At 43.5% G+C, this 144,179-nt stretch overlaps 1 pseudogene; it reads right to left on the minus strand.

Moving 5' to 3' along the window:
• Positions 1–21,003: 21,003 nt before the first annotated feature.
• Positions 21,004–86,191, minus strand: LOC137535075 (uncharacterized; annotated as a pseudogene).
• Positions 86,192–144,179: the final 57,988 nt, after the last annotated feature.

Below are 144,179 nucleotides of genomic sequence, written 5' to 3' on the forward strand. Positions count from 1 at the left end.
CATCCCCTGCTTGGCCCACGTGCTCAATCTTGTGGTGCAGCGCTTCTTGCGCACCTACCAGGGGATGAGCGAGCTGCTGCAGGATGCCCGGGCGGTGGTACGCTTTTTCCGCCTGTCAGCCACTGCCTCTGCACTCTTGTCCACCTTACAGCAGCAGTATGGAAGGCCACAACACCGGATGATCATCGACATGCCAGTTCGCTGGAATTCGACTCTGGCCATGTTGGAGCGGCTGTGTCAGCACAGGCTGGCTCTTAGGGCCTACATGCTAGACCCAAGTGTCCCCAGCAACCAGCAAGTCCCCATGATTACTGCCACTCAGTGGACACTGATGCAGCAAGTATGCCTGGTGCTGAGTCCCTTCCTGGAGGCAACCAAGATGGTCAGTGAGGAGCGGGCCTCTGTGTGCCAGTGGGTGCCCTTGGTTTGTCTACTGGAGCAGGCAATGGACAATTTAATTGAGCGTGGGGATGAAGCCCTGAGGCAGTTGGAAGAACAGGAGCAGATGGCAGCACAGTCCAGCTCAGAGGAGGGCTCACAGCAGGTAGTGGAAGAGTTGGAGGTCCCTAACCTGAATGAGGAGGAGGAGGAGGAGCAGAGTGCAGCAGGCGTTGTACGTGGATGGCGGTTTGAGGAGGACAACGACATGGCACAGGAAGAGGACAGGCATGCGTTATGGGACAATGGCGAGGACGAGGAAGATCTTGCTGGCAGGGCCCACTTGTTTCCCATGGCTGTGCACATGTTGCGCTGCCTTCGCAGGGACCCCCGGGTGATCCAGATGCGTTCAAGGGAGGACATCTGGATTACCTTGATGCTTGATCCCCGTCTGAAGGGGAAGCTGGGAGACTTAATGACGCCATCCACCACCGAGCAACGCACAAGGGAGTTGAAGGAGGCCCTTGTGCGCAGACTACTGGAAGCATTCCCCCAGCCTTCCACCCCCACTGTAACTGCTCTGCCAAGCCAGCAAGAGGTGCCTGCCATTGCCACTAGCAGCACAACAACAACCACCAGCAGCAGCAGCAGCAACTGGCGCCCCGGAGACCTGAAGAGCCTAAGCAAGAGCCTGTATGCAGTGCAGCAGCCCAGAACAGAGGTGCCCGCCACAGCATCCACCACCAACCAGCACAAGCAACGACTGACCACCATGGTGTCTGACTATATGGGGTCATCCAGCGGGCCCAATGACACCGACAGCCCCGTGGACCCCTTGGAGTACTGGGTCAAGAGACTGGACATCTGGAGCGAGCTTTCCCAGTACGCCCTGGAACTCCTATCCTGCCCTCCTTCCAGTGTCCTCTCAGAGAGATGCTTTAGTGCGGCCGGTGGCGTGGTCACAGAGAAGCGCTCTCGGCTCTCCCATGCCTCTGTGGACAAACTCACCTTCCTGAAAATCAACCAGGCTTGGGTGGAAGGTGAGTTCCTGGCCCCTATTGTCGGACACAGGGGGACATGAAGTGGCTGCTGCATGTGCTGTTGTTAACTATGCCTGCCTTTATAAAGACATTTACTACCTGCCTAGTGCCTACCTTGGTTAATTTTTTGGTGTTATGGTACTACTACCAGTAAGTTGCCATGGTCCTCCTTCTGAGCTGCTGAACTGACCGCCCGCTTTGTCCTCCTGACTCAGTCACTACTACACTCTGCGTTCACACTGCCCGGGTCGCCGGGTGCATTTAATTTTTTGGCCAGCACTATGACGCTGTGCTACTACTACTGTGCTGCTGCTGCTGAAATGACCACCCGCTTTGTCCTCCTGACTCAGTCGCTACTACACTCTGCGTTCACATTGCCCGGGTCGCCGGGTGCATTTAATTTTTTGGCCAGCACTATGACGCTGTGCTACTACTACTGTGCTGCTGCTGCTGAACTGACCGCCCGCTTTGTCCTCCTGACTCAGTCGCTACTACACTCTGCGTTCACACTGCCCGGGTCGCCGGGTGCATTTAATTTTTTGGCCAGCACTATGACGCTGTGCTGCTACTACTACCACCAGTATGTTGCCGTGGTCCTTCTGTGCTGCTGAACTGACCGCCCGCATAGTCCTTCTCCTGACTCAGTCGCTACCACCACTGCACTCTGCGTTCACACTGCCCGTGTCCACTGACAACTCTGCTGCGATGTCATTGCTAATTGCTGCAAAAAAAAAAATAAAAAATTACAAAAACCTCTCTGGAGCCTTTTTGCCGTCAGCCACTCATCCTCCTCCAGCGGTACCTTCGCCGCCAAGTGCCATTGGAACTCGCCTTCACCTCTTTGACTGCTTAACGCGTATATCCCTTTTTAAAACCACTTATTACCAATTAATAGCCCCATTTAAAGTGTTGAGTTCACTTTAAAATCCATTTTCTCAAGAAAAAAAATTTTTGGGGGAATTTTTTATGTTGAAGTTATGTTGCCCCTTATCACCTCGATAATCCATGCTATTTGGGGGACTGTAGCATGTATGGGGGCTTTGTTATTAACGTTAAAAGAAAATCCGCCTCCGGGCGTGAATCCGCGCGTGATTACGCCATTCACGGGAAAAAATCCGCGTGGTTGCGTGGACGCGGACGAAAATCCGCATGCGGCGGGGCCGAATGCGGATTTTTTTTTGCAACCACGTGGATTTCCGAATTCGTGGATAAGGCACATCCGAGCATCTCTGGTGGCATACTTGCAATCCACATATGGCAGGCTGAAAAAATTCCAAATTGGGGAGGTGAAGTTTCCCCTTCGGCTCGAAGGTGCTGCTGCCGCTGGTCTCCCTGTGTCCCTGTGGTGGTTGGGGGGGGGGGGGGGTTTCTTGGTGCCGCTGGTGGCACTGGCAGAACTCTCCGGATCAGCACGCTGTGTGGCCTGCATACCACACCCACTTCTGATCCTGCCTATGTCTGCGATGTTGATCCTTCTAGCAAGGCCCGCAGACGCATCCTCCTCCTCAGAGCTGATGACATCCCCAGGATCTGCCACCCAGTCTCTGTCCTTCACCCTGTCATCATCATCCTCCCCCTCCGCAAACATGTCACAAACTCCCCTTCTGCATGCATGGCCTGATGGACACTCACCACTGTCTGACTGTCCAAAGCATCATCCCCCAAAGTGCCCATCAGCATTTCTTCCTCCTCCAATTCTGCCGCAACAGCACTCCATACCCTTGCTGTGCTTGGGGATAAGAAGTGCTGAGTGACAGGGTGCTGGTGTTGCCCGCTGGGGCTGGAGAACTGCACTCCTCCTCCTCCTCCCCAGGCAGTGCTGGGCAGCTGCTGCTGCTCTTGCGAACAGGAGTGGTGGCGGGGGTGGAGGACTCGGTTCCAGAGCTAATGGTGGCCTGCTCATCCACCATCAGTTCCACCACAGAGTCTACGTCCTTCTCCTCAATAGGACGGCTACGACCTGGCGGTGGGAGGAACATCTGCACCACACGCTGCTGCTGTGTCTCTGCAGTGTGACTCCCAGCTGTTGGGCGGCCAAGGCGTCCACGGCCAGTGGCTAATGGCGCAATAGCCACTGGTGCACACGCAGAACTGCGCATGGTGGTGGTGGTGGCGCAGCTGCCACGACCTCCTCTCTTGCCGATGCCCTTGCTGCCCTTGCTGCCCCTGCCCAAACCGCGGCTGCCAGTGCCAGACATCATATATTTTTAAGATTATACAAATGAAAAAAAAAGTTATGTATGTAAAGGCAGGCGGGACAAGTGGGGTACTTTAATGGGGTGGGAATGGTGGTGGTGGGTGTGTGAGGTGACGGACAGGTGTACTCTACAGCAGAGATCGGTGTAGCGCTAACGAGAGAGTGCGCAGTGCGCACACAAAGACCCTAGCTGACGCTGACTGACGGTGTCCCTATACACAGACTAGAGTACAGTACAATTCAGCGACTACACAATACAAGTAATATAAACAATAGGACGGGTGTAGCACTAATGAGAGGGCGCGGACAGCGCAGACGTGCACTGCGCACACAAAGACCCTAGGTAACGCGGTGACGGACGGTCCCTATACACAGACTAGAGTACACTACAGTACTAACTAAACAATAGAAGAATCTAGCTAAACAATAGAACAGGTGTGACTAGATTACAGAGAGCAGATACAGGACAGGTATAGCAGTAAAGCTGGGCCTTGCGAACTACAAAATAGTACAATAATCTATCTAACACAGAAGTAGTACAGTAGAGTAGGACAGATGAGAGCACAGGTAACTAGAGACTAGAGCACAGAGCAGGGCAGGCTGCCTTGCCTAGGCACAGGGCCTAGCTGCTGCAGCTGCAGCAGCACCAGTGACAGTCTCCCTCCCTAGTCCCTAATCACTAAACTAAACTGCCTAAAATACAATCTATCTACAATACAAAGCAATACAGGTGAATATCAAGTGTTGGAGTGTAAAAACGCTTGGTGTATTGAACAATAAATGCACTACTTGCACAGAAGAGAAAAGCACTGGAGCAGTCTCTCAGTACAGTCAATCAGTAAGTCACAAGCAGGACGAGTGAGGCAACAGGGAGCTCAAGCCCTCTGATTCGCTTGTGAGGACTCGAGGTGACGTCACCCACTGATGACGCTATCCGAGCTCCGTATTTGAGCTCGGATAGCTCGGATATCTCCGGATAGCTGATTGCTATCCGAATGCGCTCGGATAGCACAGCCCGGATAGCTAATACTATTCGAGCTCGGTATTCGAGCTCAAATAGTAAAAAAAGAGCTAGGATATCCGAGTATCTCGGATATCCGAGCTCGGATGAGCATCACTGCTGCTAGAGGCTGAGACTCCTCTTCTAGCCTTTTAGAGGATCTCACATACGGGGTTCCCATTCAGAGGTAACCACACCTCTGAGTAATCGCTGTGTGGTGGACATTTCAACGACCTGGTGTTTTTGACATTGTCATTATTGTTATTACTATTTTTAGTCCAAGAGGTTAGTCATACTTGTATTATTGGTGATTCTGCAGATCATCAATAATCAGGTATATATCAGTATTCTTGGTGATACTGCAGATCACCAATAATCAGATTCCCTCTGTGTGTGAACCTATCGTTACACTTCCACTGCTACATGGGAAGTCTTCCCTTGCTACCACCCCCTCTTACCCTCAATTACTGATTGGCAAATGTGATACTCAAATCGCAGATGTGTAGCTATTCTACTACCTCCTCACAGCAGTGGCCTATCTAGGTAAAATAGCCCTCATGGCAAACACTGAATTCCCCCCCCCCCCCCATCAAAACCCCAAGGATAGCAGTATTCTATCTACCAAAGCATACTCTTCACAGAATCAGAACCCCCTTCCCTCCTCCAAATCAGGGCAATCCTCCTCCCACAGAGCCATCACTCGCCACACAAATGCATTATCAGGGTTCCCCAAATACTGGAATGTAATAGTTACCATGCCCCAATATATACATAAATGAAATAGTCATGGCAGCCCACACCCCCTTTCCCCCCTCTGATACACGCATCAAGTAGTCATGTCTCCAGGTAAAACAATGAAGTAGTCGATGCATCCAGAAAACAATCAAGTAGTCACATATCTCCAGATAAAACAATAGGTAGTCACCCCCCCCCCCCCCCGTAAAGATAGCCAAAGTTGCCCCCCCCCCGTATAGGTAGCCCCAAGTATAAGGTAGCCAAAAGTGTCCCCTAGTATAGATATCCCCCTCTCATAGGTAGCCAAAAGTGTCCCCAGTATAGGTAGTTCCCCCCCATCGAGTAGCCAAAGTTGTCGCAAGTGTAGGTAGCCCCCCTCCCCCCCATAAGTAGCCAAAGGTGTCCCCAGTCTAGGTAGTATGGTGTCCCCAGTCTAGGTAGTAAGGTGTTCCCAATATAAGTAGTAAGGTCTCCCCAGTATAGGCAGTAAGGTGTGCCCAGTATAGGTAGCAAGGTGCCCCTAGTATAGGCAGTAAGGTTTCCCCAGTATAGGCAGTAAGGTGTGCCCAGTATAGGTAGTAAGGTGCCCCTAGTATAGGCAGTAAGGTGTCCCCAGTATAGGCAGTAAGGTTTCCCCAGTATAGGTAGTAAGGTGCCCTCAGTATAGGTAGTAAGGTGTCCCCATATCTCTATCACTGAAGGTGTGCTTTAAGCCATAGATACAAGTGTCCTCATTATATCCCCCAAACAGTACATCCACTATGCTCCAAAACAGAAGTGACTCAAATATTTCCTCAAACCACAAGTTCCCCCGTTATGTCCCCCAAAACACAAGTTACTTCATTATATTCCCATAGACAAGTTCCCCATTAAATCTTCTTCCAGTTCAGGGTAACTTAGCCAGGGAAGTGAACCTTGCACAGCTATAGTTATTCATCCTGCTTCGGTGAATGCAAGTTCCTTTGACTGTCATGCCAAACTGCAGTACCCATCTTGCAGCCAGCATGCTTGGAACATGACATGTGACAAACGTGTGAGAGGTACAAAGTCTGGACATAATAACCAGGAAAGCCCACGTACATTAAAGCAGGGTTACTAACTATAACTGTACCAATTTCTCCTCCCTGGCTACATTACTTAGCATTACATAGAGGGACAGAGCAGGCAATGAGTGAGTGGGCAAGAGGGCAGGCCAGCTGGCTGGCAGTATTGTAGCGACAAAAGGGCCCCCCTTGGTATGGTGAGCCCAAGACATCTGCCCCTTTTGTCCCTATTGTTAATATATCCCTCTTTGGGACTTGGCTTAACTCTTCCTTAAAATACTATTAATGTTCTAAGAGTTTCTGTTACTATTCACATCAGTAAAACTGTTGGATGGCATGCATATTACTATGTGCTTTGAACAATGGTAATGAGTCACTTTAATCCTTAGCCTTTTTTCCACTTTTTGGCAGTCAAGCAAATAATCAAAAATCGTATACATTTAGAATTTAATTTAGATTTATGTAATAATAAATGGAATGTGCACAGGCATGTAAAGAAAAAAAAATTATGTAAAATACTGAATGACTTCATAGCTTTGGTGAATAAATAACATTTGTGTGATGAAGCAGACTTCCAAGAATAGCTGGAGTTACATAATAGCACAAAAGGTACAAGGATATAGTAATTTATCTTTTTTAAAGTGGACCTGAACTCTTGCACAGGACAGAAGGAAAAGATAGAAAAATGCACCCTGTGTGTATTTAGAGAGCTTAGCCTGTGTAATTCCCCCTCATTTGTGTCTAATCACAATTTGTAATTTGATCTCTCAGCTGTGTCAGCTGGCTCCCTTGGCAGAGCAGCTAATTTGTAAATACAAGATGTTAACTCTATGTCTGCTTCCATGAAAGCATGAAATATACACACTGCAAATGTATTGCAGGATTTGTATCAGCAGTAACAAAGAAATGTTTTTCTTTAAATGTTATTATGCTGTTGTTTATCTTTTAGAGCAGAGAGGAAGTTCTAAGTTCATGTCCGCTTTAACTACATACTGCACCAGGTGTAGTATAATCACGCCCTGGGAAACTTCATTTGAAGTCCAAGGGCCGCGAAAGCTAGTCAATGGGAGTGGGCAGCCGTGCGCGCTACCATTACCGCCAGTTAGCGGGAACATGAATGAATGGGAACGCAGTTCCCATTCATTTAACTAAGTCCCCGATTCAATGAATGCCGGTGTCTATGAGACGACTGCATTCATTGTATCTTCTTGTTGTTACTGTGCACACATTACTTCCGGTTCACGTCCTTACGTACGTGAATCGGTAATAATGACTGAGGACATCTTGTGGCCAAATAGTAACACTACATACAAAACAACTTTATTCAATACAAATACCTACATTTACATAAAAAATTAACTATTTCCCTCCCACACTCCCCCATAGTACCTCTATATATATATATATATATATATATATATATATATATATATATATATATATATATATATATATATGTATATATATATATATATATATACAATTTACATAAAAAAAACACATAAATAGTTGCCTTACGGACTGAGCTTTTTTGTGTTGAATGGTATGTGAAACTGTGATTTTTTAATTTGTGGGCTTATAATTAGTGATGGATGCAAAACTGAAAAAATGCACCGTTAATTCCAAATAAAATATTAGTGCCATATATTGTACTAGGGAAATATTTTAAACTTTGCAATAACCAGGACAAATGGGCAAATAAAATGTGTGGGTGTTATTCACAGTAGAACGTTTTATTTTAACACTATAATGGCCGAAAATTGAGAAATAATGATTTTTTTCCATTTTTTTTCTTATTAATCCAATTAAAATGTGTTTAGAATAAAATAATTCTTAGCATAATGTACCTCCCAAAGAAAGCCTAATTTATGACGAAAAAAACAAGATAAAGATCAAGTCGTTGTGATTAGTTGTGATTAAGTTATTGGTAAAAGATTGGAAGGAGCGCTGACAAGTGAAAATTGCTCTGGTCCTAAAGGGGTAAAAACCCTCAGTGGTCAAGTAGTTAATATACATGCTCATGTTTCCTAGAAAAAAAGAAGTAAATTAAAAGGCACATTAACCACTTAACGACCGCCCCCAGCCGATGGGCGGCGGCAAAGTCCGGGCCCAAACGACCGCAATACGCCCATCGGCGGGGGCGGCTGCGGGAGTGGCTATGCGGCGATCGCGTCATTCGTGACGCGATCAGCCGCCGGGGACTGGCTCCGCCCCCCGTTCGCCGTAACCCGCCGGCCGTTCGGAAGCGCCGGCGGGTTACTGGCATCCGGATCGCCGCTGCAACAGTGTATAATAGGCTTTGTAATGTATACAAAGCCTATTATACTGGCTGCCTCCTGCCCTGGTGGTCCCAGTGTCCGAGGGACCACCAGGGCAGGCTGCAGCCACCCTAGTCTGCACCAAACACACTGATTTCCCCCCCCCCTGCCCCCTGATCGCCCACAGCACCCCTCAGACCCCCCCCTGCCCACCCCCCAGACCACTGTTTGCACCCAGTCACCCTCCTAATCACCCATCAATCACTATCTGTCAACGCTATTTTTTTTTTAAGTCCCTAATCTGCCCCCTACTCCCTCCTGATCACCCCCCCACCCCTCAGATTCTCCCCAGACCCCCCCCCAGACCCCCCCCCCCCGTGTACTGTATGCATCTATCCCCCCTGATCACCTGTCAATCACCTGTCAATCACCTGTCAATCACCCGTCAATCACCCCCTGTCACTGCCACCCATCAATCAGCCCCTGATCTGCCCCTTGCGGGCAATCTGATCACCCCCCCACACCAATAGATCGCCCGCAGATCCGACATCAGATCACCTCCCAAATCCATTGTTTACATCTATTCTCTCCTCTAAACACCCACTAATTACCCATCAATCACCCCCTATCACCACCTGTCACTGTTACCCATCAGATTAGACCCTAATCTGCCCCTTGCGGGCACCCAATCACCTGCCCACACGCTCAGATTGCCCTCAGACCCCCCCCTTATCAATTCGCCCGTGCAATATTTACATCTGTTATTCCGGGTAATAACCCACTGATCACCTGTCAATCACCCATCAATCACCCCCTGTCACTGCCACCCATCAATCACCCCCTGTCACTGCCACCCATCAATCAGCCCCTAACCTGCCCCTTGCGGGCAATCTGATCACCCCCCCACACCAATAGATCGCCCGCAGATCCGACATCAGATCACCTCCCAAATCCATTGTTTACATCTATTCTCTCCTCTAAACACCCACTAATTACCCATCAATCACCCCCTATCACCACCTGTCACTGTTACCCATCAGATTAGACCCTAATCTGCCCCTTGCGGGCACCCAATCACCTGCCCACACGCTCAGATTGCCCTCAGACCCCCCCCTTATCAATTCGCCCGTGCAATATTTACATCTGTTATTCCGGGTAATAACCCACTGATCACCTGTCAATCACCCATCAATCACCCCCTGTCACTGCCACCCATCAATCACCCCCAGTCACTGCCACCCATCAATCAGCCCCTAACCTGCCCCTTGCGAGCAATCTGATCACCCACCCACACCAATAGATCGCCCGCAGATCCGACATCAGATCACCTCCCAAATCCATTGTTTACATCTATTCTCTCCTCTAAACACCCACTAATTACCCATCAATCACCCCCTATCACCACCTGTCACTGTTACCCATCAGATTAGACCCTAATCTGCCCCTTGCGGGCACCCAATCACCCGCCCACACGCTCAGATTGCCCTCAGACCCCCCCCCCTTATCAATTTGCCCGTGCAATATTTACATCTGTTATTCCGGGTAATAACCCACTGATCACCTGTCAATCACCCATCAATCACCCCCTGTCACTGCCACCCATCAATCACCCCCTGTCACTGCCACCCATCAATCAGCCCCTAACCTGCCCCTTGCGGGCAATCTGATCACCCACCCACACCAATAGATCGCCCGCAGATCCGACATCAGATCACCTCCCAAATCCATTGTTTACATCTATTCTCTCCTCTAAACACCCACTAATTACCCATCAATCACCCCCTATCACCACCTGTCACTGTTACCCATCAGATTAGACCCTAATCTGCCCCTTGCGGGCACCCAATCACCCGCCCACACCTCAGAACGCCCTCAGACCCCAGCCCTGATCACCTCGCCAGTGCATTGCTTGCATCTATTTCCCCCCTCTAATCACACCTTGAGACACCCATCAATCACCTCCTGTCACCCCCTAGCACACCTACCCATCAGATCAGGCCCTAATTTGCCCCGTGTGGGCTCCTGATCACTCGGCCAAACCCTCAGATCCCCCTCAGACCCCCTTCCGATCACCTCCCCAGTGCATTGATTGCATCTATTTTCCCCTCTAACCGCCCCCTGAGACACCCATCAATCACCTCCTGTCACCCCCCTAGCACTCCTATCCATCAGATCAGGCCCAATACATCCTGTCATCTAAGAGGCCACCCTGCTTATGACCGATTCCACAAAATTTGCCCCCTCATAGACCACCTGTCATCAAAATTTGCAGATGCTTATACCCCTGAACAGTCATTTTGAGAAATTTGGTTTCCAGACTACTCACAGTTTTGGGCCCGTAAAATGCCAGGGCAGTATAGGAACCCCACAAGTGACCCCATTTTAGAAAGAAGACACCCCAAGGTATTCTGTTAGGTGTATGATGGGTTCATAGAATATTTTATTTTTTGTCAAAAGTTAGCGGAAATTGGATTGTTATTGTTTTTTTCACAAAGTGTCATTTTTCACTAACTTGTGAGAAAAAATAAAATCTTCTATGAACTCACCATACCCCTAACGGAATACCTTGGGGTGTCTTCTTTCTAAAATGGGGTCACTTGTGGGGTTCCTATACTGCCCTGGCATTTTAGGGGCCCTAAACCGTGAGGAGTAGTCTAGAAAACAAATGCCTCAAAATGACCTGTGAATAGGACGTTGGGCCCCTTAGCGCACCTAGGCTGCAAAAAAGTGTCACACATGTGGTATCGCCATACTCAGGAGAAGTAGTATAATGTGTTTTGTGGTGTATTTTTACACATACCCATGCTGGGTGGGAGAAATCTCTCTGTAAATGGACAATTGTGTGTAAAACAAATAAAAAAATGTGTCATTTACAGAGATATTTCTCCCACCCAGCATGGTTATATGTAAAAATACACCACAAAACACATTATACTACTTCTTCTGAGTACGGCGATACCACATGTGTGACACTTTTTTGCAGCCTAACTGTGCTAAGGGGCCCAAAGTCCAATGAGTACCTTTAGGATTTCACAGGTCATTTTGAGACATTTGGGTTCAAGACTACTCCTCACGGTTTAGGGCCCCTAAAATGCCAGGGCAGTATAGGAACCCCACAAGTGACCCCATTTTAGAAAGAAGACACCCCAAGGTATTCTTTTAGGTGTATGATGAGTTCATAGAAGATTTTATTTTTTGTCACAAGTTAGCGGAAATTGATATGTATTGTTTTTTTTTTCACAAAGTGTCATTTTCCGCTAACTTGTGACAAAAAAAAAATCTTCTATGAACTCACCATACTCCTAACAGAATACCTTGGGGTGTCTTCTTTCTAAAATGGGGTCACTTGTGGGGTTCCTATACTGCCCTGGCATTTTAGGGGCCCTAAACCGTGAGGAGTAGTCTAGAATCCAAATGCCTCAAAATGACCTGTGAATAGGACGTTAGGCCCCTTAGCGCACCTAGGTTGCAAAAAAGTGTCACACATGTGGTATCGCCGTACTCAGAAGAAGTAGTATAATGTGTTTTGGGGTGTATTTTTATACATACCCATGCTGGGTGGGAGAAATCTCTCTGTAAATGGACAATTGTGTGTAAAAAAAATCAAATAATTGTCATTTACAGAGATATTTCTCCCACCCAGCATGGGTATGTGTAAAAATACACCCCAAAACACATTATACTACTTCTCCTGAGTACGGCGGTACCACATGTGTGGCACTTTTTTGCACCCTAAGTGCGCTAAGGGGCCCAAAGTCCAATGAGTACCTTTAGGATTTCACAGGTCATTTTGCCACATTTGGTTTCAAGACTACTCCTCACGGTTTAGGGCCCCTAAAATACCAGGGCAGTATAGGAACCCCACAAATGACTCCATTTTAGAAAGAAGACACCCCAAGGTATTCCGTTAGGAGAATGGCGAGTTCATAGAAGATTTTATTTTTTGTCACAAGTTAGCGGAAAATTACACTTTGTGAAAAAAAACAATTAAAATCAATTTCCGCTAACTTGTGACAAAAAAAAAAAATCTTCTATGAACTCACCATACATCTAACGGAATACCTTGGGGTGTCTTCTTTCTAAAATGGGGTAATTTGTGGGGTTCCTATACTGTCCTGGCATTTTAGGGGCCCTAAACCGTGAGGAGTAGTCTTGAAACGAAATTTCTCAAAATGACCTGTGAAATCCTAAAGGTACTCATTGGACTTTGGGCCCCTTAGCGCAGTTAGGGTGCAAAAAAGTGCCACACATGTGGTATCGCCGTACTCAGGAGAAGTAGTATAATGTGTTTTGGGGTGTATTTTTCCACATACCCATGCTGAGTGGGAGAAATATCTCTATAAATAGACAATTGTGTGTAAAAAAAATAAAAAAATTGTCATTTACGGAGATATTTCTCCCACCCAGCATGTGTATGTGTAAAAATACACCCCAAAACACATTATACTACTTTTCCTGAGTACGGCAATACCACATGTGTGGCACTTTTTTGCGGCCTAACTGCGCTAAGGGGCCCAAAGTCCAATGAGCATCTTTAGGCTTTACAGGGGTGCTTACAATTAGGCACCCCCCAAATGCCAGGACAGTAAACACACCCCACAAATGACCCCATTCTGGAAAGTAGACACTTCAAGGTATTCAGAGAGGAGCATAGTGAGTCTGTGGCAGATTTCATTTTTTTTTGTCGCAAGTTAGAAGAAATGGAAACTTTTTTTTTTTTTTTTTTTTGTCACAAACTGTCATTTTCCGCTAACTTGTGACAAAAAATAAAATCTTCTATGAACTCACCATGCCTCTCACTGAATACTTTGGGATGTCTTCTTTCCAAAATGGGGTCATTTGGGGGGTATTTGTACTATCCTGGAATTTTAGCCCCTCATGAAACATGACAGGTGCGCAGAAAAGTCAGAGATGCTTGAAAATGGGAAAATTCACTTTTGGCACCATAGTTTGTAAACGCTATAACTTTTACCCAATCCAATAAATATACACTGAATGTTTTTTTTTTTATCAAAGACATGTAGCAGAATAACTTTCGCGCTCAAATGTATAGGAAATTTTACTTTATTTGAAAAATGTCAGCACAGAAAGTTAAAAAAGTCATTTTTTTGACAAAATTCATGTCTTTTTTGATGAATATAATAAAAAGTAAAACTCGCAGCAGCAATCAAATAGCATCAAAAGAAAGCTGTATTAGTGACAAGAAAAGGAGGTAAAATTCATTTAGGTGGTAGGTTGTATGACCGAGCAATAAACCGTGAAAGCTGCAGTGGTCTGAATGGAGAAAAAGGCTCTGGTCCTTAAGGGGCGAAAAGACTGTGGTCCTGAAGTGGTTAAGTATACAATATCCTCTTATATAGAAAAGCAAATGCTTTTGTCTCATGTAATCTGTGCTAATGTTCATGAAGTAATGGAGTTCAAAATGTTTTTGCATGAAAAAGATTAGCTGACCTTGATGATTAATTTCAGTTGGCTTTGTTTTAGAGAGAAATGTATCCGGATATCCTACATTATATGCTGAAAACAAAATGTGTCACTTTATTGGCAGCACGAGAACAGCATTACTTGTCAGTATAACCTTATCGCTTTTGTAGGCAACTATATAAAATAGCTTTCTCCACTGACACTTATTATGACATGACACAGTGTATAAAAGTTCTGTATCTGTCATCTAAGTAATTTTTTTCTTAATCCGTATAATACTATATAGCAGCATCCAGATCTCAGACAACCACACCAAATCCTACTGCTACTGTCTATCCTCTATAATAAAACCCCTGTGTCCCTGCGTCACGCTGTCCCTGTGTAGCTGGGTCCGTGCTGTTTGCTATTGCACATGTGCGCAGCACGGACCCAGCCTCATAGGGAAAGGAGGACGGGGCCAGGGAGCCGGGCGGGCGTGTGAGCGGGCGGCTGGGTGTGCGGCGGGTGCGCGCGCACACGTGTGCGGTTGATGCTCACGGTGTGTGCGGCGGGTGCACGCGCATGCGCAGTAACAGGCGGCGGGCGGCGGCGAACACAGACCTAGAGCCCATTTTTAAACGGGCTTGGTTCTGCTAGTATATGTATAAAATAGTAAGTTCTATTGGCACCAGCTCCACTGGTGCCTTGGTGTAATATACACTCACCTAAAGGATTATTAGGAACACCTGTTCAATTTCTCATTAATGCAGTTATCTAATCAACCAATCGCATGGCAGTTGCTTCAATGCATTTAGGGGTGTGGTCCTGGTCAAGATAATCTCCTGAACTCCAAACTGAATGTTAGAATGGGAAAAAAAGGTGATTTAAGCAATTTTGAGCATGGTATGGTTGTTGGTGCCAGAGGGGCTGCTATGAATATCTCACAATCTGCTCAGTTACTGGGATTTTCACGCACAACCATTTCTAGGGTTTAAAAAGAATGGTTTGAAAATGCCTTGTTGATGCTAGAGGTCAGAGGAGAATGGGCCGACAGATTCAAGCTGATAGAAGAGCAACGTTGACTAAAATAACCACTCATTACAACTGAGGTATGCAGCAAAGCATTTGCGAAGGTGGATGGGCTACAAAAGCAGAAGACCCCACTGGGTACCACTCCACTCATCTCCAAAACAAATAGGAAAAAGAAGCTACAATTTGCACAAGCTCACCAAAATTGGACAGTTGAAGACAGGAAAAATGTTGCCTGGTATGATGAGTCTCGATAGAGTCAGAATTTGGCGTAAACAGAATGAGAACATGGATCCATCATGCCTTGTTACCACTGTGCCGGCTGGTAGTGTAATGGTGTGGGGGATGTTTTCTTGGCACACTTTATGGCCCTTAGGGCAACGGGCTACCAGAACATTGTTTCTGACCATGCCCATCCCTTCATGACCACCATATACCCATCCTGTGATGGTTACTTCCAGCAAGATAATGCACCATGTCACAAAGCTCGAATCAATTTAAATTGGTTTCCTGAACATGACAATGAGTTCACTGTACTAAAATGGCCCCCACAGTCACCAGATCTCAACCCACTAGAGTATTTTTGGGATGTGATGGAACAGAAGTTTGGTGCCCTGGATATGCATCCCACAAATCTCCATCAACTGCAAGATGCTATCCTATCAATATGGGCCAACATTTCTAAAGAATGCTTTCAGCACCATGTTGAATCAATGCCACATAGAATTAAGGCAGTTCTGAAGGCGAAAGGGGGTCATAAACCGTATTAGTATGGTGTTCCTAATAATCCTTTAGTGTAACTGGTCTTATAGCATATATTAAGTGGTTTTACAGTTACTTTCTTTTTCTCAGTATCCTCCAGAGGCTTCCCTGTCAACATCCTCCTCGCTGGTCCAGAACTGAAATTCCCAAAAGCCTGTAGACAAAGGCTTGTCGATGGAGGTTGCTTGCACTGCACAGCTGCAGACAACTTGCACCTGTGTAGTAGCATGGAGCCGAACAGGCTTGGCTATTTCCGCCAGGTCTAGGTGGCGGCTTTGTGCTACTGTGCGAGCCGTCTGCTCTTCTGCAGTGTGGATGAGCTCCATGGACCTTTGGTGCTCCCAGCGCTGGGCAGAGTAGGAGCCAGAGAGTTCCCTCTACCGAGGTAAGTATCAATATGTTTCCCTCAACAACCTCCTTGGATTAGAGATTTTAGAGGTATTGGTTAATGAACAGACTGTCCTTATCAATGTTATCCATCCGAGCAATCATTCTTATATGCAATCATCTACTGTTCTGCACAATTTAGTCAATTCTTTAGATTTTTGGGGTTTAGTTGTTGATGTGCTCAGATACTTCCCAGATACTTACACATTGAACCAGTAACGCGTAAAAAATGTATGTGTTAATGTTCCTGGACTAGCAGGAATGCGTAAAAATGTACGCAATGCGTCTTGCCGACCTCCGAAGTTGGCAAGCTGCCAGCGGGGGACTGGAGCAGCAGTGAGTGACTACGAGGGCACAGGATGGCTGCATGGGGCTGGTAGAAGCCCCAGGTAAGTGAAACTCATTTTTTTATTTTGCTTGAACTTTCCCTTTAATGACTGCCTTCATTTCATGTTTCGACTATTTTATCCTTTAGAATGCAAGATTGTGTTGGCATGGCCTTCTTAACTACAGTATATATTTCTGATCTGCACCCCCTTTGTTTTTTATAATATATATATATATATATATATATATATATATATATATATATATATATATATATAGAAATATAAAAATATATATATATATATAGGTAAGGGCTGTAAGGGCAGTCACCCTGGAGAATCCCTGAGCATCGGTGCTTTCATCCAGTTCCACACCTGCCACCATAGGGGTCACGCAAGTATAGCCTGCACTGCAAAAGTTCACGCTCCCTGCATGTTATGTGCTTTGCAATCTGCTTTGTTTATGCTGAATATTGGGCATGTTTTGAACTTCATGGTCTGAGGATCAGAGTGTATCGTCACAAGGTGCTTGATGCATAGCAGTGACTTTGAAGCCTATCAATGTGTGAATAAAGTGGTGACAGCTTTTTATCCTGAAGTGCTTGCCAAGCCAGTCTCTTCTTTTTTTGAGTAATTGAAACTTGTTTTCTTTGGAAGTGGCACCAGGATTGAGTCACCCATTTAAATAGCAGAAGCACCTCAGTTCTCCCCACTTTTCTCCTTGTGTTGATATATTGCTTGCAATGGCGACATCTCTCTCAGGGGAGACAGAGGAAGATAACATGACGGAAGTGGTAGAGCATGATTTAAGTTTGGACTTTTGCCAAATGGATATGAATGAAATGGAGGCAGTGCAGGCAGGAAGAGATCAATGGAAAGATTTCTTTGTGGATGACTTGGCAGTAGATGGAAGAGATGTAGTGTTGGAAAGACTGGAATTTAAGTTGGCAAGAGCAACTGAAAAAGAAATCAAGCTTTTTTGGTCTATCGCATCGTTTGAACAGTATGATGATAAAGGTTATGCTTCCAGAGGTTTTCGTAATTACCAGGAACCACTGGAATACCAGGATGATCCAGTTTTTATGGAGAAATGGCGTGGAGCGCATATATCTCATGCAAAGAATTTAATGAATATAGTACAAGAACGTACCAAAATAGAGCATAAGAAGGTGAAAAGTGAAATTGCAGAGTTGCAAGGACAACTGAAAGATCTTATGCATGATGACGATTATAAATCATTGATGACAAAAATCGATCTAAAAGGGGCCACAATACAAAAAGAAACTAAAGATAGAAAGTTACGGAAGCTTTTAAGAGATCAAGATGATTTTCAGAAAGGGAGAGTTTTTCAATGGGGAACAGGGAATAGAGGTTTTCAAGGACGTCCTTGGAGAAAACGTTTCCCCAAAAAACCTAAAAAGCGGGATCACTGGACCTCAGGGTCAGGGTCAGATAGTCCAGATGAGAAAGAGAGTGATGGGGTTACAAAAAATAAACAGAACAATCCAAATAGTAATAATAAAAAAAGGGGAAGCGCCCAAAAAGAGGAGGAGACGGGGAGGAGAAAGAGGAGGAGAAACGGATCAGAATCCTCAGGCAGGGATACTGAAACATGTTTCCTGGAAAGGACTCTCCTAGTCTCCTAGCACAAGAGAAATTAAATAATGATATAGAAAATGAGGACACCCCTAAAGTCAATGATTGAGACCAGTTAATGGACTCTGTCGTTAATAAGGAAGAAAAATTGACCGTTGTGAATTTAACAGGGGTTCAGTTACCACGAGAATGTATTGAACTTTTGGGAAAAGGTTTGAATTTCGGACTCACTCAAGAATTCGATTTTCATAAATTTGAAGTGGATCTATATAAAGCAACAAGGAAAATTCAAATTGATCGGGTGTTTAGTAAAATACAGGGAGAATCTGCCAGTATAATTCCTAATCCGTTAGGTCATGGCATCTCGAGAAATTTGGGATTTACTTTAAAAGTGCAAGAAAGTGACTCAGCTGTATTGAAGGATCTTTGTGATCTGCTTGAAGAAACGGATAGGGGGGACATTAGCATGACCTTTAAGCCAGAGGAAGATAATGAAGATGCAAAAGAACCTTTTCATATTAAATCAAAAACTCCTTTCCCTCTTCCACCAGGGTCCCCAGTCGATATTTTTCATGAGGCAGTGTTAAGGGATGTGAAAGCTCAGATCTATCCTGGAGTTTCATCAAATTTAAATGAGAAAGAAGCTAAGGCATTAAAATGGTTAAAATCTAGACAAGACCTTATTATTAAAAAAGCAGACAAGGGGGGGAATATAGTGGCCATGAGCCGGGAATATTATGTTAAAGAAGCCCACCGTCAATTGCTAGATAAGGATTCTTATTTGAAATTAAAAACTAACCCTACCAAGAAATTCCAGGATGGGCTGCGCACATTGCTTAGAAAAGGTGTCACTAGAAATTTCTTGAGTCAAAAATTAGGTGAACAATTGTTTGTAGAATACCCACGGCATCCCGTGTGGTATTTCTTGCCAAAAATCCATAAGTCCCTGGTCGATCCCCCGGGGCGACCAATTGTGTCTGGAAGGGGCTCAGTGACTGAGCCCCTTTCCAAATTCCTCGACCACACCCTCAGACCCTTCTTAGAGGAAATTCCTTCTTATTTGAAGGATTCAACTGCAGTATTAAAATTAGTAGAAGAGTGGGAGTTAGGTGACGAGTACAGTTTGGCAAGTATTGATGTAGTGAATTTATACGGTAGTATTCCACAGGAGAAAGGAGTTATGGTAGTTGAAGAAATTTTAGGAAGAAAACATAAGGATTGTGGTTATGTCTCCTTTATTGGAGAATGTCTCAAGTGGGTATTAAGTTCTAATGCCTTTAAATTTGGGGGGGAGTGGTTTCAGCAAGTGACGGGGACAGCGATGGGGACCCCTGTGGCCCCTGTCCTCGCAAATCTGTACCTTTCCCTTTGGGAAGAAGAATATATTTATAGTTCCCGAAATCCATTCAGACAATATCTGGGGGTGTGGAAGAGGTATGTGGATGACATTTTGGTCGTCTGGGGATCGACCAGGGACAAGTTTTTAGAGTTTGTAGAATTTATTCAAGATAATGCATTTGAATTGTCTTTCACAAGTGAATGGGGAGGACACGAAATCACCTTTTTGGATTTGCGATTGGTTGTTGAAAATCACAGAGTGGTGACGGAGGGATTTAGAAAACCGACGGCCACCAATTCAGTTCTGCATGTAGAGAGTTATCATCCGAGACATACAGTCGAGGCTATTCCATATAGCCAGTTTGTAAGGTTACGTAGGAATAATTCAGAGTACTCCAAATTTGTAGAACAAGCTATGGAGTTAAAAGCGAGACTTTTAGCCCGAGGTTACCAGGAGTTAAATATTCAGCAGGCATTTGAGAAAGCTTCTAAGTTGGATCGATTGGGATTGCTCAATTATAAGACAAGGAAAAAGAATAGAGACAGATTTCCGTTCGTATTTGATTATAACCCGATGCACAAAAGAATTAAAGAGATTATTTTGAGACATTGGCCAATTTTGAAAGATGATAGAGAGATTTCTCAAGATAAAAAACAGAGTCCCTTGATTACGTTTAGGAGGAGTGAAACAATTGGAAGTAGAATCACACAGAGTGAATTTCGGAATGTTAGTCAGGGTACTTGGTTAGACAATATGAGATATAAAGGCTCCAGGCCATGTGGTCATTGTGTGGCTTGTCCTAATATGGCAAGATGTGATAGGGTACGGTTAGGCCCTATTGATTGGAAAATTAAGTCCTTGATTACATGCAGAACGGAATTTGTGGTTTACGCGATCATATGTAGTTGTAATCGGTACTATATAGGTATGACAACCCGTAATTTACGGAGACGAATTAGAGAACACGTTAAGTCGGTTAGTTCAAAAGAAGGTTGTCCACGACTAATTGAACATATGAATGAGTTTCATGGAGGGAGGACCTCAGAAATGAGAGGTTTAGGTCTACTGCATATTCCCCTAAATAGTAGAGGGGGAGATAGGGAAAATATTTTGTTACAGAGGGAGGCATGGTTGATCAGCATAACTGAAGCCTTGGGTCCTCTTGGACTCAATGAGCGGAACGACCTGACGTGTTTTCTATAATAAGTTGTAATTTGGATTTATAATTGACAGTGTTGAGATACTTATTGAGATCTAAGCCTTCTCCCTCCTCCCTTCCCTCTAGTCCTCCTTTTTTCTTCTCCCCCCCCCCTTTTTTCCATCCCCCAGAGTGTGAAAACAACTTCTTTCTCCTTCCTCCCTCTCTTTCCTTTCAGTCTGGTCTTGGTTATGGAGATTAATGAAGTGAAAAATGATTGATTGGCCTCTTTTTTATCATGGTCCGATTTTTAGTCGTATGTAATGCCACTCACTTTTTGTACCTGGTGTAGTGTTTAACTTTAAATTAACTCTAAATTAATCTATATTTATGGAACAAATGGTGTAAATTTACGAATTATAATAGAATATGGAGCCTTTAGATGCGATAGTTGATAAAAAGTCTTGTCTTTTTACAGTTAATATTATTGGAATGAGTAGATGATTAGTGTTAAGGGGTGATAGTCTTAATAAGGACCTCTTTGCACCTTCTCTTGCCACTTTGGTTTCCACGCTCGTTCTTCCTGGATCTGGCTGATGAAAGCACTGATGCTCTCCTTGGCGCTTTTTTCTTTGTTCAAGATGCAGTTTGCATCTTGGCCACAAGATGGTAGCAGGCGCTAGTTTTTCTTCCCACACACTGGCGCGGAACGGTAGCTTGGCAACCGTGGAGCGCACGCGTAAGGCGGAAGGACGTGGGCAGAAGGGAGGAGGAGAACGTGACGGCGTGACGCCTTAAAGGCGGAAGACGCCGGCGCGACACACCAGCAACCCACGATGCGCCGATACCGGACGTAGAAGCCGGAGGAGCCACCACAACACCGGGACCCAGATAGTGCGACACCGCCCCTCTGATGAGGCCCACGGATAGTTAGGGCGAAACGGCTGTAAGGGCAGTCACCCTGGAGAATCCCTGAGCATCTGTGCTTTCATCCAGTTCCACACCTGCCACCATAGGGGTCACGCAAGTATAGCCTGCACTGCAAAAGTTCACGCTCCCTGCATGTTATGTGCTTTGCAATCTGCTTTGTTTATGCTGAATATTGGGCATGTTTTGAACTTCATGGTCTGAGGATCAGAGTGTATCGTCACAAGGTGCTTGATGCATAGCAGTGACTTTGAAGCCTATCAATGTGTGAATAAAGTGGTGACAGCTTTTTATCCTGAAGTGCTTGCCAAGCCAGTCTCTTCTTTTTTTGAATAATATTGTAGTTGTAAAAAAAAATAACTGGTGCTTAGCAGGTTTTAAAAGTATTTAAAGGGAACCCAAGGTAAAAATAAACTGAGGGGATAAATAATTATATTTATCCTCCTACTCCTAAAAATGACTTTTTTTAAGTATCCCTTTAAAGATTTTTAAAGATTTAAAAGTAGGTTACATGTTTTACTGTATCTAATCAGTGGCAGCCTATTAAGTGTCCCAGAGTTACAAAAAGGTCAATAGTTCATGTATTTTATCTCTCCCTTCTCTCAGAAGTTGTATTCTGTCAGGAAAACTTTATAGCTGTAATTTGCTTGTTAGTGATGTTTACTATATTCCCGACAAGGTACCGACAAGACAGAAGCTGTCACTTTCATGCCTAGAAATTAACTATTTCGGGCAGCAATATAAAGCAAGTAAAACAGCCTGGTTATTAATGTTTTGTGATTACAAAAAGAGAAGAGTGGGCACTGCTGCATAAAACCCCTTTATTGTGGCCGGGTTACAGAAGGACCTTCTGTAACCCGGCCACAATAAAGGGATTTTATGCAGCAGTGCCCACTCTTCTCTTTTTGTAATCAAGACGCTGTGGCATACCAGTGCACGCTGCAGGTAAGCCCACTTGTGACCGTTCCATCCCTGCCGCATACTGGTGCCAGTTTTCTTTTCTCTTTTTTCTTTTATTAATGTTTTGTACTGTGCATACACGTCTCATAATGTCACATATTGCCTTGGGTACATTGTAAAGCGGAACTGTAAAAAGATAAAAAACAAACTGTTTCACTTACCTGGGGCTTCTGCAAGCCTCCAGCAGCCATCCTGTGCCGTGCCAGTCCGTATCCTCTCTTTGCGTTCCAGTCTGCAATAGCGCAATTGTAGACGGGAACGTGTAGAAAAGATACGCTTGGCAGGACTGCGCTGGCCTCAACTTGCAAGACGAGGAACGGAGTGGTGATGGGAGAACGGAGGCTCGTCGAGGACAGGATGGCTGCTGGAGGCTTGCAGAAGCCCCTGGTAAGTGAAACAGTTTGCTTTTAATCTATTTACAGTTCTGCTTTAAATCTAACTCCAGTAGTAAAACAACATACAACAATGCTTTGTTAATTTTTAATTAACACAAATTAAGCCACAATGGTACATGGTGGTTGTTCTTTCTAAATGTATTTTAACTTACATTTTCTGCAGTATGGTTTTGCTGGTCATTGTTGGAACAAAAGTTAGTCAAATGAGCATATTGTAGAACACTAAAATGTTACACCATAGAAATGCCATCTTAATATGGGAAAATGGTCAGTTTGACTGAAATAAGCCTTGCATTTAGGACTATATGAGAATGGGGCACTGCCAGTGGCACAGAAATTAAGGATGCAAAGTTTGTAACAGCAACTGGGCTCTTAGGCCAGACAGCCCTTTTAAGGTTTTACTTATTTTTAAGTTCTGTAGGGGAGAAAACATTTCACTACTGTACCAGTTTTTACCTACTGAGCCATGACACATGTGCCACAAGTCTATGGGGGCCAGGAATGCTTGAAATAGAAGTTGTGCAAAGCCTTTGCTTCATAACTAAAACCCACTGCTAAAGTGTAGGCCTCATTCTCTACAATCTACAGAAAGCAAAAACTGATGGGGGAGAAATGTAGGGCACAGCTCAACTAGCCAGCACTAGCCTGAATGCGTTTTTTCACTAGTGGTTTTCTGTTTCTGTTCTGTTGATTTAGATTTCATTTGAAAGCAGCAGGGACAGCTATGCTATCCCAGAAAAAACAACAACATACATACATATATATATATATATATATATATATATAGATAGATAGATAGATAGATAGATAGATAGATAGATAGATAGATAGATAGATATGTATATAGATATTTGTTCTATTTACATAACATGTGTGTGTTGATCTGTCCACATTTACTGACTCTGACTGAAGCCAATCCTAATGTCATTTCCCCCTCACTTTTTTTTACTCCTAGAAACTGCACTGTCCTATCTAGCTTGTAAACACATGTGAGCACAGCATAGATTCTATTTTAGCAGCTTGTGCAGAGGGGTGAGGTGTATGGCCCTCCTCAGCCTTGTGTCACACTGAACTGCTCTCAGCCAATCAGTGAAGAGCAGGAATGTGGGAGGGAAGATAACAGGCTTCCCTCTGCTAAGCAATGTACCAAATAGAGCCAGGCTGACTGAGATAAGATTTATTACAGCAGAAAAATTAATGATTATATTGGAATGCTTACAATGCAGGGTTAGGTTGTAGACTTCATAATAAACACAGAACAGTGGGTAAATGGAATTTGATTTTATGGTTGACAATACCACTGTAAGCAATTTCCAACAGCTGCCACAGTGATAGAAGGCGAATCTTACTTTCATGACACAATAGCTGCTCTCTAACTGCTATCTTGTGCTAACTACACTCTTTCTAGTCATCAGTTCAAGAAGTTAAATTGTAGCATTTTTTTAACAAATAATCAGTAAGACTTATTTTTGTTTATCATTATACAACAAATATTGGTTTTTACTCTTTGTTTTTTATTTTTCTTCTACAAATCAAAGATGTATCCTATGCTGCACAGCAACATATTTATTTGATAATAATTATGCTTTTTCCTCCAGGATCTCACATCCAGAGCCACTGTTTTCAGATACATAATAATGATTATGAATGCAAAACCTTAGGGTGAGTTTATGCCAACATATATCTGCTTCTGCAAGACAGATGTTTGAAAATATCTGCTAAAGCTGACTCCAGCATGATCTAAGTTATGCACATTGTCACTGCAGCAAATACTTTACCTTACGCCATGCAAATTGCCCCATAAATTATACTGACTGCACAGTAATGCTTCCAAAACGAAGATGTATTTGTCAGATTGTCCAAATCTTGTTTTAGATGTATGCCAATGGCGGTTCAGAAGCAATTAGTATAGATTAAGTTTTTGTTTAATAACTTAGGCAAATGATGGCTCATAAAATTTCTCACTTTGATCATATTAACAAAAAAGAGGAAAAAGAAGAGAGACCATTTTTGTCTCAATGGCGTATCTCATTTAAAAGCTCCACAAAAGAGTATTCCTCCATAGGGATAATTGTACTCACCATAGTTCAAAGTACATCACTTGAACAAAACATTTTAAAACAAGAAAACAGACTGAATACACAGATGTCCAGGTTAGCATTGCTGAAAACCCTATGTACAAATGTGCAGCTGTTCAGGAGAGGCAGTCATTCACCATCTACAGAAGATTTATTCTCTTCTTAAAGGACACGCTGAAGGTAATGTTAACCTGTACTTAATTGGGGTTTGTTCCAGACCCTCTTTGCTCTCTTGATCATGCTCCTGCTGCTGGGAGCATTCAGTGCTTGCACAATTTAAATTAAAAAGCTCCCAGTCATGGGAGTGCGATCAAGAGCGTTGTTAGTGTGCATGTGCAACCACGCATGTGCAGACGCCGGTGACCACAGCTATGGTCGGTGATCTTTCAGAGGGGGTAGCAGCACACTGGAGGGTAAAGGAACCACTACCAGGGACCACATAGAATACTAGGGGTTGGTAGAAGCCCCGGGTAAGTACAGGTTAAAGGAATACTATCGATTGAAACGACTTTTTTTTAAATACTCTATATTAGTGTACACATTACCACTAGTGCTAGGTGCACTTTATTTATTCACCCAGGTCTCTCTCTTGCTATCCCTGCTTAAAAATTAATTTCTCACACAGCTCCTAGTAGTTTGGGTCACCCTGAGCTGCTTGGTTACTCTGTCACACAGCTCACAAATGTATTTCACTGTGTCACTCACAGCATGCAGCAGACATGAGGAGAAATAGGCTGATCTGAGGTGGTAACAGGTAACTAAATGAGCTGTAATATTGCTGGAATATAACTAGCTATAACAATAGTCTGTGTTTACACTCAGACTGGCTGCCTGCTTGTGGTGATGCACTCCAGGCTGCATCCACTTTACAAGCTGCTGAGAGGGGCAGACCACTGTTTACAATTAGCATTATTAGTATCTTTATCAGTCAAGAGAAGCAAAGATAATAAACACACATTGCTAGAATCTTTAACCCCTTACCACCATATCAATAAGATTCTTTCAGCAAGGTGATAATTAAACTATAAACTGAGGAGTTGATAGCAACTCCCCTGTGCAGACATGGTCTTAGCCCTCTGGGAGCCCTCAGTTTTTAGATACATTTGTATCCAACACTGACGCCAAAACTGACGGAGGATTTTACAGCTGAGAGGAACAGCTGTGTGAGGAATCAAATTGCTCCTAGTACTTGTTCTAATGTGTGCTACAACATACAGCATTTAAAAATAAATGCATACATCGATAGTATTCCTTTAATGTTTCCTTTTCAGCGTGGGTGTCCTTGAAGGGATAGCATTTTATCTCTCTTTTGAAAACAGTTACAGTAACTATTCCAAAAAAGCTCTGCTTTGTGTCTCACGATTACTTCAGATGAGAACTTATAGTGCCAAGAGCCATAATTAATTCATAGTGCTGACATCACACCTGAGATGAGCAAGAAAAATAACAGTCAACAGAAATCACCTATGGCATGCAATCATGCTGATCTTTTGGCCACAAATACTTCTGAATCACACATTTTGAATAGGCCAGTGAATGCAAGCCTGAGTCAGGACACTTGATTGAACTGTGTATACTTGTTCTGCTTTAGTGATTTATAAAACCTTAATGACAGAAGATCAGTACAGATGTTGCAAGGGTTGTAATGTAATTTAACCTCCTTAGCAGTGTGAACTTTGAAGTATGGAGCAGGTAGGTAGAAAGTGCGACCCACTCTTATAGGTAGCCAATAAGTGCCCCCCCCCCCGTGTAGGTAAGGAGTATGTGCTCCCCCTGTTCTAGGTAGCCAGCGAGCCCCCCCTAGTGCAGGTAGCCCCCCCACACACACCTTCAAAATACAGTGGCTTGCAAAAGTATTCGCCCCCTTGAAGTTTTCCACATTTTGTCACATTGCTGCCACAAACATGAATCAGTTTTATTGGAATTCCATGCGAAAGACCAATACAAAGTGGTGTACATGTGAGAAGTGGAACGGAAATCATACATGATTCCAAACATTTTTTACAAATCAATAACTGCAAAGTGGGGTGTGCATAATTATTCAGCCCCCCTTGGTCTGAGTGCAGTCAGTTGCCCGTAGACATTGCCTGATGAGTGCTAATGACTAAATAGAGTGCGCCTGTGTGTAATCTAATGTCAGTACAAATACAGCTGCTCTGTGACGGCCTCAGAGGTTGTCTAAGAGAATATTGGGAGCAACAACACCATGAAGTCCAAAGAACACACCAGACAGGTCAGGGATAAAGTTATTGAGAAATTTAAAGCAGGCTTAGGCTACAAAAAGATTTCCAAAGCTTTGAACATCCCACGGAGCACTGTTCAAGCGATCATTCAGAAATGGTAGGAGTATGGCACAACTGTAAACCTACCAAGACAAGGCCGTGCACCTAAACTCACAGGCCGAACAAGGACAGCGCTGATCAGAAATGCAGTCAAGAGGCCCATGGTGACTCTGGAGGAGCTGCAGAGATCTACAGCTCAGGTGGGGGAATCTGTCCATAGGACAACTATTAGTCGTGCACTGCACAAAGTTGGCCTTTATGGAAGAGGGGCAAGAAGAAAGCAATTGTGAACAGAAAAGCATAGGAAATCCTGTTTGCAGTTTGCCACAAGCCATGTGGGGGACACAGCAACCATGTGGAAGAAGGTGCTCTGGTCAGATGAGACCAAAATGGAACTTTTTGGCCGAAATGCAAAATGCTATGTGTGGCGGAAAACCAACATTGCACATCACTCAGAACACACCATCCCCACTGTCAAATATGGTGGTGGCAGCATCATGCTCAGGGGGTGCTTCTCTTCAGCAGGGACAGGGGAGCTGGTCAGAGTTGATGGGAAGATGGATGGAGCCAAATACAGGGCAATCTGGGAGGCATGGCCGGCCTTTGCTATGAGCAACCTGTGCGGTCACTCAGGGCGCCATGCTCTCAAGGGCGCACGCGCCCTGTCGCCTCTTGCCGCCCCGCTGTCTCCCACTGTCTCCAAAATGAAAAATGGAAGGGCAGAAGTGAGGACACTAACCCACAATTAATATAAAGACAAGTATCATGGTGCCAGGCTTCAGACACAGGAAAGGTGTTACAGGTACAGTACATTTAATGTGAGGAAGCCAAATAATAATTTTAATTCATTATATGGAGAGTTTGATCCCGCCTAAAGGGACAAAAAACCCAAAATATCTGTTGATCTACACTACTAGACCTTTGTCATTTTGTCAGGAAAACCTTGTTGATGGTTTAATACATAATTATATTTTGCATATCATTTTGCGCACTGTTTATTGTAGCACGTTCCTAAAACTACCATTTTAAAAATAAGTATGTTCCTGGTTCAGATTCATATTTTGCATATAAAATGTGTACCTACATTCAGTAATAAATAAAACACTTTATACAAACTAGACATTAAAGATGACGAAAGGAACCTCCAAGGGAACGTCTAAGGGATAGCAGATTATAACAACAACAATAACAATAATATTTATATAGCGCTTTTCTCCCTGGGGACTCAAAGCGCTGTGACCCTGCATTATGCAGTCTCAAAGGCTCGGGAAAAGAGGTGAGTTTTTAGCCTTTTTTTAAAGCTGTCCAGAGAAGGAGCCTCTCGTACTGATTGTGGAAGTGAGTTCCATAGAGTAGGGGCTGCGTAGGAAAAGGCCCGAGCACCAAATGTTAAGTGTATCCTGGGAATAACCAGCTTCATCTTGTTGGCAGAGCGGAGGGTGCGTGAAGGGGCATAAAGTTCCAATAGATCCGCTATGTATTTGGGTCCCATGTGGTGTAGAGCCTTGAATGTCAGCAGGCAGATCTTAAAATTGATTCTCCATTTTACTGGCAACCAGTGAAGAGTTTGCAGTACTGGGGTGATGTGTGAGCTGCGGGGGGCATTGGCTAGGAGTCTGGCTGCAGCATTCTGTACTAGCTGTAAGGGGCGCAGAGCCTTATCTGTAGATCCGATGAACAGGGCGTTGCAGTAGTCTAGGCGGGAGGATACAAATGCGTGAACCAGGGCAGGTAGGTCTTCAGCTGGGATAAGGTGTTTGATTTTCGCTATATTTCTTAGATGGAAGAAGGAAGACTTGACGACAGCTGATACCTGCTGTCTGAGTTTTAGATTTCCATCCAGGATCACCCCAAGGTTTCGCACAGAGTCTTTATACTGTACAGTATCTCCCCCAATTGCTAGTTTGAGGTGGTGAGCGTTTTGAACTTTATCCATCATGTGTGGACCTCCTACCACCAACACCTCTGTTTTGTTCATCGTTCAGCCTCAGCCAGCTGGTGTTCATCCACTTTTGTAAATCCACTAGACACGCATTTATGGATGCTGATGGGTCTTGGGTGCCAGGCTTGAAGGACAGATACAGTTGTGTGTCATCTGCATAACAATGGTATCCTAGGCCATAGTTCTGGATTATTTTGCCCAGTGGGAGCATATAGGCTGCAAAGAGTAATGGTGATAGTACAGAACCCTGTGGAACTCCATAGGCAAGTGGCACTGGATTAGAGTAATGTGTGCCCAGACATACTTGCTGTGTCCTGCCAGATAGGAAGGTCTGAAACCATCTAAGAACAGTACCCCTTAGGCCACAGTAATTCTTCAGTCGCTGGATAAGAATTTCATGATCCACAGTATCAAATGCTGCTGACAAGTCAAGAAGAATCAGAATTGAGCAATCACCCTTGTCCCTTGCAGTAAGTAGATCATTCATTACTCGGACTAATGCTGTTTCAGTGCTGTGCCTTTTCCTGAATCCTGACTGAAAAGTATCAAAGATGTTGTTATCTGTAAGCCTGGCTTCTAGCTGGTTGGCGACTGCTTTCTCGATAACTTTTGATAGGAATGGTAAGTTCGCCACAGGTCTGTAGTTGGTTACAGAATCAGGATCTAGTGATGGTTTCTTCAGGAGGGGTTTTATGATTGCTTTCTTTAGTTCTTCTGGGAAAAGACCACTTTGCAAGGAGCACTGAGTGATTTTGTGAAGTGCTGGCCTGATCAGCTCTGGGCACTGCATTAAGGATCCAGTTGGGCCAGGATCCAGGTCGCAGGTAGTGGGGCGGAGACTTTGAATGAGAATTCCAAAATCTTCTACACTCAGAGTGTCAAAGACTTGCCATGGTGGTACGGTAGTAGGCATATGCAACGTCCAGTGGTCAATTGATGTAGTTGGTGTAATGCTGGCACGGATGGTAGACACCTTGTTTGTGAAGAAGGCAGAGAATTCTTCACACCTTTCCCTGGAGAATGTGGTTGGGGCTTTTAGGCAGGAAGGATTGCAGAGTGATTCCACTGTGTGGAAGAGTTGAGCAGCTCTGTTGTTGGCTGTAGATATTTTGTGCGAGATAAAGTCTGATTTTTTTCTTGGTTATTGCTTGTTGGTATTGTCTGAGGTGTTGAACTAGGCTAGATTTGTGCTCCTCAGTCCCTGATTTACGCCACTGTCTTTCTAGTCTGCGCCCTTTCTTTTTTAGATCCATGATGGTTTTGTCAAACCAATTAGCTTTCTGCTTTTTGGTTGCTGATTTGGTGCGCCATGGGGCAATACTGTCAAGTGTTTCATGTATCGTGGTGTTGTACTGGGTTACTAGAGTGTTTGGGTCCATTTGGCTGTGGAGCAGATTTGTAAAATCCAGGTTGGCAGTTATCCTCTCCGGTGTTAATTTACTCAGGGGACGGGTTTTGATTGTTTCTTTAGGGAGCTGCTTGATAGGGTGATGTTTAATAGTAAACTGTATTATGTGATGGTCTGACCACACCACTGGGGTTACTGTTATGTTACTAATGTCCATTCCGAGGTGGAACAGTAAGTCTAGCGTATGCCCTCCTCTGTGGGTAGCAGATTTTACAACTTGTGTGAAGCCTAGTCCACCCATGAGGTTTATTAGTTCATTTGCATCTTGTGATTGAGTGTTATCAGCCCGGACGTTGAAGTCACCAAGGATGATCCATCTCGGATAAGACAGAGTTAGCATGGCCAGAAGTTCTGGGAATTCCTGTAGGAAAGGGTCAGCATCTCCGGGGGGACGATAAACCACTAAAATTTTGAAGCCTTTACCAGCTGAGATCTGGGCACCTATACATTCAAAGGACTTTGTTGAGCCAACATTCAGGGCTCTGAGCTGCAGAGTTGTTTTGCCACAAATTGCTACACCCCCTCCTCTGCGGTCTCGTCTTCCCTCACTTAGGACTGAGTAATTGTATGGGATGGTTGCTTCCAGTGTGGGGCCCGCATTGGCATCAATCCAGGTTTCAGTGATGCATAAAAAATCGCATGTCAAGAAACAAGTAAAACTCCTTAGCGGGTGTAATTCTTCTAGGACAATTTGCACAGCAAAGCAGTTAATGGCTGCTCTGGAGAAGCGATCACATGACTCTGAGCAGCTAATCAGAGAGGTATATATTAATCAGCAGCACGGTGGCATAGTGGTTAGCGCTCTCGCCTTGCAGCGCTGGGTCCCCATTTCGAATCCCAGCCAGGTCAAAATCTGCAAGGAGTTTGTATGTTCTCCCTGTGTCTGCTTGGGTTTCCTCCGGGTACTCCGGTTTTCTCCCACAACCCAAAAACATACAGATAGGTTAATTAGCTCCCCCCTAAATTGGCCCTAGACTGCAACACATACATACATTACACAATACAATATAGACATAGGACTATGGTAGGGAATTAGATTGTGAGCTACTCTGAGAGACAGTTAGTGACAAGATTATATACTCTGTACAGCGCTGCGGAAGATGTTGGCGCTATATAAATGCTAAATAATAATAATAATAATTAATCACCTGACCAAATTGACCATGTGCTTCTCTATGACCACTGATATTGCAGAATTTTCTCCAGGAGGATTGGTTATCTCTAGATACAAATAAAATGTTTTTTATATGTTTTCTTAAGGAAAAAAAAAATTCTTCTCCTCTAGTGAATGTACTTCTAATTTAGCCACAGGCAATAATAAAATAAAGGCATATTCAGGACTCACACAAATTAACTGCTAATCATCATTACACTGTGCTGGGCTGTTTACAATTATGTTCCCTTTCTCTAGTACTGGGTACTTTACTGTTTTAAAGAAATTTATGTTAGGAAATAGAGTGTGTGTGTGTGTGTGTGTGTGTGTGTGTGTGTGTGTGTGTGTGTGTGTGTGTGTGTGTGTGTGTGTGTATATATATATATAGTCAAGAAAAATCTGTTTACCATATAGTTTACCTCAGGGGGCCTCAGTGGACAGAGTCTCTAACAGAGGCTAAATAGATGAAGTTAAAGTGGAATATAACCCTGCATTTCAACTTTGCTCTAAAACATTATTTACAGTATATTATATGCAACCAGCATTTTTTTTTTACTAGACCAGCATTAGAAGGGTTACACAGGGCTTTAAAGTCCCTGGAGATTTTTGCAGACGCATCCGAACTTGAGTTAGATACTTTTTGTTTACACAAATGTATCTAAGTGTTTATTGTGACTCATCTCTCTCACTGAGAAGGAGTTGGAGGACAGCCAAAGAGTGTGTAACATTTCTAAATATATACATATAACTAAATAGAATGTAACTATCTGAACGTCTGCACGGAACTTAAAACCTCTGTGTTTAACCCTTCCAATGCTGGTCTAGTAAAAAAAAAATTGCTTTTTGCATATAATATGCTGTAAATAATGTTTTAGAGCAAAGTTGAAATGCAGGGTTATATTCCGCTTTAACCTACTTAGGCGGTCAGTTGGTTTTTAGTCATTGCTGCTGTTTATGTTATCTAATCAGCTGTTCAAATTACTTCACATGCTCTGGTTTTCATTTATTCTCATTTCTGAGCCTGAAGAAAAAAACAAAGTTGATTCTTTCACATATTTTGACACTTGGGAAGCCTCAAAAGCTACAGTACTTTCATAAGCATATTTATACTTTCCTTCGGAAAGTAGAGTATGGCCTCTGTAGTTTCTTACTCTGGATCCTCCCTGTCAAGCCTGGTACACATGCCTGACTTAAGTCAGCTGAGGCAGCTGATAATGATCACCTCAGCCGACAATAAGGCATGTGTATGGCAGCAGGCAACCCCCGACCCCCAACCCACAATGGTTTTGGCAGGCGAATCTACTCACCCCCAGCGACCCCAATCCCCCGCCAACCTCATGGTTCATGCCGCATCCCCCGCCTGCCACGTTACTTCACGCATGAGCCATTCATTGTCCCTCCACCCCCCACCCCCCTGCATAGTAACAAAGCGCTTCCTCAGCTACACAGCTGACACATGTGTGTGCAGCAGGGCCCAGCAATGTTATGCAAGAGGATCAGGTCCTGATCCCCGACAGGCAACATTTACTAAAGGTGTGTCCGCTCAATAAGGCCTTAATTGATAGAGGTTCCTAATGGCACAACAAAAAAATAGAGGAATTCAATTTGATAACAGATGCTTTCACCTGGATCTTGAATTTTCCAAAGATGTACATATGCCTTTAAATATTTTGAACCAACAGTAAGGTTTAGTAATGTGCATCTGCTGGTTAAGTAAGAGCCATGTGAGCCTAAAGGTGGCCATATATGGTACAATTTTTCATTTTTTTCGATTAGATAATTTAGTTCGATTATTTAGTTAGATCGAATATAAAGATTTTTCCAGCATGCCCGATCTGATTTTTCTCGAAAAAACTGGATAATCGTTCAAATTTCTTGATCGAAAAAAAAAATATTTTCAACTTTCATTTGATTCGATCATTTAGATCGAATAAACGGGATAATCGAATGTTTTTATTGTACCATGTATGGCCACCATAATGGTGGCCATACATGGTACAATAAAAACGTTCGATTATCCCGTTTATTCGATCTAAATGATCGAATCGAATGAAAGTTACAAATATTTTTTTTTTTTTCGATCAAGAAATTCGAACGATTATCCCGTTTTTTAGAGAAAAATCAAATCGGACATGCTGGAAAAATCTTTATATTCAATCTAACGGAATAATCGAACTAAATTATCTAATCGAAAAAAAATAAAAAATTGTACCATGTATGGCCACCATTAGCGTTTCCTCTTTTGAGAGATAAGTTGGAGAATTCCAGGAAAGGTCGCCTCACCACTATCTGGTGTGATTGTATTCCAACCTTGTTACTGGTGCAGAGGCCAGAGAAATACTTCATTGGGATGTGTCTACTCTTCTACTCCATTTGCTTAAATGCACTTTGCTTTAATAATCGGTTGGGTGGGAGATAGTAGGAAGGGTGTAGCTAATGCACTCTCACCACTTATATAATTAAAGCAATAATAGTTGCTTATTTTCCACACCTGCACTAAGCTGGCAGCAGCTTTGACACTTACAATGTCAGTATCTGTAAGGGTCACTGTGGAGTAGAACAGGCTGGAATAATGTTTGCCATTCATTTATCAATGTGCAGAACTGAACTATGATCGAATATTTAAAGGGTACTTGAAGTGAGATTTATTTATTTATTATTTATTTGTTGTATTTATAAACTGCCAACATATTATGCAACGCTGGACATTACTTTAGGTTACAGACAATATTTAGGAGTGACATACAGCAACATGACAATACAGGAATACAAGAAAGACCAGATCACGCAGCATAGTATGAGTACAAGATAATGCTTAGTCAGTCACTGGAGGGGAGCATGGAGATTAGGCAAGTTAGGTTCACTAAAATGCATAGCATGGGTGCACAGTAATGGAGGTGCATGATCAGGTAGGACACAAAAGGAGGAGGACCCTGCCCAAAGGCTTACAATCTAGAGGGAGAGGTATGGACACGAGAGGTAGGGGACCAGAGTTCAGCTGCGGGTTTAGAGCACTTGTGAGGAGTGGTATGCCAGAGGGAAAAGGTGAGTTTTGAGGGCCTTCTTAAAGATTAATATGAAAGATGAATATGAAAGCTGCTATCTCGATTCTCTTATAAACAATGCCAGTTGCCTGGCTGTCATGCTGAGCTTTTAGTTCATTCAGACTCACACACCTGCAACGAACATGCACCCTCTGGAGGCAGACCTGAGTCAAAGCATCTGATCTGCATGCTCATTCTGGACCAGTGTTTTACAGTAATAGAGGCATAACATCAGAACATAAGTCTGGCACCTGTAGTTGTTTACTAAAGACTGAAAATGTCAGCCTCCATATACTTCTCACTTCAGGTTCCCTGTAATAACAGAAGTGGAGTTGCACTTTAACCAGGTCGTGAGGCAGAGCTGCATCTTCCACTATTTTGCAGATGTAACAAATATTGTTGCTGGTTATGGGGAGAATTATATAAACATTAGGTAGGGTGTTCCCAGGATTCCTTTTAAGTACTTTATGGAATTTTCATGGTAGATTTTGGGGGAGTAGAAAACAGTAACGCTTACTTAAAAAAAGATGGAACTTAACCATGCTATACGGAGTATCCATGTCCGGAAGGTATAGACAAACAAACATTGCTACTGTTATGGTTGTTTAGCACTGTACCTGTTATATAGCAGTTTTTGGAGCATTTAAAGAACATAAATAAATAGTTATGATAAAAGCTTATTTGTAAAAAGTGCGGCGGGAAATTTGGGCGCAGGGTGAAGCCAAAAAATGTCTCACCCTACTATTGCAAATTTCCTGACAGCGTAGATTACTATTCCCCTTCCAGGCCACCATGGATTCAGGGGTAAGATACAATTTGTCTGCCACCTGTTGCTGGCTGCTGAATTGCACCGTTTTTTTTACATAATTTGCGCTACTTCTTTTGCCGGTGCCCAAATGACCCTATGTGCGCTGCTATAGCCATAACTTACATTAAAGTTTATGGCGGTGCCCAGCGACACCTAAATGTCCTGCACCCTTTTTACTTGTCTCGATGATAAAGAGATTATTATGAAAGGTAGAATGGTTTTAATATGTAATGCATTGTATGATACTTACTGCAATTTCCTCCTCCTCAGTCTATTAGTTGACTCTGATTTTTCAATCACTGCTTCCTACTGAGCCTTAATTCTCTTCTTTTTACTTTAAAAGCCAAAGGAAGTTTAATAATTCCACAATATTTAAGTGTGTAGATATATAATAGGTCATCATAAATAAATATGAATGACATGGTATGTACATTTTTCATTTTAATGTCCTGTCTCTGAGCTGACCCTCCCTCCAGGTACCAACAGCAGACCACACATCACAGCCTGGAAACCTCATTTCTAAGACAATCAATATAACACATTCTTTCAGCATTACAACCTCCTAGCCTAAGATTTTGTGTTTATTTACACCAAATTAGTCTGCCACTGAGCGCTCCCCATTAATTCCCATTTAAACAGACTAATTAGGAAGGCTTAAATATAATACGTCTAGGCCTAGTAATTTTTTTCATCCGCATTTGTCTTGGAAATCATGATTATATTTCTGTCAAACACAGTGGTTGATTAATGCGGTATTATGGTGTTCTTTTATTATTGGCCCAGAGCTGGCTGCTTTCTCATCTATTTAATTTTGGAAGAAAATTAATAAACTCAGAACCTGTTCACATGATTGAATGTGAAGCCCAGGACCTAACAACGGAAATGCTCTGGCGACAGTGACAAAGATCTAGGGAAAATGCACATTTGCAAAAAGTAATTGCTTTATTTCTTTGTAAAATCATCTATCAGAAAATATTTTCTTTCCTGAAAAAATAAATGTTCAAAAAGCCTTGGAATGTTTTACGATTTCTGTCATTACGCATTAATGTGTTCTGCATGCTGCATGAAATAAATGAGGTTGTAAAGGTATCAACTTGCGGCTGGCTTAACAAATTAAAGAAAATATTGTATTTCAGAATGTCTCCATTGCGTAAGCAATAAGCCCGACACAAGTGTCTTGTTCCACTGACAAAACTGCTTAACGCTTTGCCTGTCTTCAACTAGGAAGTAATTTATGTCTTAGAAAGATATGGTTTACATTACAAGTAAATACCAGAAATGCTTTTTTTGCCATCTTACTAGACAGCATTGCAGACTTTTAAGGAAAACTTGGGAGAAATAAAAAGCTCCCCTGAGGACGTTAGAGTTCGAAACTAGTCAGGAAGGAGATGGGCGGCACCATTCAATGCCCTATTGGGACCTATTGCATAGAGCACATCTTGGCTTTGGGGTTCCCTATCATTTAGGGCCCCGATGTAAGTTTTACTTATGTTTTTATCAATCTTCCTTCCTAATCTCCGCTACGTCAATGGGAATCAAGAACTTCTCATTCACTGGGAGGAAACACAAAATTACATTTTTACTCTTAAACATTGAACACAATAAAAAACCTATATGAAACTGTATAAGACTGGTCAAATGTCATTCGAAGGCACATTGGCACTAAATAATTGATAGCATTGCCAGTTTCAGGACAAATAAACAGATCGACTTGTAATTAAATGATTACTGAGCAAATAAAGGAGAGACTGCTACCCCCTGGATTGAAGCAGATTTTCTGCATTTTCTGCATTGTTTACACAGTTTAGTACAGCTCAAGTCAATCTGATATCTCTGATATAGGAATGACAATCTTATCAATTATCTTTTAAGTGAAGTAAAAAATTTGAGAATTAACCCTTCCAGTTAATTGGAAACCAATCATATGTTTTTAGCTAATAGTTTTGTGCTGTAAAGTGATCCTGAGGTGAGAGTGTAACGAATGTGGAATCGTCTCCGTGTTCAGCGCACCAGACGTGCGCTGACGCTGCGGATTTCCTCCACAAGCGTATAATTGAGGACACCCAGGCTAGGTGCTATGCACCCGCAGAGGGCAATTCCCACCGGCAGATGGTGCTGTGGAGTACAGGCGAACACAGCCGCTGCACAGCCACAGATGCCAAATGGGAATTGTACAGATCCAGGACGAGGTACAATCAGGCAGGGCTGGATAGCCCACAGGGAACAGAGCAAAGGGACAGAACCAATGTGTGCCCACCAAACTAGTCGCCACCCAGCAACGGCGAACACACAACGGCGGAAACGAAGTAGGAAACGCAATCGCAAGAATGGCGATTGCCAATAGCGACACAAGACTGAGCAGCACAGAGCATCAGGGTAGCAAAGGCACAGCAAATCATACAAAGAGAAAGATAAGGAAAATAACAAACGCTAGCTGAACGCGAACACCGCACTCAATCGCAACAGTGCACACGTTTGTGCGCAGTCTCCGCGTGTTACGCACAACAGAGACAAGCACGCCTAACTAACCAAAGACAGCCAAACACGAAACAGAGAACGCGAGCGCTTGCTTAACGGTTACCTCACCGAGCCTACAGCAAGCGTTCGTATCAGACAAGACAGACAAACGTGAAACAGGAACTAGGCAGAAAGGATCCAACACAGATCAGAAAGATCCACAGCCGCTACCGCTAGCGGTTAGTGCGATCCAGGAAGACAGATCAGAAGGATCCACAGCACCAGCTCCAGAGACTAGTGCGATCCAGGAAGACAGATCAGAAGGATCCACAGCACTAGCTCAAGGCGAGTGCGATCCAGGTAGACAGATCAGAAGGATCCACAGCACTAGCTCAAGGCGAGTGCGATCCAGGTAGACAGAACAGAAGGATCCACAGCACTAGCGCAAGGCGAGTGCGATCCAGGGAAGACAGATCAGAAGGGGCTACCAGTAACAACCGCTGTTCCGGTTAGCACCCAGACACACAGAACAACTTCCTATCGACCACTGCTGGGACAGGACAGTCGCAACAGACAAACAAACAGATAAGCAATCCTAACGGCACTAAAGAAACTGCCTAGTGCAGTCCCCAGAATTACTCTAAGATAACTTCAACAAGAAGTAGCATGGCTGACACTCTCTAGGAGTGTTTACTACAAACCCTGAAGGAATGACCAGCAAAGGACTGTGGGTAATCCCAACCTTTATACTGCCAGTCATCACAGGAGGCAGGTAGGGGATTTGCATAACGAATGTATGCAAATTCCTCAGCAGCAAGCTGCAATACTGACAAAAGATCTCTCTTCCAGAGACCTGCAGAATGCAAACCTGAACAGTGGTCAAAATAGAGGCTGTCATATTTATTTCCTTTTAGATAATGCAAGTTGCCTGGTTGTCTTCCTGATCTTGTGTGTCAAATGCTGGGAATACATGGTACGTTTTTGAGCCATTAAGATGGCTCGATTGATAATTTCCGACCTGTCCGATACCCTGCCAGATCGATTCCGCGCTCGATTTCGCATAGGGAACAATGCGTACAGATAAGCGAACAATGCAGAAAGATAAGGATGATAAGCGAACCGAGCGTGGAATCGAACGCGAAAATCGATCTGACGCGAAATCGAGCACGAAAAACGTACCGTGTATTCCCTGCATAATAGTTTAAGCCATACACCCTGAACAAGCATGAGGATCAGGTGGTCTGACTCAAGTTCAACTGGTTTAGCCATGTGCTTGTTTCAGGACAGGAGTGTGATTTGGAAAATACTTCAGCCAAAGAGATCAGCAGGACTACCAGGCAACTGGTATTGTTCAAAAAGGAAATAAATATGGCAGCCTCCATAGCCCTCTCACCTCGGGTTCTTTAGAGCAGGTTTCCCCAACCCTTTCCTCAAGGCCCACCAACAGTGCATGTTTTTTGGAAACCCACAGAGGTAGTTAACTAGCTCTGCTGCAATACTAACAACATCACCTGTGCATGTTTGTGGTTTTCTGCATAACATGCACTGTTGGTGGGCCCTGAAGGCAGGGTTGTGGAACTATGCTTTAGATCATAGATTAAATTTGAATTTCATCCCACTTTAATAAGGGTAACCAAGAATGGGCGTTTAAAGTAAAAGCGATGTTTGAAAGGTAACCAAATTCATGCTTAGTTACTAAATAAACCAGAACTTAAAGTGCACCTGAACTCAAAACTTCCTCTCTGCTCTAAAAGATAAGCAACAGCATAATAACATGTAAAGAAAAACATTTATTTGTTACGGCTGATACAAATCCTGCAATAAATCTGCAGTGTGTCTATTTCCTGCTTTCATGGAAACAGACATAGGGTAAACATCCTGTGTTTACAAAGTATCTGCTCTGCTGAGGACTGCCAAGATTCCTGAGCTGATACAGCTGAGAGATCAAATAACACCTGTGATAAGTCACAGATGAGGGGGAATGAGACAGGCTAAACTCTCTAAATACACACAGAGTGTATTTCCCTGTTTTCCTTCTATCCTGTGCAAGAGTTCAGGTCCACTTTACTAATCTACTTTTTCTCTTGGCTGGCATGCAGAGGCGTTTTGCAATGTTATGTGCTTCTTTGTAATGTATGTATTGTGTGCATGATTATTTACAAACCTATGGTAACTGTTACCATTATGCTAAATCTATTTGATTTTCTTTGAGTGATCTACAAGCAGCTTTTGTAACATTAAACTGTGTCTTTAAAGCGGAATATAACCCTGCATTTCAACTTTGCTCTAAAACATTATTTACAGTATATTATATGCAACCAGCATTTTTTTTTTACTAGACCAGCATTGGAAGGGTTACACAGGGCTTTAAAGTTCCTTTAGATTTCTGCAGACGCATCCGAAGCTGAAAAGAGATACATTTTGTTTACAGAAATGTATCGAAGTGTTGAATGACTCATCTCTCTGACTGAGAAGGAGCTTGGAGGACTGCCAAAGAGTGTGTAACTGTTTATCAATAGATACATAGAATGTAACAATCTGAACTTCTGCATATCTCTCCACGGAACTTGAAACGTCTGTGTTTAACCCTTCCAATGCTGGTCTAGTAAAAAAAAAAATGCTTTTTGCATATAATATGCTGTAAATAATATTTTAGAGCAAAGTTGAAATGCAGGGTTATATTCCGCTTTAACATCTACGAGTTTACAATTTTCCATGGATTCATTGCTTTGAGTTGCGTATTACTCACATTATATAGTCTATGGGATGATTTTAAATAATAACTTCATCCAACACTGAAAGTTCAATATTGGCTGAGAATTGCAGTATAAAAAACCTCTTCTGTATTTCTAGTTGTGCTTTCCAGCTATGCAATGAAATGGGAGTAGTGTCAGCTGCATGTCATTCCTCCTGGTGAATTACACCGCATTGCATCTGAGAAGGCTGCCTCAATTAGGCCTCTCTATAGAAACTCAGAAATTATATTTTGCCATATTTTTCAATGCTGACGGTTTTGCTTATTTAACAATCTGATATTACTCTGCATATATTGACTTTCCACAATGTGAAAAAGCTAATTGAAAAATTATGAATGTCATTTAGTAGCAAAATAGGAGGCTAAATGGTGGTAATAAATAAAGCAAATATTAAAATTATTTACCATTATTAGACAACTCAGTAATTCTTAGGGACTTATACATGTATTGCTGAATAAAAAAAAATAGAAAAATGAGTCAGCGTGACTTTTTTTTTATATCATTGTTACACATATGGTGATTACATTTTCTATAGCACTGCTCGCTGCGAAGCTATGGGCAGCCTGACCCCTGTACCACTTCCGGGTCGCAATGACCCGCAGTAGTACGCATGCCCTGGGTCGGATGCGTTCATTATTACGCATGCCCTGATCCGGGGATGCCCGTCCTTGATTGTGCATGAGCGTGACGCCACAAAGCGTGCCCGGCTACAGGTGCGCAATCTAGGATGTGCATTGCCAGGCCAGGGCATGCGTACTAATGAACGCTTCCGGCCCAGGGCATGCGTACCACTGTGAGTCATTGCGACCCGGAAGTAGCACAGGGGTCAGGCTGCCCATACCTATTCGCTGGTGAATTGTTTGCCAACATCACTCCTGTTAGGGTGTATTAAATAATTTAGGTCTTAGGACTGGGACTTACTCTGAAAAACGACATTTTGGTACTAAAAACAGAGGGATTTCCGGAGAGATTTCAGGGGCTGTGATTCTGGCCCTGCATTCCCTTCATGAAATCGCTCCAAAAATGCTGCAGGCACCATGATTGCAGTATTGCAATCGCTCCTGTGGAATCACTGCTATATACTTTTATTAGGCCAGCACTTTTGGGATTGCCACAAACAGCTCTAGTGGGCCCGGGCCTAAGGGCCCATTCACACCGGGGAGCTTTTTGGGCAATTTCTGCAGTGCTTTAAATCGCTGGCGACCTCTAGTGTTGGCCTAAGGGCCCATTCACACTGGGGAGCTTTTTGGGGGGTTTCCATAATTTTTCTGTCTAATTGTAAAATTCCTACACTATAGCAGAGGTCACATGACATACTGTTTTTTTTTGTTTTTTTTTAAAGAACAAGCGACACCCATGCTAACCTATGAATAAAAAACACATATATATGTAAATAAATACTACTTCTACTTACATAACAGATGTATTGTGCTATCCACATAATGATTCCTGTGAATTTTGTAAAGGAATAGCAGAAAATCCTATTCTAGGCAGTGGCCATCTTGCCAAGCTAATGATGACATATCCTCTCTGACTCTTGTTCCCCCCCCCCTCCCTTCTCTTGCTCATTGTGTATTCATTAGCTGCTCTCCTCCCAGAGTCTTCAGACACTCCTACTGAGGTGTATACTAACAACTGCACTGTCTTTTTTTTATTTACACATCCAATCACTGAGTCACCTCAGCCTTGCTTGTAAACACAAGTAATCAGAGGGTGTTTCTGATAAGCAGCTAAGCAGGGAAATAAACGGAAGAGGAGGAATATATTATAGATAAAAAGAACTCCCAGCATTCAACTCTTTGGCACTGTTTGGCACTAGGGCCAGTGCTCCTAAAGTATATGATAACTCCAAACCATAACAGCAGAACAAGTTTTGCAAGTTTTGAATGCAGGATTAGCATCTTTATCACTTAATACACTAAGACCAGTTGCTGTTGCAATTTGATTTTTAAGGTGACAATAAGCGCTTTAAATAACTACAGGAGCACTTTAAAAGAGGAACTTAAAGCGGATCCAAACCAAACATTTTTTTAATTCAAAATATTTAGTTGCACCTCTCTGACACATACAAAGATAACTAAACACTCCTTCAAGCCTATGAGCATTTCAGTGCATGCTTTTCACCATTCTCTTTCCATAACTAGAGTTATACAGGTGGCAGCCATTTGCTATTCCCCCCGTTTGCCGGATTCTGTCCCGACAATATGAAAGGAAGGGAGGGGCTTCTCCAATAAATGTAAAATATTTTATATTTGTCATCATGCAGCTGAAAAAAGGCTGCGATTTATTATTATAATTTAGAAAATAGATTTTATTTCTACATAAACCCTTTGGCACCATCACATTGTTAGCAGGTGTGTTTATAGATAATGGCAGTAGGTACTGTCTGTTTTTTTCACTGCTATCAGTAGATGATGAATTGCTGGTTCACAGGGGATTGAACAACGATCTATCCCCTATTATCTTAACTTTGTACTTTACAATGTGTTGATTAACCCCCCCCTCCCCCCACCCACCACCACCACCACACACACACACACACACACACGCACGCACGCACGCACGCACACACACACACTATATTTCAGTAAAGTTCCTCTTTAATGAACACCTGTAAGCAAAAAAGTGTCCCTGGGGGTACTTACCTCAGGAGGAAGAAGTCTTTGGATCCTAATGAGGCTTCCCCTATACTCCTCGGACAGCCTGATCTTGTGCTGGGAACCAAAAAAAAATTACGCTGCCACTGCGTAAAGGTACAGTAATGAAATAGCCGAGAAAGATCGGGTCCGCTCCAAGAACAAGGCCTGCGCAGTAGAGCGAACCCGATCAAGCTCGGCTATTTCGGACAGAGCCCGAGCTGGAAGCTGCTAGTGCACATGTGTGCACACTGAGAAGTGGCCGACAAGGAAATCTTTGGTTGTCTCACTGCTGGATCCCCTCTACTGTGAAGGATGGGGGACGCCTCTTTAGGATTCAGAGGCTTCCCCCTCCCAAGGTAAGTACCCCCTAGGGACTCTTTTTGCACAACAGGTTCACAATAAGTATACCTGCAGACATTCAGTCGCAACCAAGTTGGATGATGATCTCTTTTTAGTGGTCATCCATAAACATTGGGGAAAAAGGAAAGCAGAACCATTTACTAACAGTTTAGAAGGTGATCATCTTGTAAATTCCCAAGTGCATTAAAATGATTTTGAACCCACATTTACTATTGTAATAAAAACCATTCCTTAGCTACTGCTGTGGAAACCAGAAGGTGGTGCTGTTTGCTCACATGTTTTAATGTTTATTTTCCTCATATTGGTCTGTAGTAACTGTTAACAATATTTAACAAATTTCCTTGACAGTAATATTGATCGTAAATGAGGGAAGAGGGCAGGGCCAAAACTGTAAGGGCCCGTTTCCACTACAGCGAATCAGCATGCGTTTCCTGCATGCAGATTCGCATAAGCAATAGAAGTGGATGGGCCTGTTTCCACTGTGGATTCTGTGCGGTTTGTCGTGCAGAAAAAACACCCGCGCGCGATTCGTCGGTAATGTAATTATTAGGAAAACCGCAAGCATTTTAGTCTTGCGGTTTTCCTGGCGTTTCCACATGCGTTTTCGCTTAAAAACCCATGTCAATGCATGCCGGCATTGACATGGTTAAAATCGTGTTGCGCAAACCGCGAGCAATTCTGCGTGAAGAAACGCCAACGAAACCGCAACCACATGCGGATTCGTTGCCGCAATTTTCTCGTCAAAATTGCGCCGCAGTAGTGGAAACGGGCCTTAAATCTGATATTTTTTTAAAGGTAAAAATACATATTTACATGTAAACATTACTGCTTTTTGTGTAAGTCGTTAACTGTGCTCTCTTAGGAAATAAAGTAAATAAACTGACTTCAGGTCCACTTTAAAGGAACTCCGAGCAGTGCAGTAACTATGGAAAGATGCATACCATTTTGAAGCTCTCTTTATCCTCTTTCCAACTATATATAAAGGTTTTCGATCGCGAAAATAACGAGAATTAAAAGGCTTAGGGTGAAGGTTTATATATCGTTGGAAAGAGGAGAAATAGAGCTTCAAAGTGGTATGCATCTTTCCATAGTTACTTGTATTACACAGGACAACAATTTCCCCAGTGTCGGCAGCTTCATTCAGCACAATGCAATGAAATACAAGGAACCCGGGGGATATAATTACAAACATCATGCTGGTAGGTGTGAGGATATAATTAATTAGTTGTGGGTATGCTTAAAGGCATACCCACAGGCACTGCTCGGAGTCCCTTTAAGTGATCCACTAAGTTGTAAAGCTGTGGAGATGTCTGTTTACAGGTGCTTCTATGCCTTTCCATAGAGCAGGAGGCCGCACTTGGCCAAGCTGAACTGGATCCTGCATTCATGTCGATCTACCTTGCGTGTCTGTGGCCGGTTTTTTGCACCAGGAAGAGAACTAAGAAGGTAGGGCGTAAGGAATCATGCTGTAGAAGGTTGCGCATGACTGGCTGAATGCCTCATTTATATGCATCTAAATGCTTTGTAAGCCTTTCAGCATTTACATAATGGATTTTGTGCAGCCCATTTATTTTTCTAATGCAGCTGTACAGATTGAAATATTGCTTATATCTAAAAGCGTGATTAAAGAGCAAAGCCTACAATTGTATCAAATTGATTAATTCCAGCTTGATGTTTCGATTATTGTTTCTGTTAGGTCACATGACATGCCCTTATTAAATTGCACAATGGTAGGTTTCCAGAATTAGCGTACACACACACACTCACACACATACACAGACACGCACACACAGACACGCACGCATACACACACACGCACCCACCCACACACACACACATGCACACACATACACACGCACCCACACACGCACACACACACAGACACACATGAATGCACACATCGACACACACATGCACACATATACACAGACACACATGCATGCACACACCGACACACACATGCACACACATACACAGACACACACGCATGCACACACAGACACACACACACACACACATACTGAAATATCAGAAAAGTAGAATTATACCAGATTAATTAAGTGTTACTGAAGCAAGTGTATTTGAAAGAGATTATATTATACCTTACAGAAGTGCTGACACAATCTAATAGTGAGCCTATTACTCTCTTTATGGGATATGCCCTGTGATTAAAGCAGATCATTAGCAGTGTAATTATGTTCTTGTTAAAGGGAATTTGTGCTTTGTTCTGTGAAGATCAAATAAAGCATCGGTGTATACAATCTGTAACAGCTGCTGAAGTAACCAAACTGATTAACTTGGTACACAGACTCTGTCTATAGCTGCATGCTGGACCTGTCTCATAAAAATTCTCTAGCACTTTAGAATATGAGAGATCAATGGAATATGGAATTAAAGGTGCAAAGTAAAAGGGGTTCAGTGGTTGTTGTAGGGACCAAGAGCACCTAAACGAGAAGTAGAGAGAGACCAGGATCCCAATAATGCAGTATTGTTAGGTATAAGGGGACAAAAGTATATTTGATTATATACTCACAAAAGTGGGTTACAGTTCCTGCAAAAAAGGTGGGTTGCAGTAAACCTGCAAGTAATTTACAGTCCCTGGTCGGTGCTCCAGGTCCTACCGGATGGTCACTTTCCTGTAGTTCAATTCACTTTCCAGAAAACTGTAAAACTATTACCTCCAAAGGAGATCTGAATTATAGAAGGGTGGGATGGAGGTGCCCAAAATACAGTGGCTTACAAAAGTATTCAGCCCCCTTGAAGTTTTTCACATTTTGTCACATTACTGCCACAAACATGAATCAATTTTATTGGAATTTCACGTGAAAGACTAATACAAAGTGGTGTACATGTGAGAAGTGGAACGAAAATCATACATGATTCCAAGCATTTTTTTTACAAATCAATAACTGCAAAGTGGAGTGTGCGTAATTATTCAGCCCCCAGAGTCAATACTTTGTAGAACCACCTTTTGCTACAATTACAGCTGCCAGTCTTTTAGGGTATGTCTCTACCAGCTTTGCACATCTAGAGACTGAAATCCTTTCCCATTCATCTTTGCAAAACAGCTCCAGCTCAGTCAGATTTGATGGACAGCTTTGTGAACAGCAGTTTTCAGATCTTGCCACAGATTCTCGATTGGATTTAGATCTGGACTTTGACTGGGCCATTCTAACACATGGATGTGTTTTGTTTTAAACCATTCCATTGTTGCCCTGGCTTTAAGTTTAGGGTCGTTGTCCTGCTGGAAGGTGAACCTCCGCCCCAGTCTCAAGTCTTTTGCAGACTCCAAGAGGTTTTCTTCCAAGATTGCCCTGTATTTGGCTCCACCCATCTTTCCATCAACTCTGACCAGCTTCCCTGTCCCTACTGAAGAGATGCACCCCCCGAGCATGATGCTGCCACCACCATATTTGACAGTGGGGATGGTGTGTTCAGAGTGATGTGCAGTGTTAGTTTTCCGCCACACATAGCGTTTTGCATTTTGGCCAAAAAGTTCAATTTTGGTCTCATCTGCCCAGAGCACCTTCTTCCACATGGTTGCTGTGTCCCCCACATGGCTTGTGGCAAACTGCAAATGGGACTTTGTATGCTTTTCTGTTAACAATGGCTTTCTTCTTGCCACTCTTCCATAAAAGCCAACTTTGTACAGTGCATGACTAATAGTTGTCCTATGGACAGATTCCCCCACCTGAGCTATAGACTTCTGCAGTTCGTCCAGAGTCACCATGGGCCTCTTGACTGCATTTTTGATCATCGCTTTCCTTGTTCAGCCTGTGAGTTTAGGTGCACGGCCTTATCTTGGTAGGTTTACAGTTGTACCATACTCCTCCCATTTCTGATTGATCACTTGAACTGTGCTCCGTGGGATGTTCAAGGCTTTGGAAATCTTTTTGTAGACTAAGCCTGCTTTAAATTTCTCAATAACTTTATCCCTGGCCGTCACAGAGCAGCTGTATTTGTACTGACATTAGATTACACACATGTGCACTCTATTTAGTCATTAGCACTCATCAGGCAATGTCTATGGGCAACTGTCTGCACTCACACCAAAGGGGGCTGAATAATTAGACACACCTCACTTTGCAGTTATTGATTTATAAAAAATGTTTGGAATCATGTATGATTTTTGTTCCACTTCTCACATGTACACCTCTTTGTATTGGTCGTTCATGTGGAATTCCAATAAAATTGATTCATGTTTGTGGCAGTAATATGACAAAAAGTGGAAAACTTCAAGGGGGCCGAATACTTTTGCAAGCCACTGTATATGGGTGTTAAAACATTAAAACGTAACGTGTAAACGAGAGGTAATTGCTTAGCTCTCCAGAAGATAAATGCAGATTATCAGCATAAGGAGTAGAGAGTAGGTGCCTACACTCTACTCCTTATTCTGCTAAGGCATTTTTTGTATTGGCCTGAAGAAGCATGCCATGACCTGTGAAACGTGTTGTCTGTTTAAAAAAAATCCATTTGAACTGGTGCCTTTATCTTCTGGAAAGGTAAGTGATTATCTCTCATTTACATGTTATGTTTTAAAGTTTTAACACTCATGGGCACCTCCACCCCACCCTTCTAAAGGTGCAATGCATTGAAGTAAATGGGGAAGATGGGGCTTTGGAAAATCACCTGAAGCAGTTGGGTGGGAGCGGCTGTTCATTTGGAAGCCACCATAGACACACAGAATTTTTTTTTTAATACATGGCTTGCTTGTGCCTGCTTTATATACCGGATATTGGCTATAGCTCCTGCTGTTGTCTGCCTAAACACCAATGCTAAAATGATACACTGGAGGATGGAAGTATACACAATGATTAGGATTAGATGCTATTTTATAAGGGCTGGGAATAGAGAGTAGGATAAAAGGATGTTACTAATCAGACTCAGGGCTAGGTTAATAGTAGGTTAGCTGCATAATGCACACAAGCTGACACATCATTGCATTCCAGCGGTTCTGGAGGTGTGTTTAGCTTCTAAGGGTACAATGGTTAATTTGCATATATTCAGCAGTGATGCCCTGGGAGACATCTCAAGCTCACTCCAACCTGAATTATCGCAAATTCTTTCTGTTTTAAGAAAGCAAACTTTTGTTTTTCTTAACATCTTAGTAAGGGGGCTTTTAGGACCATTGTAGTCCCCTACACACTCCAATGAGTTCTGGGTCACCATGAGCTTGCTGGTTAGTCTGTACATTATAATGAGTGTGAACTGCAATGGAGATTTTAATACAAAGCCTTCATGCAGAATAACATGATTAACTACAACTCAGTACTGTGGACGGTTCCATAGAATTGTATGGGAAGTAAGATGACATGCAGAATTATTCTGAAATGCAACTGAGCACTGTGAACTAGCCCTACCAGGTTAGGCTTAGATGCCAGGAAAAGCTGTACTGTGTTAGTGGGTGAGGTTAGGCTTAAGCAATAGGAAGCAAGTAGTGCATTTGCCAAAAATGTGATTGTACCAGTGAGAACAGAATACTGCCCATTACGTTAAAATGAAACTGTCCTTGTGATCGGAAAGTTGGATTGACGGCTTATCAGTCTTATCAGTTCTTTGAACAATAACAAGCAACTTTTTTGGGGTTGTTTAACTTGTTTCACAACAAAAGTTGCTTGATAATTGTGCTGCATAAAAGACCGCTGTTGAGCGTGTGTATGGGGCTTTAGATTGACGTCTTATTAGTTGTGTGAACAATAGCAAGCAACTTTTTTTGTTGTTGTTTCAACTTGTTTCACAACAAAAGTTGTTTTATAATTGTGCTGCATAAATGACCACTGTTGAGGGTGTGTATGGGGCTTTACATGTAAAACTCACAACCTTGAATTGCTAATTAGAGATTAAGACTATGATACAGAGGGAATAACAGACACTGATGTAGGATTGGATGGTGAATTTAAGGAGAACAGTGTCTTTGGAAAGGATAGATCCGAGATAATAGGTGTAGGGTCTGTAGGTTTGATAAAGCTGCTTTTTCATCTATTATGAACAAAGAAATAGCTGAAAGATGTGTATGGTTAAATGTTTCTGGTGGAAGTAAAGGATGTCAATTGCTTACTAAGGTTTGTTATAAGCCACTACACATAAATAACATGTAATGGAAGTGCCGTTACCACTGCAGACTGAAAAAGGAAATGGGGTCAAAGTTATGGGTGATTTTAGTTTTCCAGACATTAACTGGGTTATTGAAGCTATACGCTCTAGTAAGTCACGGATTTTTACCACTACAAGACAATTGCTTGACTCATATAGTCGGCAAACCAGCCGGGGACATGCTCTGCTTGACTTGGTCATTTCAAATGAACTAGATATTATATCAAATGTCCAAGTTCAAGAACACTTGGGTAACATTCGACCTGACAGTTAACAGAGTTTTGAACAATGAATTCTAGAAAAAGACAAGTTTAAACAGCTTAGAGATTCAATACATCTTGTAGACTGGGGTAGCACAATACAGGGCAAGAAAATCAGCCGTAAATTAAACATTTTCAAATAGAGCCTTAAAGCTAGGTACACACGTGCCGATGTAACTTATCAAACGAGCCGCTGATGCGGCTCAATTGATAAGATCCGAGAGGTCCGATCTCGCCGCCGATCGATTGCCCGCGAGCGGACAATAGCGGGGAATCGAACGGAAGATAAGCAGCGCCGGCGGGGACGAGCGGGAATCAAATCCGACGCACGCGCAGACGAGCGGGGATGCGTCGGGTACGCGCGGGGTTGCGGAAGTGGCGATCTGGTGGCTAATCGAGCTGCCGGATTGCTCCGTCTAGATTAGGCTTTAATAGTGATCAAATCTCCTGTATATATCGGCGGGAAAATCGTTAACTGTATGGGCCCTTTTAGAATGCAAATAACAGAAAGCTTCATATACCAGATAAGATAAGGACATTCTGACCAGAAGGTAATAACCCCCCTCCCTTTGAAGAGTTTACTCAATAATGTCAGCCTGTTGTCTAACCTAAGACTAGGTGATATTTGCTGTGGGAGAAACAGTAAATTGTAGCCGTGGGGAGAGAAAATTAACACTGAGCTGGGTTTGGGCAAAAGTGATGTCACGGGCCACGGCAAATTATTTTTCATATCACATTTCTCCTAAATCTGAAGGTGGACACAGTGAACACTAAAAACAACAGGACAGGTAAGCTAAATAAGTATTTTCTTATTTTTTTCAGCTAATATGGAGTTTCGTCCCACTTTAAGTGATAGTTGCTCTACTTTCCATGGAGAGTGCATGCTACTCTTCTACTTATTATATAGCTTCTTACTGCAGCTGCAGGTAAGACAAGGTGATGAGAGGTACACATGGCTTTCATGCACACACTGGATAGGGTGTAGTAAAGGTAAAGTAATTTATTACGCATTGAGAAGGAAAGGACTTTAACTTCAGTTCTGGCCACAAACAGTTCATTTGTTTTAGCTCAAAGAAGAGTTGGGTGGGGCCAGGTGATTTGCTCTATGCTGAGGAAGGAACTCCCACTCTGCTGGAAAGAAGGATCCACAGCCGTCAGCCACCAGTATTTTAAATATTTTTATTGAAACAAGCATGCAGATGTGCAATGTAGAAGGCGTGCATTGCTAATCAATGCAAATGTCTAAGTCAGCAATGATACCTTCTGTATGTTTTCTCTTGAGGTCTCTTTTTATTATTATTATTATGTATTGGATTTTGTATAGCACCAACATATTACGCAGTGCTGTACTATAAACAGAGTTACAGATATTGGTAACACTGTTGACAGACGACACAATATAGACAATAAGCAATAAGGTACACAATGCCAGACATAGGGCTCGATTCAGTAAACGGTGCTAACCCAGTTAGCACGCCTAAACACTTTGGGCATGTTAACTAGGGTGCTAACTGGGTTAGCATTGTTTACTAAATTCACATCGTGCGCAAAGTCCAGCGCACAAAACTTTGTGCGTGCACACGAAATGGCGCATCATGGTGTGATGAAAATGGCGCACCCGATGCGCCTATAAGGTCGCAGGGGATGCGACCTTAACGTCCCAATGGGAAATGCTAAGGTCGCATCCCATGCGACCTTATAGTCACATCAGGTGCGCCGTTTTCGTCGCACCACGATGCGCCGTTTCGCTCGCACCGTGCTGTGCGTGCGCAAAGTTTTGCGTGCGGGACTTTGCGCGCGATGTGTATTTATCATGCCTAAACTAACTTTAGGCATGATATAGGGTTTTTCACAGGCGTGCTAACAGTTAGCACGGTTTACTGAATCGAACCCCTACACTGGAGTAATAGTCCAAGTAATTCAAGTTCCCATTATTCTGTGTGCAGGATCAGGGCCATGCATTAGGGCGCCAGAACAGCAAGGAGGCCTGCAGGCAGGTACTAGCAGTTTACCTGCCCAAACATTTGCTGCTCAGAAGTCACATGATCGCTCTACCGCGGTATTTTCCTGCCAGCTGTGCAGTGTACGTTGTGCATGTGTGCACATTAGCAGCCAGCCAGGCCCGACACATCACCGGCCCACGGCCACCCTGCTTCAGAGCTTGCTGTACATAGCTGCTACGGAGTACAGACGGCTGGGTCTGGATGCCGGGGAAGCAAGGGGGCAATGAGCGATGAGTGAGAGAACAGTGACAATGATGCCTGTCCTGTAACTGTGTTGTGAAGTCCCACCCACTGTCTCTCCGTACTGCTTGGCTGACACACAGCCTCACTGCTGGGAGATTTAACATTCAGCAAGGTCCGCAATCAGCAGTGAATATGGGTAAGGAACTTGTTTTGAAGGGACCTCGGTCAGGCATTTAACAACGCCGTTATTAGGATGACGAAGGGAGGAGATGGAGGCTGCTGCTGATTACCCATTCTTCCTGATTCAAACTAGTTGCTATTCTTTCTCAGTTTCTCTACTCTTCCTCTCTACTCTTCCTTTCACTCTCTCATTTCCTTGAGTTCCACTCTTCTATTACAAGGCCTGTGGAGACACAAACTGAACAGCTAAAACTGACTAATAAGACTGCAGTCCTAGTAAATAAAATGTCTCCCTTCCTCCTCCTCCTCTCTCTTCACTTTCCTCCCCCTCCCTTCTTTTTCTCTTCTCTTTCTGCCATGTAGTGTTCTCTCTTTCACCTTGTGCTCTTTTTCCCTCTCACTTCCCCTCTCTTTTCTCTCCTATATTGCATTCCGTAACCCCAATCTCTCTCTTCTCTTCTTCTATCAGTCATTTTATTTTCCAGTCATAGTCTAATGTCCTACCATATTATTATTATGTATTTATATAGCACTGACACCTTCTGCAGCACTTTACAGAGTACATAGTCATGTCACTGACTGTCCTCAGAGGAGCTCACTATCTAATCCTACCATAGTCATATGCTGGGTACACACGGTGAGATTTTCTGTGCGATTTTGCAACCCAATGGCCTTTCCCGCACGATTCTGCACACGATTCTGCGCTCCATTCTCTTATCTTCATTCATTTTTCTTATCTCTTTCCATTCACCGCTATGAGAAATCCAGCATGTAAAAGATCGGGAGCAATATCGGACATGACGGATTTTATCTATCGGATCCATCTATCGCGTGTAAAATTGTACCGTGTGTATTAGGTAATAGTCTAATGTCCTACCATATTATTATTATGTATTTATATAGAGCAGACCTCTCCTGCAGCACTTTACAGAGTACATAGTCATCATGTCACGGACTGTCAATTTAATCACCCTAAACTTGTGATCAGTAACCCTAACCTGATACTTCATTTTATTACTTTTCCCATAATTCTAATCACAAATTCATAGCCTCACCCAAAATTGCACAAGGACCCAGCCTTTAATCTCCCCTAATTGCATTTATGTTACTTTTGCCTAACTTTGACTCCTTGGAAATGCCTAACCCTGTTCTACTAATCTCTCAGTATTCCTAACCACCACCCCTCCCCATCATAACCCTATCCTACCCCTCTGTTGTCATGGGGCAGTTGGAGATAGTGGCGGGCCTTGGACAGTTAAAAGTACCAATCCGGCCCTGAGCAGGATGCACAATCAAGTAGGATACACAAGGAGGGAGCGCCCTGCCAAAGGCTTACAACCTAAAGGGGCGGTGGAGATATGATAGAAGAGGGCTGAGAGGGAGTGACCTTGGTGTGATGTTGAATTGTGGAGAATTGCTGGTGAATTCTGGTAAATTGGATAACTCGAAAGATGCAGTCGTTTGTCAGATTCAGATGTGCAGTCAGATGGAATGGGACATACACAGGCAGGGGCGTAGCAATCGCCATAGCAACCATAGCGTTGCTATGGGGCCTGCCCTGAGCCCTACGTCACAGGGGGCCCGCAGCAGGATTCCCTGCTAGGTGCTGGAGGGGTTGCAGCATGAGGGAAGAGCTTGGTGGCACGTCGGTGGGCTCTGCACTTTCCCCTCCAGCATTAAATAGTCTATATGCAGGCGGCGGGGCAGCGTCAGATACATACCTTCCGTGCGCTCCAGCGCGGATGGTTCTCCCTCTAGTGTCTGACGCGACTTCCTGTTTATACAGGAAGTCGCGTCAGAGGCTTGAGAGAGAGACGCATCCGTGGAGCGCACGGAAGGTATGTATCTGCCGCTGCTGCCCCACCGCCTGCATATGGACTATTTAATGCTGGAGAGGAGAGCACAGAGGGGAGAGCCCCACCGACGTGCCACCAAGCTCTCCCCTCATGCTGCAACCCCTCCAGCACCCCAAAAACGGCCCTAAGCGGGCCCGGGGGGGCTCTAAAGTGGGGGATGCCGTCTGTCACTCACTACCTAACTGGGGAGCGCCTGTCACTCACTACCTAACTGGGGGTCCCTGTCACTCACAACCTAACTTGGGGCGCCTGTCACTCACTACCTAATGTGGTGGTCCCTGTCACTCACTACCTAACCTGGGGGGCCCCTGTTACTCACTACCTAACCTGGGGGGCCCCTGTCACTCACTACCTAACCTGGGGGGCACCTGTCACTCACTACCTAACCTGGGGGTCCCTGTCACTCACAACCTAACCTGGGGGGCGCCTGTTACTCACTACCTAACCTGGGGGTTCCTGTCACTCACAACCTAACCTGGCGGGCGCCTGTCAGTCACTACCTAACCTGGGGGTCCCTATCACTCACTACCTAAACTGGGGGCTCCTGTCACTACATACACTGGGGGGCTCCTGTCACTGACTGAACTGGGGGCTTCCTGTCACTACCTTAACTGGGGGGGCTCCTGTCACTACCTAAACTGGGGGACTCCTGGCGCTACCTTAACTAGGGGGCACCTGTCACTACCTAAACTATCCAGGCCAGCCAGCTCAGCATCACCACCAGCCAACCAGCCCAGAATCACTGTCAAAAAGGCCACCGCATCACCACCAGTCAGGCCAGCATTTACTTCAACCAGCCAAGCACAGCCCAGCATCACCGCCAGCCAGCCCGGCCACAGCATCACCGCCAGTCAACCCAGCCACAGCATCACCGCCAACCCAGCCACAGCATCGGCCACAGCATTACCGCCAGCCAACCCGGCCACAGCATCACCACCAGCAAGGCCACAGCATCAGGGATGAGCAGAAACTACGCCAGTGCGAATTTACGCATCGTAGTTTGCATCTACGCATCCTAGTTCGTAGGTGAAGTTGCAGAACTACGCTTACAAATTTACGCGTAGCGAAGTACCGCTACGCGTAGCTTACGCTTACTTTGCGTAGTTAACATGTGTATTGCGTAGTGAACTACGTATGCATTACTCGCGTCTATTTTTCCGCATACGATTGTATGCTTACAAATTTACGCATTGGAAAGGGGAATGTACGCATAGAAGAGTTCCCGGGATAAGCATCTAAAGAGGAATTAATGCGTAAAATTTTCTGCATACAGGCATAAGCATCCGCATACACTACGCTTCGCACTACGCGTAATTGAGTATTTTAACGCGTATTCTACGAAATGCCTACGAAGCGAATATTTGATTTTCGACGCCGTAGTTTGGCGAAGCGTAATTGCGTAAAACTATGCGTAGTTCCAGCGTAGTGAAGTTGGATGACTACGACCATCCCCGCACAGCATCACTGCTAGGCCTTTCAACAAATAACATTTGTAAAGCGCTTTTCTCCCATGGGACTCAAAGCGCATAAGCATGGCTCCGACCATTGTGGTACAGAGGAAGAATTTTATAAGTCTGGAAATGCCAGGCTAAACAGGTGGCTTTTCAGTCTGGATTTGAATAGCTCCAGGGATGGTGCTGTCTTTACTGGGTGTGGCAGGGAGTTCCAAAGAGTAGGGGCAGCATGACAGAAGGCTCTATCTCCAGATTTTTTGAGGTGCACTCTGGGAGTGACCAAGTTTATAGAACTTGCTGATCTGAGGTTGTGAGAGGTGTGGTGCAGCTTCAGCAGGTCCTTCATGTATCCAGGGCCCAGATTGTGCAGGGATTTGAATGTCAGCAGTCCAATCTTGAAGAGTATTCTCCATTCTACTGGTAGCCAGTGCAGTGAGCGAAGGATCGGTGTAACGTGACAGTAGCGAGGCTGGTTTGTTAGCAATCTGGCAGCAGCATTCTGCACTAATTGTAGGCGACGCAGGTCCTTTTTAGGGAGGCCAGCATAAAGGGCATTGCAGTAGTCCAGCCGTGATGTGATGAAGGCGTGGACTAGGGTTGGAAGATCCTCTGGGGGAATCAGATGTTTAATCTTTGCAATGTTCTTCAGATGAAAGAAAGAAGATTTAACTACAGATGAAATTTGGTTTCTGAAACTCAATTCCCCATCGATTAGTACTCCAAGGCTGCGCACAAGGTTGGAGCTGTTTATGTCTGAATTCCCAATCCTGATGGGTGTTGCTTTAGGATAGAGCTGTTTTGATGGCGAGTGTTGGACCACACATCATCCCCAATCCAGCCAAAAACAGTATTGCCAGGCACAGCAGCCAGTACAGGAGAATTCAGAAGCCAGGTAAGAAGTAACCTCTCTGCCTGAAGTAACTATAAATGTTAATAACACTCCCATCACTTCAGTTCCCAAAGCACGGTGCTTGGGGGTAATATTCGACTCTTCTCTCTCTACATGCTCTTATAATTTCTTGTCTGGACTATTGCAATGTACTACTTTGCGGACTACCTCCTAACAAACTTGCCCCGCTCCAGTCGGTACTGAACTCAGCTGCTCGTCTCATTTATCTTTCTTCTCGATCTTCCTCAGCTGACCCTCTCTGTCAAGCTCTTCACTGGCTGCCAATTAACCAGAGGATCCAGTTCAAACTCCTAACCCTAATCTACAAAGCTCTCCACAATCTCTCTTCCCGGTACATATCATCACTCATTTCCAGATACAAACCCAATCGCAATCTCAGATCTGCACACGTTCTTCTGTTGTCCTCCTCTAGAATCACCTCCTCACATTCCCTCTTACAAGATTTTGCACGCGCTTCACCCTTTCTCTGGAATCCCCTCCCACAACCCATCCATCACTCGCCAACCTTTGTTACTTTTAAACGCTCTCTAAAAACTCATTTGTTCCGACAAGCATATGCGCTACCCTAGGCCACTTCCCTTTGTCCTAAGACCAAACTCCTACTAGGTATCCTAAAACACACTGCCTTTATATATTTTATCGTATACTACCCCTCCTCTTGTTTCCCCCCATTCCCTTTAGATTGTAAGCTCGCAAGGGCAGGGCTCTCTCCCCCTTTTGTGTCTTGGAAATCATTATACATTTTATTCATCGTGTTACTTTTATCAATGTCATTACCACTTCTGTATTTTGTACTCTGTATGCTGTATTATTTTTTGTATTTTGTCACTAATTATGTATCTTGTATATTAGTGTACACCATTGTCTGTATTATGTACCCCATGTTTGTTTCTTACTTTGTACAGCGCCACGGAATATGTTGGCGCTTTATAAATCAATAATAATAATAATATTAAGGGGGCATTCTGCCTATTTATGTGAAATGCTGTCTATTTATGTGCCTCATGACTGCTGAATTTGTCTTGTTGGGGGCCTCATGATTGCTGAATTTGTCTTGTTGGGGGCCTTATGATTTGTAGGGAGCCTGATGATTGCTGAATTTGCCTTGTTGGGGGCCTCACAATTGCTGAATTTGTCATGTTGGGGGCCTCATGATTGCTGAATTTGTCTTGATAGGGGCCTCATGATTGCTGAATTTGTCTTGTTGGGGGCCTAATGATTTGTTGGGGGCCTCATGATTGCTGAATTTGTCTTGTTGGGGGCCTCACGATTGCTGAATTTATCATGTTGGGGGCCTCATGATTGCTGAATTTGACTTGTTTGGGGTCACATGATTGCCAACTGCGAGACTATGAGAAAAGCTGAATCATCATCATATGAGACAATAGCATTAAACCTACTTTTTTAGCTTTTTAAAACAGAAAATAAAAGTGGGAGGTTCTAAAAAAATGAATATATTTTTTAGGAGTAGGATGGATAAAATTGTTTATCTTCACATTTTATTTTCAACTTGGATTTTCCATAATGTTCATGTATGAGTTAAAACGTTTGTACAGTATTTAGTTTAAATTGCTGTTGCCACAAGGGGGCCCAGTGATTTCTAGTTACGCCCCTGACTACTACCTAAACTGGGGACACCTATAGACCTATAGACCTGGCTACTTATACTGTACTTAGAGGGGTGTGGGAATGTTGGGGTGGAGGGTCCTGGAGGAATGTTTGGGTGGGAGGTTCGAGGTCCATGGGGTTGGAAGGTCGTTGGGGGGGGGGGGATAAAATATTTTTGCTATGGGGCCCAGTCATTTCTAGCTACACCCCTGTACACAGGCAATACTCATAAGATGCAGTTGTTTTTTTAAATCAGAATATGAAGTAATGTGAATTTCTACAGTAATTCTCAGAGACAAAAAACAAGCATAAGAATAACAGCTTTGCCTTTAATAAGAAATCACTGTAAAAACATAATTTCCCCCTAAATACATTAACAGGATTTTTAGAGGAATGTTGCAGATGGATAATCTTTTTATATAACTGTTTGCCTTTTCCTACCAGACTGGAGGAAATACAGGAACTGGAATGAATGGAAGATGCAGCTGATTCCACTCTACTGACTTTTCTCTCACGTTCAAAGCAGACACTTCTTTCTCTCCTATGTCTGGGAGACAGATATACATAATGAAGAACAGCAGGCAAACGAAACATCAAGCAGACTGTAATGATTATTAGCATGCTTTACGTTACCATCATGATTTCCACAAGGAGCTAATTTTTCATAAATATGGTTCTCATTTCGAGGAAGTTTCAAGTATATAGTGCAGCTAAAGAAAAAAGGTTACTTGTAATACAGTTGCTGTAACAGGTGCAAATATTGGATTGCAGGATTTGTATTCCAGTTACATATTTTCATGCAGTGGATGCATACACAGAAGCAGTTGTGATTATATGATAATTGGAGCATCAATACGTTTTAAAAAATAGGCAGTGCAGCAGATAAAAAGCTCTTGTACTAGGTCTTTTGTCATTCCAGCTACTTTTCTGTAGTACAGTGAACAAATCTTAAATACTGGGTTTGAGTGGTTATGGAGCAGTGTTAGGGCCTGTAAACACTGAAAATCGCCAAGCGCAAATGCAAACACAATGCGATTTTTAAAATCGCATATGGTGCTATTTTAAGAATAGGAAGTGCAGCATATAAAAGGCTCTTAGGCCTGAAACACACCAGAGGAGTTTTTCTGAGCGTTTTGAGTTTTTAAATCTGCTGCTGATGTTATCCTATGTGTCTGTGCACACTGGAGCAATGAGGTTTTGTAAAAAATCCCATAACATTACATTGGGTTTCAAAACCTCTTCCCAATGTAATGCTATGGGTTTTTTTACAAAACCTCATTGCTCCAGTGTGCACAGACACAGGATAACATTAGCAGCAGATTTAAAAACTCAAAACGCTCAGAAAAACTCCTCTGGTGTGTTTCAGGCCTTATACTTCTTCTTTTGTCATTCCAGCTACATTTCTGTAGTACAGTGAACACATCTTAAAGGGACACTTAAGTCTCTGTAAAAAAAAGTTTTACTCACCTGGGGCTTCCAGCAGCCCCCTGCAGCTGTATCGTGCCACCATCAGATGCTCTTGGCCCCGCCGGCAGCCACTTCTGGTTTCGGCGACAGGAGCCGACAGGCTGGGAACGCGAGTGATTATTCACGTTCCCGGCCACAATAGCAACCTCTATGCTGCTATATGCTATATAGTATAGCAGCATAGAGGGCACTATTGTGGCCGGAAACGTGAATAATCACTCGCATTGGAGGCCTGTCGGCTCCTGTCGCCGAAACCGGAAGTGGCTGCTGGTGGGGCCAGGAGCATCTGATGGAGTCTGTGTGGGCACGATACAGCTGCAGGGGGCTGCTGGAAGCCCCGGGTGAGTAAAACTCATTTTTTTACAGAGACTTAAGTGTCCCTTTAAGCACAGGGTTTGAGATGTTATGGAGCAGTGTTAGGACCTGTACACATAAAAAAATCGCCAAGTGCAATCATAGTGCGATTTTAAAATCGTATTCGGTATGATTTTAAAATTGCATGCTTGCATTTTCGCGATGCGTTGGGGTTTTTGATTGCATTTTTCAATGCATTTGCACTTGTGATTGATGATTGCTAAAAGTCCTTCAACAGGAAGTTGCAGGGTCTCCTGGGACTTGACGTTGAAAAAAACACTATGCAATCACATCGCTTTGTGTTTTTGTATGCGTTTTTTCAAATGCCCACTGCGATTCCACTGTGTACAGTACATCTCAATTTTCATTATTTTTAAAAATGCAGCGCAATGCAGCCAGTGTGTACATGCCCTAAACCTGCATTTAAAATGCATTCAGGCCTGGAACCCACTGAAATCAGCAAACGCAAAACGCAACCGCTAGCGTTTTGTCTGAGCGGTTTGCAAGCGGATTCATGCGCGTTTTTCATCGTGTTTTGCAACATTGTATTTTTTTGCCCAGCGGGTGCGTACCGTTTTGCGTTTTTATCCTGATTGGTCCTGTGAATTATTTTTAATTTTGTTACAGTGTGCTGAACCGCAAAACGCTAGCAAAACCGCTCAGTTTAGGTTTTGCTGAGCGTTTCTGCTAGCGTTTCAATACTTTACATTGAAGCGCTAACGCTCCCAAAATGCTGCAGGTCCTGCGTTTGCGTTTCTGGGAAATGCAAACGCTCCTGTGGAAGTTGCCCCATCCATCAACATTAGCCCAGCGTTTTGGCAAACTGCTAGCGTATCGCAGTGCTGCCAAAACGCTGCCAAAAGCGCTCCTGTGGGTTCCAGCCCTCAGAGTTACGTTTGGCTTATGCTGTGCTTTTTCCAATTGCAGACTGTCTTGTCTGCAGCTTTTGGAGTCTGCTACCGATTGCCTTTTAGCAAACTGGCTGAAACCAAATGTGTTCTCCATGTGTCCCATGTGTGATGTGTTTGGATAAACTGTAGTGAGAACAGAACATAAAACTAAAATACAACCGAGTCCCTTTTTTGCAGAATATATTGTTCTTGTTTTTTTTTTTTTTTTTTTTTTTTGCTACTTAGGTAATATTAGGCTGTCTACCAATGGCTGCTCTGCATTTCCCCTGCAAAAAAAGTGTAGTGTAAGGTACCGACAGCAGCTGATTCATCACAAAATGAACAGCTGGGGCCTGATTCACAAAGCGGTGCAAACTTTTTCGCGGACTTTTGCGCGCACAATTTGCCGCGATTCGTGCGATCGCGGCAAATTACGCTCGCAAAAGTCCGCGAAAAAGTTTGCACCGCTTTGTGAATCAGGCCCCTGATCTATTCCAAAGAGAGCAACTCAGTGCTGCCTGTGGGTGTGGTATGAAAAGTTCCCCCAGGAGAAAAGGGGAATTTTATAAAGGCCTTGGGCCCATATGCAAATCACCTTTTCTCCTGCGATTTCTCCTAGGTGATATCTTCAAACCTCATCAATAACATGCCTTTTAAACCAACAGTAAGCAAGAAAATACCCAAAATAATTATGACAGTATTGTACTATTTAGTCTGTTTGGTACTTTTCCGTTAGCCGGGCGCATCCACTAGGTGGCGTTAATTATTATTCCCCCTCCAGGCCGCCATGGATAGTAGGGAAAGATGCAATTCTGGTGGAGTTTTATCGCCACCTAGTGGATGCGCCCGGCTAACGGAAAAGTATCGTCTTTTTTTTTATACTTTCTCAATTAGAAAATATTGAAAAAAAAAACATTTAACAGAAGATAAAAGATTATTTCCTATGAGAAAACTTAGGAGATAAAGGGGAATTGAATAAGGAGCCGTAGGGCTTAATTCACAAAGCCGTGATAACTCTTATCACGGTCGCGCTAGCGTTTTGCACACGCTATAACGCGTGTAACGTTTTTCACGCGCAAACGTAAATTTGTGTTTTCGTGTGAAAACGGCAACGATTTCACACGCAAATTTGTGTTTGCGCGCGAAAACCATTAACGCTAGCGCGACCGTGACAAGAGTTATCACGGCTTTGTGAATCAAGCCCTTAGTCTCTAATTTGCATCTAAAATCGAAACTTTTGTATTTATCTGCATTGACTGTTAAATATGAGCATCTGCTGATTTGATTCATTCTGTTGTATGTGTTGCTGTCCTAACTTACACTTTAGGTTGAAGGGACTCCGAGCACCTCTCATGGGTATGCCTTTAAGCCAGACGACTTCCAACAAAGTCATACTATGACCCGTCTGGAGGAGCCTCTTGCAATAGCCATGCGTGTCACTTCCTCTTCCTGCTTCATTCAGTGTTGCACTTATCTAACAGAGAAGACAGGGGTGACCTGGAAGTTATAACATAGCCAAGATGGCAGCTGCGATTTTTAAATTGAACTCGAATGAAAACTATTTGGTGTAGAACAGCGATTCAGGCATCAAATGAAAGAGAAGAGCGCAAGCTACAGAAAGGTATGCATCTTTAAGTACTTTGCAGTACTGGTCGGAGTTTTAAAGGCATGCCTATGAGAGGTGCTCGGAGTCCATTTAAGTTAAAAAACAAAGAACTTTGTCTGCATGTGCTAACAGTTTAATTTCTGTTTTATTTTGTTTTTAATTTCTTCATATCTGTACTATTCTGAACCTTTTGGATTAAGCTTTTCAAACATAAATTAGTATACACTAGGGCAAAAGGACACCCCTTCCTTACTTCATTATTAATACTGAAGGATCTAGTGTGTTGACTGTTACCTTTAATACAAGATGATTGACAATTGAATTCTTTTTTCATAACTGCTTTCTCAAAGCCAAAATTCTACACAAATTCTAAAAGAAAGCACCTGGAGAGTCTCCTACAAGCTTTGTCAGCATCGAATGTTATCAAAATACCCTCTTTTTTTTCTTCCTACGAATAAGTACAAAATTGGTTGTTGCAAAATCACTATTCTGGACCTATTTACCTAACCTATTTACCTAAACTTTTCTCCTGAGGTTTCTATCAGGAAATCATTTATTTTGAGCATTTTCTTGCTTGCTGATTTTACAGCTAAGGTATGAAAACATATCCTGTAAAAAAAATTAAGCAAAAAATTAACTATTTGCCATTGCCCAGTGTTTTGTAAACCTGTCCTCTTGACTCCCTGAGGCTCCCTGCACACTGCATGCGATTCCGATTTTTAATCGTTTTTTACATCCAATTCCGATTTTTAATCGTTACTGCATGCTGCTTTTTTCCTCTTTTTTTCTGTTGATTGCATTCAGGAAAAATTGGAAATGGAATCGGAATCGCCAAATGGATTTGCAGTGTGCAGGGAGCATAATGGTGAATTAGTGAACCTCGGCTATGCACAGGTGGGGTAATTAGTGTCTCAGCTAGGTGGATTACATGTAGTTGAGACACAAATTCCTCCACCTGTGCATAGGTGAAGTTGCCTGCAAAACATGCACCATTGGGGAGTCACAAGGACAGGTTTGAGAAACACTGCCATAGGCCCTTATTCAATTCACTTTTTCTCCTTGTCAATAAAATGCCTTTTAAACCCCCAGCAAATACACAAAATAATTTTGATAGTTCTTTCTTCTTCAACTTTTGGTGTTTTTTCATTTGCAAAATGATGAAAAGTCATTTTAACCGGTTCGGCCTATCTGGACGAGCTTTCTCGTCCAGATAGGCACTGCTGCTTTCCCTGCGTGGTGCGCAGCTAGCCCCCCGATCAGTGAATGGGAATATAATTCCCATTCACCGGTCTAACTTCCCCGCAGAAATACCGACGCTTTCTATCTAGAGAGCGCGGTATTTCTGCCCTCAGGAAACTTCTCCGCTGATTTTTAGTTCCTGGGTGCGAGATCGTTCGCATCCAGGACTTTTTTCACTGTGGCCATCTTGTGGCCAAATAGTAAACTGCACCCACATACATTTTTAATTAAAGAATTATATTATTTTACATTTAAAATAAGCAGTTTCCCCCCCACACCAAAAATTATCCACATACATTTTTTATAAAAGAATAAATAAAAAAAAATACAATAAAAAAAAACAAAAACAACATAAATAGTTACCCAAGGATCTGAACTTTTTAAATATGCATGTCAAGAGAGTATGTTATTATATTATTTAAAATTATAAGCTTATAAATAGCTTGCACCTTTATTTCTAAATAAAATATCGGCACCATAAATTGTGATAGGGACATTGTTTAAATGGTGTAATAACCGGGACAGATGGGCAAATAAAATACATGAGTTTTAATTACAGTAGCGTATATTAATTTCAAACTATAATGGCCAAAAACTGAGAAATAATCTTTGTGTTAAAATGGATTTAGAAAGAAAGAAATCTTAGCAAAATGTACTACCCAAAGAAAGCCTAATTAGTGGCGGAAAAAACAAGATATAGATCAATTCATTGTGATAAGTAGCAATAAAGTTATAGGCAAATGAATGGGAGGTGAACGTTGCTCGGATGCATGAGATTTTCGGCACTGCGGTGCTGAACCAGTTAAAGGGTAAATTAAAAATAATCACCTAGGAGAAAACTTAGGAGAAAAAGTGAATTTCATATGGACCCTTGTGGCTTTGGGGGGGATGGGGGGGGTGTAGCAGCAAGGGAGAGTACCGTGACGTAACATGTGAAAGGACCCTGTAGCTCCCAGCAAGCAAGAACATACTCTAAAATAAGTTTGGTATTCATTTTTTTTTAGCCACTTTCAAGTACTTTTTTAATTGCTAAGTGCTAAAAATGTATTTTGTAGAAAAGATGAAAAGTTGAGAACACTCTTGAAAAAATTAAATAAAGACCAAGGTGTTTTTCCATTTGCATACCCAGAATTTTTAAGAATATCTTCATATCAACATGTGTTAAAGCAGTAGGATTAGCCATACTATGCCAAGGGGGAAAAACACATATATATAAGTAGATAAATACTTGATCTACTTACATACCACATGTATTGTACTGTCCACGTTTTGATTTCAGTGAATTTTATATAGTAAATGAAGATAATTCTGTTCCTGGTGGGGGCCATGTCTTTTGCCCACAGTTTAGGCTAAATCCTTGATGTCATTTCTGCCCTTTACTTTTTCTTTTCTCCTCCAATCGCTGAGTCACCTCAGCCTTGCTTGTTAACACAAGTGAGCAGGGGATCGTGTTTCAGATAAGAAGCTAAGCAGGGAAATAAAGGGAAGAGGAGTAATATATTATAGCTAAAAAGAACCCCCAGCATGCAACTGTTTGGCACTGACTACTAAAGGGCCAGTGCTCCTTAACTATGTGATAACTCCAAATCATAACAGCAGAAACAGTTTAAAAAGTTTTGAATGCAGGATTAGCATCTTTATCACTTAATACACTCAGACCAGTTGCTGTTGAAAATTGATTTTTATGGTGACACTCCCGCTTTAAGGCTATTGGGCTATCCCTCCTTTGCTTTGGTATAGGAATTATAATAGCTTCAATAGTAAGTCCTGAAAAATCATTAATTTCTAACATCTCTTTGGACAAATTACAAAAATGAGGAGCCAGTTTCTTCTCAGACTGTTAGTAATATTCAGGGAAATTACTATTTGGCCCAGAACTGTTCCCATTCTTGTCATTCTTATATCTGCAGCTACTCACTTATGATTGCTTATGGTCATTTAACCTTTGATGCATTGGAAAATTCAACTCAGTATCTTCCTTTTATTGAGATTATAGACTTTGCATAGCAAATGATTTTCCTTTATACTCATATCATGGTTATTTATATCACCAAACCTGCAACACGACAAAGTCATTTTTGCATGCTAATGATCTTTATAGATTTCAGCCGAAAATGACCCAGACGTTGGTGTTTCAATCCTTCAAGGATTATTAGGCTATGTATAATTTTACAGCTTCTATATAGGAAATAATGACTCAAGCAGTCAGTTGGCCAGCATTAAACTAGGCAGTTTTGGTTGACTTTTATTTCCTGTCCATTAAGTGATTCATTAGAAAAATATCCCTGGAGTAATACTAAAAGGTTTATAATGACACGATTATTATCCAACACTTTTAGAAGTAAACAGGCTAATTAGCTAATGAATATTACCATGCTGTAAGAAATCGTAAAATTTTATAGTGTAAATCGTTTAAATTTAAATAATGATGGAGTAAAAATTTGAATATTAATACTTGAATTACTTCCAGCCTCTGCGAAAACGCCAGCTTTTGGACAAGATTAGCATGGACAACTTATTAACAGCTGTAAACTTTTTCAACTTACCCTGAAAATGAAAGTAGATCATGCTTACAGAAATTACAATAATAACCACAATGATAGCAGGCTTGTCAAAAAGAACAGCTGATGGCCCAAGAGATAAGTGGCTGCCACTGCATGGACAACACCTTAAAGTCATTGATGGAAAGTCAGTCCCATCAGAATATAGCAGTGGCTGAAGATTAGAATGCTGGATTATGTAGAAGCTTTGACAAGGGCTGCAGAGAAACTTTTAGTGCCAATATTGTAATATTGAAGATCACAAAAATCTTTACCAAATCATAATGGGGATTATGTAATGATGAGGATGTGAACCATCTCATCAGCCGCTGGGGAATCATGCCACAGATAGACTGTAAAATGAAACATGATTGAGCCTTATGAGATCCATTAGACTAGGTTCACAATGAGGCATTGCGGAGCTGCATTATAAAGTCTTATAACGCAGCTTACTGCAGTGCAATAAGAATTCTATGGGCCTGATTCACAAAGCGGTGCAAACTTTTTCGCGGACTTTTGCGCGCGCAATTTGCAGCGATGCGCGCGAATCGCGGCAAATTGCGTGCGCAAAAGTCAGCGATCGCGCGAATCATGGCAAATTGTGCGCGCAAAAGTTAGCGAAAAAGTGTGCACCGCATTGTGAATCAGGCCCTATGTGTCTTTCACAGTGCATAGTCCTACTGTGAACCTATCCTAAATGTTTAGTACTCCACTTTATTTATATGTTGTTGTTTCATATATTGTTATATACCAATATATCATTCATGTATTTATGTGCACTGTGTATGGGGGGTAAGATATTTTATCTAATAAATTTGCACAAAATTTGCAATACATTTGTTGGTTATTAGTAACTGTGCAATAGCCTGGAGTAGCTAGATTATTTTTATGTAACTGTCTCTAATTTAGTTTGGGATTTTTTGATGTTGCCATACCAGGTAGACGTTGAATGGATAAAAAATAGCTGAAAAACACTGTGACATACATGGATCTTTGAAATTAGTAGGAGTATTTCTGGTGAAAATGAACAGCTGTAATCTAGCTATAGTAGAAGCATATTGACCCATATGCAATTCACTTTTTCACCTTAGTTTTCTCCTAGGAGATAATTTTTCACCTTCTATTTAAAATAACGGTACTTATCCGTTAGCCGGGCGCATCCGGCAGGTGGCGCTGTTGTAGCGAATTTCGATGCGCAGTTGTATCTAATTCCATTCATAGTTACTATGGTAACAGGTGGCCGCAGGTGGCGCTAATTACATTGTTGATACGCAACGTAACGATACAGTGTGTTAATGGCAACGAATATACATTGTATTTGAAGTGGCCGGAATTAAAATGAAGGCGGCGGCAATGTAACACATGAAGCCGCCGCCTTCGTCTGTTCTTCTTCTCCCCCTTTGCCCTCTCGCTTCTATACAACACTGCCAGCTGCCACAGTCGTTCGTCGCAAGGAAACAAGCAGGCTTCCCTGCCGCGACAAACGACTCTGGGGGGACACGCATGTCCCCGCAGGCTGGCAGCATTGTATACAAGCGAGAGGGCAAAGGGGGAGAAGAAGAAGAACAGACGAAGGCGGCGGCTTCATGTGTTACATTGCCGCCGCCTTCATTTTAATTCCGGCCACTTCAAATACAATGTATATTCGTTGACATTAACACACTGTATCGTTACGTATCAACAATGAAATTAGCGCCACCTGCGGCGCTTCCATTCACACAGTACTACGTTCAGTAACTATGAATGGAATTAGATACAACAGCGCATCGAAATTCGCTACAACAGCACCACCTGCCGGATGCGCCCGGCTAACGGATAAGTACCAAAATAACTTTCCAGTACTTTTCAACTAAAAAAGTTCCTAAAAGTAAATGAAAAAGTACTACTATCAAAATTATTTTGAGTATTTTCTTGCTTTCTGGTGGCTTAAAAGTCATTTTATTGACAAGTTTAAAAATACCACCTAGGAGAAAGTTAATTGCATTTTGGCCATAATGCAGATCCAGAAGGCCTGGAAACCTTATTTACAAACTCTGCACACTGACATACTATTCTTATATTACACCAATATCTCTGCACATCCTTGGTCTCTGGGAAGGACTAAATACTCAGAAATCAAACTCTGTCAACAGCATCAAATTACCTGTGTAACAGCATAACAGCAACAATAATGGACTGGAGATAGTCTTTATTATTAATTCTGAGTATGACACTTTTATCGGCTCTAAACAGTTACTGTTTAGGTGCCTCTGAGAAAACACTGTGTACACAGGAATAAGGATAATTGATCACAGTTTAGTGGGAGACAAAGCGAAATCAGCTTCTTTTCAAGATGGTTGCTTAATTTACCTGTGATCCTTCCTCCTTCACATCAGATATTCTGGTAGTGAAGCAGGGAGTGTCATAAGGTGGAGCAAAGCGGCAAGAGGATGTCACACATGTAAATTAACCAGCCTACTGTAGCCCCCATCTCGGTCACAAGAACATATAGTTTCTCTTCAGACTTGCTGATCCGTATGCAGGACAGAGGGGGCAGTGTAGACAGCAGCTACTGCTGCCAATTGAGAAGGAATCAACAAGGCAGGAAGTGAGGATATCTGAGGAATGAGGGCTCGTTCTCACTCAGGTGATTAGCGGGTGATTCCAATACAAACGAATGGCAGTGATCTCACTGCCGCCGATCACAGGCGATTTACGATTAGCAGCAATCACAAAATGTGTTGCATTTTACCACAATTCTGGAGCGATCGTGATACAGTGCTTAAAAAGCGCTGATTGCGATTGCTTGGGAATCGAGGGTGTACAGTGATTTTACTGCGCTTATTGCGGCAAAATCATTCAGGTAAAACCTTAGCGCTAAACACTAGCGTTTTGCGTTTACAAGTGTGAATGGGCCCTAAGATGGACAAATCTTTCAATTTGATTCTTTAATCAAATTGAGGGTGAATCAAACAGACTTTTGGCTGTTTAGTCAATAAAAAGTGATCGACATTGGGCTGACAGTCAAAATTCTGTAGATCAAACAAGATGGAAAATTTCAGTCAGTTGCAGCAAGGAGAGCTAGATATACATTCTGCAGTACACTCCAATGCTCACTCTGCATTTGCCGGCATGCTCTGCAAGGTGGGCTATGGCAGCACATTGGAGGGGGGGTCAGGAATTTAGGACAATTAATTTAGGGAACACTGTAGGTGTCGGGTGTGGTCCAAGAGACAGTCTGTTGGTTAAATAGCTCATATTTAAGTAACACTGACATATTATTATCATAGTGGCGGAGCTCATGACTTTTTTGTTCTCCCTGATCTTTTGTTACCGTTTTAATATTGGCCTATGACCTCTATACTGTCTGCTATCTGCCTGACCTGACCTTAGCCTGTAATCTGGACATTGCCTGCTCTCTACCTGCCCTGACCTCAGCTTGTAACCTGGACATTGCCTGCTATCTGCCTGCCTTGACCTTAGCCTGTAACCTTGAAATCCTTGGCTATCACCAGTTGGCTTCAAACCTGATCTCAGCCTCTCCAGACATAGCACACATCACCCATACTACCTAATCATCAGTGGGCTAGCTTGGAGACTCATAAACCAAAAGTCCTAGGCAGCAAATTATTCCCTGACCATTAAAGTTCATTATCCGTCTCTGGGTGCTCTGGAGAAAACAGTGACTGCTTGAGTAAAGAGTGGTGGCTCTTTAGATTCTTTGCTTTAGGTAAGCCCACAACACCTGTTAAAGGACACTCGAAGCGAAAATAAACGAATGAAATAAACGATTATATATATCTTCCTTCTCCTAAAAATGACTTTTTAAGATATTCCACAGTTTTATTGTATGTTTAAATCTACTTTTTAAGTTTTAACTGTTTTATTGTTTTTGCTCAATTACACATTTATTGAAGTATGCTGGAGCTAAAATCTATGAGCTATTGACCCTTTTTATGTCTTTCCTGCTCTCAGAAGCCATTTTCTGCTAGGAAAGTATTTTATAGTTGGAATTTGTTATCAGTGAGGGTCAGACTGAAGTCACTTCCTGTCTGAGTCAGGACTGAGTCAGCCACTTGCATATCTGATATTTAACTCCTTCAGGCAGTGAAAGAAAAAAAAGGAACACAGCATAGTTATTATTGTGCTTGGCACTGTACATACCCATGTTTATCTCATCATGTCACATGTCGCTTCGGGTATCCTTTAAAGGGACACTTAAGTCAAACAAAAAAAATGAATTTTACTCACCTGGGGCTTCCAATAGCCCGCTGCAGCTGTCCGGTGCCCCCGCCGTCTCCCTCCGATTCTCCTGGCCCCGCCGGCAGCCACTTCCTGTTTCGGTGACAGGAGCTGACAGGCTGGGGACGCGAGTGATTCTTCGCGTTCCTGGCCACAATAGCGCCATCTATGCTGCTATAGCATATATCATATACCATATAGCAGCATAGAGGGTGCTAATGTGTCTGGGAACACGAAGAATCACTCACGTCCCCAGCCTGTCAGCTCCTGTCACCGAAACAGGAAGTGGCTGCCGGCGGGGCCAGGAGGATCGGAGGGAGATTGCGAGGGCACCGGACAGCTGCAGGGGGCTATTGGAAGCCCCAGGTGAGTAAAACTCATTTTTTTTTGTTTGACTTAAGTGTCCCTTTAAGTTCATCACCTGTTATTGTAACATCCATCAATGCATAGCAAGATGGACAGAACTCTACATTTATCATGTTCTCAGTGGAACTTTAACCGATTCTGTCCCGACGCAGTACAAATCTACGGCGGGCAGGGGGCGCTGCGGTCCTGACCGGACGTATGTTCAACGTCCCATTGACGCCCTCGTCATTCCCGTCGCTCCCGTCGCGTTCAACCCACCGAAATTCGCATGCTCTGCCGCTGCTATGACGGCAGAACACTGTGAGCCGGGCAGGAGCCGTTTTCATTGGCTCCTGGCCCTGTCTTTCATGTAAGCAGCTCCCATTGGCTTACATGGGAAAACAGGGTCAGGAGCCAATGAGAGCGTCTCCTGACCCGCTCACATGACTCTTCCGTCATAGAGACGGAAGAGTCTGTATCCTGGGGGTCCCGACGAGCGGCGATGACGGCGGTTGCGGCGGTAAGGTGCGGCGATTCGTCGGGAATCTGCCGGGATTGGACCAGCGGTCTCTGGTCCTTAGGTGCCCGGAGACCGCTGGTCCGAAAGTGGTTAACATCTTATGTTCTTACTGCTTTCAAATATTGTGGTTAGTTTTAAGTAAATAAAAACTATGGTTTGGGGGTATATTAGGAAGCTGGAGCATAAAAAGGAAACTCACTAAAATATAGAGAGAAAATATAAATTTCACGTTGTGACCGTTAGATAGATGTAGCTGCCAACATACTCATTTTTACTCCAGAATTTCCAGCTGAGCATCACTGTGGAGATCAAGGCAGAAGTGTGTGATTTGGCCCTCTGCATTCCAATCCCAGCCAAGTAACATCTGCACTGAGTGTCTCCCACCAGTGCCTAACTCTGCTTTGGGACTTTGGATCGAAGAACATTGCTAGAATGAACATAATCTCTACCAGTAAAACGTGCTGAAGACCAGTGGCGATATGAACATAATTGCCTATTATCTAGATTTATCTTTTGTAATAAATGTTAAATCACTGTTTTTCTTATCAGACTATGAATTGAAGGTTATATTTTAACTCTTATATAATAACTATTTTATTACATAACACAGAGTTAGAAATACCCATATAAATAGCAGACAATATGATTCCATTACTGAGAAATGTAGTCTATTTCTGAGAAACAAACGACTTGTCATTATGATATGACTTGATGGTGCATAATGAGCTCAGTGACCTCAGGTGCTTAGCAACCTCAATATCTCTAAATAGAGACGTGATGTTCATCTTTCTGTTTATTTAAACTGAAAATGCCAGGGAATGAGATATTTGAATAACCCAAAATATGCTTTACATTACATACTGCTCATCATTGATAATGTTGAGTAAGGGTTGCATTTTAATCTAATATTCTAACGATTTATGCAGTAAGGCTTGTTTGCTTGCCATTTATAATTCAGCTAAGAATTCTTCTTTATCAAGCGTGGATGAAGATTCATAAGTGAAACCTTAGTTCTGAGTATATGTCTGAATTAAACATTAAAAAGTCAACGACAAACTATCTGCTTGAAATAAGTGGAGGATTTGTTGATTGGGACAAGTAATGAGCTGGTAAATCACACATAATTGGGACTTTTTGGTCCAGGTTCATTTAAAAGACACATATTTTTGTACTGTGGATAAGTGTAAGGGCCATTGCACACCATAAACTGCTAGCATAATCGCAAACGCTCAGTGCTTTTTGAAGTAATTTCTCAGAGCGATTATAGGCATGCCCCTGGCGATTTTCTAATCATGCCTAGTATTTTTTGGAGCGTTTTGGTGTTGGGCTGGAACTGATCAGCTTCTGTAACAAAAACGCTTGGAAGATCGCTCTGTTCTATCGCTTTTCAGAGCGATTTTCCACTTTCCTATAATTAACATTGAGGCTGAATCGCCTCAGAAAAGCGCAGAAATGCTTTTCAAAGTGCTGGCATTTTTAAAAGCGCTCAGAAGGGTTCTTGGTGTGCACTGGCCCTAACAAGTATTGGGTCCATTGCAATTCTTGCTAATACATAACAGAATAGCTGTCTCTCTTTTGGTGGATTTTAATAAATTGGGAAAACATCTAGTGGGCCTCACGATATGTGCACAATAAAACAAAAAAGGAAAATTCTTTAAAAACACAAACAAAACAAAAAACAAAATACTAACTAACTTATACAGTTGCCAGAATAAAAGCAATGAGCATCCACCACAGAGATAAAGGAGTTCCAGAGTATAGGGGCAGCATGACAGAAGGCTCTGGCTCTAAAGGTTTTGAGGTGGACTCTGGGGGTGACCAAGTTATTAGATCCTTTTGACCAAAGATTGTGGGAGATGTGATGCAGTTGAAAAAAATCCTTCAGGTATCCAGGGCCTAAATTGTGTAAAGATTTAAATGTTATTAGGCTCATCCTGAAGAGCATTCTCCAGTGTATGGCTAACCAATGGAGTGAGCAAAGGATCAGTGTCATGTGGCAATGGCGGGGTTGGTTTGTTAGCAGCCTTATTATAGCACCATTCTGTACTAATAGCAGATGGTGCAGGTCTTTATTTGGAAGGTTTGTATAGAGAGCACTGCAATAGTCCAGCCGTGAGGTGGTGAAGGCATGAACTAGAGTTAGCTGATTGGCAGTGGCTATATCCAGAGCTTGGCTAATAATAGCTGAACAAAGGAACCATTAGCCAATTACCAGGCCCTAAGTAAAACACCTGGCATCCCATAGCTGCAATTTCACATTAGGGTTTATTGAATGGCCAAAAGGCGGAGCTGTCGGCTAAAATAAGACACCGGAGTGAGAAATGATCACATGGTTATGACAAGTCAGTCGGACAGTTGCAAATAAATCATATATTGAGAATGATCACATTTCATCTAGGGGAGATTGAGAGTCTCCAATAAAGTTACTGTGAAAATTTTTTTAAAACTGAAACAGCAATAGTTATAAAAGACGACTCATATTCGCATGGATTTTTATTTTATTTAGAAGACTAGGAACCCTGTAATATTGTGCTATTGATTATTCGGTAGTGGCAGCATGTATGACTGTGAATAGAAAAAGTGATTTTGTATTGTTTCATTTTCCTAAATTACATTGTGAACTTGCGTAATATTCAAAATACTCACTTCATGAGATTGCATAAAATAAAATGTGGCAGAAGGTAACTTCCAACAAACACTTCCAACTGTCACAAATATATTTTGCAGCAATAATGTACTATAAATCTGTATCAGACTTGATCTTCCGTATTACAATAATATTTTATGTTTACTCAAGCCTAATACTGGCAAAATATTGTAATAATGTAACCGAGTATCACTCTAAAAATATGTGCCCTACGGCTCCAATAATTTGAATGGAATTATACAGCAATCAAATAAATGTGCATTAAGAGACTTCAAATCTAATTTAAAGACTAATTCATTTAATTAATCAGATGTCTGTTCATTTATGTGAGTCTGTATCAATTTATGGAAGTCCATCCAGTCACTGTGAAAAATGAATCCGTGGTAAAGATTATATTCATGTAGTCATAAATAGGATTTTGCGGGAATGTCTCTGTGTTTAATTAGCTTGCATTTTCTTTTTTGTGTACTGTAAAATCCCAATAAATTTAGTGCCCCTTTTAAGTTGCTCTATGCCTTTGAAACTGCGATAGTTTACCAGTTCCTTTTATTAAAGAGCAATTCACTGTTCTATGCTAATTGCAAAGTAAGCTGATAAGCAAAACTATACATATATTTAAAGCAAACGCTTCTGTAAAAATACTCTAAAGAGGTTCTGCACAAAGTCATCAGCCTATCTGATGCAACTTATAGAGGAACTTTAATACATGTTTGAACTTCATTCCAAGAAGCTGATACCCCCTTTCCCACAGGAAATCTTTATGTTTTCTTGAATCAGCAGAGGGATCTGTGTGGCTGATGTTGTGGTGAAGCCCCTCCCACAGTGTGATGTCATGACCATGGTCCTTACAGTTTGCTGTCTGTAAACCTCGTTACATTGTGAGAAATAACAGCTTTTTCCAACTGCAAAGCAGGCAAGGGGCTTGATTCACAAAAGAGTGTTAACCACCCTGGCATTCTATTAAATGTGCCAGGGTGGCTGCATTTTTTTTAAATGTTTTTTTTTTAAAATCATGTAGCTAGCCCGTTCTGAATGGGAATTCCTTTAGGGCTTCCCCCATCGCCATAGCGACGAATGGAATGACTCCATCAACGTCGTGACGTCACAGGGAGTCCCGATCCACCCCACAGCGCTGCCTGGCACTGATTGGCCAGGCTGCGCACGGGGTCTCAGGGGGAGGCCCTGTAACGCGGCGGGTAGCGGGCGCATCGGCGGCGATTGTCACCAACATGCAGCTAGCAAAGTGCTAGCTCCGTGTTTAAAAAAGAAATTTAAGAAAATCGGCCCAGTAGGCCTGAGCGGTGCCCTCCGGCGGTTATGGACGAGCTGAGGTCGTCCATACCGCCAAGGAGGCTAACTAATAGCACAGCCATTTAAAGTTTATGCCTGTGTGCTAAACAAAGGTTTGCGCGCGATCACGCAAATGAGCACATTATTGCGTGCAAACATTAGCGTAAGCCTTTGCACGTGCAAAGTTGTGCATGTGTCACTTCGCATGTTGACTGCATAGCACGGCCGTGCTTTCAGTTAACACTGTTTTGTGAATCAAGCCGAATAACTCCCTATCTCTGTGCATAGGACTCTCAGGAAACAAACATTTCTTACAGATCACCTGCCAGAACTAAAGATGTCACCCCTCAGTGAGATATTTCAGAATGTAAATCAGGAAGAGGAAAGATTTTACAATGGGCAAACACTGACTAAACAATCTAAAAATGAACATTGTAAAAAATAAGCAATTTTATTAATTACCGTATGTTATACACTATCACAAACTGGCATATGTAAGCATCTGATTGTCCAAGATTAAAATATCTGAACTGAGTGGGATTTGGAGACATATTTATTTCACTTTAAACAATGCCAAGTGTCTGGCTATCCTGACAATCCTCAGTTTCTAATACTAAGGCCTCTTTTCTACAAGCAACTGAAGGTGGGGAATTGCCCGTCAGCTGTTCCAGTCCACTAGTAACAGAAGCTTCTATTGGTGCAGGATTTTGTTAATTACTATGGCAGCAGTAGGGGATCCATGAAAATGGCTGCAGGTGGAGCAAACCTGTCTCAGTAAGTCGTTCAATCCTGGGTATGTACGGAGCAACTGCTTCGCCTCTAGGTTCAAGACATAAGCAAAGTACGGTACATGTGTATATTGTCCATGCACAATGCAACAAGAAAGTTGACCCCATTAACGCACACCACATTACCAAATGGGAGCCAGGAGGGCATCTGCCAAGCCTCAACCTCTTTTTTGCAAAGTGGACAAGACTTCTCTGATGGAGACACTTTTCTCTGCCAAGGACACTAGTCTTGAGCGAATAGTATTGGTGGGGCCAGTTGAACACATTTTTCTCCACTGTTGACCTTTCAGGAGGAGTGTCTAAAAGGGAGGGATGCTGGTATAAGGAATAGAGAAGGAGGAGGCAGAAGAGTGGGGAGGCCCATGCTTTCCCACCACCCCATTCAGTGGGGGTGGCAGGTGCTGTAAAGCCTCTTGCAGACTAGCACCCACTGAGCGTGTAAGGTCACCCAGTGAGCGGCAAAGGACAGGTAGCATCACACTCCAAAAACCTCTTATGACTAACAAATATAGAGTAAAAAAAAGTTTTTCAATATACCCTTACATTAGCAGCTCCTCCCATCTCATCACAGCTCTCTGTGATGCTGCAAATATACAGAACAGGAAAGCAGAGCCAGAAGGGGGAAGGCTTGGGCTTGAAAAGACATCAGATAAGACAGACTCAGCTATAATGATTCCTGAGCAAAGCCAGACTGAATGCTCAGTCTGGGATTTATCAGGGCTAATAACAAGCCGGCTGGGTGAAGGATGAAACAGAGAGCAGGGTAGGTGTTTTCTCTAATGTTCCTACTGATATGATATACCGTATATGGTGAAATACATGAGGGTGCTTTGTCTCTGGTACACTTTAATGGCTGTTATATCCCCTGTAATATGAGGGCTGAATTTCTGTTTATTGTCATCTTGGAGCAAGAATACTGGATTCATGGTTATGTCCTACTATCATGATATTGTATTACATATGTATTGTTTATGATGTTGATAGGTTATCATCTAGACCAGTAATTGCCACAATTGATTAGTGCTTATGCATCTCATGCCTTAGCAGGTAAAATGTAAAATTGCAGTTTCTGCTTTTGGCGTAATCTGTACATCAATAAGATTCCTAGAAAGGGTAAATCATTTCACCATGCAGTAATTAAAATGAATTAAACTCAAACCAAAGAGGAAATCTTATTTATGCTTGTAATAGTTTTCTCTAAAGGTAATTATGGATAGATAGGAAAAAATATATATGTGAAATCTTCAGAATGTGTGTATGCATTAATTAATATTTAATGGCGACAGTATTATTCTACTAAAGCTATTGTGCTGAACTTCATTTCACATAAACTATCTTGTGATAATATATTGGTGTAATTAGGAAGAATACAAGAATTGTTTTAGACATAAATATGTAACAAAACAAATATACTGAAAATGTATTGGCTGTCATCCACTTTCTTCTACTGAAAGTGAATGGACTATACGTTAGATTTATCTAGCAATTTTACACTAGAATCTGATGCTTATCTACTGTATATCTGGTTTGCGAAGCATTTTCTGTGATGGTGCAATACGCTGTTATGTTATTTACTGTAATGGTAATACTGCCATATGGAGGACTGTTCATTTTCAGGCAATGCTTTTTCTAGTGGGTAGAAAGATTTGTGAATTAAATTTCCCTGCAATGCTAAATACATTGCATAGTGTGGCCATATTGTGATAGGGAGATCAATAAATCTAGTAACATTATGATGAACCATTTCATGTAATTTGCACGATTTACTGAAATTGGATTCTAACTTTAAACCTTAATAGCATTGGTTCAGTTAGCTGGGGCACTAATAAAGAATTGAGGTCTTTGTTACTATAACACATCCGTACACAAGAAATCACTAGCTACAGCTAGTGGAGGATACATCCAAAAGTGGGCCCCTATGCAGAACAAGTGCAGTGGAAGCCATGCAGAATGCTACATATGCTTCTACAAAAATGGGCCCATAACAATACATTATCAGCATAGTCAAATACTTCACCATACAGTGTCGGTCTGAGAGGTGGAAAAGCTGAGTAAATCCACCTGCTGGCCAAGCAGCAGAAACCCTGTGTTATCACTCCCAATAGAAACCTGCAGCAAGTTTTCACTGCGAGCAGCAACACCTTATTACTGCTGCTTGGCCAGCAAGTGAATTTCTTCAGCTTTCCCATCTCTCAGTCCAACACTGTCACCATATTTCTTCCAGATTCAGGGTGAACTAGGCTGGGCTGATTAGCCATTAATTTCCCACCTGATCAGTTCTTTTGGGGGGGGGGGGGGGGGGGGGAACAGCAAAATACTTTTGTGGATCTCTTTGTTCACCTGCGCATCTGTCTCAGGAAGAACACAAAATCCCAAAGTAAATGAAAAAGGCAGTGAAAGATGAGCGAAATCTGCGACATATATGCACATCATCATTAACTTTACCAGACTCTCCTCTTCTTGCATCTTGAGACTTTGTCCTTGTTCCTTCTTTATGCTGACATATACAAGACATATAAAGCGCAGTTTGGGTCACTTACTAGAAGCAGGTGCTGCAAGGGAGATCTGTACATTGAACTGCTCATTGTCCTCTTGCGATACAGCTGAACAGGCATACAAGCACCCCCCCCCCCCTTCCCAACACGATCAAACACAGCACTATATAGTATGGTGGATGAGTGTGCGGTAAAATGTGATGGGTTTGTACAATATCTCTGTCCAGAGGACTGTTACCTGTATACGTATTGAGAGCTGCTGGGCATAATGACTATACAGTCACAGCTGGCTTATGAAGCAATTTGTTAATAACTGTTTTTGTTTTTATTATATTTTTTTAATTTAGGTGCTAAAGTTAGTATTTCTGCAATTCCCACAAGGATAATTGATCTGTCACATTTGATATTTTGATAATAAACTTGTATTCCTTGCTTACTAGCCTAGGAGCTTTATGTGTTTGTACCACCATGACATCTGCCTAAATCCAAGCACACCTGCCTGCCCCCTATCATGATCTCAGCCTGATTCCATCTGCATCTCTCTTCACATCAAAGACTACAGTACCTACTCTGCCAGTTCTCTGGTGGAGCAAAAGTAGTAGTTACCAAATCAATGTCATCCTTTGGCCATTAGGGCTTCTGGCCCATCATCCCTTGCATGGTGCTCTAGTAAATGCTGGGGAGCCACCAGTACTCTGTACCTTGGTATTGTCCATGTCATCCACCAATGGTCAACTAAAATATACTCTGAACTATGAATTTCTTAATATTCAGACATCTGATTATAGGTACTGCTCCACTCCAAAATGCCAGGCAGGAAAATCTGTCCATACCTCAACCCAGTTCAGTCCCAAATGTTATATTTTTCTTTAGTATATTCTGATAATCTACTGTATTAAATGCCTCCTCCTTTAAAAAAATTCATGGATGAATGCATACAAACACAATAAGCACTTTGTGAAGCATTTTAAAATACTTTGTATAAATGAAACATTCGTATTCTAGCTATTACCATCTCAATGTTTTTAGTTTCTTATCTGCCTTCAGGATATTTGAATGTGTTGTTAACTTAGCTGAATTGTCAATGAACTATTTGGACATTTAAGGGCACCAGCTCAATAAACTTGTAAAATAGAAGCATCAGAATTATTGACACCTCATTTAGAATTTGATTGGACTCCTTACACCTTAAACATTTAAGTGGTTTTAGCACTCCATAATTATGCAAGAAATGCAAGAAGGAGATTACTCCTTGCCAGTTTTGGCACATTGCGCTCGTACTTCTGAACACATGTAGCCAAGACATTACAGATCTCTGCAAAGCTGCTAATTCTCATTTGTCTTCATTTGTTGACTTGTGTCTCATCTGAGTCAACAGCCAACTTAAATGAGCCAACACTGGCACTGACTACAGTTATTAATATGCATCTTTTCACAGAATCACGAAGTATGTGTGAGTAATCAGGCTCTGTTTAAGTTCTACAAACTATCAGTAGTTTAAAAAAATAGTACTGGTAATAAGCTTGTTATAATTAATGACCCTTTATCTCCTATCATAATAGCCACACAAAACAATGCCACACAAGAACACTAAGATCCATTGGGTAGTGGGTAGGATGGAGGTGCCCAATGTGTGTTCTAATTTAGTGTTTTAAAATATAAATGAAAATAAAAACAAGAGAGGAAATAGCCTACCTCTCCAGAATATATAGACTCTAGTTCAACTGGAAACATTTTATTCAAAAAGCAATCTGACAACGCATTTCACGGGTCATGGCCTGCTTCTTCAGATCAATACAAAATGCCCTGATAGCATAGGGGATGGAGTGTAGGCGCCTCGATCCATAGTGCCTGATGCACGTAACTGCGGTAATATTGCCATGCACAGATAGCACACGGAAATATTACTCTTACCTCCGCCAGCAAGTGCAGCGAGTTACACTATTAGCGTGACCTGCGGTACTCAAGTAGCATGTTGCTACAGTAATGCACATTACTACTGAGCATTACCATTAGTAAAGTAATGGCAGATAATCAAAGGCACTTTAAATAATTAAAAAACAGCACTTATATGTCATGTAGTTCATGTGTACAATAATAACAACCTTTTTTATTTAAGTACTAGTACTTTATTTAAGTACTACTTCAATTTGTGATAGACAGTTGCAAAAACAGAAGCATACAATATATGAACTGTATAATGACAGTTCATTTTTATTTAGGGGAACAGCACTGTATGTCTTTCCAATTAATGCATTGGAAGCTTACAAGTGTGTCAGATTAGCACTCCCACTGACCCCAAGTCTTTCTGACTCACAGCTGCTGCCCCCTTGATACAATTATGTCAGAGCCTAGCACTGACAGCTCATGCATGCTAGGAAAGTATCGTTCCTGAAGGATTATGCTCAACAAGAGTACCCATGGAGGGAATAGCATACAATTCCACCTCCTACACTTTTGTCTAAGAAATATTATCAAAATGCCTTGAAAAAATGCTTTATCTAAATCCATGATTTTATAAAGTCAATGAGAATATGAATGGATTAAACCCCCTTTCAATGGTAACCAGAGTGAGCTATTGTTAATTACTACTTGAGTGTATAATAACCTCAGCTGGTCCAGGCTAATGAATTATAAAGCTGACACTTCCTTTAAAAGACAAGACACAGAACCTTTAAAGAGATACTGAAGTCTCATAAAAATCATCTTTTTATTTCAAACATTTCTTTAACATGATAACCCTAACTAAAACGATGCATCCCTGCGGCTGAAATCTAACTAAATCCCCCCTAACTCCCCTCCTCTCCCCCGCAAAATCCATGACTTTCTTGGTCATGGATTTTGCTGCTGGAGGAGGCAGAGCTTTCAGCCGCAGCTTTGCTTCCTTACGCGTCAATCAGTGTGTATCTCCGCCTCTCCCCCGCCCCTCTCAGTGAAGAAAGACTGAGGGGGGCTGGCGGAGGCAGCGATCCGGCACTGATAGACGCGTGTAGAGGCAGAGCTGTAGCTGAAAGCTCTGCCTCTTACGGAAGTACGGCCCGGATGGCCCCCGGGGAGTTTGGGGGGATTTAGTTAGATTATAGCCACGGGGATGCAGCGTTTTAGTTAGGGCTATCATGTTAAAGACAATTTAAAAAAAAAAAAAGATGATTTTTATGAGATTTCAGAGTCTCTTTAAATCATGCTTTTCTCCTGGGAGCACCAGAGCTGAAGCCACTGGGGCACGCTCTATAGGCGGTAGCAGTGTTAGGGAGTCTTGCTCAAGGTCTCCTACTGAATAGGTGCTGGCTTACCGAACAGGAAGAGCCAAGGTTGGAATCCTGGTCTCCTGTGTCAGAGGCAGGGCCCATAACCATTACACTATCCAGCCACTTAATTATCTCATTATTCATAGAAGTAATCCAATTGGCAATGATTTGGGACCACCACTTAAGCCCTTTATCAAGCCAAAATGTGCTCAGTGACAGAAAATTCTCAGAAATAACAACGATAATAAATAAAAAGGGTGAATCATAAAAACCAACCATCCTGAAGTAACCCTGAAGTGTGCTCAATTATGTGAAGAGGACCGTCATATACAATGCCGTGGTATGCTGTAACCTTGTTGCCTGGTTGATAGTGATATGTGCATGTGTGTCATGGAAAGCTATCATCAATATGTTTCAGAGTAATGGAAAGATAACCATGGTTGAGATTTTAATGGCTCATAAGCTATCCTGCAGCTATACCCTGTGCATTAACTGTAGCACTGACTACTCACTAAAGATCTACCCTATAAAGACTTGTGCAACCGAAGTCCACTATTTGATTATTCTGTATGATCCATTTGAATCTCAACATCAAAGCGACAATAACATTTTCTATAGATCATAACTGATCCAAATATCACAGCTGAAAGCTTTTAAAACAGGACCATGTTGGCTAAACTGAATAAATAAATTAAGGCTGCTTTTATGGAATCTAAGTATAAATATTATATGTGTTACAAAAACTTAGACTGGTAGTAGCAATAGAGTGTTGTACCCTGTTAGCCATCAGTAAAAGCAAAAAGTTTTGAATTAGGATCATACAGCCGACAGCTTACTCTTATTCTTTTAAAGAGGAACTGTAGATACAAAATAAACACATTGCCCTCAATTCACTAAGCTTATCTTCTGTCTTTAATACCGTTTCTAGAGTGATCACCATGGTGATGAGGCATGTAGTATTCAGGAAACATTTTACCTCAGGCAAACCTAAAGTTAACTCTTCTGCCTTTAAGTTAACTCTTCAATCCTTAAAATAACTCCAGAGTTAAAGATAGGATGTTTATTAACTGCGTGTGAAAATAACTACAGAGGAGGTAAATTAACTACAGAGGAGGTAACTTAAGGAATGAAGAGATAAGATAACTCTCTTACTGTGTGGGGGTACGTTTTCTCTTGATTCAATAAAAATAACTCGCACACCATGCAAAAGATTGTTGCAAAAAGATTATGTATTACAAAATGATCATAGCAGCGAATAACAATTAGTTACATTAGACATTACATCACAGAAAATGACAGTGACACTAGAACTCTGGAGTCAATGCATAGTATCAAACATAATAATGCATATCAAGCATTGGGCAGACTAGATGTGTACATAACAACAATCAAGCTGAACAGCACATGAGCATAAGAGCAACATCAGCCCTGGGGCTTTTAAGACAATAACAAAGTCACTGCATCAACTCCATAATATGGATATACCCTGACAGCGCGCTGTTTCGGTATCACCCTTCGTCAGAGGGTATATGCCAGTCTGCTCCCTCCAGTCGCTACACAAGAAATGTGCCAGTATCAAGTTTTAAATACCTGCTTCAATAGAACGCCCGTCCTGGACACCTGGGCGCGCCCATCTGACGCTCAGGAGGCTGTGCGGCGATCGCCGCACTCCGCCTGGCGTCACTTCCGCTCCCAGGCACCCTCGCTCTCAGCCCAGCCAACCATACAGGGGTGGTAAGCCATCCCCAACATGGCCGCCGCGCATGCGCGAGCGGGAGCCCTGGGTCGGGACATCGCGGCAAAGTGGATACAGCAAAAACAAACTAGCAGGTGAAACAGTTAAAGAGCGATGTCCAGTCCACAAACGGGTCTTGATCATAATTGTAGTCTGGTGTCCAGGAAACAGGGCTTCTTAATCAAGGAATGACATAATATCTAGGGAGAATAGTAAAAACAGTAATTAGTAGCTGTACACAGAGCAGCACCTCATCTATACAACTGTTAAAGGGGAAGGATCATATAAAATCAATTTGGTTAGAAACTAGAAACGTGTAGAAGTCATCAATACGAGACCAATCAAGGGTCAGCCAATGGCCTAGCTCCTATCTCAAAAAAGGTGATAGGTCCACCTCCTCATTCATACCCCTTGGTACTTTACTATTAAGCTTGTAGATCCAATATAGTTCTCTTTGTAGCAATTTCTGCTCCAGGTCACCTCCCCTAAATGATGGCGTCACCTCCTCTATCACCCTAAACCTCAGTTGTGTCACATTGTGTCCCGCCTCTAGAAAATGTCGTGCTACTGGAGAATCAATCTCTCCGCAGCGTATATTGCTGCGGTGCTCACTAATCCGGGTTCTAACATCTCTGGTCGTCTGCCCCACATATAACTTCCCACATGGACAAAAGAGACAGTACACCACATTCTTAGTTGAACAATTAGCAAAGCCTCTTAGTGTAAACCGTTCCCCTGAAAAAGGATGTGGAAAGGAAGGTCCCCTCTGAACATAGCTACATTGGGCACAATGGCCACAAGGAAACATACCAGTTGGTCTGGGTAAGCTACTGAGCCAGTTGTCTTGGCTTCGAGCCGGGGTGCTGATGTTCCTAGCATGTACCAAGGAGTCACGTAAGTTCCTAGAACGTCGAAATGCACATATAGGTTGGTCACGGAATACCTCAGCCACAGCTGGATCACTATGCAGAATGTGCCAGTGTTTCCTGACAATATCACGGGCCTGGAGAGATAAGGGAGAATATGTTAGAACCATGGGGATACGTGAGGTCCGTACCCTGAGATTACTGGTGAGTAAGGATGAACGCTCTCTACTGGCAGCCCTGTCCAGAGCCTGCTCAAGAACCTTGGTGTCATAACCCCTCTGTTTAAAATTAGCAAACATGACCCCAGCTTCCTGAAAAAAAGCTTCATCAGTGGATGAGATCCGTCGCAACCGCAGGAACTGACTATAGGGGAGACCCTTTTTGAGTCTCTGTGGGTGATAACTAGTGGCCTGTAGATAGGTATTTTTGTCTGTAGGTTTCCTGTATGGAGCTGTTTGTAACTGTCCCTCCTGGATAGAAACCAGGACATCTAAAAAATGAACCTGTGTTGGACTGTAGTCTAGGCTAAAGGTGATCGTGGGGAGTGAACAATCAAGGTCACGCTTGAATGTCAACAATGCATCCTCAGGGCCAGACCAAATCAGGAACACGTCATCAATGTACCTGAGCCAGCATAAAGCATGACTCAGGAACAGAGGGTGCGTATAGACATACCTATCCTCAAAGGCCTCCATGAACAGGTTTGCGTAACTGGGGGCCACATTACTTCCCATAGCAGTGCCTTGCTGCTGTTGGAAAAAATGATCTTCAAATCGGAAGTAGTTTCTGGTCAAAACCAATTCCAATAGGGTCAGGAGGAAGTCACTCAACGAGGGGGACAAATTCATTTTGGCCAGGTTAGTCCGAATCACTGAAATGCCAGCAGAGTGGGGGATAGAAGTGTACAGGCTAGTGACGTCCATTGTGCACAAAAGAACAGAAGAGTGAAGGGACCCATAACCCACAAGTTTAGATAAGAAATCAGTTGTGTCAAGCAGAAAAGACCGCATGCATGAGACCCTAGGACGTAGAACCTGGTCCAGCAGAATAGCCAAAGGTTGGAAAACAGAATTAGTACCCGCCACAATAGGTCTCCCAGGAGGGTGGACAAATGTCTTGTGTATTTTGGGAAGAACATAAAAAAGGGGAGTAAGAGGAAATGGAGTCAAAAGGAAATTGTGTAGCTGCTTGGAAATAATGCCCACCTGAAAGGCACGTGTAGTCACTCCATCGATCTCACGTTTAATCAAGGAGGTTGGGTCCCCTGAAAGTCGTAAATAAACATTGACATCACTCAGTTGTCTTAATACTTCCTGTCGATAGTCCAAACTATTCATAACCACCGTGGCTCCGCCTTTGTCGGCAGGCTTAATCACCACCCCTGGATCAGAACAAAGTGAATGAAGCGCTTGTCGTTCCTGGAACGATAAATTAGAATGGGGGTGATGACGTGGCCCGCCAACATCGCGGAGGTCACGCTGGACAAGATTGATAAAGGTCTCCACTGAGTGGCATGTAGTAGGTGGTGACCACTTACTTTTGGCCCTGCACATCGTTAGATCGACTTCTGGTGGGAATGGATGATCGGTCGAGGATGATTGGCTGGTGTAGGACTGGTTAGCAAAAAAGGCTTTAATGCGCAAAGTCCTAAAAAAATTAAAGAGGTCACAGTCAAGCTCAAGTGAACTACCTGAGTGTGTAGGGACAAAACCTAGGCCCCGCCCCAATACCTTTTTCTCAAGATCTGTAAGAGTTCGGTCGGACAAGTTAACCACTAGTTCCTCGGCTGCGTCTGGCTCCTGGTTATCCTCACTTCGCCTATGCTGCCTCCTACCCCGCCGCGTCCTCTTCCTCTTCCTCCTCGTCCCCTCGTTAGAGACCCTAAAAAACGGTCGTTGGAACCTGATGTCCCCTCCCCTGAACTACTGTCGGAGGGAGGATTGGTACCTGTCAGGGTATATCCATATTATGGAGTTGATGCAGTGACTTTGTTATTGTCTTAAAAGCCCCAGGGCTGATGTTGCTCTTATGCTCATGTGCTGTTCAGCTTGATTGTTGTTATGTACACATCTAGTCTGCCCAATGCTTGATATGCATTATTATGTTTGATACTATGCATTGACTCCAGAGTTCTAGTGTCACTGTCATTTTCTGTGATGTAATGTCTAATGTAACTAATTGTTATTCGCTGCTATGATCATTTTGTAATACATAATCTTTTTGCAACAATCTTTTGCATGGTGTGCGAGTTATTTTTATTGAATCTGGATTGTGTAGAGCCATGAGGGCTCGGTTTACAGACTCAGCACCCAATACTTGTTTAGATTAGCTTCTCACATTGATATTCTGGGTGTGCAAACCTCATTTTGTAAATAGGGTACGTTTTCTCTTGCCTTATTATCTCCAGCAGGATCTTAGTTAATTGAGGCCATTGTTTCACTTACCTGGGGCTTCCCCAAGCCCCCCGCAGCCATCCTGTCCCGCGCCGCTCATGCGCAGAGAGTGCCCGGCAACAGGATATAGGATGCGCACCGCTGGGCCAGCGCAGGCGTACTACTCCGGGTCATAGCGACCCGGAAGTAGTACAGGACACGGTTCGCGCCATCTCTAACGGAGACTCGTGGAGACTCGGCGTGGGACAGGACAGCTGCTGGGGGCTTGGGGAAACCCCAGGTAAGTGAAACAATGGCCTCAATTCACTAAGATCATGCTGGAGATAATAAGGCAAGAGAAAACTTACCTCTACACAGTGAGAGAGTTATCTTATTATTATTATTTTATTATTATTTTTTATTTATATAGCGCCAACATATTCCGCAGCGCTTTACAAAGCACAATAAGACGACAAGGGGAACATAGATACAACTAACAAATATACAGCAGAGTTCCAAGCAGCACAAATATTGTTACAAAGACAGTAAACATTATCTCTTCATTCCTTAAGTTACCTCCTCTGTAGTTAATTTACCTCCTCTGTAGTTAAGCTACCTCCTCTGTAGTTATTTTCACATGCAGTTAATTAACAACCTGTCTTTAACTCTGGAGTTATTTGAAGGATTGAAGAGTTAACTTAAAGACAGAAGATTTAACTTTAGGTTTGCCTGAGGTAAAAATTTTCCTGAATACTACATGCCTCGTCACCATGGGGATAACTTTAGAAACGTTATTAAAGACAGGAGATAAGCTTAGTGAATTGAGGCCAAAGTGTTTATTTTATATATAAAGTTCCGCTTTAAGTTAATAAATGGTATCATCCTGACTCAAAACTTCTTGCTAAAACTTAGCCTGGTGAACTTGCTTCCATTGACTACTTTGGCCAGACCTCAACCATAACCCCAGCTAAAGGGGCTATTTTGTTCATCATAAAATAACTATTCAAAAAGATTCAAACTGACCATGACTTTATTTATGTTTACAATTGCACAACCCATGTCATAACCTTGCCACCCCAAACAACCCCTAAAAACTATTATCCCAGCTCAAAAGTGAGTACACCTTTCACATTTTTGTGAATATTTTATTATATCTTTTCATGGGACAACACTGCAGATATGACTCAGTAATACAATGTTAAGTAGTCAGTGTGCAGCTCTTATAACAGTGTACAGTAAATTTGCTGTCCCATCAAAATAACTCAGCACACAGCTATTCATTTCTAAACAGCTGACAACATAAGTGAGTATTATCAAAATAGAAGTGTCAATATTTAGTGTTCCCAGCATTATTTTCCAGCACTGCCTTAACTCTCTTGGGCATTGAGTTGACTTGGTTGGGGGTTCTTTACAGAAAGAGTTGTTAAAATGTGGAATATTTTACCAGAGTAATCAGTTATGACACATTCTATATCTACCTTTAACCACTTGCCGACCGCCCACAGCCCATGGGCGGCGGCAAAGTGGACGCCTAAAGGACCGCAATACGCCTTCAGGCGGCGTGTCCTTTAGGCATGCCGGGGGAGCGATCGCGTCATTGATGACGCGCGCTTCCCCCGGCAACTGGCTCCGCCCACCCGCCGTAACATCCCGCCGGCCATACGGAAGCGCCGGCGGGATGTTAACCCTGCGATCGCCGCTACAAAGTGTATAATACACTTTGTAATGTATACAAAGTGTATTATACAGGCTGCCTCCTGCCCTGGTGATCCCAGTGTCCGAGGGACCACCAGGGCAGGCTGCAGCCACCCTAGTCTGCACCCAAACACACTGATCTGCCCCCCCCCCGCCCACTGATCGCCCACAGCACCCCTCAGACCCCCCCCTGCCCACCCCCCAGACCCCTGTTTGCACCCAATCACCCCCCTAATAACCCATCAATCACTCCCTGTCACTATCTGTCAACGCTATTTTTTTTTTATCCCCCCCCCTGCCCCCTGCCCCCTCCTGATCACCCCCCCACCCCTCAGATTCTCCCCAGACCCCCCCCCCTGTGTACTGTATGCATCTATCTTCCCTGATAACCTGTCAATCACCCGTCAATCACCCATCAATCACCCATCAATCACCCATCAATCACCCCCTGTCACTGCCACCCAACAATCAGCCCCTAACCTGCCCCTTGCGGGCAATCTGATCACCCACCCACACCAATAGATCGCCCGCAGATCCAACATCAGATCACCTCCCAAATCCATTGTTTACATCTATTCTCTCCTCTAAACACCCACTAATTACCCATCAATCACCCCCTATCACCACCTGTCACTTTTACCTATCAGATCAGACCCTAATCTGCCCCTTGCGGGCACCCAATCACCCGCCAACACGCTCAGATTGCCCTCTGACCCCCCCTTATCAATTCGCCAGTGCATTAATTACATCTGTTCTTCCCTGTAATAACCCACTGATCACCTGTCAATCACCTGCCAATCACCTATCACCCATCAATCACCCCCTGTCACCCCCTGTCACTGCCACCCATCAATCAGCCCCTAACCTGCCCCTTGCGGGCAATCTGATCACCCACCCACACCATTAGATCGCCCGCAAACCCGCCGTCAGATTACCTCCCAAATGTATTGTTTACATCTGTTATCTTCTCTAAACACCCACTAATTACCCATCAATCACCCATCAATCACCCCCTATCACCACCTGTCACTGTTACCTATCAGATCAGACCCTAAGCTGCCCCTTGCGGGCACCCAATCACCCGCCCACACGCTCAGATTGCCCTCAGACCCCCCCCCCCCCCATATCAATTCACCAGTGCATTAATTACATCTGTCCTTCCCTGTAATAACCCACTGATCACCTGTCAATCACCTGCCAATCACCTATCACCCATCAATCACCCCCTGTCACTGCCACCCAACAATCAGCCCCTAACCCGCCCTTGCGGGCAAACTGATCACCCACCCACACCAATAGATCGCCCGCAGATCCGACATCAGATCACCACCCAAGCGCAGTGTTTCCATCTATTCTCTCCTCTAAACACCCACTAATTACCCATCAATCACCCCCTATCACCACCTGTCACTGTTACCCATCAGATCAGACCCTAATCTGCCCCTTGCGGGCACCCAATCACCCGCCTACACGCTCAGATTGCCCTCAGACCCCCCCTTATCAATTCGCCAGGGCATTATTTACATCTGTCCTTCCCTGTAATAACCCACTGATCACCTGTCAATCACCTATCAATCACCCATCAATCACCCCCTGTCACTGCCACCCATCAATCACCCGCTGTCACTGCCACCCATCAATCAGCCCCTAACCTGCCCCTTGCGGGCAATCTGATCACCCACCCACACCAATAGATCGCCCGCAGATCCGACGTCCGATCACCTCCCAAGTGCAGTGTTCACATCTGTTCTCTACCCTAAACACCCACTAATTACCCATCAATCACCCCCTGTCACTGCTACCTATCAGATTAGACCCCCATCTGCCCCTAGGGCACTCAATCACCTGCCCACACCCTCAGAATGCCCTCAGACCCCATCCCTGATCACCTCGCCAGTGCATTGCTTGCATCTATTCCACCCTCTAATCACACCTTGAGACACCCATCAATCACCTCCTGTCACCCCCTAGCACACCTACCCATCAGATCAGGCCCTAATTTGCCCCGTGTGGGCTCCTGATCACTCGGCCAAACCCTCAGATCCCCCTCAGACCCCCTTCCGATCACCTCCCCAGTGCATTGATTGCATCTATTTTCCCCTCTAACCACCCCCTGAGACACCCATCAATCACCTCCTGTCACCCCCCTAGCACTCCTATCCATCAGATCAGGCCCAATACAACCTGTCATCTAAAAGGCCACCCTGCTTATGACCGGTTCCACAAAATTCGCCCCCTCATAGACCACCTGTCATCAAAATTTGCAGATGCTTATACCCCTGAACAGTCATTTTGAGACATTTGGTTTCCAGACTACTCACGGTTTTGGGCCCGTAAAATGCCAGGGCGGTATAGGAACCCCACAAGTGACCCCATTTTAGAAAAAAAGACACCCCAAGGTATTCTGTTAGGTGTATGACGAGTTCATAGAAGATTTTATTTTTTGTCAAAAGTTAGCGGAAATTGATTTTTATTGGGTTTTTTTTCACAAAGTGTCATTTTTCACTAACTTGTGACAAAAAATAAAATCTTCTATGAACTCGCCATACACCTAACGGAATACCTTGGGGTGTCTTCTTTCTAAAATGGGGTCACTTGTGGGGTTCCTATACTGCCCTGGCATTTTAGGGGCCCTAAACCGCGAGGAGTAGTCTAGAAAACAAATGCCTCAAAATGACCCGTGAATAGGACGTTGGGCCCCTTAGCGCACCTAGGCTGCAAAAAAGTGTCACACATGTGGTACCGCCGTACTCAGGAAAAGTAGTATAATGTGTTTTGGGGTGTATTTTTACACATACCCATGCTGGGTGGGAGAAATTTCTATGTAAATGGTCAATTGTGTGTAAAACAAATCAAACAATTGTCATTTACAGAGATATTTCTCCCACTTAGCATGGGTATGTGTAAAAATACACCCCAAAACACAATTATACTACTTCTCCTGAGTATGGCGGTACCACATGTGTGGCACTTTTTTACACCCTAAGTACGCTAAGGGGCCCAAAGTCCAATGAGTACCTTTAGGATTTCACAGGTCATTTTGCGACATTTGGTTTCAAGACTACTCCTCACGGTTTAGGGCCCCTAAAATGCCAGGGCAGTATAGTAACCCCACAAATGACCCCATTCTAGAAAGAAGACACCCAAAGGTATTCCGTTAGGAGTATGGTGAGTTCATAGAAGATTTTATTTTTTGTCAAAAGTTAGCGGAAAATTGATTTTTATTGTTTTTTTCACAAAGTGTCATTTTCCACTAACTTTTGACAAAAAATAAAATCTTCTATGAACTCACCATACTCCTAACGGAATACCTTGGGGTGTCTTCTTTCTAAAATGGGGTCATTTGTGGGGTTCCTATACTGAACTGGCATTTTAGGGGCCCTAAACCGTGAGGAGTAGTCTGGAAATCAAATTTCGCAAAATGACCTGTGAAATCCTAAAGGTACTCATTGGACTTTGGGCCCTTTAGCGCAGTTAGGGTGCAAAAAAGTGCCACACATGTGGTATCGCCGTACTCGGGAGAAGTAGAACAATGTGTTTTGGGGTGTATTTTTACACATACCCATGCTGGGTGGGAGAAATAACTCTGTAAATGGACAATTGTGTGTAAAAAAAATGAAAAAATTGTCATTTACAGAGATATTTCTCCCACCCAGCATGGGTATGTGTAAAAATACACCCCAAAACACATTCTACTACTTCTCTTGAGTACGGCAATACCACATGTGTGGCACTTTTTTGCAGCCTAACTGCGCTAAGGGGCCCAAAGTCCAATGAGCACCTTTAGGCTTTACAGGGGTGCTTACAAATTAGCACCCCCCAAAATGCGAGGACAGTAAACACACCCCACAAATGACCCCATTTTGGAAAGTAGACACTTCAAGGTATTCAGAGAGGGGCATAGTGAGTCCGTGGCAGATTTCATTTTTTTTTGTCGCAAGTTAGAAGAAATGGATTCTTTTTTTTTTTCTTTTTTTTTTGTCACAAAGTGTCATTTTCCGCTTACTTGTGACAAAAAATAATATCTTCTATGAACTCACTATGCCTCTCAGTGAATACTTTGGGATGTCTTCTTTCCAAAATGGGGTCATTTGGGGGGTATTTATACTATCCTGGAATTCTAGCCCCTCATGAAACATGACAGGGGGTCAGAAAAGTCATAGATGCTTGAAAATGGCAAAATTCACTTTTTGCACCATAGTTTGTAAACGCTATAACTTTTACCCAAACCAATAAATATACACTGAATGTTTTTTTTTTTTATCAAAAACATGTTTGTCCACATTTTTCGCGCTGCATGTATACAGAAATTTTACTTTATTTGAAAATTGTCAGCACAGAAAGTTAAAAAAATCATTTTTTTGCCAAAATTCATGTCTTTTTTGATGAATATAATAAAAAGTAAAAATCGCAGGAGCAATCAAATAGCACCAAAAGAAAGCTTTATTAGTGACAAGAAAAGGAGCCAAAATTCATTTAGGTGGTAGGTTGTATGAGCGAGCAATAAACCGTGAAAGCTGCAGTGGTCTGAATGGAAAAAAAGTGGCCGGTCCTTAAGGGGTAGAAAGACTGTGGTCCTCAAGTGGTTAAAGAGGATTTGGATGCTTTCCTTGCATTGAAGGACATTCGTGGCTATAATTACTAATTCCCAGCAGAGCTGATCCAGGGATTTTATCTGACTGTTACCTGGAGTTGGGAAGGATTTTTTTCCCTTTAACCTTCTTAGCGGTATGGACGAGCTCAGCTCGTCCATTACCACCGGAGGGCGCCGCTCAGGCCCCGCTGGGCCGATTTTCAATTTTTTTTTCAAACACGCAGAAAGCACTTTGCTTGCTGCGTGTTGGTTCCGATGTGCCGCTATCCGCCGCGTAACTGCCGCCCCCCCCGCTGAGACCCCTGCGCAGCCTGGCCAATCAGTGCCAGGCAGCGCTGCGGGGTGGATCGGAACGCCGGATGACGGCACGACGTCGATGACGTCATCACGATGGCGACGGGGGAAGCCCGTCAGAACGGGATTTCCTTATGGGCGATTGCGCCGGCGGCGATCAAAGGGGTGGGAGGGTTAGCGCAGGGAGGGGGGCATCATGTAGCTAGCGCTAGGCTAGCTACATGATAGTAATACTGCTACGCATGCTACGCATGGTTAAAGGACACCTGAAGTGGGAGGTATATGGTGACTTCCATATGTATTTCCCTTTAAACAATACCAATAGCCTGGCAGTCCTGCTGATCTATTTTGGCTGCTGTAGTGTCTGAATAACACCAGAAACAAGCATGCAGCTTATCTTGTCAGGGTCTGTGGCTAAAAGTATTATAGGCAGAGGATCAGCAGACTGGTATTGCTTAAGCATAAATAAATATGGCAGCCTCCATATTCCTCTTGCTTTAATTACCCTTTAGCCAAAGTCTTGTAAGGGTTTTGTGTCTCCCCTACATCATTTGCAATATGTGAGGGTGCAGGAGAGAAAGGGACCTAATGTTTATTTATTTATTTATTTATTTGTTTGTTTTTACTTTTCTGGTTGGACTTGATGGGCTAATGTCCTTTTTAACTAAACTAACTATGAAATTATATAATTAATGATATCCATATATGATATATTTACATTCTCATAAAAATATCATTGATTGAGGTGTTTTTTTTAAGAGAGAATAGTTCTGGGAAGGGAAAAAAATAGTATATAGAGCTGGCTGGTGATTATATTTTCAAAATACACATTGATATAATTAGTACCTCTATACCCCTCCCCCCCCCCCCCAATAAATAAATAAATAAATATATCATTAAATAAAAATAAATAAATAACATGCCCTTAAACTTTGTCTGAGGTGATTTTACTGCTTCTATGTAAGGTTTAGAATGCAGGCTTAGAAAGCCATTGAATTTTGATTAACTTTAATAAGCTTATTGAGTATGAAAGAATGTTATTCTCTGTTTACTAAACTTTAGGAAATTGGTTTCTGCCTGACCCATTTATTTGTAAGACTTTATTCGATTAGCATAATAAGTATGTTTTTTACTGCATTTTCATGACTATGTCGCATTGTCTTAAATCTCTTATTATCTTACTCATATCTGAATTCAGAATAAAGAATGGACAATATATTAAATTCGTAAGCCGTTAAAACATAAGTCAAAAATCAAATAAACAAACACTTCAGTACAGTAACCAACATGCTGTAAATCCAGTGTGTGCATTTCAGCCAAGTGCAACATTTAAATCAACTCCATTCTGCAAGATACAGCGGTAGCATACCATTAAATATTTGTTTTGGCAAAAACTTATGTAACATGAATAAAAAGACCATCAAAAGGAACAGAAACAAAATTGACTTAATTAAAAATAAACCTTCAGGGTATTCAGTAGCTTTATTATATTTATCGCTGCACACTTAATAACTCACACTTTTAGAACATAGGAATGCAAACTTATTTGTTATTATTGCTGGTTCATTGATTTTTTTATGTTGTAAACTGATGAGAAAAACAATTGTATCTATCCTCCTTCTCCTAAAAATGACTTATTTAGATAGGCCACCGTTTTATTTTATATTTAAAACTAGTTTTTATGCTTTTACTGTTTTATTGTCTCTGCTCAGTGACACCTTTACTGAAGTATGCTAGAGCTCAATTCTATGAATTATTGATCCTTTTTATCTCTTTCCTGCTCTCAGAAGCTATTTACTGACAGGAAAGTATTTTATGGCTGTAATTCCTTATCAGGGTTATGCTATAGTCTGACCCAGTCCTGAGCTGGACAGAAACTGTCACTTGCATACCTGATAACTCTTTCAGGCAGAGAAAGGAACAAAGGAACACAGCCTAGTTATTTGTGTGCTTGGCACTGTACATACACACGTCTATCTCATCATGTCACATATCACTTCAGGTTGTCCTTTAAATTAGGAACAAAGTTTGATATATGTTTACAGTTCTTACCCATTAACTAACTGGAAAACATTTAAAGGGGTTCTCTTGACCTTTTAAAAAACAAAAACTGCCACTTACCTAGAGCTTCTATCGGCCCCCTGCAGCTGAAATGTCCCGCACCATCCTCCTCTGATGCGCCGCTCCCCGCCGCCGGCACCGCTGTAATTATTCATCTAACTAGACAAATAGAAGTGTGTCTGCACGGCTGTGGCTTGCTCCCGCGTCTGTCAGCGGAAGCTTACTGCCCAGGTGCAGTACAGCAAAAGTTCGTACTGTGCCTGCGCAGTAAGCTCTCGCTGACATGCACGGGAGCGAGCATGCGCGCGGCCACAGCCACGCAGCCGTGCTTCTATTCGTCTAGTTAGATAAATAGTTACACCGGGAACGGCACATCGAAAGAGGACGGCGCGGGACATTCCAGCTGCAGGTGGCCGATAGAAGCCCCAGGTAAGTGTCCGTTTTTATTTTTTAAAAGTTTAAGAGAACCCCTTTAAAGTGAAAGAAAGGTGATGCTTTACTTCAGATGATAACTCCGTAAGCAACGGTAGGTTCCAGTTAAGGGTTAAAAAGTCTAGGGACTTTGCTTTTTTTAATCCTAGAGACTTCTTTATTGAACTTTAAAGAGGTACTATCAAAGGAACTGTCATTCTGTAAACTCCACATACCTATAGAGCTTTTAGCCAGCAACAATAGAAAGTTTTTCAGAAGTCTGTGATCACAGCCTGTGTGAAGGGAATACCTTGTGTATCAGCTTTTTGTAAGAAAGTCAGCGATGGATTGCAGGTCTGTACTATTTGAATAAGTGTCACTTCCCTGCCTTTATTCACAGAGGAATGATTTACTGTTTGTTTCTACCTTGCTTACACACACTTCTTTTTCACAGAATAGCTGAGAGATTTTTCAGCTACAGAGAAAGGATCTTACTTTATTTATGTACTTTGATGCTTACACCCACCATTCAGAATGAGCTCTTCCTGGCTGCAATCTCTGTTTACTTTACACTGGCTGAGACAGAGAGACGCAGGAGCAGCTGATGAGTTATTTACACACTATTGGATGCTACATTTCTGCTTTCTATCATTCTGAAGATATTTCAATCACAGGATCACAGACAGTGAGGACTGTTTCTGTATGCTGGATGTGCTGAATACAGTCCTCCATAGTAATGCCCACAGTGATATCTGTAAATGTTATATTTATTTCACATAAAAAATGAAAAGATGAAAAAGCCTTTGTATTGCTATTTGCTAGTAATTACTAGAGATGTATGCGGCATTTAGAATTTTAGTTAACTTTGATAGTTGTGCTTCAAAGAAAGACTCTCTTCTGTTCACAAAACCTTTCCAGGTGGAGGTAAATGTGTAAGATGAATTACTGCTAAACATATTCAAATAACTAATGTGATTAAAAAACACATAATGTAATAAAAAAAAACAGAGCAAGGCCATGTCATAGAGAATGTGTTTGCGACTAAAAGTTAGGTGGTCATTATCTGAACATTCATGTCTGTAGTTGCTCCTGATTGTGGCTGGATAGTGTAATGGTTAAGGGCTCTGCCTCTGTCACAGGAGACTGGGGTTTGAATCTCGGCTCTGCCTGTTCAGTAAGCCTGCACCTATTCAGTAAGGAGTTTCTTGGGCAAGTCTCCTTAAAGCGGAATATAACCCTGCATTTCAACTTTGCTCTAAAACATTATTTACAGTATATTATATGCAACCAGCATTTTTTTTTAATAGACCAGCATTGGAAGGGTTACACAGGGCTTTAAAGTTCCTGGAGATTTCTGCAGACGCATCCGAAGCTCAGATAGTTACATTTTGTTTACATAAATGTATCTAAGTGTTGAATGTGACTCATCTCTCTGACTGAGCTGGAGGACACACCAAAGTGTGTAACATTCAACACTTAGATACATTTATGTAAACAAAATGTAACTATCTGAGCTTCGGATGCGTCTGCAGAAATCTCCAGGAACTTTAAAGCTCTGTGTAACTCTTCCAATGCTGGTCTATTAAAAAAAAAATGCTGGTTGCATATCATATACTGTAAATAATGTTTTAGAGCAAAGTTGAAATGCAGGGTTATATTCCGCTTTAACACTGCTACTGCCTATAGAGTGTACTGCCTAGTGGCTGCAGCTCTGGCGCTTTGAGTCCGCCAGGTTAAAAGCGCAATAAAATGTTCTGTGTTTGTTTGTTTGATTGTACCAGAACACTTGTGGCTTTTTTTTAAACAAGAAAAAATGTGGTACGCCGTGTTGGAGTTTTCCTTGCCAGTTACTATTGTATTCCTTTAACGCAGCGTATTACAGGAGATTTCCTGCCCCTCCATAGGAAAATATATGAACAGTTGGCCAAACTGGCAGAGCATGTATGTATGTGTGTGGTGCTCATTGGGTTACTGTATTTTAAGGTGGACCTGAACTCTTGCACAGGACAGAAGGAAAACAGAGAGAAATGCACCCTGTATGTATTTAGAGAGTTTAGCCTGTCTAATTCCCCCTCATCTGTGTCTAATCACAAGATGTAATTTGATTCCTCAGCTGTGTCAGCTGACTGCCATGTCAGAGAAGCTAATTTGAAATCTCATGATGTTAACAATATGTCTGCTTCCATGAAAGCAGGGAGGAGACATACTGTAGATTTATGGAAGGATTTGTATCAGTTGCAACAAAAAAGGTTTTCCTTTAAAGGTTATTATACTGTTGCTTATCTTTTAGAGCAGACAGTTCTAGTGTATATTTATATTGTACATTTGTTTATTTGCCTGAGTTTAGATATAAAAGTAATGACCTTTCTTTTCGCTGTCCTGTGTACATGCTTGAAATGACTGCATGTCTGGGGTTAACTGGCAAATGATACAATCACTAATCCAGGATTCCAGATCAGAAAAATGAAATGTATGCATCAGCAAAGCTTTTCCCTAATCCTCAATAAGCACAGTCTGATGCCAAATTATGTATAGAAATGCAGCCTTTGGGAAAGCTAAGTTATTAATTGATCTGGGAAACCACAGAGACACGATGTATAAAACCACATATTAATTTACAGCCAATTACATCATTTCTCTCTTTTAACATTTGCTAATGATCCTGCAAGATAGGACTGCAATTCCACTGCGGAACTTGTGATTAAAGCACAAGTTTTTGTAGCCTAAAATGTGCAGAATAAACAGATAACGTATTTACAAACTGCTCTAGCTCCAAGTCTTCATAGGAGCAGTCCTCTCAAACCTCAGATCTTTTAACAGATTCCTTTGATGCTGGCACACAAGAATGTATTGGAAAAGGGCAGTTAGTCTGGTGGGGGAGAGTTTTACACATCAGAACATGATCTTTGGAACATTGGCAGAATTCTCACCAAAGCAGTTGTGATTTCTTTAGAGTAAAATAAACCCTTTTCTGTCTTCCCCTACCTATTACACACAGGCAACTTTTGCAGCATTTATGGACAGAGTATGTAACATGGGCTGCTTGGTGGCATAGTGGTTTGGACTCTTGCCTTGCAGCGCTGGGTCCCCAATTCAAAATCCCAGCACGGGCACTATCTGCACTGAGTTTGTATGTTCTCCCCGTGTCTGCATAAGTTTCCTCCGGGCACTCTGGTTTCCTCATGCACCCCCCAAAAATAATTTGAGGAAGACAGTTTGGATGTTTATAGTACAATCTAGGGATAAATGGATGCTGGCTGTGAGTTCTCTGCAACTATAGAAGTTAATGCTTTAGCTTTCATTGGCATGCTATAGCAAACTTACTGCTGCACAAGATGTAATTCAGCCACGTAGCAATTCACACCTCTTTACCACTGGATTTCAGTATAAAACCTCTAGTGCATGCATGAAAATAGGTGAAATACATTTAAAAAATAAAAATATTTTTTACAATATTCATTTATAGATTACTAGCTGATGCCCGGTTATGTACAGTATTTGGCTGGTGTTGGCTCCACCCACTTTTTCTAACCCAGCACACAAATACTCAATGACCAAGTTTGTGAGCTTTGTTGTCTTTGGCATCAATAATTTGCACTGAAATTAAACAAATCTGATTGGTTGGGGCTTCACCCCCTTTTCTGAATTTGAACCTTAGTCACTCAATGACCAACTGTACCAGGTTTGAGGCTTGTGCTATTAACAGTGCAAAAATGGCAGCAATGAAATATTCCCCTTGAAAATCAATAGGTGAATTTGATAGGCTTTTGTAGGCTCCACCCACTTTTCTGAATATTAATCCCAGTCACCCAGTGGCCAACTGTGCAAATTTTGAGAACCCTATCATTAACAGTGTAAGAATGGCTGCAGTTTACATTTCCCCAGTGAAATTTGTATTTGTCTCTACCCACTTTTTGGTTATGGGGATAAAATGTATCCTATATGTTATTCCAGGTAACGTACTATGTGTGTGCCAAATTTCATTCAAATCCGTTAAGCCATTGTTACATTATTGAGTAACAAACACCCACACATCCAAACTTTTGCATTTATAATATTTGTGAGATTTAGTTAGTATTTGCCCATTGTAAAATCTTTCCTCTCCCTGATTTACATTCTGAAATGTATCACTGGGGGGTGACATCTTTAGTTCTGCCAGGTGATCCATACAGAATGTTCATTACTGAGAGTTCTATGCATAGAGGTAGATATTGCTTTCTTGGCAGTTGGAAAAAGCCATTATTTCCCACATTGCAACAAGGTTCACAGACTACTAACTGTCAGGACCATGGTCATGATATCACACTGAGGGAGGGGTTTCACCACAACAATATCAGCCATACAGATCCCAGCGATGAGCCATTCAAGAAAACAAAAAGATTTCTCATGGGAAAAGGGGCATCAGCTACTAATTGGGATGAAGTTCAGTCCTTGGTTAAAGTTCCTCTTTAAATGTGTGAACCTAATTACATTAGGGCATATTCACAAAGCTTTCTTAAAATTGCCATCCGCAGGTAGAAAAATCAATCCAACCCACTATACAAAAGGGTAAAAGTGGCGGCCAGTATAGATAAAACCAATTTAAATCAATAAAACGTAAAAAGAGGGAGGTGGCTTACCTCAAGGATGGCACGATAAAAAGTATGCGAAACACACTTTTATTACATTATGGTTACACGTTTCCTGGGAACCGATACCCACTTCCTCAGGCCATTATTAAGTACCAGCTATAGCTTCTGTTGAGCTTTGAGTGCCTCTTAGTGCATTGTACACACACACCCCCATTTGGAAGGTGGGCCCCAACTTGTGTCCACCAAGGCTATCCCGATTTTCCTACAAGAGTGGTCTGGTCCACCCCAGTGGAGATTAGTTTTCTCCATATGCCAGATCAGTTGGTTGCCCTTTTAGCAACCCAGTTTTGTGAATATTCAATCATCAATTTTATTGCGAACATCCAGAATTATCAATACTACAACATTAAAGGTCTCAATTCACTAAGCAGTTTAGAGTAGTCTACTGCTGTTTTTTTTCGTCTACTGATGGTTTGGTGTAAATCAGCTGCATCAAAAGGGAATTCACTAATAATTACCAAATTATTTAGACCTGTTTTTAGACCTGGCCTAAAACATTTGGTAATTAGGTCGGTAAAACAGGGGAAATTATCAAAAGATGCAATTCACAAACGAGTAGCTATGAATGACAGAAATCAGCTGGTCTAATCTCTGTCAGAAAAAGTGGGCATGGTTACTCCTTGTTTGCCTTTGTGAATTGCATCTTTTGATCATTTCCCCTGCTTTACCGACCTAATTACTGAATGTTTTAGACCAGGTCTAAAAACAGGTCTAAAACATTACACCAAACCATCAGTAGACTAGTCTAAACTGCTTAGTGAATCATCTTATCTTTCAAAGTTGTGCCAATCCACCATACTTATTAAATACTTTCTAAATAAATCATCAACATTTTCTAGCATGTCTGGCAAATTTAAAGATGGAAATTTGATCACTTCGAGCAATTATTAGGGCATTTAGGTATCGAGGGACTTGTACTGTTTAGAATATGTGTGTTTAGAATTTGTGAATTCTCACATATGCATCACAAAGTGTATTTAGTAAATCCCTCTCCTTGACTCACTAGGTGCACAGAAATGTTTTGTGGTATTACAGATATATCTGCAGAAACCTTGTTCTACTAACTGAACAGCAGTGTCAGCTTTTAGCAAATGAAGTCTCTGTCTAAGTCACTTTAAAGCGCTGCCATTTATTAATCCATTCCTGAATGAAACATTTACCGACAGTAGCTGTTACAATTGCAGAGACCTTCTCTGCATCTGGTGTCCCAGGAGACTCAATTTTTCCCATTCTCTGTGTTAAACAGATTCATTAGTAAGGTAAGAGCAGAAGAATACTCTGTTGCCTTGACACTCAAGCTTTTGCAGCAAACAGGGGACGAACATAAAAGCAGACTTAGTAAATTCCTACCAACTTACTGCATTTAGCACATATTAGAAAGTTTAATAAGGTTAACACAGTCTTCATCATGCAATAGCCTTGGAGGCTGATTAAACAAGTAATTATATTAGAAAACAAAATACAGCAGATACGACCATAATGTTAAATAATGTCACCATCTCAGGAGAAAACTAGTTTATGGAACATCTTTTGCAAAACACAACCAAATTTCTCCTTATTGCAATGACTGAAGTCAGAGGTTTACATACACTCATGGATAATTATTAAAAACTGACTTTGTCACGCTACAGATTTTATGGTAGCAAACTACCGTATATACTCGCACATAAGCTGACTCGCATATAAGCCGACTCCCCAACTTTTCCCTCAGAAATGAGGAAAAAGAGATTGACTCTCAAATAAGCCGCCCCCACCCACAGTATAAATTGCCAGATGTGCCCCCATATGAGGTATTCCCAATATGCAACAAATTGCCACGGGTAAACTTGAACCATAAATGCAAATAAATAGAAAAACAACAGCCAGAAAGTGCATATAATAGCAGCTGAAAAAAATAGAAAGTGCCAGTGCTCAAGAAATAAATAAAGCTGAAAACCAGCCATGATTAAAAGAAACACCAATGTGCAATTGTACAATAATTGTGCTATAAAGTGCAGAGTGCATTAAATAGCTATTATAAAACTGGGAAAGTGCTTGGGCTTAATGAATTGATAGCTGTCCGAACAGCCAATGTCACAAGATGCACAGTTTAACATCCACAGTGAATACAAGCTCCGAATAAAAAGACAAACCACCCACCACAGCATTAGTAGAAACAAGCTTTCCACATAGATTAACTGAGGATGGATTTAGAAGAACCAGCTTACCATCAGAAAATGAGAATGTGCCGTGTCAAGCGTTCCCAACCAGGAAGTGCTTCCTTAACCACCGGCGGTGACACATCACCTCTCTCGCTACAGTAGCACAGGTCAGTCTTGGGGGGATAGGGGGCACGGACACAGCGGGGAGCAGGAAGCATTGCTTTCCTGCAACTCCACACATGAGAGAAGCGCCCCGCACATCCCCAACCTGGAAGTGTATCTAACAAATGATGCAGACTGGCGCTGACAAATGATGCTGCTCATTCTGGGGGCACAGGTCACACTTGCATCGCACACTCACCATGTTGCAATGCAGGGATGGAGGACAACATACGCATCGGTAATTCGGCACGTGTAGGATCCGGCTACATAATGCCTTCCACTGCACTGCCGCTTCTGCGATCCAAATGACGAGGCTGTTCCGGGGGCACAGGTCAGGACACGGACGCAGCGGGAAGCCGGCAAGTGCAGGATCCTGCTGCACTATGCGTTCCACTGCACTGCCGGCTCTGCAATCCATACTGATACACTTCTGGGGTAATCGCACAATATGTTCTGCTCTTAAAGCACCCACTGACATCATAGTGACTCGCATATAAGCCGAAGGCGGGACTTCTGCACACTTTTTGGTGCTCAAAAATGCGGCTTATATGCGAGTATATACGGTATACATTTTGCACATCATTTAAGACATCTACTTTGTGCAGGGAAATGGTTTTTTTCTAGAAAAATAGCAACACGCACACCATGCTTGATTCAATTGCTAATAAATTTATATTACAAAAAAGTGACCCACATAGATCTCACAATAAATACAGAAAAATGACAAAATGTATAGACATAATCACAAATGTCAATTGAACAATCATAGTTTCCATACCAGTACATAAATAGAAAATAGGGCACAACCTGGATGCTGTAATGTGCGCTACAAATTCCACTACTGCACGAATAAAGACCCAGCACAATTAGTGCTTAGATTAACAACAATAGAATGATCCAGGTTAGAATAATCAAAATAGTCAATGTCCCTTCAAGGGATCAGAAATAAACTGCTGCAGACTGTAGCAACCTTTTAACAGTTTAAATAAGAGGACTGCAGCACAAGAGGAGGTGCTGCCACCCCCAGACATTACCCAAACGTCGGCGTTTCGGATACAATCCTTTTTCAATGGGTTATTTAAGGCGGTACGGGATGTGCAACTGAAGCTTGGCAGCATGGCAGTGAGGCAGCGTCCTGTGTTCCACTGCACTGCCGGCTCTGCGATCCATACTGATACACTTCTGGGGGAATCGCACAATATGTTCTGCTCTGCAAGCACCCACTGACATCATAGTGACTCGCATATAAGCCGAAGGGGGGACTTTGAGCACTTTTTTGTGCTGAAAAATTCGGCTTATATGCGAGTATATACGGTATACATTTTGCACATCATTTAAGACATCTACTTTGTGCAGGGAAAGGGTTTTTTCCCCCTACTAATGTTTACAAGCAGATTATTTAACTTTTTATTGGATTTATCACTATTTCTCTAGGTTATGAGTTTACATACACTTTGATAACTATGCCTTTAACCACTTCAGTTCCAGCAGTCTCTGGCCCCTTAAGGACCTGGACCAGAGACTGCTGGTGCAAAAATGCGGCTTACCGGTGTCACACCGCAAGGACCCATCGCTCTCACCGTTCATGTCGCTCTCCTGTCGCTGAAACCCATTTGCTCTGCCATCGCTATGACATCAGAAATCAGAGCTCCGTGAGCCAGTCTGGACCCAATCACATTGGCTCACAGGGTTAGGAGCCAATGAAATCGGCTCCTTACTGGCTCACGGAGGTCTGCTGCCTTAGTGATGGTAAAGCGAGTGGCCTGCAATGATGATCAGTAGTACGCGGTGCAGAAATTGAAGTCTATGCCCTGGCAGGGATAAGTGGTCCCAAACGGCATGGATTTCAGTTAGGTCGGTCAGGAAGCGGTTAAACAGCTTGGAAAATTCCGTAAAATAGCTTTTACATATCGATGTAAACTTCTATCTTATTTTATCTATAATAATACAGCAGGATTTTTTACTCCCAGAAGTCTGCACAAAACTTAAAGTCAGATTGTAAGTAACCTAAACATTGTCCTGCAGTAGGTATTGTATCTTACAAGAGATACTCACCTGAACTGAAAGGGATATGGGAGTCAGCCCTCTTTATTCTTTTTCACAAGATACCAAGCTCTTTATAGTTATGAAGCTTATCTTAGGGCTGATTCACACTAACAGCACTTTTTTAATCACCAGTGATTTGCAAAGCTCTTGCTAATGTATTCAGTTACACTGATGGAAGATATTCCCTTCCAAAATGGATTGCATGCAAAAAGCATTCTGTTTTAAACCCTTTCACCAGTGCTGAGGTTCTCTTAGTTCAAAAGGGTACCTACTGAACCCCCACCTGTCAGCAAGGAAGCAGACATTTCATGCTCTAGAACCTGAGATTCGTACTGAGGCCCTGCAGTAGGTATTGTATCATACGTGAGCTGCTGAAAGGAGTCATTAGGTAAAAAAAGGAGCCCCCCGCTCTGTTTACCCGAGGCTTCCTTCAGCCCCTTGCATCTGACATGTCCCATGCCACAGCTCCACGCTCAGCCGCCGGCCCGGAGTCCCCGCCGCTGCAGAGGGCCGACTTCAAGGTCGTCTCTACTGCGACTGCACGAGCGCCGGTGTCAATCAAGCCCACGTTGTCCACAGTGTACTGCGCAGGCACAGAACTACTGCATCTGCGCAGTACACCACGGACAACGTGGACTTGATTGACAGCAGGCGCACTAGAGGAGGTCACCCTGTGCACCGGCAGAGACCTCAGGCTGGAGGGTGAGTGCAGAGCTGCGGCGTTGGACACGTCAGCTGCAAGGGGCTGTATGAAGCCCCGAGTAAGTAGTGCGGGGGGAGGGGGACATTTGCCTGATGACTCCTTTACTGTACCTGAACGGAAAGGGATATGGGGCAGCCGTATTTATTCTCTTTCACAGTTAAGAAGTGTATCATAGGGCTGGTTCGCACTTACTGAGCTTTTTAAGCGCCAGTGATTTGAAAAGCTCTTGCTATTGTAATGCTATAGGGTATTTTTAAACCAGCTCATCACTCAAAGTGAGAACATGCACATAGCATTACATTAGCAAGAACTTTTCAAATTAATGGTGCTTAGAAAATAGGGCTGGTAGTGTGAACCAGCCCTAAGGCAAATAACGTAGTTAGCATAGAGGCTGTGGAGCCGCTCGATTTCTTATAGAAGCCAATGGAAAAAAGATAAGAAAAACGAGTGGAAGATAAGAGAATAGAGAAGAAAATCGAATGGTTAATAGATTGCGCGCCGAATCCAATGCAAAAAACATATTGTGTAATCCCAGCATAAGAGAGAAGTCAGAGCACCCAATCTGCATGCTTGATCTGGGTCATGTGACTCAGAAAGCATTAAAAAGAGGTCTGAAAGTCTTTAGAGTGCTTCAACATGGACTTCAAATTTATCAGCTGCCGGAAACAATGGTCCTCAATCGACTGATTGTTCTGTAAACAGTCTGGCACTTAGATAAAATGATCAGGCCTTCTTGATGTCTCTGATCTAGTAATCAATACACACCATCACCACACTTCACGTTGGTGCAGACGTGCCAGATATTCTGACAGAAAAAACTTTCATAAACTGCTCAATTCATCTCCAAGCCTGTTATTACAAAGCATAGTATCAGTTACAGCCAGACAAATAGCTTTTTCTGAAGTTAGTTTGAAGTGACACCTTCCACATTTTTCTCAGTTTAGGCTTCCTTAAAGGACAACAGAAGAGAGAAGAATATAGAGGCTGCCATATTTATTTCCTTTTAATCAATACCAGTTGCCTGGCAGCCCTGCTGATCTATTTGAGTGCAGTAGTATCTGAATGAGATCAGAAGCAAGGATGCAGCTACTCTTTCAGAACTGACAATAGAAACACCTGATCTGCAGCATGCTTGTTTGGGGTCTTTGACTAAAAGTATTAGAGGCAGATGTTCAGCATGATGCCAGGCAACTGGTATTGTTTAAAAGGAAATACATATTCATATCCCTCTCGCTTCAGTTTTCAGTCTTTAAAATAGTTTTGTACCACTAAAGGATGTTGGGGCCACAGTTACGCTTATCACAACACAGAGACTGATCATGTGATAATAACAAAGGCAGAAGCTTCTACTATGCTATATACTATTATCACTTCAGTATTGTGGTGATAGTGAGTCAGAATGGACTGCCACTGGAGGGTCTAGGGTTTAGCATCTGTAGGAAACAAACTTGTAAATTAACTATTTAATGACCGCGTTATGCCAATTGGCATGAACGCAGCGGCGGCCCCAGGACTGCCTAACGCCAATTGGTGTGCAGTCCTGGGGGCGTATTTTGCTGGGGATCGTGCTTCGATCGCTGCTAGGAGACTGTTGGATGGCGAAATGTACAAACTACAATGTACAATGCTGCATTCTAAAGCAGCGCTGTACTGGGGACAGCCGTGTCACTCGGCTGTCCCCTGGGGAAGCACAGGAACGACTGGCTCTCATAGGCTGATGCCTATGACAGCCGATTGCGGTGATTGGCTGGCAGGGGGAGGGAGGGAAAAAATAATAATAAAGAAATAGGGAATTTTAATTAAAAAACAACAACAAATAAATATATAAATATACAAACAAACATGCAGTGATCAGAGCCCACCAACAGAAAGCTCTGTTCATGGGCAGAAAAGGGGGGGATCACTTGTGTGCTGACTTATACGGCTCTGCAGCGAGCACTTAAAGCCTCAGAGCCCTAATTAGTAAAAAAACACCTGGTAACTAGGGGGGAATAAACCTGTGGTCCTCAAGTGCTTAATCATGGGCCTTGCCAACTTGCTACATGCACGCCACCATAATTTTCACAGTAACTGCTCACATGCATCGATTAATTTGGGAAAAACAATGGCACACACATACAGTACATACATGCGTACACACTGGAAGACAAAATAAAATCGTTGGTTGATTTTCTGAGCAGCATCACATTCTTCATAGAGGCCCAGTGCACACCAAAACCCGCTAGCAGATCCGCAAAATGCTAGCAGATTTTTAAACGCTTTTTTATATTTTTCTGAGGCGTTTTGCTAGCGTTTTGTGGATTGCTGCTGCGGGTTTCAGGGTAGTACATTTCATATATTGTTACAGTAAAGCTGTTACTAAACAGCTTCTGTAACAAAACCAGCTGGCAAACCGCTCTGATCTGCCGTTTTTCAGAGCGGTTTGCGTTTTTCCTATACTTAACATTGAGGCAGAAACGCCTCCGCAATCCAAAAAATGCCTCACCCCGGGAGGATTCGTTTGTGCAAAACTCCTCCCGCTCTGGTGTGACCCACCCCATTGAAATACATTGACCAAGCGTATCTGCAGCCACAAGCGGCTGCAAAAACGCCCAAAAACCCGCTCGGTGTGCACCAGCCCTAAGCAGCATTTTTTATATTTTATATTTTTATGAACCAAAAATTTTGAACCACTATCTTTCATGAAAAACAGTAAGTAATAAAAAATAGTAATAATAAAAATAATGAATAATATTACACCACAGTGCAAAAAAAGAGCTAGTAAGACAATAAGGAATGAAATGCTGCATTGCAAAACAATCTGTGTTGCATGACGCTGTGTCAATGTCTCTTCTATATGGCATATTAACGTGCTTTGCCCTGAAAGTTGTAGAAAATATAATGAACATTTAATTGAATTATTTTGCCTGCAGGGAGCTAAAGCAATAGGGCCAAAGGGCCAAATGCGAAATAAATATTAAAACAACATGGTATATTTTGATAACTATTAAAAAAATCCCTGAAATAAGGCTGCAGGGCAAGCTGATTCGCTTGATAATATAGCTACATCAAAATTATTTTTTTCTGGTATATAAAAAAAAGCTGACATTTCGCTAGCACCAACATGATGGCTGTTATCTGGTACACTATCTGATTTTATTCAGTGCTGCAAATGTATATAGGAAGTCGTAAACTTAAAGTGACACTTCAGTAAAAATAAACTAATGAGATAAATAACTGTATCTATCCTCCTTCTTCTAAAAATGACTTTTAGATGTCCCACAGTTTTATGTTATGCTTAAAAACTTAAAAAAAGTAAATTTATTGTTTTGTCTCAGGTCAATGAAACAGTCTGTCCCATATCTCAGAGTGCTAAAATATATGAACTATTTACCCTTTTGTCAATCCCATACTCTCAGAAGCTCAGTTCTCTGCCAGGAAAGCTGTAATTCCTTATAAGTGAAGGAGGCCATTGTCCGACTGGGTTCCGACTGGAGAAAAGCTGTCAGTTCCATAGCTGAATATCAACTCTTTCAGGTAGAGAAAGTAGAAAAGCAACACAGCGTATTTATTTGTGTGCTTACCACAGTAAATACACATGTCTATCTCAACATTTCACATGTCACTTAAGCTTCCCTTTAACTATGTGTTGCATACTGGATTATTGCAAGTATTCCAGCCATGGCTGCAGACTGCAGAGCTGCAGCTGAATGTGAGAGAAGGAAGAGGGCAGGGCCGGGGGGGGGGGGGGGGGTGGGAGCATGCAGGTAGAGGTAGATTAATTCTAGGATTAAAAGGGTAGAACAGTGTCGGACTGGGAGGTGGAAAAACTGAGGAAAACCACCTGCTGGCCAATCAGCAGTAACCCTGTGTTATCACTCCCAACTAGTGTTGGGCGAACAGTGTTCGCCACTGTTCGGGTTCTGCAGAACATCACCCTGTTCGGGTGATGTTCGAGTTCAGCCGAACACCTGATGGTGCTCGGCCAAACCGTTCGGCCACATGGCCGAACTAAGAGCGCATGGCCGAACATTCCCCGAACGTTCGGCTAGCGCTGTGATTGGCCGAACGGGTCACGTGGTTCGGCCCCCGAACGCGCTCTGATTGGCCGAACGGGTCACGTTGTTCGGCCCGAACGCGCTCTGATTGGCCGAACGGTCACGTGGTTCGGGTAAATAAATACCCGAACCACATCATATCTCCGCCATTTGTCTGTGGGTTTAGCTTTGGGTAGGCAGGCAGGGTAGTTCGCGCTCCAGCCACGCTAGCCAGGGTCCCCCCAGTCATTGTGTGTCGCTGCTGGGAACAGTAGTACACCGCTCGCTCAGCCACACTATATAGCATTGTGTGTACTGCCACTGTGTACCTCGCTCAGCCACGCTATATATAGCATTGTTTACTGCCACTGTGTGTACACGGCTCAGCCAGACTATATAGCATTGTGTGTACTGCCACTCTGTGTACACCGCTCAGCCAGACTATATAGCATTGTTTACTGCCACTCTGTGTACACCGCTCAGCCAGACTATATAGCATTGTTTGCTGCCACTCTGTGTACACCGCTCAGCCAGACTATATAGCATTGTGTGTACTGCCACTCTGTGTACACCGCTCAGCCAGACTATATAGCATTGTGTGTACTGCCACTGTGTGTACACCGCTCAGCCAGACTATATAGCATTGTGTGTACTGCCACTGTGTGTACACCGCTCAGCCAGACTATATAGCATTGTTTACTGCCACTGTGTGTACACGGCTCAGCCAGACTATATAGCATTGTGTGTACTGCCACTCTGTGTACACCGCTCAGCCAGACTATATAGCATTGTTTACTGCCACTCTGTGTACACCGCTCAGCCAGACTATATAGCATTGTGTGTACTGCCACTCTGTGTACACCGCTCAGCCAGACTATATAGCATTGTGTGTACTGCCACTGTGTGTACACCGCTCAGCCAGACTATATAGCATTGTGTGTACTGCCACTGTGTGTACACCGCTCAGCCAGACTATATAGCATTGTTTACTGCCACTGTGTGTACACGGCTCAGCCAGACTATATAGCATTGTTTACTGCCACTCTGTGTACACCGCTCAGCCAGACTATATAGCATTGTGTGTACTGCCACTCTGTGTACACCACTCAGCCAGACTATATAGCATTGTTTACTGCCACTGTGTGTACACGGCTCAGCCAGACTATATAGCATTGTGTGTACTGCCACTCTGTGTACACCGCTCAGCCAGACTATATAGCATTGTTTATTGCCACTCTGTGTACACCGCTCAGCCAGACTATATAGCATTGTGTGTACTGCCACTCTTTGTACACCGCTCAGCCAGACTATATAGCATTGTGTGTGCTGCCACTGTGTGTACACCGCTCAGCCAGACTATATAGCATTGTGTGTACTGCCACTGTGTGTACACCGCTCAGCCAGACTATATAGCATTGTTTACTGCCACTGTGTGTACACGGCTCAGCCAGACTATATAGCATTGTTTACTGCCACTCTGTGTACATTGCTCAGCCAGACTATATAGCATTGTGTGTACTGCCACTCTGTGTACACCGCTCAGCCAGACTATATAGCATTGTTTACTGCCACTCTGTGTACACCGCTCAGCCAGACTATATAGCATTGTGTGTACTGACACTCTGTGTACACCGCTCAGCCAGACTATATAGCATTGTGTGTACTGCCACTGTGTGTACACTGCTCAGCCAGACTATATAGCATTGTGTGTACTGCCACTGTGTGTACACCGCTCAGCCAGACTATATAGCATTGTTTACTGCCACTGTGTGTACACGGCTCAGCCAGACTATATAGCATTGTGTGTACTGCCACTCTGTGTACACCGCTCAGCCAGACTATATAGCATTGTGTGTACTGCCACTCTGTGTACACCGCTCAGCCAGACTATATAGCATTGTTTACTGCCACTCTGTGTACACCGCTCAGCCAGACTATATAGCATTGTGTGTACTGCCACTCTGTGTACACCGCTCAGCCAGACTATATAGCATTGTGTGTACTGCCACTGTGTGTACACCGCTCAGCCAGACTATATAGCATTGTGTGTACTGCCACTGTGTGTACACCGCTCAGCCAGACTATATAGCATTGTGTGTACTGCCACTCCGTGTACACCGCTCAGCCAGACTATATAGCATTGTTTACTGCCACTCTGTGTACACCGCTCAGCCAGACTATATAGCATTGTTTACTGCCACTCTGTGTACACCGCTCAGCCAGACTATATAGCATTGTGTGTACTGCCACTCTGTGTACACCGCTCAGCCAGACTATATAGCATTGTGTGTACTGCCACTGTGTGTACACCGCTCAGCCAGACTATATAGCATTGTGTGTACTGCCACTGTGTGTACACCACTCAGCCAGACTATATAGCATTGTGTGTACTGCCACTCTGTGTACACCGCTCAGCCAGACTATATAGCATTGTTTACTGCCACTCTGTGTACACCGCTCAGCCAGACTATATAACATTGTTTACTGCCACCGTGTGTACACGGCACAGCCAGACTATATAGCATTGTGTGTACTGCCACTCTGTGTACACCGCTCAGCCAGACTATATAGCATTGTTTACTGCCACTCTGTGTACACCGCTCAGCCAGACTATATAGCATTGTTTACTGCCACTCTGTGTACACCGCTCAGCCAGACTATATAGCATTGTGTGTACTGCCACTCTGTGTACACCGCTCAGCCAGACTATATAGCATTGTGTGTACTGCCACTGTGTGTACACCGCTCAGCCAGACTATATAGCATTGTTTACTGCCACTCTGTGTACACTGCTCAGCCAGACTATATAGCATTGTGTGTACTGCCACTCTGTGTACACCGCTCAGCCAGACTATATAGCATTGTTTACTGCCACTGTGTGTACACGGCTCAGCCACACTATATAGCAATGTGTTTACTGCCACTCTGTGTCTGCTGGGAACAGTAGTACACCGCTCACCCGCCACTGTATAGCATTGTGCTCTGTGTCGCTGCTGGCAATAGTGGTACACCACTCACCCACCACTGTATAGCATTTCTGTACTGCCACTGTACTGCTGCCAGTCAGCGTGTACTTTAAGGATAAGTGAAATGAGGAAGAAATCCGGTGAAAGAGGGAGGGGCAAGGGAAGAGGTGTTTCCCCTGACGGTTCACGTACAGGCCACAGGGGAGCACCCAAGAAAACCCACTCAATACCGCCCATGTTGTCCAGGACAACAACCCTCACAGATCCAAAAGAACAGGACCAGATAATTACTTGGATGACCTCTCAAGCATCCAGCAGTGGGTTAATCAGCACCAGCACATCACGCACGAGGTCCGAGTCCTCAGCCAGTTACAAGGAGCCAGTGGGCACAAAGCTGACACAACCGGCAGCGACACCACGCACACAACTGCCAGATAACCAGTCCGATGAATTACCTCAGGACACAATGGGGTATTCGCAGGAGCTATTCCCAGGCCAACAAACTTCCACCTTTGAAAGGTCAATGGAGGAACAGCCAGAAATGTTGTGCCCGGATTCACAACCATTAACTGTGGGAAATGCACCGGGCACTGAAATACAACAAGGCGAGTCCGAGGACTTTGAAACCCAAATCCCAGAGCAAGTTGGGCAGGAGGGGTTGCAATTGCAGGAGGTCGGCCGAGAAGCTCTGAAAGACGACGTTGGAGTGAGTTGCGCAGAGGTTGTTCTGGGGAGCTCTACTCCACGGCGGCGGCCCCCCACAATGACATATGACGAGTTTGAGGAGATGGAAGAGGAGGGTATGGACAATGTGGACAGAGACCCAGATTTTGTTTGTGAACGAGAACATCGCCGTCGTAGCAGCAGCACAGATGAGTCTGTTGAAGAACCCACTGCTGCACGAGTTCGCCCTGTGCCACAAGGTAGGCGGCGCGAAATTTCAGGCACCACAAGCGTGGAAGTTCAAGTGAGAGGCAAAAGAGGCGCAAACAGAAATCGCCAGCAAGGCAGGTGCTCCAAAGTCTTGGCTTTCTTTGAAGACTGCACTGAGGATGTTACCATGGCGATTTGCAAGGTGTGCAAGACCCGCCTGAGCAGGGGGAAAAGTATTAACAACCTCTCCACCACCAGCATGAGCCGCCACATGCTATCCAAACATCCCACTCTGTGGGCAAACTCGACAGGACAGGGTACCAGCAAAACTGCCTCCCTTGGGTTCACCAGACTCACCACCAGACCCGCCTCAGCAGCAGCAGTAGCCCAGCCATTGCGTGGTTCACAACATTCACAAACATCAGACGACGCGGACACTGTCACTTTCCGGAGTAGTGCTCTTGAGGTCTCCCAGTCTTCATCAAACACAACAACCAACAGCCCTTCAGTGTGCAGCCCTACGGTTCAGTTGTCTGTCTTGGAGATGTTTGAGCGCAAGAGGAAATTGCCAGCAAATGACCCCCGGGCCGTGGCAGTAACAGCCAGCATAGCCAAGCTTCTGGCCTGCGAAATGCTGCCATATCGAGTGGTGGAGACAAACAGCTTCAAGGGCATGATGTCAGTGACCATCCCACGTTACGTGGTTCCCAGCCGCTACCACTTTGCGCGCTCTGCAGTGCCTGAGTTGCATGAGCACGTGGTCAGCAAAATAACCCGAAGCTTGAAGAATGCCGTTGCCTGCAAGGTTCACCTCACCACTGACACCTGGACGAGTGCGTTCGGCCAGGGTCGATACATCTCCCTTACCGCGCACTGGGTGAACCTTGTGGAGCCTGGCAGCGATTCCTCACCTGCTGCGGCGCGGGTGTTGCCCACGCCGCAAACAGCTGCACCGCCGTCCCTCCCACTGGATAACAACAGCAGCAGCTTCCTCTCTGACTCCTTGTCCTCCAACGCATCTCAAAGCTGTACCTCATCCGGAAACGCGAACCCAGCACCAGCAGCAGTAGGATCGTGGAAGCAGTGCAGCACAGCTGTTGGCATGCGTCAGCAAGCGTTGCTGAAGATGATCTGCCTTGGGGATAAGCAGCACACAGGGGAGGAAATTTGGAAGGGAATAAAGGAACAGACAGATTTGTGGCTGGCACCGCTGGACCTGAAACCGGGCATGGTTGTGTGTGATAATGGGAGTAATCTCATTCGCGCTTTAAGGTTGGCTAAGCTGACACACATCCCTTGCCTGGCGCACGTGATGAACCTAGTAGTTCAGCGGTTCCTGAAGACATACCCAGGCGTGGCCGATCTTCTGTTGAAGGTGCGACGAGTGGCCAAACATTGTAGAAATTCAAGTACTGCTTCGGGGGCACTCGCCAAGATGCAGGAGCGCTTCAATCTCCCCCACCATCGCTTGCTGTGTGATGTCCCTACGCGCTGGAATTCTACGCTGCACATGCTAGCACGCTTTTGCGAGCAGAAGAGTGCAGTGGTCCAGTACATGACGGCGCAGTACCGAGGCGCATCCGGACAGCTGCCAAGCTTCTGTGGATCCGATTGGGCCAACATGTTGGACCTCTGCCAAGTCCTCCAAAATTTTGAGCAATCCACGTTGCTTGTGAGCAGTGACAACTCTTCAGTCAGCATTACCATACCACTGCTGTGTTTACTGAAGAGGTCAATGTTGAAAATCAAGGAAACAGCTGTCATGATGCAACTGGGGGAATCTGAAGGAGAAAACGATCAGCGTGATGGTACCAACATCAGGCCATTCGCCTCAGGAAACGCTGGCCCCAGCAGCTATGACGAAGAAGAGGAGGAGGAACAGCTGGAGTTGGAGCAGGAATTTCCTGCCACCACTGACGAGGGCCAGAGCGGTGCACGTTGGACTTCCACAATTCAGCGCGAATGGTCAGCAGAAGCAGACCAGGAAGAAGGTGACGACTATGATGCATCACAACAACTATCACAACGCTCACAAGAGGATGATGAGGATTCTGGCAGGACTCTGGCACACATGGCTCAATTCATGCTAGACTGCATTGAACGTGACCCATGCATTGTGCGCATTCTGGACAACACCAATTACTGGGTTTATACCCTTCTGGATCCACGGTACAAACACAATGTTCCAAAACTGCTTGAAGAAAGAGTCAGACAGGTCAAAATGGAAGAATACCAGCAGGCCCTTGTGGAGACTTTAGAGAGGAGATTGACATCCTCCCCCTCCTCTAGCCAGTTGTACGCCGACAGACTGACTTCCGCAAACCCAGGACGACCAGGAGGGCAGCAAACAACACAAGCCGCAGCTAGTGCCCAAAAGGGAATGGTATCGGCAGTGTCCTTGGAGTGGGAAAATTTTCTGACACCCATGCAGCAGCAGCCCACTGAACAGCAAGCGTGCAGATCCACCTTCAACACCGATCGCCTGTAGAAGATGGTCAAGGACTACATGTCAGATGGCGTAGCTGTGTCTAACAATCCATCTGCACCCTTCAACTATTGGGTATCGAAGCTAGACACCTGGCACGAACTGGCAATGTACGCAATAGAGGTGCTGGCTTGCCCGGCAGCCAGCGTTATGTCGGAACGCTGTTTCAGTGCTGCCGGAGGCATCGTCACAGATCGGCGTATCCGCCTCTCCACAGAAAATGCAGACCGTCTGACTCAAATTAAAATGAATCAATCCTGGATTGGAAACGACTACGCAACACTCCAGGACCCCAACCAAGTAACATGACCAATGAACATCTGGGATGGTTTAGCGTTTCCGGTCCCTGTTTATTGAACCTCTCATCTGTATTACATTTATGACTGCATGGCGGCAAAAAGCATTGCTGCTATATCCGCACGCTTTTTGTCCTCATGCAAGGCCTGGGTTGTTGTGTCTCAAAGCGTGGCCTTCTCCTCCTGCGCCTCCTCCTGTTCCATCACGTGTGCTGCTGCTGCTGCTGGGTTAGCGTTACCGGTCCCTGTTTATGGAACCTCTTCTCTTTATTACATTTATGACTGCATGGCGGTAAAAAGCATGCTATCCGCACGCTTCTAGTCCTCATGCAAGGCCTGGGTTGTTGTGTCTCAAAGCGTGGCCTTCTCCTCCTGCGCCTCCTCCTGTTCCATCACGTGTGCTGCTGCTGCTGCTGGGTTAGCGTTACCGGTCCCTGTTTATGGAACCTCTTCTCTTTATTACATTTATGACTGCATGGCGGTAAAAAGCATGCTATCCGCACGCTTCTTGTCCTCATGCAAGGCCTGGGTTGTTGTGTCTCAAAGCGTGGCCTTCTCCTCCTGCGCCTCCTCCTGTTCCATCACGTGTGCTGCTGCTGCTGCTGGGTTAGCGTTACCGGTCCCTGTTTATGGAACCTCTCATCTTTATTACATTTATGACTGCATGGCGGTAAAAAGCATGCTATCCGCACGCTTCTTGTCCTCATGCAAGGCCTGGGTTGTTGTGTCTCAAAACGTGGCCTTCTCCTCCTGCGCCTCCTCCTGTTCCATCACGTGTGCTGCTGCTGCTGCTGGGTTAGCGTTACCGGTCCCTGTTTATGGAACCTCTTCTCTTTATTACATTTATGACTGCATGGCGGTAAAAAGCATGCTATCCGCACGCTTCTTGTCCTCATGCAAGGCCTGGGTTGTTGTGTCTCAAAGCGTGGCCTTCTCCTCCTGCGCCTCCTCCTGTTCTGCTGCTGCTGCTGGGTTAGCGTTACCGGTCCCTGTTTATGGAACCTCTCATCTTTATTACATTTATGACTGCATGGCGGTAAAAAGCACGCTTCTTGTCCTCTTGCAAGGCCTGGGTTGTTGTGTCTCAAAGCGTGGCCTTCTCCTCCTGCGCCTCCTCCTGTTCCATCATGTGTGCTGCTGCTGCTGCTGGGTTAGCGTTGCCAGTCCCTGTTTATGGAACCTCTTCTCTTTATTACATTTATGACTGCATGGCGGTAAAAAGCATGCTATCCGCACGCTTCTTGTCCTCATGCAAGGCCTGGGTTGTTGTGTCTCAAAGCGTGGCCTTCTCCTCCTGCGCCTCCTCCTGTTCCATCACATGTGCTGCTGCTGCTGCTGGGTTAGCGTTACCGGTCCCTGTTTATGGAACCTCTCATCTTTATTACATTTATGACTGCATGTCGGTAAAAAGCATGCTATCCGCACGCTTCTTGTCCTCATGCAAGGCCTGGGTTGTTGTGTCTCAAAGCGTGGCCTTCTCCTCCTGCGCCTCCTCCTGTTCCATCACGTGTGCTGCTGCTGCTGCTGGGTTAGCGTTACCGGTCCCTGTTTATGGAACCTCTTCTCTTTATTTCATTTATGACTGCATGGCGGTAAAAAGCATGCTATCCGCACACTTCTTGTCCTCATGCAAGGCCTGGGTTGTTGTGTCTCAAAGCGTGGCCTTCTCCTCCTGCGCCTCCTCCTGTTCCATCACGTGTGCTGCTGCTGCTGCTGCTGGGTTAGCGTTACCGGTCCCTGTTTATGGAACCTCTTCTCTTTATTACATTTATGACTGCATGGCGGTAAAAAGCATGCTATCCGCACGCTTCTTGTCCTCATGCAAGGCCTGGGTTGTTGTGTCTCAAAGCGTGGCCTTCTCCTCCTGCGCCTCCTCCTGTTCCATCACGTGTGCTGCTGCTGGGTTAGCGTTACCGGTCCCTGTTTATGGAACCTCTCATCTTTATTACATTTATGACTGCATGGCGGTAAAAAGCATGCTATCCGCACGCTTCTTGTCCTCATGCAAGGCCTGGGTTGTTGTGTCTCAAAGCGTGGCCTTCTCCTCCTGCGCCTCCTCCTGTTCCATCACGTGTGCTGCTGCTGCTGCTGCTGGGTTAGCGTTACCGGTCCCTGTTTATGGAACCTCTTCTCTTTATTACATTTATGACTGCATGGCAGTAAAAAGCATGCTATCCGCACGCTTCTTGTCCTCATGCAAGGCCTGGGTTGTTGTGTCTCAAAGCGTGGCCTTCTCCTCCTGCGCCTCCTCCTGTTCCATCACGTGTGCTGCTGCTGCTGCTGGGTTAGCGTTACCGGTCCCTGTTTATGGAACCTTTTCTCTTTATTACATTTATGACTGCATGGCGGTAAAAAGCATGCTATCCGCACGCTTCTTGTCCTCATGCAAGGCCTGGGTTGTTGTGTCTCAAAGCGTGGCCTTCTCCTCCTGCGCCTCCTCCTGTTCCATCACGTGTGCTGCTGCTGCTGCTGGGTTAGCGTTACCGGTCCCTGTTTATGGAACCTCTTCTCTTTATTTCATTTATGACTGCATGGCGGTAAAAAGCATGCTATCCGCACGCTTCTTGTCCTCATGCAAGGCCTGGGTTGTTGTGTCTCAAAGCGTGGCCTTCTCCTCCTGCGCCTCCTCCTGTCCCATCACGTGTGCTGCTGCTGCTGCTGGGTTAGCGTTACCGGTCCCTGTTTATGGAACCTCTTCTCTTTATTACATTTATGACTGCATGGCGGTAAAAAGCATGCTATCCGCACGCTTCTTGTCCTCATGCAAGGCCTGGGTTGTTGTGTTTCAAAGCGTGGCCTTCTCCTCCTGCGCCTCCTCCTGTTCCATCACGTGTGCTGCTGCTGCTGCTGGGTTAGCGTTACCGGTCCCTGTTTATGGAACCTCTTCTCTTTATTTCATTTATGACTGCATGGCGGTAAAAAGCATGCTATCCGCACGCTTCTTGTCCTCATGCAAGGCCTGGGTTGTTGTGTCTCAAAGCGTGGCCTTCTCCTCCTGCGCCTCCTCCCGTTCCATCACGTGTGCTGCTGCTGCTGGGTTAGCGTTACCGGTCCCTGTTTATGGAACCTCTTCTCTTTATTACATTTATGACTGCATGGCGGTAAAAAGCATGCTATCCGCACGCTTCTTGTCCTCATGCAAGGCCTGGGTTGTTGTGTCTCAAAGCGTGGCCTTCTCCTCCTGCGCCTCCTCCTGTTCCATCACGTGTGCTGCTGCTGCTGCTGCTGCTGGGTTAGCGTTACCGCTCCCTGTTTATGGAACCTCTTCTCTTTATTACATTTATGACTGCATGGCGGTAAAAAGCATGCTATCCGCACGCTTCTTGTCCTCATGCAAGGCCTGGGTTGTTGTGTCTCAAAGCGTGGCCTTCTCCTCCTGCGCCTCCTCCTGTTCCATCACGTGTGCTGCTGCTGCTGCTGCTGGGTTAGCGTTACCGGTCCCTGTTTATTGAACCTCTTCTCTTTATTACATTTATGACTGCATGGCGGTAAAAATCATGCTATCCGCACGCTTCTTGTCCTCATGCAAGGCCTGGGTTGTTGTGTCTCAAAGCGTGGCCTTCTCCTCCTGCGCCTCCTCCTGTTCCATCACGTGTGCTGCTGCTGGGTTAGCGTTACCGGTCCCTGTTTATGGAACCTCTCATCTTTATTACATTTATGACTGCATGGCGGTAAAAAGCATGCTATCCGCACGCTTCTTGTCCTCATGCAAGGCCTGGGTTGTTGTGTCTCAAAGCGTGGCCTTCTCCTCCTGCGCCTCCTCCTGTTCCATCACGTGTGCTGCTGCTGCTGCTGCTGGGTTAGCGTTACCGGTCCCTGTTTATGGAACCTCTTCTCTTTATTACATTTATGACTGCATGGCGGTAAAAAGCATGCTATCCGCACGCTTCTTGTCCTCATGCAAGGCCTGGGTTGTTGTGTCTCAAAGCGTGGCCTTCTCCTCCTGCGCCTCCTCCTGTTCCATCACGTGTGCTGCTGCTGCTGCTGGGTTAGCGTTACCGGTCCCTGTTTATGGAACCTTTTCTCTTTATTACATTTATGACTGCATGGCGGTAAAAAGCATGCTATCCGCACGCTTCTTGTCCTCATGCAAGGCCTGGGTTGTTGTGTCTCAAAGCGTGGCCTTCTCCTCCTGCGCCTCCTCCTGTTCCATCACGTGTGCTGCTGCTGCTGCTGGGTTAGCATTACCGGTCCCTGTTTATGGAACCTCTTCTCTTTATTTCATTTATGACTGCATGGCGGTAAAAAGCATGCTATCCGCACGCTTCTTGTCCTCATGCAAGGCCTGGGTTGTTGTGTCTCAAAGCGTGGCCTTCTCCTCCTGCGCCTCCTCCTGTCCCATCACGTGTGCTGCTGCTGCTGCTGGGTTAGCGTTACCGGTCCCTGTTTATGGAACCTCTTCTCTTTATTACATTTATGACTGCATGGCGGTAAAAAGCATGCTATCCGCACGCTTCTTGTCCTCATGCAAGGCCTGGGTTGTTGTGTTTCAAAGCGTGGCCTTCTCCTCCTGCGCCTCCTCCTGTTCCATCACGTGTGCTGCTGCTGCTGCTGGGTTAGCGTTACCGGTCCCTGTTTATGGAACCTCTTCTCTTTATTTCATTTATGACTGCATGGCGGTAAAAAGCATGCTATCCGCACGCTTCTTGTCCTCATGCAAGGCCTGGGTTGTTGTGTCTCAAAGCGTGGCCTTCTCCTCCTGCGCCTCCTCCTGTTCCATCACGTGTGCTGCTGCTGCTGGGTTAGCGTTACCGGTCCCTGTTTATGGAACCTCTTCTCTTTATTACATTTATGACTGCATGGCGGTAAAAAGCATGCTATCCGCACGCTTCTTGTCCTCATGCAAGGCCTGGGTTGTTGTGTCTCAAAGCGTGGCCTTCTCCTCCTGCGCCTCCTCCTGTTCCATCACGTGTGCTGCTGCTGCTGCTGCTGGGTTAGCGTTACCGGTCCCTGTTTATGGAACCTCTTCTCTTTATTACATTTATGACTGCATGGCGGTAAAAATCATGCTATCCGCACGCTTCTTGTCCTCATGCAAGGCCTGGGTTGTTGTGTCTCAAAGCGTGGCCTTCTCCTCCTGCGCCTCCTCCTGTTCCATCACGTGTGCTGCTGCTGGGTTAGCGTTACCGGTCCCTGTTTATGGAACCTCTCATCTTTATTACATTTATGACTGCATGGCGGTAAAAAGCATGCTATCCGCACGCTTCTTGTCCTCATGCAAGGCCTGGGTTGTTGTGTCTCAAAGCGTGGCCTTCTCCTCCTGCGCCTCCTCCTGTTCCATCACGTGTGCTGCTGCTGCTGCTGCTGGGTTAGCGTTACCGGTCCCTGTTTATGGAACCTCTTCTCTTTATTACATTTATGACTGCATGGCGGTAAAAAGCATGCTATCCGCACGCTTCTTGTCCTCATGCAAGGCCTGGGTTGTTGTGTCTCAAAGCGTGGCCTTCTCCTCCTGCGCCTCCTCCTGTTCCATCACGTGTGCTGCTGCTGCTGCTGGGTTAGCGTTACCGGTCCCTGTTTATGGAACCTTTTCTCTTTATTACATTTATGACTGCATGGCGGTAAAAAGCATGCTATCCGCACGCTTCTTGTCCTCATGCAAGGCCTGGGTTGTTGTGTCTCAAAGCGTGGCCTTCTCCTCCTGCGCCTCCTCCTGTTCCATCACGTGTGCTGCTGCTGCTGCTGGGTTAGCATTACCGGTCCCTGTTTATGGAACCTCTTCTCTTTATTTCATTTATGACTGCATGGCGGTAAAAAGCATGCTATCCGCACGCTTCTTGTCCTCATGCAAGGCCTGGGTTGTTGTGTCTCAAAGCGTGGCCTTCTCCTCCTGCGCCTCCTCCTGTCCCATCACGTGTGCTGCTGCTGCTGCTGGGTTAGCGTTACCGGTCCCTGTTTATGGAACCTCTTCTCTTTATTACATTTATGACTGCATGGCGGTAAAAAGCATGCTATCCGCACGCTTCTTGTCCTCATGCAAGGCCTGGGTTGTTGTGTTTCAAAGCGTGGCCTTCTCCTCCTGCGCCTCCTCCTGTTCCATCACGTGTGCTGCTGCTGCTGCTGGGTTAGCGTTACCGGTCCCTGTTTATGGAACCTCTTCTCTTTATTTCATTTATGACTGCATGGCGGTAAAAAGCATGCTATCCGCACGCTTCTTGTCCTCATGCAAGGCCTGGGTTGTTGTGTCTCAAAGCGTGGCCTTCTCCTCCTGCGCCTCCTCCTGTTCCATCACGTGTGCTGCTGCTGCTGCTGCTGGGTTAGCGTTACCGGTCCCTGTTTATGGAACCTCTTCTCTTTATTACATTTATGACTGCATGGCGGTAAAAAGCATGCTATCCGCACGCTTCTTGTCCTAATGCAAGGCCTGGGTTGTTGTGTCTCAAAGCGTGGCCTTCTCCTCCTGCGCCTCCTCCTGTTCCATCACGTGTGCTGCTGCTGCTGCTGGGTTAGCGTTACCGCTCCCTGTTTATGGAACCTCTTCTCTTTATTACATTTATGACTGCATGGCGGTAAAAAGCATGCTATCCGCACGCTTCTTGTCCTCATGCAAGGCCTGGGTTGTTGTGTCTCAAAGCGTGGCCTTCTCCTCCTGCGCCTCCTCCTGTTCCATCACGTGTGCTGCTGCTGCTGCTGCTGGGTTAGCGTTACCGGTCCCTGTTTATTGAACCTCTTCTCTTTATTTCATTTATGACTGCATGGCGGTAAAAAGCATGCTATCCGCACGCTTCTTGTCCTCATGCAAGGCCTGGGTTGTTGTGTCTCAAAGCGTGGCCTTCTCCTCCTGCACCTCCTCCTGTCCCATCACGTGTGCTGCTGCTGCTGCTGGGTTAGCGTTACCGGTCCCTGTTTATGGAACCTCTTCTCTTTATTACATTTATGACTGCATGGCGGTAAAAAGCATGCTATCCGCACGCTTCTTGTCCTCATGCAAGGCCTGGGTTGTTGTGTTTCAAAGCGTGGCCTTCTCCTCCTGCGCCTCCTCCTGTTCCATCACGTGTGCTGCTGCTGCTGCTGGGTTAGCGTTACCGGTCCCTGTTTATGGAACCTCTTCTCTTTATTTCATTTATGACTGCATGGCGGTAAAAAGCATGCTATCCGCACGCTTCTTGTCCTCATGCAAGGCCTGGGTTGTTGTGTCTCAAAGCGTGGCCTTCTCCTCCTGCGCCTCCTCCTGTCCCATCACGTGTGCTGCTGCTGCTGCTGGGTTAGCGTTACCGGTCCCTGTTTATGGAACCTCTTCTCTTTATTACATTTATAACTGCATGGCGGTAAAAAGCATGTTACCTGTGCAAAGAAACATGACATTTTCCGCATTTAAAAGACAGTTTTTCCTTTGAAATTTTACAATCAATTTTCTCAAAAACTATAAGCTCTTTTTCAAATATTTTTTTTCCTCTTGTCCCCACTCCCAAGGTGCACATACCCTGCTAATTTGGGGTATGTAGCATGTAAGGAAGCTTTACAAAGCATGAAAGTTCGGGTCCCCATTGACTTCCATTATGTTCGGAGTTCGGCGCGAACACCCGAACATCGCGGCGATGTTCGGCGAACGTTCTCGAACCCGAACATCTAGGTGTTCGCCCAACACTACTCCCAACAGAAACCTGCAGCAAGTCTTCACTGTGGGCAGCAACACCTGATTACTGCTGCTTGATCAGCAAGTGAGTTTCCTCAGCTTTTCCAGCTCCCAGTCTGACAATGGGTAGAGGTTAGTGTTAGTAGGTAGGGGGAGATGATTGTTAGGCATATGTAGGGGAAGGGTAGTGTGAGAATTAGGTTATAAATAATAATAGTAGAATATCAGTAAAATTACTGATAATATACTAAGATCAGTAATCCGGGATAGTAGAATATGACTACAATAACCAATATTATACTATCGGCATTACCTTGCACCCTTTTTTCTGGGCGCCTTTATTAAATGTACATGGTGCATTTACCTATGTTATCAGCAGTGTTTGCTCACCGAATAAGACAAATGCTCCTGTTTACTCTTCAGGAGAGCTGCATCTGAATTTGACTTGCTTTTCACTGCTTCATATGCATACAGAGCGTACTGCTTTATTAATACTTGCAATGCAAAGAAAAGGGGACATAGGCAGATTTATCTCATTATGTCACATGTCACTTCAGGTACGTTTAAAATCGTTTGGAAAAGTATTATAATTTTGTTTATTCAGCATTCTGTCCCCACAGAGGAGAATTTGCTTATTTCCTGTCTAAACTAAAACTTTATGCAGCAAGACCCCTGGTATCTGGCACAGGGGATTGCCTGATACCGGAAACATATTTCCGAAAAGGCATAAACCTCCCCCGTGCACCTGAAAATAGTTACCCAGCCTTACCCAGCCTCCAGGTTCTACCCTTCCTGTAGCTCCTAGCAGCTTTACAATGTCCTCTGTGTACAGCTCCCGTCATGTCACCTGACCCCCATTGTGTCAGGTGACACGCCGGGACCCGTGCATGGACGCCAAAAAGCAGAAGGGAGCTGCAGGAAGGGTAGAAGATGGTGACTGGTGGCTCGGTAAGTATTTTATGCCCTGCAAAGCCCCCAAAGCACTGTCCCTGTTATCCTCCTCAGGCAGGCCGTTTAGTTGAGCTTTCTGGTTGCCTGAGTTCTGGATAACAGGGAGTTTGATGTAGTTCTCTTCTAAGAGATAGAGAGAGACATTAAAAGTATTTTCTTGTAGACTGGGGAAAGATAATGGGCCATATTCAATTAACTTTATCTCCTGAGTGGTCTCCCAGGGAACATTTTTCTTCTATTTAAATAATTTTTCTGCATTTTGTAATTGTAAAAGTGCCAAAAGTAGGTGAAAAGTGCTATCAAAATTATTTTGTGTATTTTTATTTTTGCTTGCTCTTGATTTAAAAGGCATTTTATTGGTACGTTAATAAATCATCACCTAGGAGAAAACTCAAGTGAAAAATGTAATATAGGCCAATGCCTCCATCAGAGTTTTCTTTTGTCACTCCTGTCTTGGGTGACACATTGGCCTCAATTCTAGTTGGGTTATCAAACAAATTACCTCGTAAGGTAATTTACCTCATGAAGTAATGACATTTAGCAATTCTTGTAGGTTTTAGTTATGTTTTACCTCATGAAGTAATTTATGAGGTAATTGGTGAGGTAATATACTTTTCATAGGTTGCTACATAATCAAATACACCTTCCCCCCTCAAAAAAAAAACAACAAAAACATCTTCCAACGACTATCCTAACTTATAGAAGACAATTAAAGACTACTATTATTTATTTACTGCATGCTTACCACTGAAATACCTCATGTTTTACCTCACTGCATGCATTTACCTCATGTTTTACCTCATGTTCAGAAATAGAGAAAAATCTTTCAGAATTGCTAGAAAAAGAGGAACATACCTAATCCCCCATTAGGTATTTTCCTCTTTTGTATTGTATTTTACCTACAAAAAATATTTACCTCACATAGCTACCAGAATTAAGGCCATAGTGCTCAGATTGAAGCCCTTGGTATCACAGGGACAGGAAGTCCCCCATTTTATTCAAAACTACATTACATTTTTTCTCAGTATTTCTGTTTCAAGGGCTGCATGGTTGTTCTTAATGCTTTACGTCTAATAAATGTTTTCACCTAAACTGAAAATAAACTCTAGAGATAATTCATTACATGTGTAGTAGTGATGGTTAATAGGATTTTCCTTGAGTTTTACACTATTATTTTTAATCTAAGGAGTTTTAACTGTAAACTGTTAACTGTGTGTGCACAGCAGTTATGTCAATGTGACATAATATATGATTTATTCAGCTCTAAAAAAAAAACAGTAATAATTAGCGTTTGAGCAGTCTTGTGTTATAAGCATTGTGTACTCAACCAGATAAAAGTGTTTTGTTCCTATGCACTTTTCAGGAGAGCAGCCTGCTTGTATCTGCCTTATTTGCATACATAAAGTACTAGTCTATGAATGACAAAAAAAAAAAAAAAAAAGTGAACACATAAAATACTAGTTAGGATTGGTTCTATATGTACCCATATTAATCATATCATGTCACATGTCAGTTAAGGTATGCTTTAAAGGGACTCCGAGCAGTAAATAAAAACAAAATCTGAACCAACCTGGGGCTTTCTCCATCCCACCGTAGGTCGGGAAGTCCCTCGGCGCCCTTCTGGCTCCTCTCCCAGGCCCTGCTCCAAAATTGCTCCCGGCGACACCTCTTCCGGAAAGATGACGTCAGTCGTCACACAGCGTCCGGCGGGACGGTACTGCGCATGCGCGGTTTAATCGTGATGACGCGAGGCGGCAGGCGTGGTGACGACTGACGTCATCTTTCCGGAAGAGGGAGCCCGACACTCGGTCCCGTGTGTCACCGGGAGCTATTTCTGAGCAGGGCCTGGGAGAGGAGCCAGAAGGACGCCGAGGGACCTCCCGACGTACGGTGCACTGGAGAAAGCCCCAGGTAAGCTCAGATTTTGTTTTTATTTACTGGTCAGAGTCCCTTTAAACAGATGTGTTTTATGGCTATGTCTGTAATTTTTTTTCTTTTCTATTTTTCATTCCGAAAGACAGATGTTGTTAATGAGCAACTAGCAACACCTAACCACAGTGGAATGGGCAATTATTCCTTTATGCATTTAAAAGCCAACATTGCTGCTTTATAGTCAAGTTATAGATATTTATTTTATCCAATACAACTTTCAGGCAGCTGTTTCAGGTTGTTATGACCTTCATCTGTGCAAACTGTTGACTATGACTCTTTGGAGATGGTTCATCAAGGTAGAAAGGTATAAAAAATGCCTATATAATCCTCTGTGTCAGGCCCCTGTTGATCTTGGCACCGGTGGTTGATGTTGGCACTCAAAGGGGGTGAAGTTTAAGTGTCCAAGGGTCTTTGCAAGAACACTCCACAAAGGATGAAGTGACATTACCCGTAGTGGGTAACAGACTACTTTGCTGCCTAGTGGCCAACAAGTCATGTCCCCCTCAGGATAGCATGACCGGTGATGGGAAGAAAAGCAGAGCACACCCCACAGTATTAGAGTGTGTCAGTGTTAGAAGGGCAGGACAGTCTAGACGGGAAGGGCTGATGGGACTGACTGAAAGGATTGACTGGCAGAGCAGACAGGAAGGGAAGCTGGTTAGACTGAAAGGATGCACTGGCTGGATGGACAGCTGCGGAGGACTGGCAGGGTGAACTGGAAGTATGGACTGGCAGGGTGGACTGGAAGAATGGATGGGCAAAATGGACAGAAAGAGAAGACTGGGCAGGGTGTAATGGAAGGATGGACTGGCAGGGCAGACAGAAAGAGAGGACTTGCACGGCAGACTGAAATGATGGACTGGTAGAGCAAGCAGAAAAAGAGAATTGGCAGAGCAGAAAGGAAGGGAGGACTGGCAGGGTGTCCTGGAAAGATGGACTGGCAAGGCTGACAGAACCAGAGAACTGTCAGAGCAGACAGGAAGGGAGTACTGACAAGGGGACTAGAAGGATAGACTGGAAGGAATGACTGACAGGGTGGACTGGAAGGATGGATGTGCAGGGTGGACTGAAAGGATGGACTGGCAGGATAGACTTAAAGAATGAATTGGCAAGGCAGGCAGAAAGATAGGACTGGCAGGTTGTACTGGAAGCATGGACTTACAGGATGGACTTAAAGAATGGATAGGCAAGATGGACAGAAAGACAGGACTGGCAGGATGTACTGGAAGGATGGACTGGCAAGGTGTATTGAAAGGACAGAAAAAGAAGACTGCAGAGCAAACAATAAGGGATGACTGGCAGCGTGTACTGGAAGGATGCCACTCCAAAAGCTTTTATGCTATTTAGCTTGTATTGAGACGGAGAGCACACTGCATGTTGCGGACTTACTGGTCCTACTTTCACCTCAGAAGAATCTGAAAGAATCCTGAAGACCACTTAGTAATAAGAGGGGAATTGTAAGCAGAGAGCTATCCCTTCTAGGGGAATAATTGCAGGGGTGCATGAGTACCCATTTCCTTAGACCAGACAAGTCCAAAGTCCAGCCTTGGGGCCAAATGCGGTCCACCGAGCCTTTTCTGGTGTCCCCCAAAGGTCTCTATAGTTTTAGGCTGTTGCTGCAGTGGCGAATGCAGGGGCTACATTGTGTTGCCACTCTGCCTCACCCTACCCCTTTGCTCGCCTGTAGGTTATCAGACAGAACTGTAGTAGTAGCCGCCACTATGCCAGCAGCAGTAACAGCCACTGATTAGCAGCCGCCACTTTTCCAGCAGCAGTAACAGCCACTGATTAGCTGCTGCCACTATGCCAGCAGCAGTAACAGCCACTGATTAGCAGCCGCCACTTTTCCAGCAGCAGTAACAGCCACTGATTAGCTGCTGCCACTATGCCAGCAGCAGTAACAGCCACTGATTAGCAGCCGCCACTGATTAGCAGCAGTAACAGCCACTGATTAGCAGCCGCCACTATGTCAGCAGCAGTAACAGCCACTGATTAGCAGCCGCCACTATGTCAGCAGCAGTAACAGACACTGATTAGCAGCCACCACTATGCCAGCAGCAGTGACAGCCACAGATTAGCAGCTGCCACTGTGCCAGCAGCAGTAACAGCCACTGATTAGCAGCCGCCACTGTGCCAGCAGCAGTAACAGACACTGATTAGCAGCCACCACTATGCCAGCAGCAGTAACAGCCACAGATTAGCACCTGCCACTGTGCCAGCAGCTGTAATAGGCACTGATTAGCAGCTGCCATTAAGCCAGCAGCAGTAACAGGCACTGATTAGCAGCTGCCATTATGACAGCAGTAGTAACAGACTTTGATTAGCAGGTGCCAATGTGTTAACTGCCCACAGTATATTGATTATTTCACATGGAATATTTGATAATATGTCACAAGCATAGTGAACTAATGGATAGCAGCAAAAATTGTGTTTAATTTCGATAGTTCCCCCTAGCACGCTCAAGAATGGCAATATGGTCCTTGGCCTAAAAACACCCCTGCCCTAGACAGTTAAAATTAAAACACCTGAAAATCCTTTAGTGATAAAAAAAAAGACACAAAACGAATCTATATACCACTCCATAATTCAGGGTAAAATAATTGTTCCATTCATTGTAATCTAATCAAAGAAGCATCTCAATCATTGTAATTCATATGGTTTTTCATAATATTGTTTTTATTTGTAAGTCTTCTGTTTTAATTGAAGGGCTCTTCCCATTGACCTGTCCACTCTGAGCACTAGTTTTCCCCTTTTCCCCAAAAAAATTTGTATTATTATTTTAGGGAAAAAACTGAATTGGACTTTTTTTTTAAGTTAATCTGTACTGAATAGGAAGAATCTTTAATTCATGACACTACATGAGCTATGCACTTTCATGCAACCCATACGTAGTAACTTCCTGAGATGAGAAAGAGAGACATCTTTTAGCACAAACATATTTCAGTATGAGACACTGTTCGCCTCACCTCCAGCCATGCAGACAATGAATAATTCACGGGTAAAAGCCAAATTTTCCTTTCTCTCAATCGTACCAGCGCTTTTGATCATCGCTACACTTCTATAACACCAGCTTATCAAAAGCAGCAATGGCAATATTTAAAGGGTGGACATAATGTTTAGCACCACATTGGCAGATTCTGTTTGAGCTGATAGATAGATTTTTGTCGGTCTGTACTTTATATATAAAATAGGGACAAGTGAGGGGGAAACAGGGACAGTAGGATTTGGCTTCAAGGCATACATTAATAGTTGGGTTCTATGACATTCTAATGAAAGCACTAGCAGAGTTCTTTTCACATTTTCCAGTTCTTGCTTCTGTGCTGTCTGTGCTAACATTGTGAATGTTGTTATTACTTGACAGATGCTAAGGATCCCAGCACACCCTCTGTAATACAGCTTTGTTTACATGCAGCCTGAGATTTCCTACAGCAAGATTGTGCAGTTATCTGGTACACCATTTACTGCTTTTATAATAGAAAATGCCCACGCGCATGCTATTGCTAGATGGATGTCTCCTGATCAGTAGCCGATCATACGGGCAACATTGCTGGGCTGAGGCTATACAGATGTGTAATTACTCTGCAGGCTAATAACGCATCCATTTGCAATGTAGGGGGCAGAAGGCTGACGGAGTAGCGCAGATATGATGTCAAAATGGTGGGAGGGGCGAGCAGGGAGAACAAAGCTATCGGCCATGGTTAGCTGAATTGATCTTGCATGTGGATCGCTGGCGGGGCAGGGTTTGGAGGCTGCTGTTCTGTACACACTTATCGGCATAGGCGGTCATTATTCGGCTGCCCTAGCCGACCTAAATCTAGAGTGTTCATAGACCTTAAATGACTGGATCTGCCAGCTATCAACTAAAACTTAACTGGAATATTTTTTTACACAAAGAGTTCAACAGCAAATGTTGATCCCAACTCTTGAGTATGAATGTAACTTGATCAATCTATACTAATGATTGTCACTGTATGTTTTTTCCCACTAATAAATAATTGTTTTGATCATTCCTAACACAGCTGACTGATAAAATGATCATCCTGTTATGTGTACATCTGCCTTTTAAACAGCTATGTGTGAAACGAAAATGATCTATTTTTTTTGTTTTGTTTGCTGGTTTCAAATTCATCCTCTTGATGAGAAGTGTTTTGCTGGACTGAGATTTTCAAGTATTTTTGAACTACCGCAATTGATACCAATTACGTCTGTCACTCAGGCTCCTGCTAATGCTTGCTTTGGATATAAATATATTTTCTTATGTAAAGGAGGTTGGACTAGTATTTTTATAGCTCCATTCCAGGTTACAGTGAAATTCTAAAATTGCTACCCTCATGCCTGTATTTAACATGTGATGTAATCACAGAAAATAAATGCCTAAAATCTATTGCAACTTTGTGCTGGCCATGTAAAATTAGATTTTAATGGGATCTTTTCATGAACTTGATTTAACAACAAACCTGAAGTGAAAATAAACTGTTCATATAAACAATTCTACTCTGTACTGCCTAATATTGGGATGCCTGAATTTACATACTTCAGCTTTAATCATACTCAATTCTCTATCCATAGGCTTTATTATTTATTAATGAAGTTGACCCACCCTTTGCAACTATAATACCTTTATCTGTTCTGGGATCGTTTTCCAGAGGGTTTAAAGTGAATCAGAGGTTAAAATAAACTGATGAGATAAACAATTGTTTTTATCCTCCTACCCCTAAAAATGATTTTTTTTAGACATCCGATGGTTTTATTTTGTATTTAAACATTTGCAAAGTAGATTGAATGTTTTATTGTCTCTGCTCAGTGGCAGTCTATTAAGTGTCCCAATGCTAAATTACATTAACTATTGACCCTGCCCTCAGAAGTTGTATTCTGCCAGGAAAACTTGTATGGCTGTAATTTGCTTATCAGTGAAATTTACTATATTCCAGACAAGGTACTGACAAGACAGAAGCCATCACTTGCAAGCCTGAAAATTAACTTTTTCAGGCAGCAAGATAAAAACAAAAAAAACAACCTGGTTATTCATACATTTTGCACTTTACATACACATGTTGATCTCATCATGTTACATGTCGCCTCGGGTACACTTTAACCTCCTTGCCGGTTATCCCGAACACAGTTCGGGGTAACCTGTGCAGGAGGATTTCTCAGGCCCTGCTAGGCCGATTTGCATAATTTTTTTTCCTACACGCAGCTAGCACTTTGCTAGCTGCGTGTAGTACGCGCTCGCCGCCGCTCGCCGCCGATTCGCCGCTACCCGCCGCGCCGAGCCGCCCCCCCGCCCCAGACCCCTGCGCAGCCTGGCCAATCAGTGCCAGGCAGCGCTAAGGGGCGGATCGGGATTCCCTCTGACATCACGACGTCCATGACGTCGGTGACGTCATCCCGCCCGGTCGCCATGGCGACCGGGGAAGCCCTGCAGGAAATCCCGTTCTCAACGGGATTTCCTGCATGCTCTGATCGCCGAAGGCGATCGGAGTGGGTGGGGGGATGCCGCCGCTCAGCGGCTATCATGTAGCGAGCCCTGGGCTCGCTACATGATTTTAAAAAAAAAAAATTAAAAAAAAGTGCGGCGCTGCCTCCTTGCCGGATTTTTTAGAACAGCAAGGAGGTTAAAGGAAACCTAAACTGAAGAAAAAAAATTAGTTTCACTTACCTGGGGCTTCTACCAGCCCCATGCAGCCATCCTGTGCCCTTGGATAAGTAATTGTCAGATTTACATCTCTTGGAGTATGCAAGGAGGTTACTTTGAACACCTAATTAATGTTGGTGGTGCTATTTGGGACAGAAGATATGTGTTTCTTTAGCAAACACTGAAGACTCTTTCTATTTGTATGAGGCCCATTATGTGTCAAGTTGTTGAAGACACCAAAAGAAAAGTTCTCTGCAAATCTTTTTGACATTTTATGAATCTGGTAATCTTTACTTTTAAAAGTGATCATGCAATCACTAAAGAAAGACAACATTACAGATTATCAGCATACTTATGTAAAAAATGAGGAGGGGGGGGGGGGGGAATTCATTGAAAACAATAAATTGCAATACACAAAGGTGTTGTACCAGTAAACATGTAAACGTAGATTGCAAACAAAATTTAACAGTTTATTTCTTTCATACCGTTCTCCTACATTAAGTTAGTTTTCTCAGCCTGTCTTGTAAATAAAATAAACAATGGGTTGGCATGCCCAATTCACAATGGGCATTTATAATTTACACTTATTTTGGCTTCACCCTGTGCCCATTTTTCCTTCCGCCTCTATTTCATGCATGCCGATTTGTGTGGTCAGGCACAACAAGTAAGGCCTAACTCACAGTCTCAAAGTCATCCCAAAGTTGTTCTGTTGGGGTGAGGTTAGGGCTGTTAGCAGGCCATTCAAGTTTTTACATAGTACACCTGCTCTTTATGGACTTTGTTTTGTGCACTGGTGAGCAATCATGTTCCAGGATTACTGTGAAATTGTAATTTCATCCCCATGAAATTGTCTAAAATGTCTTGGTATCCTGAAGCATTAAGAGTTCCTTTCATTGGAACTAAGGGGCCATGCCCAACCCCCTGAAAAATATCTAACACTATAATCTCCTCTCCACCAAAATGTACACTTGGTACAATGCAGTCACACAAGTACTGCTTAACCTGTTAAACCCAGATTATCCATTGGATGATCAGAATGAAAAAATTGTACATCCAGAAAATGGCTTCAATGCATAAAGCATTACTGCATGCGGTAATGCTGAAAACAGCAGACTTTCCCGAGCACTTAGCAAAGTGTCAATTCATAAAGGCTGTTACTGCATGAAAAACTGAAATTACAGAGCAGTGAGGAAAATTACTAATTTGGCTGTAGTTACCTCCAACACATGTCAGTAAATTGTCAGCAAATGTCAATTCATAAAGCCTTCAACAAGCGGTAAACCAGACGATAATTAGCGACACCTCTGGTGAGGCCTTAACAATGCAAAGTGCAGGGAGCTGAAAGTCTTTGCAGGGAGCTGAAGTCTCTGTGAGTCTGTGCAGGGAGCTGAAGTCTGTGTGAGTCATCTGTTCAGGAAGACGAAGTCTGTGTGAGTAATCTGTGCAGGGAGCCGAAGTCTGTGTGAGTCACCTGTGCAGGGAGCTGAAATCTGTGTGAGTCATCTGTGCAGGGAGCCGAAGTCTGTGTGAGTCATCTGTGCAGGGAGCCAAAGTCTGTGTGAGTCATCTGTGCAGGGAGCCAAAGTCTGTGTGAGTCATCTGTGCAGGGAGCCAAAGTCTGTGTGAGTTATCTGTTCAGGGAGACGAAGTCTGTGTGAGTCATCTGTGCAGGGATCAGAAGTCTGTATGAGTCATCTGTGCAGGGAGCCGAAGTCTGTGTGAGTCATCTGTGCAGGGAGCTGAAGTCTGTGTGAGTCATCTGTGCAGGGAGCCAAAGTCTGTGTGAGTCATCTGTGCAGGGAGCCAAAGTCTGTGTGAGTCATCTGTGCAGGGAGCCGAAGTCTCTACAAGTCTGTGCAGGGAACCGTAATTACAGCTTGTAACAAAAGAGAGATATCGCCACACTTCTACTGTACCGCTCAATGGGCTGCGGTAATTTACCGAATTTTAAAGGCAGCTGTGAAAATCTTTATGAAGTAGCACACAAAGGTCTAAAATACCGAATGCGGTATTTTCCCTCCCACATTGTTTTACCGCAAAGCCTTTTATGAATTGAGGCCAATATGTCTCTACTGCTCTAGAGTCCAGTAGCATACTTTACACTACTGCATCCAATGCTTTGCATTGCACTTGGTGATGTAAGGCTTGGATGCAGCTGCTCAGCCATGGAAAAACATTCCATGAAGCTTTCTATGCCCTGTTCTTTAGGTAATCTGAAGGCCATTTGAAGAGTGGAGGTCTGTAGCAAATGACTCACCAGAAAGTGGGCAACTTCTCCAAAATGTGCATCTCAGTATGCACTCAGTCAACTTTGCAATTTTTCATGGCACACCACATTGTGGCTGAGTTGATGTTGTTCCCAATTTCCTTTACCATGCCATAATACAACTAACAGCTGACTGTGAAATATTTTGTAGTGAGGAAATTTCATGAATGTACTTATTGCACTGGTAGCATTCTATCAGTTTTTTATTACTACAGGCGACTAGTCCGCTTTCAGTTTCTCATAAATACTGGTCACTTGTTCACTTTCAATTTTTTTATAAATACAGACCACTGGTTCACTTAAAAAAAAAACAGCTTCAGTTTACTTAATTTTTTATATATATGTAGACCAGGCCCACTTTTGGTTTTTAGAGGGACTCAGAGCATACCCCTCTCCCCTGTAGCCCACTGGGTCCCTTGGCATCCTTTTTGGTCCCCTCCATGCTCCCGCTGGTGGCTCCGTTAGGTGCGCGACTTTGCCCAAAGTCATGCAAACTGTTCATGCGTGACCCATCCCGTGAGCGTTCTTTGCAAGCACGGTTCGGTCTTTTGAGAACCGCACTTGCACAGAACACTCACGGTTTACTTAAATTTTAGTACAGGCATCTGGTTGACTTTTGGTTTTCTTTTTTTTATAAATAAAGGCCAATGGTTCATTTTCAATGTTCACTTTTGATTTTATTATTTAATAAATACAGCTCACTTCCAATATTTAATCCTGGCTCACTTTTAGAATTCAGGGTTTTTCAAACCATAGTTTTCACTTGCAGCAGATTCTTCTGTACCTTCTGTACTATATAAGGATATTATAATTGCTGAGGTAAAGTGCTCTACATATTTTTTTTTACCATAACTTTCTTCTTGTCTGTATCCTGAACCAGCAAAGGGCGCCTGAGGAAATCCACTTTCAAGTCCAACTATATTAATTCCTTTCAAACTAGTCTGTGCACTGTGTAATAAGCCCGACTGCCAGTTCAAGTCATTTCCACTGGGCCTGCCTTCATTATTTTATGTACAGTATTCATCGTGATTTCAACATTAGTAGTTTTAGTAGAAGTTTTTCTTATAATGTAGTTAGAGAACCACAATTGTATCACTTTGCTTCAAGTGCATATGTAAGTCTGAGCTTAGCAAAATAAAGATAGAACATAAGATGAACAGTAATGCCAATAATAATGAACATTATGTGCTTAATATTGTAGTTATCAATAATTTACTAGAAGAAAGTAAAATGTTGCAAAGCTGTGCATATACCTAAGAGGGGATTGAGCTGTGCAGATATGTTCTAACCACCATCACAGCCTCTGCAGGCTAGAAGCCAAGTTAGTGCTACTAAAGAGGTCCAAAGGAACCTGAGGTGAGAGACCTATGGAGGCTGCTGTATTTATTTCCTTTTAAACAATACCAGTTCCCTGGCTGTCCTGCTGATCTTTCTGGTCAGTGGGGTCTAAATTGCACACGTAAAACAAGCAGGCAGCTAATCTTGTCAGATTTGTCATAGACATCTGATCTGCATACTTGGTCAGAGTATATGGCTCCCACGCGTGTCATCGGGAGCTTACTGCACAGGCGCAGAACAGGAAAGCTTCATACTGCACCTGCGCAGTAAGCTCCTGATGACACGTGTGAGAGCAAGCACGCCGCACAGCTGCAGTTCTATTCATCTAGTTAGACAAATAATTGCACCGGTGCCAACGGCAGGAACTGAGCATCGGAGGAGGACGGCGCGGGACATTCCAGCTGCAGGGGGCCGATAGAAGCCCCAGGTAAGTGGCAGTTTTTTTTTAAATGTGCAAAAGAACCCTTTTAACGTTTTAGAGGCCGAGGATCAGCCGGACAGCCAGGCAATGTGCATTATTTAAAAGGAAATAAACTTTTCAGCCTCCATATCCCTCTGTCTTTGGGTTCCCTTTTAGGGCTCTTTTGCTCTGAGTCAGATACATTGCAATAACATCGCAACACAACAGAAAATATTACTGCGATGCTGCCATGCAGTGAGTTGTACAATACAAATAAAGTATGCCTCACAGCTACTGCAAACACATACGTTACTCAGTTAATGCACGGCATGCTGTGCGTTACTGTATTAGAACCTGCCGCACCGCACTGAAATGCCCCATAGAAATCTCATTGCATTATGTTGCAATGCAGTTATACTGTCTTTTGTGACACAATGCAATGGACTCGGTGTGAAAGGGACCTTATGGGTTAATGGTATTGCTACATACGGCAGTGATGTAAGTTTAGTGTTAGGCACAATAAGGTCACTGTTAGCCTTCCTAGGATGTCAGGATAGCCCTAAAAGAAAATACTGAAAGAAGTATTACCTTCTTATACTCATCACCCAAATGATTAGGCATCCAGTTTATAGGTGGCTGTTTCATACATGTGCACAGCACTAACCTACTCTTACCACTACCACTATTTTTTAACATTTATTAGTCAGTTGAATATAAATATTATACATTATCAATATTTTTAGTTTTGGGATGGACACTTTGGTAGTACCTTGTTGTGTACTCATGGCACCCACAGCATGAGGATCCCCAGTACAACTGCCACTGCTCTACCTTTGTTATTCCCCTTCATCTCAGCAGTGGTGGAGAAGGGGGGCAATCTCCCCCCCCCTTCCCTTACCTTAGTGCTCTCCCTCCCTTGCTGTCCCCTCCTGAACTAAGTGCTGAGTGGCGTTTGGCAGTGGGCAGGACTTACCTTCCATCTCGTTTCAAGCGCCGGAAGTTCTGCTGCTCTGGTCTGGACCAGACCAGAGTAGCGGCAAATCATCCCACGCCGGCGACGGGACGCAGGTAAGTTCCACTCATCACTTAGTTCAGGAGGGGAGAGCGAGCAAGAGAGAGCACTAAGGTGAGGGAAGGCAGGGATTGCCCCCCTTCTCCACCGCTGATGTCACAGCTCTCCCTCCACTGCGCTGCTCCCCTCCTGCTGGGGGGGGGGGTCACCTGGCTACCTATTGTGGGCACATATACCTCTGGCTACATATACTGGGCACATATAACCCTGACTACATATACTGGGACATATACCTGTGGCTACATATACTGGGCACATATACCCTGCCTACATATACTGGGCACATATACCTCTGGCTACATATACTGGGCACATATACCTCTGGCTACATATATGCATTTTCTGGTGAAAAGCTGTCTCTTATGTGCATTTACTGGTGAAAAGCTGTGTCTTATTATGTGTATTTACTGGTGAAAAGCTGCCTTATGTGCATTTACTGGTGAAAAGCTGCCTTATGTGCATTTACTGGTGAAAAGCTGTCTCTTATTATGTGCATTTACTGGTGAAAAGCTGTCTCTTATTATGTGCATTTACTGGTGAAAAGCTGTCTTTTATTATGTGCATTTACTGGTGAAAAGCTGTCTCTTATTATGTACATTTACTGGTGAAAAGTTGTCTCTTATTACGTGCATTTACTGGTGAAAAGCTGTCTCTCATTACGTGCATTTACTGGTGAAAAGCTGTCTCTCATTATGTGCATTTACTGGCGAAAAGCTGTCTCTCATTACGTGCATTTACTGGTGAAAAGCTGTCTGTCATTACATGCATTTACTGGTGAAAGGCTGTCTCTTATGTGCATTTACTGGTGAAACGCTGTCTCTCATTATGTGCGTTTACTTGCCATGCCCACTGTCGTCGCCACGGCACGCTTTGCGTGCCGCAAATTTCCTCGAACATGTTGCCCCCTACCCATTTGACTGCCTGCTCATATGTGCCAGTCTAGAACCGGCCCTGTACCCCTGCCTACATATACTGGGCACATATACCCCTGGCTACCTGTTCTGGGGACATCTCTACCCCTGGCTATCTGTTCTGGGGACATGTATACCCCTTGCCACCTATTCTGTGGACACCTATAGACCTGGGGCTACCTATTTTTGGGGAACCACTGCTGTCAGATTAAATGTATTTTGGGGAACTGCTGCCAGATTATGTGTATATTGGGGGAATCGCTGCTGCCAGATTACATCTATTTTTTGGGAGCCACTACCATATTATTTGTATTTTAGAAGAACCTCTGCCAGATTACGTGGATTTTTGGTGAAATGCTGTAAGATTACATGTATTTTGGGGGAAGGGGGGGGAAAACACTATGGCAGAGCTCAAACTTCCCTGGCAGACCTTTTACAGCAATACTGAAATCATGTATATTTGGCCCCACCCATGACCACGCCAACATTCTGTTGCTTGACCACGCCCATTTTCCGGCAGGGGATTTTGTCAGTAAAAAAAATCTTTTGTCAGTAAATTTTTAGGTATTTGTCAGTAAAAAATAACGTGAAAGGTTGGCAACACTGGTATAGTGATGTATAGAATAGATCTGTTAGGATTAGGGAAACAAAGCCCATCAATAATATGTGCTTCTCACTGTATTTCACACCGAGTCAAACATTCAGGCTTCGTGGGACTAAATATAACTTTAAGTGGTTGAATATGTGGGGGATTTAATATGTCTTTTGAGAGAACTGTCTTCAAAAGCAGAGAAAGGCTGTAGGTCTTGAGCTGTCTTTTCACCTCTTCACACCGGAATTCTTTCATTATTGTTTGAAGTTCACTAGAAAATAATATAATAAAACCTCTGCCTCACTCCCCCTAACATTCTTTTCTGTTTTTTAAAAAAAGTTAATATTACCTATACAGTATTGTACACATTTTGATCTGTTTCTGATTTTGAAAGGTTGGTGTAGGTGGGGGCTGACAGCTCCAAGGATCAGTGGAAGTTACTATGCAAGGCCGGGTGCTCGCAATTCTGAGTGACAGAGTACACAGGCCAAAGCAAGAAAATAGGATGAGTCAGTTTTAGAGAGCTGGCCTACTTAGCTTTGGTGTTCAGTGGGCTTCCATGCACTGAGTAGTATTAGCCTTCATCATTAGCATTAATTATCTGCACAAACGGAGAAAGGCTTTTCAGGTTTACAAATCGTTAACATTTGATATCATTGGGTTACAGGGAACCCATTTTAAAGTGGTCTGAAACTCTGCTATAACATTCAATAAAAATGTGTTTTATTCTAGTTTTTATTATTCAGATTTGCTTTTGTGCACAAGTAATAAGGTCTGACTACAAATTACAAGTTTCCAAACTGTAGTTTTTTTTGCCCTTAAAGCTGCCATTGCATTCTATTCCAACTGCTTTTTATTATATATTAAAATCTTCTAATGAGTTGTTCTGAACTGTGTGTGTGCCTGAAGCAGAAACAGCTTCTCAGAAAGTGTTTTTTACTTGTTACACACAATGGGCCTGATTCACAAAGCGGTGATAACTCAGTTATCACGCCTAAAAGACTTTAGACGTGATAAGCTTTGCACCGCTGAGTTAGCATTGATTTGTGCTCTTTATCGCACGCAAAGTCCCGCGCAATCGCGCAACTCCGCGCGCAGCGCCCATAGGGTTTAATGGGCGCATCGCGCGCACTGCACCGCGCGATTGCGCGCGCAAAACTTTGCGCGGAAATTCGCGCGAGTTTCTTCTTATCATGCCTAAACTGAGTTTAGGCGTGATAAAGGGCTTTTCACTGGCGTGCAAACACTTTGCAGCGCTTTGTGAATCAGGCCCCAATGTATTAACACTGGAATGTAAACAAAGATACTGTTATCTCCAGTTTGGATGCGGATTTGAAACTGAATAGCAGGACAAAGTGCTTTGTTTAACCATTTCATTGAAGTTCTGCTATACTTTTTTCTGGGATAGTAGCTTTAAAGCTGTGAGGAATCTTTTAGAGCAAAGTAGAAATGCTCGCTTTCAGATCACTTTAAAGAGAACCTGAGGCGGGGTTCTCACAACAAAATCCCCATACAGAGGCTGGCTCTGCCTATCGAGCCCAGCCTCTGTTGCTAATCAGATCCCCCCTATATCCCCCCTGCACTCAGCCAGACCCCATAAATAAAACCGCTCTGTGCGGCTGTGTTTACCTTCCTAACGTCAGTCTCAGCGCTCCCCCTGCCTCCTGCAGAGCTCCGGTCCCCAACCCGCGTACCTTCCCTCCAATCAGCGTAGAGGGAAGGGACTTTGGCGGGGACCGAAGTGATGCAGGAGGCGGGGGAGAGCAGAGACTGACGTTAGGAAGCTAAACACAGCAGCTGCTGACACGCAGCTGTAATTTATGGGGTCTGGCTGAGCGCAGGGGGGATTTAGGGGGAATCTGATTAGCAACAGAGGCTGGGCTCTATAGGCAGAGCCAGCCTCTGTATGGGGATTTTGTTGTGAGAACCCCGCCTCGGGTTCTCTTTAAAGAAAATTAGAAAAAACAAGGTGAGGATTGAATTGAGCTGGGTATGACCTGATTGAGAACAAATAACTACAATCAGCTAGAGACAAATCATACAAAATTTGTATTATTAATCCTTGACATGAAATATTAAAACATCACATAAAAATGTGCCCCAACCCCCAAGAATCCCCCCTACTGCCAGCCTCCTCAGTACTCGTCCCTCTATTCACCCCAATGCCCCAATCTGACTGCTTCAGTCATCTAAAAAAACAGAGAAGCATATGCATCTGCTTCACTCGTGTAAAATTGCAGTCCAACTCCAAATAGAGCTCACTAGGCTAATAAGATCAGTATGTTCCGGAGTATTCCAATTTCGTTTTGCAATTGCTTCTTCAACTTATCATCAATTAGACAAGCAAACCATTCACAGTAGCAACCTCAGCAAGAATAGCAATCCACTTTAAAGAAAACTTGACTCCCCAATATTTTCATAAACAGTATACTAGTCACTTTATACCACTTATAAAACAAGGGGTGTAGCTATTTTTGCTTCAAGTGGATGTTCAGCAGGTATATAGTCATCTCAATAGATAATATTGTTAGAATCAAGATTCTATTATTCGGATGCCTATATACCTGCTGAATATTCCCTGTAGCCCGATGATATCTAATTGTAATGATTTGTAAACATGTAAAGCCTTCCTCTGTTTGTGCAGAGAATGAAAGCTTTGCACATTATGGGAAAAGATTTTCAAAGGCATAACAAATCATAAAAAATATGATAGTGAAAGCATCCCCCCGGAGACAGGAAACCCTCACCCCCAGCCAATGTACAAAAGTAAAAACTCCTCTGCAGGATGACTCTGGGGTCTATTACCTGAGAAAGATGTTTAATATAAACCCTATATTGCCTACAATGTACTTCAGGAAGCACAGCCAATCTAAAACAGGCTTACTGTGTTAACGCAATCAAAACAACAGCACAAGTCCAGATATTAACTTCTGGGAATTGAGACAAATAAGCGTTCCAAGAAATTAGCACATAAATAATAGTACCATCACTTGGAACTCTTACATAAATTGGGTAATGGATCAAAAGGAATACACAGGACAGGATACCACTCCCAGGGAAACACTATGAGTGTGTATGTATTTTTTTTTGGGGGGGGGGGGGGGGAAGATTGCAAATTGAAAAATAAAAAATATAGTTCTTAACTACCTGATGCCCTGAGAAAGATACACAACTAACATATAACTGTCACTATAGCAAAATAAGAAAATATTGCGCAACTGTCTTAACATCAAACTTCAACAAGAATGAAAAGAAAGATACTGCTCAGTTACAACAACTCTGGGGAGGCATGTTGCACAGGCAACTCCCTGGCCTATGAACAGGGATATCTACGATGTCTTGGAGAAACGGCCTTAGACCAGATAGGCATAGGCAGAACTTGAGAGAAGATGGTGGATCGGCTTGAGATTGAGTCGGTGTTTTGCCAAAATAAAGCTTGTACAGAATCTTCAGGGATTGTAGCAGTATAAACTGAACCTTGGTACAGAACAATCAACTTAAATGGAAAACATCTGTAGCAAATGTGAGCTGAAACAAGGATCACAATAATCTCTTTCAACTTTTCAGGTTTTTCAAGCGTTAAAGGGATTTTGGAAAAAGTTGTAATTTGTGGTCTTCGTAGGAAAGATTGTTAGATTCTCTGGTAGCTTTCAACATTTTCTCTTTAACTAGGAAGTCTTTAAAGCACTTGATGATATACCAGGGTGGTTGATTGGGTTGAGAAGGGGCCCAAAGGGTTCTGTGAATGTGATCACATTTAAAGTCACCATTTTGTGAGTCAGGTAACAGTACTGAAAAAAAACTTTGGGACATTCTATGATGCAACAACAAATCCTTAAAAGATTCAGGCAGGCCACGGAGCCACAAATTGTTTTGTCTATTTCTGTTATCCAAATCCTCTGATTGCGATTGCAACTCTATGACTGTGGCCTGCAGAGTGTCATGCCTCTGTGATAGATCATTAAATGCATTGCAAGCCTACCTAATGTTACAGCCACCCACCTGGTGTCCCCTCCGTGTTGCTGCCTGAGTCTGCTGTGCCGTGGGTCAGAGGTCTTGCACTCCTTGAAGAGGTATGCCTAGGGAGAAGAGAGGCAGATAAGCGTCCAAGAGCCAGGGGACTAGGGCCGAAGCTGCCGAGATATTTTTATACTGCAAATGATGAGAAACAAGGTGAGAGTTCAATCCCCTACATCACTGTGCTGCTAATAATGAAAGAGAGAGGAAAAGAAAAAACAATAACAATAAGTGGTTATCTATTTTAACTCATAGAAAAGCGGTGGGAGTGGGGGGCAGAACAAAAGGGTGGTGGTGGGGTAATAGAGTACACCTTCTTATCATTTTAGTTGTGAAGTTCATCAGCTTCCTACTTTTAGTTTTATACATTGTTTGTGCTTGGAATATATGGCAATAAGAGGTGGTGGCACGGTCAAATGTATTAATTTATCAGCCAAGGTCTTTTCATAAGTTTACATTTTTGTAAGAGTTAATCCATTCCTTTCTTTATTGGTATGTGTTATTTTAGTTGTTTCGTGCCCAAAGAAGTCTGACATAGCTGCTAGCCAGTTCCTGAAGATAGGCGGAATAGTTTGAAGCCATTTGAACGTTATACGTTTTTTGGCTACCATTCTACTAATGGTGATCATATTGTTTTTCTATTAATTCTAGTCTTATTCCATTTGACTCTCCAAACATGGCCATTGAGTTGTTCATGATAATATTGAGATTAATTAGGCAGAAACATTTTTCTATTTTGGTCCAAAAAGAGTGCAGTATAGTACAGGTTTTTCCAGGTGTGTGTATATTATTACATCTCCACCAAAGTTGGTTATTCTGATTAGATTTTGAAAAATGTTCAGGCATGAGGTACCATCTATTGATTATTTTTATTCTTAATTCTCACACCCGGGTTAACTGTTGGTCCATTGAGTTGACCAATCTGCCTCCTTCCTGCTGGGGATTCTGATGTATCAATTCTGTTGACCAGTGAGGCACCACAAAAGGAGATTCCAAAATACATTTGTGACAGTTCTTTTTGTTCAGTAGTTGCCTCACTCCTCTTGACTAGCAAGTTGGGCCTCCATGTCCAAACCTTATGGAATGGTTTTGACCAGACAGCTGA

Source organism: Hyperolius riggenbachi, chromosome 1, assembly GCF_040937935.1.
Source record: "Hyperolius riggenbachi isolate aHypRig1 chromosome 1, aHypRig1.pri, whole genome shotgun sequence".
In the NCBI taxonomy this organism is placed as follows: domain Eukaryota; kingdom Metazoa; phylum Chordata; class Amphibia; order Anura; family Hyperoliidae; genus Hyperolius; species Hyperolius riggenbachi.